The sequence below is a fragment of the Xiphophorus couchianus genome, chromosome 17 (assembly GCF_001444195.1).
Source record: "Xiphophorus couchianus chromosome 17, X_couchianus-1.0, whole genome shotgun sequence".
NCBI classification, from domain to species: Eukaryota; Metazoa; Chordata; class Actinopteri; order Cyprinodontiformes; family Poeciliidae; genus Xiphophorus; species Xiphophorus couchianus.
The window spans coordinates 16,722,106-16,824,617 of NC_040244.1; the positions used below are offsets into that span (position 1 = coordinate 16,722,106).

Genomic DNA, 102,512 nt, shown 5'->3' on the forward strand with positions numbered 1-102,512 from the left:
ATCACACTGATCAGGTAATAGAGATCACTAATGAGGCAATCAACACCTCATGGGTCTGTGGCTCTACTCTCTATGTAATTCCGTTAGCGTTGTAGACACCGACCATGACGGCAATGCCAACATGTGAGCTGATTTGGTCACATCTCACAGTGTGAGGTTCTGTGAAACTGTCTGGGGAGTCAAAGCTGCACTGTAGGTGTTAGAAAGATGAAACCTGAGTTCACCTCCTCTGTTTAGTTGTATTTTCATGATTCATGTCGATGGCTTCTTTCGCTCACCAGCTACCCTGTCCAAAAGGTGCACATTATTCTTTTCAAATGAGTGTCTTTTGTCCTTGAGGCATCGATGAACTGCTGAGTCTGGACCTGATGAGTTGGATCTTCTAACAGGAACTGAATCGGGGTTAGGGCCAGAGATTCATGTGACTTTGATGGCCTTATTAGTGATCTTCATAGTCCTATCAGTGCGATTGCTCCTGATTACAACTCATAAGTCAGATACTTTCAAGCTAAGTTTCAGAACTAAAGAAGCAACTTGGATGAATGGTGAAAGGCCTTCAAGACAGCAAGAGAAGTTCAACTGCTTTCAATCAAAACACCGAAGATTATCACATCCTGGTTGCCTGAGAATCTACACCAACGTATCTGGTACGGTCGCCAGTGGGTGAAGATAGGATTTTGCTGTTGCATTTAAGCACTGCCAATCCATTTTAATGCATTGAGAGGAAAAAACTACAAATCAGGATGTGGAGTCTGGTTGATGCAGCATCATAAAGTACCCAGTAATTCATTCCAACGATGACATTTTAAGCTGGGAAGCAAAACAAACCCACTTAAGCCAGACAGGTGCTCATATGTCGGAAATTTTACATGTTGAAGGTTAATACTGCTGTGAAAATGTCATCAAGCATGACTCTACCACAGCGCACCCTGGTGGTTAGAAGGAAAGCAGAAGAACAACAGTCCAATGATTAAATGGAGCGACCTGTTGATACAGTTCCTTGCAAAAGTATTCATACCCCTTGAATCCTTTCCTGTTTTGTGACATTACTGTTTGTGTATGTTTGGTCAACCCCTTGAGTTTGTACAACCAATGTTTGCTACAGTTTCAGTTGTTCTTCCTTTTGGTATGTGTCTAACAGCTTTCCACATTTTTGCCCAAACTTCTTTACTAAACAGCTCAGTCAGAATAGATTCTCTTTAAACCGTTTCTAACTCTACATGTGCAAAGTAGTCGGGTCTGATATTAAAGTCTTCATTAATCTAAAACATTTGAATTCTTCAAATTTTTAACAATGAATTTCTTCTTCCTGGCCTTAAAAAAAACAGCCTAATTTTTGTATAAGGCAAAACTTATGATTCATGAACAGTATTATGTAAAGATAACGTTTTATTAGCTTTGCATCATGTTATGATGTTATTCCCTCATCAAAAACATACTTGGAGTGTTGCCTTGATTTGAGAAATCCTTTAATCTCCCATGGCAACCTTTCAGCTGGTTTCGTGTCACAGAACACCTCCCTCCCCCAAACTTCCCCCACTTGGTTCCTTCAAACTAGACAGCAGCAATTTAGCAAACACCTGGAGGAACTGCACATCAGCTGAGCTCATTATAGGAGCTACTTCTCAGTTCAATGCTGGTAAAAACATTATTAAAGGGTTAATAGAGGAGCCATGTTGTAATGACTTCCTGAAGGCGGAGTTACAGAAAGAGATGGAGTTTTTAAAGAGACAGAGGCCCAATTTCAAGGTGATAATAGTACTTAATTGTGCTATAAAATGGCACTATGTAGCTGGAAAACACAATACTGCCTCTTTTAAAGAAAGCATCAACATAGCACAATGTCACAAGCTAATGTCTGTATGAAATCTGGCAGTTTCAGTTGTACAGTTTATGTATTACAACAGTTCCTAACAGCTTAAAATCATTTTCCCTGTTTTCTTTGGAGCCAACAACTTTACAAGTCTGAAGTCCTGCGCTTGACTGACAGGAGCCTGAGATCTCTGGAGAAATCTGTTTCTAATTATATTGTAGCTGAAGCATCTATTGTTTCCTGTGGCACCCTGGGGACATGCTGAGCTGTTTCATCAGGAGGCTGCTGGCTATTGCTAGACCTCCCAGACTCTCACTGTTACATTAATGATGTTGAAGGTGGCTGCTTCAGCAGCGGCAGAGGGATGATTAAGTTTTACTGTCCCTCAGGTCCTGACTTGGTCACCACAGAACGTAGGTGTCAGGTCTAAATACCTATTAGAGACAATTTAAACAAACACAGGAAAGACAAGAGAGTTAGATTCTTTGTTTCTCGCGAGGAGAACGGACAGAGATGTGCTTTCAGTTACAAATCTCCTACCGCTCTGAAAAACACATCTCCCGCTCCTCTGTTTTATTGATTTTAGGAACCCTGCCACACGGGGCGCTGCAACTCTAGGGGGTGGGGTCAAAGCATTTTAGTTGCAGTGCCACAAGACAATCACTAAACTAAACACATGGTATCTACAATCTAAATCCTTCTTGCTCCAGGCACGGCGTTGAAAGGGACACGTTGTATAGCTTCAAAGCAACGGCTTTGTATCACAAAGAACAAAGCAGAGTTTCCTCTAGGGTTGTAAAACTCAGCCAGGAACAACTAACACCTCCACTTCACAGGGAGTCCTGCTGAGAATATCTGTCACCTCCCTCTTCCAAGGAGGGATTAGGAAGAAATCAGAATTAATGAACACACAGAAACATTATCTAAATGTAACTACAAGGCTACATAATACAACAAATATTTGATAATACTAATAATACAATTTACCCAACAGTAGGCCTAAACCTTCCCTTCACCCTAATGAAACTTGTACATGCAGAGCATTTCTGTAATGGGTAACCTGTTTAGAGAGTCCCAAAGCTGCATAGCTTAACTCAGGACATTCTGTCACTTCACCAAAGACACTCAAAACAACACCAGAATGAACAAGCTGGTGGTGGGAGCTGTTGATCAGTAATGAGTCAGAGACTTTCCTGCAAAGTTAAACCTCATCAAGCACTGATGACGAAGGCTACAGCTTCAAAGAAGCGTCTCCTGCCTCGTCTTATTGGTTCTAGGACTGCTTCAGACATTGGCGCGACAAGCCTCTGAAACTCGGGAGTGGCTACGCATGTGCCATTTTGGAGAACTCGTGGTTTCGGATTTTACAGCAGAGCCATGGAGTCAACACGTTCTGCTGGATCTAACTGCACATTGTCCCTAAAAACCAGAAACAATCCATCATCCTTCTGTTGATAGTCACCTTACTGTGACTTTCAACTGCAGCAGCTTTCTTGCTATACTTAGCGACATTTCAGACAAAAAAAATTAAGACATCTCTTGGTTTGTAAATAATGTTAAAAAAAATTTTTGTATTTAATAAATATTTTTGTTTTGCTCACCATTTTGCAGTTTATTCTCTGAATCTAATTCTTCCTTTATTTTAAGCAATCTGTCATTCGTTGCTCATATTGTTGGTGTGGTTTGGTCAACACCTCCCCGCTGCACCACCAGGACAACTATTTGACTCTGTGTTAGAACCCCAACATGTCAAATGAATGATTTAAGTTTGGGCAGATTATATTTGACAGTGGTTTGGATTAGTTACTTTTAATGAGGGTTTTTTTTCTTTCCCTTTATATAAACCTCCTTTGTCCAGCCTCCATCTTGATGACCTGATTTATCCATGTTTTAGTTGGACACAACACCTCATATCTGACTCTTAAAAAAAAATAAGTGTCTGCCTAGTCATGTTGTCATGGAGACCATCAAAGAGCATACAGCATATCTAGGAGCTAATTTAGAGAATGAAGAGAAAGCATTTCAAACAACTTCTGGCTCATTATTCATGCTCTCAGCTGCTGCTTGTAGAATTCTCAGGATGCTTCTCTCCTCCAGGACACACACGCACTCGTGCACCCACGCACACACACGCTCACACCCACACGCACCCCTACACGCCCACACACACACACTTCCATCCATCTGAGAGCTTTGTATTGATTCCATTCATAACCCAGAAACAGTTCCAACTTTGTGTTCATGGATAAGACACTTGGCCCGCCTTGCCTGCCGGTGTTGGTCAGAGGGGCCAACAGGTGGCGCTGGTGCGTGGCGGCCTCCCATCATTCAGACTGCTCCAGGGCAGCCGTGGCTACAATGTAGCTCACCACTATATCAGTGAGTAAATGTGTGCATGAATGGGTGAATGACTGAATGTCGTGTAAAATGTAAAGTTTTTCTGAACAGTAACAACTCCAGCTGAAATGATATGTTTTTAAAACTCCAAATACACAGTTTTGGAGGCGATAAGAGCAGAGACAACAAAAGAAATAATAAAAAAAAGAAATGAGATGACTGATGAGGAGCAAGCTCACCCCTGTTGGCATCTCTAGAATAGGAGTCAATGGGGTCGAGGATAAGCACTTTGCCTCTCAACCCCAAGCCTCCTGAGGCAAGAGTCACACAGTGACTGAGACAAGACAAATGAAATATTTAAACAGGTTAAGTAGTGTCCTTCTCAACATTCCCAGATCTGCTCTTTAATCTCATTTACACTGGGCTTGGAGATCATCCTATTACCATAAACCTCATTATTATGATAATTATCTGAGCTGGGCTTCTGCAGGGAGCACATTCCTGAGCAGGTTGACTGTAATGATGGTGTTTTGCTGGTTAAATGTCCCCTAGTCAATAGTGTGATGTTCTTGCAAACACCCAAACTCAAACAGTCCATAAAAATGAAACGAGAAGAACAGGAAGTGAAGCACAAGCAGAGAGAATCTGCACACAAACCGAAACAATGGTTAATAAATCATTTAAACCTGCAACTTTCATACGCCTACAGTATGCTAAGCATTCATGCTGCTTGGTGACCTTTGACTTTCTGATTTGAGATTTCGACTTCAGGTGGGACTCATGTTGTTTTGCAGATTGAAAACTTTAAAACTGCAAGTAGAATGTACTGCAACCAACAGAATCACTTTTTAACAAAATAGAAAGAAGATTGGGTCGTTGATATCTGGTCATCGTGAAGGAGAATCATTATGTTTAGGTTTTCAGTCATTATTGGCTTTAAAAAAAATGGAGTGAGAGCGATGGAAACCAAACCTTTTTATTTAAACCACGCTGACATTACATGTTTGACCTTAGTTGTCACATGAGAAAAATGCTTTGCCTGATGGACGTCAAGAACAAGCTGTGAGATCTCTAAAACTACGGCGTCATTCTTTTCCTGCAGCCCTAACATGGATATCACATGTAGTCGTTTTTCAGCATTTGAAAAAATGGCTAGGGTCAGTTTCCAAGAAAATCGATTTACAAAATTGGTTCTCTGCAGCCAATAACTTCCAACACCAGCAGTTCAAACAGCTGTACAGATGCATGGAGACCTGGAATTGTATGAAATCACAAGAAATACTTTCTTTTCTTGTAATGTTCCCATCTGAGTCTTCACTGGAGTTTTTGGTTCAGCTCTCTGATTTTAGATCCGACTTTGGGAAGAGTTCCCAGACAAAGATTTGTGCTGGTCTGGGATTAATAAGGTCTTTAAATGTAGACGAACCAAAATCTGCTTTTTGGTCATGATTAAAAGTAGTTGCAGATTCAATATAGTCCTGGAGTAAGATTAAAGCTCACGAGATAATTTTGTGGTTTTAATTAAACCCCACAGGAGAAAGGTTTAAGGTCAAATTAATTCTGGTTGTTGTCAGTAAAAATTAGTTATTACCACTAGCTGGACCAGTAAAAGTAACAGTTCCAACACGACAAAAAAATTATCTGTGGCTTGTTATACCAATGCAAAACTGAAATGCTCCCCTACTCTTCTTCACTTTCAGAGCCATTGCTTACATTTGTCACACAGCCAGTTCTGAGTCCAGGTCGTCTGCTGCTGCTCATAACTTTTTTATTTATTTATTTTTTGGCATGTGGCACCTTTCAGAGTGAAGCTAGAGATTTGTGTGATGTCAGTAAACAAACAGTGTGTAAATTCATTTGCAGAAATTCATCACTATGATAAAGAATCACATAAACTTAATCTGAGCCAACAGCTTGACTGCGGACTCCAGAGATTACAGAGTGCAAAGGCAGACCTCTAAATTACTGAAAGTCAAGTACTGTCTTCAGTGTTTGTTATTAGGATTTTATGTGACATAAAAAAGAAAGTCTGGCATTTGCATTCTTGCTGGTAGGAGAACCTTCACAAATGGGTCTCAGTTCTTTAGTAAAAGCTTGATGCTGCCACTGTCATGTTCTATTGAGCATATTGTGTGTTCACGGCATTATTATTGTATATAGATCCATTTTTATCTTGTCTGATTAGATGAGAGTTTTTCTAAATGTAAATAGGACATTATATGGCTTTCTGGCTTTCTTCTCGTCAGTCTTTCATTAAGGCCAGATTTATGGAGTGATTGATGAATATTTGTCCAGTCGATCATTTTTCCATCAGAGATGTGGGTCTGCAGCCACCATTGTGATTTGGTGGTGGCAACATTTACTGCCCAGACCAAAAATCACAATGGTGGAATCTGGTATGAACACTACAGATTCAAAAATCATCAATAAAACATGCATGGAAGTGCAGATTATTTTTTTAAAATTCAATAATGTTTTCAATTACGTTCACAGAAAATGATTTGATGAGCATAAAGAGCTTTACTTATTTCTGAAATAGTTTATTTTCAAGATTATGTGCTACAATGGCAGCTTTATTTCAAGTTTTAAAAACTATCATGCCCTGCGACAGACTGGCGACCTGTCCAGGGTGTACCCCGCCTCCCGCCCGGAATGTAGCTGGAGATAGGCACCAGCAACCCTCCCGACCCCATTAGGGACAAAGGGTGAACGGAAAATGGATGGATGGATGAAAAACTATCATTTAAAATGGCAAACTGCAATGAACTGGTTTATAATGGAAAGATCAACAATTTAATAAAATATTAAATCAAAATGCAGGCATATATGCTGAATTTCTAATAATGATCCATTTTTTATTTGAATATAGGTTTTTAAGAAAATCTTCGACTGTGGGGTTAAATGTTAAAGAATCAAGGTTTTAAAATATAATGGCGCCATCTAGTGACGAAATATGTCAATTCAATATAAAATCTCTAAATTTTCTTTTGTGGGTTAGTGTTGAGTAAGTCTTAACACGCACGTTGCTTAATCACATCATTTATCCCGGGTTAGTAAAAACACAAACAGTAAAACGCTGATTGTACTATCTACATGTTTCTTTGAAGACTATCATAGATAAATGTTGTTTTAATTAACTCTAATTTTATTCCATACAAAAATCTGCTTTTATAGATATTCCTTTTAAATGAATATATCTGACATCATACGTCACAAAATAAATAAATAAAAATCAAGTGATATACGTTTTGGCGTGAGCAGGTGCGTTCAATGTTATTCTAAAAGTAGGGATTAAAATGCAAAACATGGATGTATATGAATAAAAAAAGCATTTTCAATATGTTGTCATTTTTTATTCAGCTTATTTCTCTGTGCGATAAAGAAAATCAGAAAAACGTTTAATTTTACACGTCATTTCTAAAAAGAACTCTTTTTGATTAAATTAAAGCTTTCATATTTCAGTTTTCTAATATCAGAGCTTACAAGAAGTCCTGGAATGCAGCACGGCCCCCTGCTGTCCAGTAGAGGTAATGCAGCCACGGCTCCGCGCTGGGACTGGTCGTTTCGCAGCCATTTTCTGTCCAACCAAACAGCCGCCTCAGGAAGGTAACCAACCAGGGCTTCATTGCAGGTTTGTGCCGGGCTCCGGCCAATGATTGCTAACCGATTGCTTGTTAGCTCGAATGGAAATGTCCGTCACTGAATGATTTTTTCATTTGTTGTCTGAGTGAATGAATGCTGCTTATCAGGAACCCTGTGCTTGGCGAAACTTAAACAATAAGCGTTAAACATTCCGGCCTGGTTACGTCTTTCTCTGCTGTGCGTGACAAAGAGCAGGCCGACGCAGACACGGGTTCCAGTGGCTTTGCAATAAGAACTTCCGCGAGGAACATTATGTACCTGAGTAATTTACCTTCAAAAGGTAATATTCCATTGGACAGTCGCTTTTTAATTTGGTAAAATCGTTTTCTTTTTGGAGACAGTCCCATCAACAAAGCTAGGTCAGGCGTTTTGGCCTGTCGGGAGCTAACATTAGCAGGCTAACAGCTGCTAGCTAGCACACAAAACAACACATTATTGCTTTTAAGTATACACATATAGCTGGCACGTACCTACAATTTTCCACGTAAAATACAACGCTACGTACTGTAGGGAGCTCACTGTATCGTGTTTTCATTAACTAGAATAAAAAACCGGGGAGGAGGATAGGTTGGGAATTTTCCAAGTCAATAGTAAATGTTTCGAGCGCAATATTGCTAGCGTGGTTCGTTAATTGTAATTCCATGTTGGTTACATGCTTAACAGGCAAAATCAATCACCGAATGAACAGGCAGGTCGAGGGTTCAAAGCTAGTCATGGCGTTGTTGAGCTTTGACAAGATACTGAAACAGCAACTCAGTTTGTCCGATAGAAAACACACTAAATAGTTCAGAGGAAGATGAACGTAGTGATGTGACAATGCTCCTCCAAAAAGAAAATGATTTTCCTTTTACTTTATCTTGTCACACTTACTTATTCCAGATCATTCCGCTAATTTTATAACCTGAATAAATTCAACATATTCGGGTGGGGAACGTTTTTCAGAAATTTGTCCCTAACTCTTACCTCCTGATGAGACATTTTCTCTGATAAGTCAGCATTTGGATGATCAGATCAAGATTATTTTGAGGTCATGCAAAACTGTTCTTTATGTGATATTTTTGTCCAGTCTTTCTCTTACTGTTGAATCATGAACAGTGAGGGCTGCAGCGCTGTGTGGTGCTCAGGGTTGTCTGATGTTCCTTTTGGAGAAAAAGCCGCAGCGCCGCTCCACAGAACATTCAGAACTGCTCACTGAAAAGCTCAGGACTGGAGCTGCAGCTCCTCCAGGTGCCACGTTGGAACCTCTGCTGGCCCTGATTGAATTAAAACGTTTATCACGACGCTGATTCCAGCATGGCTGTAGAGGTGTGTGACTTGAGACCGTTTAAAGTGTGTGTGTATGTTTTTTTTTGTTGTTTTTTTTCAGATGGACGGAGACAGCTCAACCACAGACGCCTCTCAGCTGGGCATGACTGGAGAATACATGGCTTCCAGTCATTATGTTCTCCACCCCCAGGATGGTAAGGAGGCACAAAGCTTTCCCTCAGCCCTGGGCTCATGAACAGCTAATAGATTTAGTCTAATTGTTCTTTGCAGATGATGGAGAAGAGAACATGAATGACCACGAAGACGGCGGAACCAAGGAGAACTACAGGGAGCAGGACATCTACCTCCCTATCGCTAATGTGGCTCGCATCATGAAGAACGCCGTTCCACAGACTGGGAAGGTTGGTCAGGGAGGAGAGGAGAAGAAGAAACGATCCCAATTAATTCAGTTTATTTCTGCTGTGCCATTTCACAACACGTGATAAATCAGCCCAGATTTTTTTCATTTTGGGAGATCAGATACAAGTGAAACCGATCTTATCTCATCTTTCTCCCCAAAGATCTGAAAATCAGCCACTGTGCCCTTCTGCTCTGCTGTGGAAGGATCAGCCCACTGGGTCACATCTGCACCTGAGCGGTTAACAAAAGTCTTCCCACTGATGCTAACCTAGCAACTTCGTAGCTATATTTAGCAATTTTTCTAACAAAGAAATCTGAATCTGCAAAGATTGTCCAGAAAACTGCAGTCGGTGGACTCCTACACGTCGCCTCAATGCACTTTACACAGTCATTTCTATCCAATAATACATATATCCCAACTACTCCTAGTTATCAAACAGTGCATTAAGTTCAGTTTATTACTCTGATTAGCTTAAAGAGTTTTCTGTCTAAGGAAACCCAGCAGATTGCATCTAGTCGTTGATTCTCCTGGACCAGCAGGGGGCGACAGACAGTCCTTGTGATGTTTACTGTCCAGAAATCCTGGTTCCATTGGCAGAGCTGCACTGATTGCAATTCCCTGGCCCAACACCGATCTATTAATAGCCTAATCTGCTGGTACAGATTTTATTTTTGTCTGAGAAGTTGCTAAATGTAGCAACAAAGTTTTTAATTTTTCAACAGACGTGAGCGGAGCAGAAGAGGACAGTGACTGATTTTAAGACTTGTGGAGTAAGATAAGATGGATTTCTCATGTACAAAATGTTAATGTTAAAAATATAAAAACCTGATTGTCAAATACAATGAGAATGCTTTTGAAGTAAACAAAAGCAGGAATCAGTTCAGTCAGAGGTGCAACTTTAAAGAGAAAAATTCCCTAATTAACAATTCAGTCAAAAATCAGAAGATTTCTGTCTAGATATTTTCCACTGACGTCAGAAATGTTCTTCAGATCAGTCCAGTTTCTAATGAACAGGAGACACTAAAGCTCTGAGCCTCTGTTCCTCTTCCAACCCACAGATCGCTAAAGACGCCAAAGAGTGTGTGCAGGAGTGTGTGAGCGAGTTCATCAGCTTCATCACGTCGGAAGCCAGCGAGCGCTGCCACCAGGAGAAGAGGAAGACCATCAACGGGGAGGACATCTTGTTCGCCATGTCCACGCTGGGCTTCGACATGTACGTCGACCCCCTCAAGCTCTACCTGCAGAAGTTCAGAGAGGTGAGGCCGCGTTCGCAGCGCCGCCGTGGTAACGCCTCACTGCTGCCGTAGTAACACGGATTGCTTTTTTCCCCAGGCGATGAAGGGGGAGAAGGGGATGCCAGGGGTGGCAGTTGGAGAAAGTCTGGGTGAGGATTTGACAGACGACGGCTTCGGTAAGAGAATCGCTGCCCTCTGGGTGACCAGCAGCTAGAGCAGGACATTTATCATATCAGTTATCTTTTATCGTAAAAGGATAAGGCTTTTGATTCATTGATGTTGTCATGATAAGTTTCAGTTGTTGATGACAAAAAACAAAACTGACAGATTTTTTACCGTTTTCTCCTCTATTTGTTCCATCAATATATTTTAGTAAATTCAAAAATCTGAATAAATGTAGTTACTGTGTGCAGCTTATTGACAGAAAGCTCAGTTTTTTAAGTAAGTGGCGTCCTGATGAAGCCTGTTTCAAATGAGAATGTTTTTGTTTGTGGCACTATGCAGCCATACATTCAGCTAAAAAATAAGTAATGACTTGGTTTTTTAAATCAGTGCTGCAAAACATGACGATCTAAGTCTGTTTCACCCACTCCTACCAACACCTGAGATTTTCCAGTTCACGCTCCTGTTTTCTCTGACTTTTCCTCTTTCTCCTCAGCCAATCCGCTTCCAGCTGGGATTATCACAGCAGATGGTCAGCAGCAGAACGTCATGGTCTACACCACCACCGCATATCCACAGGTACAACCCCCAGTTGTCATTTGAAATCATTTGCTATGTGGGGTAGATTGATTCATTTCACACATTTATTGCTGTAGATTTAGAGGTAATGAAAACCCAAGATTCAGTTTCCGCCACAGTTCTTCCTTCCACTCAACTTCCCACTAATATTAAATTAAGGGTTTTTATCTATATGACAATGAAGTCCAGTTGATTCACTCATTGAGTTCACAATGGTGAATATATAGTGGTGAATACACATACATTAAAAAAATGAAAAGCCTTTAAGTGAATGTGATGTAGTGTAGGTTCATAATTTTATAGCAACAAACAAAACAAAAAAATAATGATTGTGAATAAGACATAACTCTTTCAGTGCAGTACCTGTGTGTGTACAAACCAAACAGAGTTAGGTCTGATCCTTGAGGAGCAGCTGAGTGGATTAAACAGTGTTCCCATCGTTCCCATCTGTTTCAGATTCCCACCGTACAGCAGATCCAGTTTTCATGACGAGCGCCAACACCAGGCCCTCCTGCCGGGCTTTTACCCAGGGCTCACGCTCACCTGATGACCTCTGACCCTTCCGCTGGGAAAGGCCATCCAATCGGCTGGAAGGGAAGCATCTGGAAAAGCCCTCATGTACAGAGAAATCACTACCTGTTTCGTAGAGTGTGTAGTTTCTAGTTGTCAGGTACCAAACGTTTGGAGAACTTCCAAGTCCGCTGGGAGATGCAAGGCTTTATTTTAAAAACTAGTCCTCTTACATGGTTTAGTGTTGGATTATGTTCGTGCTTGTGTATCAATGTGTTTTGCCTTTAAGCGTTTTTTGATGCGTTTCGGTTCAGGGGGAGGGTTCAGAGAGGGTCTGTGAAGGGAGGGGTTTCTGTCCAGGCTGGTTTTTGAACACCTGCGTTCAGAAGGAGCCACGTTGTTACCTTCACATTAGATCAAGCAGCTCTTTTTGTAAGTGAACACATGTGCTTTAATGTTATGGAAACCTTTTGAATAAAAATTCAGAAGTGATCTTTGAAGCGTCTGTTCTTTAACTTCTGTCGTTTACCTTGGAAAATTAGGGTATCTAAACATTGTCTTTGAATGTTTAGTGGAAGGAAAAAGTGTGCACAGCTGACCTAACATTTTCATTCTCCCAATCTGGAGAATGAAGGCCTTTTATTTTACTGTTTGTTTTTAACAGTAATATGAGAGAGAGACCTTATGCTGGTCTCTCTCAGGCTGTAAATTCTGAATAAAATTTACTGAAACGTGTGGCTGTGTCATAAAAAAACAAGAAGCAGCTCAATGGGGAGGAATATTTAGCTTCCACCAAATGCTTCTGATTGGTTCATTTAACAACTACAGAACAAGATGAGCATATGAATGGAAGGATTCAGTCACCATAAATGATTTAATTTTACATATTTGATGAAATTAAGCATTTAGGATTGGGCAATAAGTCATTTTAACAATCAAATTTTTGTTTTTTAAGATTTTGTTTTAGGAAAATCTGGATTTTCTTTTCCTCACTGATGCATCTCATGGTTTCCATGGTTTCCAGGGCCTACCATCTTGTTTGGCAAGTGTGTTTTACAGCTTCTATTCACTGAGGTCAACTCACAAAAGGATGACTGGGGAAAAAAAGGCCAATTTTCAAAAATATTTTATGTCACTTGTATTTGTTTCTTTCAGCCAGAAAAAATGTTTTAAATCAGAAATTGAATTTGGTGTGAAAAAATCAGCGATGTCATTTTCTAAGCCATATCAACCCAGCCCTAGCATAACGTTCCTAAAAATTCCTAAAAGGTGTTGTTTTTTTTTACTTTATAATTAAATAGCTCGCAAAAAAAACAACAACATCATTACTCCTGTACAGAAGTCTGAAAGTGTTTTGCAGTCTAACAGCAGGTTCACCCTGGGTTGTCCGCCAGGCTGAAGAGAGAGATGACTGCAGAACAGAGTGAGGAGGTCAACATGGTCCAGCCGTACTCCACTGGGACAAAGCATTCACTCCACGATCCATAAAAGTTTCAAAGTTTCAGATCATCAAACACATTTTGAAATCAAAACAAAAATAAACTTTTAATTACATAGATTGATACAAACAGACTGATGTCTACAAGCCTTTGATTATGACGATTTTCCGCTAGCAGCTAATAACATATTCAAGGTTCAAATGTTACATCTGACCAATAAAGAACATTTCAAAAGCAGACGTGGGCTTAATGTAAAGCATGTTTAACACCTACTTTATTTTGAAATTATACTTTTAATCCAACATGATTCTCATAAATATGGCAACAGGCCCATTCAATTAATTGAAATTAATTTCAGGAACTTTATCACCAAGTGATAAAGTCTTCTGTTTGGATACAAAAAGTCTTGTAATGTTTCTGTAACTCTGAAAACCTGCTGTTGGATCAACATGCTCTGATTAAAACACCTTCATCTAATTCTTTATTTCTCATGTAAATGTCTTAAAAGTATGTGAAAGTGAATTGTGGGAATATTAAGAGCAAAATAATCTGTTAGAAGAGTTTCAGTCAGATTTGAAAGCTGATTATAGAACTGAAGGAACACTGGTGAAAATCATGAATAATTCTCAGAAAATGTAAATAAATGTAATAAATTAGAATATATGTTCCAATAAGGCTCATTTGTCAGAATAAAACCTTTTGAGAATAATAACCTTTAAGCAGGTATTGAATATACTTTTCATCAAATCCACATTTCTGTTTCTGATTTTAAATGTCATGTTTTCATGAGCTGTAGCAGAAATAGAGGCTTTCAGGATTCCATCCGTGTCTAAATGATCTATCAAATGTTTTTCCACTTACTGATTAAGTTCATTAAAATAAATAAACTTTCTCATTTTAATTTATTCAATGTGTACAGGAGATCAACATCTGTATCTCCTCACATATCTCCTGTCTTTGGTCCTGTTGTCATTCTTGAGACGATAAATTCCTTCTGATATATTCTACATATAAAATGTCAGGTTTCCTGTGGGTGGTCCCACTTCCAGCATTCCAGTTATGGAAGCAACTTCTGTAAAGCCCCATCAGGGCCCCGTCAGGCCTCCATCAGGCCCCTGATAGACCCTGTTAGGCCTCCGTCAGGCCCCCGCCCCACCAGGCTCATTTCCTCCTATAGAAGCTCAGGGATCGGCCCTTAGACTTTTCCCCAGGAAGCTCCTGTTGGCTGTTTCCTGAGCCTCTCCCACTCTGTGAATAAACAGCACACTGTCTGCCAGCCGACTTTCACATGCCTACAGAGACGTTCATTCAGGTAGAAACACACACATACACACGCACACACACATTCATTAACCCAAGAACATCTATCACCTTAAAAAAAATTGATTCACACACAGAACTTGACCGCCTCCCTTTCCTTTTTCTCCCTTCCTCATTTGTCTCCTCATCCTCATCCTCTGACCTCACCCTCCACCTCTACCTTTGTCATAGTGAGACTATAAATAAGAAAAACAAAACAGGTTAAATATACTGGATGCCACAGAGCACAACTCAACATGACCTTTTTCTATAATGCCACATACTGGAATATATTCCCACATTTAAATCATGAAAATATTTAGACGTTACAGCATCAGTTACAGGATCGTTGTTTCTATAAAGGACCTACGACTCAAGCAAGTTTTATGAATTACAGTCACACGGTTCCTCACATCTAATCGTCTCTACCTGATGGACTACCCATCGTATCACATGACCACTTTTTAAAAGTATTCATACATCTGAACGTTTCCACATTTTGCCATGTTATAGCCACACGCTTCATTGTAATTTAAGGGATTTGATGTGACAGACCAACACAAAGCAGAGCATGACTGTCAGATGGAAGGAAAATGATGCATCCTTTCTATAATCCTTGACAGATAATAATGTGAAAGGTTGTTTGTATTCAACCTGGCCATCGTCTCCCTACACAGGTCTGCTCAATTCTCATCTCTCTTCATGGCGATTTCTGACATTGACCTTGATTTCTCCAGTTGAATTTCAACTGGGCCAATCAGTGAACAGAAGGAGAAGTTGAGAATGATGTCATCGGTTAACAGTTCACTAAAGGAGTCTCAGCCGTATTGCAAAGGAGAACAGACAGAAGTTTGAAGAAGTTTGTTTTTCATAAAAATGAAAACCATGAATTATTATGTTGCTTCTTGACAAATATTTATTACTTGCAGCATACAATGAAGTGATTACTTTAGATAACAAATACATGTTTAACAATAAATAGTCATAGAACTGCTTACATTTCTACATTATTTTCTCGTCATGAATGAAGGCATTCAACCTTTGAAATGCAAGGAAGTGATTCCTGTGTTGCCGTTCTCTGGTACTGAGGAGATTACCAATAAATCGGATTCAAATATACGATAAAAAGTTCAGTGAGGTCAGAATGCTGTTAGATCATCAAATAAAATGAGCAGAGAAACTATTAAAGTGACTCAGTTAGCAGTGCAGAATGCTTACAATGAGGCGGTGTATGGGTGGAGCAGCTGTGAATACCAGCACCGTTTCCCCAACAGAACATAGCAGTGCTGTGAGGTCATCAATGTAGGATTGGATTTTCATTTATGTCATTCCCCAAATATAGTCACTTTGTCCAGAATAACATTTTATACTGACAGTGGTGTGTCAAAGTTAGCATACATCTAAAGTGTTGTATTCAGCCACATTTACTATAATACCCTGAAATAAAACCCAGACCAGAGATTAATTCTACATCCTGTCCACTATCCAGTATCAGAAACAGCCTCTTTAACACTGAAAAGAAAACAGGAAGCGTATTTAAATGGATACACGACTCTTCAGAAACTGACTGGTTTCTTGAGACTTAAAAATCTGAATGCTGCCTCAGAGGATCAGGATTTTACAGAGCCCTCTAGGAGACACGGGGACTTTTTTTTTCTTTTGCCTTCCCTCGCAATAATGTACTGATTAGTTAATGAGGCATAACTGAATACTGTAAGCCTTTCTTACGGTGGCCACCATCTTTCTACTGTTATATAAGGTTTTCATGAGGTTTTTCCATGTATCTTAATATCTTGTTATGCAATATCTGAAGTTTTATATCTTTTATTTCAGGATAGAAATGCACCACAAACCTGTACCCTATGATATTCTGTTTAGATCATAGGATATAAACAGAAACATTCCGTAAGAAAGAAAGAAATAAAAAATACATCCAAACTATTTGGACTATTTCAGAGTTACATGTTGTACATGTTGCTTATTTTGTCAATTTAAGGTTTTCAATTAAAATGCAATTAATTATTTATCTCAATTAAATGTTTTAAATGAGTCCCACCATTATTTTAAATTGATTTGAGTCAATTATGTTAAAAAAAATCTGCTAATTGCAATTATCCAGCACTCTCTGTCCAAAAATCTTCATCAGAAAATACTCTCTCCCATGCTGGGCCAATGAATGGGGTTATATTTCTATATTGATCATTTGTTGTTACCATGGTAAATGCTGTGGAAACAGAAAACTTCTCTGGACCCTGGAAAAAGGTCCCTCTATCTTGTAAAAGCCATTACAGAACTTCTTGGTCGCCACTCTACGAAGCGGTCATTTGATCTGTGTTTGGGCAGAGGTCACTGACTGAAGTCGTGTGTGAGGTGGAAATCCTTATTCCTCACCAAATACATGAAACAGTTCAGCATGAGTTTAAAGCTGAGTTTGGAATGGAAATGTGGAGATGTTCTTTCCACTGAAGGCAGAGCCGTACTGGTGGAGGGTTACAGTCCGCCGTGTCAGACGGCGATGGATCCTCTCTGTCAGCCAGCCTGACCTCTGCTGTCACTCATTCCTCTGGTCCTCCAAGGACTGATACCTTCCTGTCATTCCTCATGTCTGGGAAATGTCTCCTCCACACACACACACACACACACACACACACACACACACACACACACGCACACACACACACACGCACACACACACACACACATACACACCCCCCCCCACACACACACACTGTCCTTCATCCTCTCACTCCTTTCTTGACTTATCCTACATCACCTCCTTCCTTCCTTCAGTCTCTGTCTCTGTGAGGGTCCATGGACGAATCCTGAAAACATCATCTGGATGGATCCGACCCAGCCCCCTTAAAGTTTGTTGGAGTGACGTGTGCATGCCTGGTTCAGGCCGCAGCTCCGCCTGGTACCAGGCTGCTGATAACAAGGTGTGGAGTGTTCTGTGTCCTATCATATCATTGCTCTCATGTCATGGCGTCTCCCACACGGGACATGTGATGCAGAACAGAGAGGCAAAAACAAGAGAAGCTCTCGTTGATGAAAGATGAGCAGTTCACACGTCAAACCAAGAAAAACTGTAAACAACCCAAGTTTCACTGATGGGATACGCAAAACCTGGCAAATAGTCACAACCTTTAGGTTGTTTTACCATTTGAAAGAAATCTCATTACATTTCATTGAGGTTTTATAAGACTGCATCAGTATCAAGTAGGACGATCATACACTTCAAAACTAAACTAAAGTAAATAATCTGAAAAGTGCAGACTGCAGATCACACTTAGTTTTAGAGTAGTAGGAGAAAGAATAGGAGTGAGGAACAGATTGTCTAAACCGATAGCAGCATGACCACAGAAATAGCTGAGGATAACCTGAGCCAGTCTGACTACAGGCTTTATCGTGTTTCAGTCTTGTCTTTAAAGCAGGCAGAGTGACTATCATGGACTAAAACTGGGAGCTGATAGCTGAACGCCACAGTCTGCTCCAGGGCAGCTGGTGCTATCATCCATTATGACGGAGCTAACTATTGAAGGTCTTCACTTTTAACTCTACAGTATGATGGAGTTATCATGTTAAAAAGTTTAAGGCAGCAACAACAAAGAGAAGTTAAATTGGTGAGATGTGATTTCTGGTATTGACTGGATCTGAGTTCTCGCTGCAGGATCTGGAACCTGAAGGTTTATGGGATACATTGAACTTCCTGATACTGAAGAACAACAACCTCAACAAATCAAGAGGACTGGTCCTACTGCATCGCTCTGGGACAGTATAGTTCTAACTGTGGTAACACTGTGAAGGTGAACAAAGGAAATCTCTTTAAGATGTTTAAATGACACCGACCTCCTGCACAATTGCTGGAGTCCATGTAACACCATCTAGATTCAGCAGTTTGCTACTCAGGGATTCTGGTCTAAAGTTGGCAACATTGTTTTGAATTTCTGAATTTGAAAGCAGAAATGTTGAAGTCTTCTGGGTTTTTATGTATTGAAGACATTCCTGTAATATCATAAACTGATTGGATTCACCAGGTTTTACTAATAAATACAGCTGAATATCATCAGCATAACAAATGATAATTTTACAGTGTAGAAGCAGATATATAGGAAATACTGTAGTATTGGACTAGGCAAGGCAAGGCAAGGCAACTTTATTTATATAGCACCTTTCAGCCAAAGACAATTCAAAGTGCTTGTACAAAGAAGTTAAAAACAACATACAACAGAATAAAAATAAACAAAATAAACATTACAAATTTGAATATAGTTAAAAATAAATAAATAAAAATTTAAGAATAGGCAACGTCAAATAAGAAGGTTTTTAACCTTGTTTTAAATAAACTCAAGGTAGGGGCAGTCTTACAGTGAGCAGGAAGCTTATTCCAGAGTGTTGGAGCATAAAAACTAAAAGCTGCTTCAACGTGTTTAGTTCTGACTCTTGGAATGGTTAGAAGGTTTGATTCTGATGATCTTAAAGGTCTGAGTGGTACATATGGTTGAAGACTAAGCACTAAACCCTGTGGTACTCCATTAGTAACCCAGATGAGTGACTTCATCACACAAGTTTTCTGTTTTGTTTTGTTTTTTTAACATATTTTGAACTCCAGCAATGGGAATAAACGTCCAGAATGTGAGTGTTCACTAAATCACAAGGAGGATTAGTTCCTTATCTCCTTAGAATGTGTTTCCCAAAATGTCAGCAACCTCTGATAGTTGGTGGGTGACGCAGTGAGGAGCGCTGGAGTGGGAGGTTTAATCATGGTGAAGAGGAGGGGATGAAGAGACGGGTACGCTATGTGCCATGCAGAGAAAGGAGAGAGGGGGGCTGCGGCGAAGAGAAGAGTGTGAAGGAGACGGAGAAGGTTCTGATGAGGTTACTGGGGATGAGATGGGGTGTCAAAGGAGGGACGGGGGGCAGAGAGGGAAGAATGTGCTCCTACGTTGCTGACATTCCTGCCTCATTGTGACAGGCTAATGAAGCTCAGGGATGCTGCATGGAGCCCAGAGACAGAAGTGCAGGAGCAGATCTGGCTAACAGATGCTGGACTTACAGACTGAGGGACCTGAGAGGAAACCACAGAGAGTCATCACTGCTCTGATGAAGATGGGCCCATGTGAAAAATCAGATATAAAACACCTACAGGATGTTGTAGAAAAAAAAGAAAGATTTGTTTAGGCTTTATTAATAAACACATGATTTTGTTTCTGGTTTTCTTACTTGTTTTGTATTTTTTGGCCTTTTATATTTTACATTTGAATATGTTTTTGCTTATTCTGTTCAATCACTGGTAGATATGGGTTAACATTTTCTTGACAAGTTTTCAAAAGTCTGGCATACGAAACTTTGGATTGATATCAGAAGAGACGGTACAGCATGGGGAAATATTTGCATTTCCAAACTTTCTGTGCCTCAAAATCATTTCCCAATCAAAATGTTTACACATGAGCACGAACAACCTGGAGGTGGAGCTGAAGGAAAATGAAAACCTTTCAAATATAAATCTGAAAAGTGCGTTTGTATTCAACAACTGAACCACCTGCATTAAAACGAATGTTAACTCCTTAAGAAAAAGCCACAGCTGCGGTTTAAATGTAACTGTAAGGGAATACTGCTGGCCACACTTACAGCAGTAACTTATGAATGAATATTAAAAATGTCAGCTATCCTTCCTCTGAACAGGGCCTCTGATGAAAGAGATCTTTTACATGAAATAAATGTTTCAAATATTTTTATCTTGACCTTGAGCAAAGTTGTCTCTGTCTTTATGAAGGCTGAACTCCAATTTAATGAAAAGGCACACAAGAAACATAATTATTTGTTATTCATTATGCAATTTAAAAATACTAACACCATATGCTAACTTGTAAAACTACCTATTTGGAGAAGAGAATAAAATGGTGGGAGTTCTGGTGTGTAAACTAGTTTTTGTTGATCTATTGTGAAGCAATTAGATTTTTCTATTTTAATAGGTGAATATATCTATAAATAGTTTTCCTTCCTTTACTTCTTTCTTTGTGTAGTTTTGCTGATGGTGTTTAGCAGCCGCTCGTCTCCAGTCTGTAGAGCTCTACAGTGAACATCAAAGTGAATGAAGAGCATCCTGCCGTCCTCAAACATGTCATATTCCTGTTAGCTCAGTGACACATCCTTCCCCTTCTCCAGTTTCCGTCTGTCATCTTGTTTTTGATGAGGAGAGCGGCGCTGCTAACCACAGCAGACCCTGTGGGCCCCGGACTTCAGGGGCCCCTGCTGAACTCCACTGGGCCAGTCACATGGCGGCGGTGGAGGGTCAAAGATCTGCTGAGCTCAGCTAATGTTGCTAATACATTTAGTCATATATGTGATGTAGTATAGTCCAAACTGCTTCGATCTGTGGCAGCACTAACTCCTTCATTACATCTTTAAACTCAGCTGAAACATTTTGAGCCTCCTACAAAACTCAGCTCAGCTCTTTTTAGGGTTTTTCTTGTTTTATATTTTTTATGGCAAAATCTGGTTAAAGAAGGAAGAATCCAAACACTCCACATCACCTCTGTGGCCTGTTCTGTGCTAGTTCTAAACTAATTTTCTTGTGATATCAGGCATTCTTGTCTTTGATAAATGTATTTACTTTAAGATGGCCAAAGCTGTCTTTATTAAATAAAGGAGTTTTAAAATTCCTTCACTTTTTATGGTTTGTGCTAATGTAGAGTTTAAAATGTCACTGGTTAGTTGTTTTTTTTTTAGCTGTGTGTAAAAGCTCTAGTGAGTGTCTGGCTGAAGTTACCATGTTTGAGCTAAAATCACTCAGAAACAGAAGAAAGTATCCAAAATGTTTAAAGGATGTTTAGGACAAATCTTGGTATATGATATGAGCCAACATATAAGGTATACAAGCTGACTGGCTCAGAGAAGATCTTTAAGAACACAGATGGTTATTGGCTCAATAAAACAGACGCAAATTTAACAACGGCCTGATAGGAAATTGTAGCCTGTTACCATCTGCTAACGTGGCGTTCTGTCCTGCAGTAAAGAACCGTTTCAGTTTTCTATTGCATTGCTAAAGTCGCCCACAAACATGTTGCTGTGACATCGATCTGCTGCAGGTGAGGGAGCTATTACCACTGATAACATCACAAGCTGCATTTCCATTATGTGTGCCCAAACCTTTGTTTATATTCTGTTAATGTAGAAAAAACACAATTTTGCAATTGCGGCGTTTCCATTAAATAAGGAAGACAATTAAAATCACATGTTAATACTTTTGTTGACACAACAAGTCATTAATAATCATTCTGCACCATAATCCTCCAACTAGTTTCTGTCGTCGTCTTCTTCATGGTTTGCGGCAGTGGCAACATCTGGTGACTCGTGTGACGTGAAAAAATGTTTTCATTACAGTTTTGCAAAATAGACCAATTGCGGTACTACCACAACACCACTTAGAACCAGAACGTTTTATTGAAAAATTATCATTTTTTAAAAATTGCCTTGTTTCCATTGTGCAAATTTATTTTTGAAATGCAGTGACACAGTCAACGGAAACGCAGACATAAAGCTTCGGTTCTACAATCTAAGACCCAAACCTGAGGGTGTGTCTGCTGAGCTGAACGATGTGTTTACTGTCTCACGTATTGTTGTCACAGCATGTTTTGTTTTGTTTTTCTATGAAGACAGGATATTTTGGAGTTATCTCAAGAAAAGCACATGGTTGACTCAGAGCAAAGAGACGGACTAAATACACGTAGCGTCTGGATGTCTAAAGACTTCTAATCGCTGCTAAGTGATTGGATGATGATGCCTGTCTGTTAGCATGCAGTTTCATACACGTAGTGAATAAAACGCCTTGTGAATGTTTGAGCGAGAACTGCTTTTTGTGAATTTAGTCACACTGAGACTAAAGTAATATAAACACTGAGATTATAACTGAAGAAAACTGATACGCATTACATCCAATCCACCAATAATCACCAAGTGTTTCTTGGATGATAGTATCTGCTATGAATGCAGACATTCAGACTTTAATCTAACAGTCACTTCCAGATCTGCCACCCAAGCATGACTCCTGACTTCAAAGGCGTCTTTGAAGCTTCATCTCCAAAACGTTTTATGAACGACTCATCACAGTTCCAAAGGCAGGAAACCCCACGGAGTCTCCCACACCCTGATGCTTATCTCATCTCTCTGCATTCGTCCAGACGTTCCATAGAAGGCCAGCGGAGCTTAAATGACCCCGAAGCAGTTAGCAGTTACATGCTAACTCAGTGTCCTAATAATGAAAGTGTTTTGCTTATGTGCTTAGCATTAAGAAAAGGATCTGGAGGAGGTCCAGTTATTTCCTGTCAGTCAGAGATTTGGAGCCACATGAATGGAAACTCTGCAAAAAGAAAATGGCAGTGGAAGCAATTCCTGGAACAGTTGGAAATATTTGTTGTCATGGATACAAGCAGCCAAATGAACTCAGAGGTTCCTGCAGAGCAGAACTTTAGATGAATTTCATCTGAAGTCAAACACGGAGTCAGTTGAACCAACAAGAACATTTCTGGAAGAAATCACATTGCTGTTGTTTCTGGATGAAAGGCTCACCTTTTAAAATCCATCTGCAGATGGAACATGAATGTCCTCAGTTTAGATCATCACACTGACAGACGGTTCTCCTGACGGGTCATCATTCCAAAACGCAACTTCCAACTTCTGACCGAATTAAAACACTTTCAGACATTCTGCTGGCTGATCTGTGAAAATGTATTCGTCTTTCTAAAGCTACATGAACTATTAGCTCAAAACACATTAATGTTTGGTCTGAACCAGATCTTGCTCTGTGTCTTAAAGATACATTCAGAAAATTTTAGTCTTCACAAATTTTCTTTTTGTCCTTAACTTTAAGAGTTCCCTCTAACATCACTGAAAGATCAAATTTTAGGTTTGGCATAACTGACTGGATTAACAAAAGCAGGTAATTCCTGTCAAGCATCTCGACTGTAGATGAGTCACTGTGTAATGTCACAGGCCGGTGCTGATGCAAGGAAGGACAGTCAGAGGACAAAATTAAAGGATGATTCCTTTCATTTTAATTTGACTGTTATGTTTTTCTCCATATCTTTCTTTTTCTAAAGTTTTGCTGTTTTCTTTGGAAATTAAGCATTTTATATGTGAATATGGACCAATGAAACTCATTATAGCTTTTATAGAACTTAAACCTTTCCACATTTTGTCTCACTACAACCTCCAGCTGTACTTTATGAAATGTTATGTGACAGACAAACAAGTAGCATAATAGTATAGTGTAAAAAAGACAATGTTTTGCTTTTTTTCTTGTTTTTCATAACAACAATTGGAACTTAATTTCTGCCAATAAAGAACAATTCAAAGTTCAACAGGAAATTATGAAAGCCATAATTTTGACAGATTATATTCAGATTCTGATTATGAGATAGGAAGTTACACTGTTTCTTTAAGAAGACTTGATAATACATGCAAGCCTCCCAGAGGAGCCAAAACGTTTGGACTCTTGAAACTCAGGAATTTAAATGTTTTTTTATTTTTATTTTTTATTATTTCTGAGATTAATTGCAAAATTGTCTTGATTTTTCTAGAAAATTTGCAACTTTTCAAACTCGGATCTTTCCTTGTTTTTCCTAGAATATTTTTGATTTTTTTTTTTAGCAGAAATGCGCTCCTAATTTTCATTTTTCCATCTTGGGTTGCTTGAATCCGCTGCCATATTCTCCAGATCGGATCACATCAGTGCTGATGTGACTTCACCCCACGCCCTGGAGGAACGGACCGTTTTAGAACTGAATCCAAACCAAGGGGAACACATTGTCTCCTGGCTTCCTTTGTTATTCAAAGTGTCCCAGCAGCAGCAGAAAGTCCAGGAGCGGTGGGATTGGACTGCTCTGGGTCAGCCCCTGCTTTCTCATGATAAGGAAGGCAGGGCCGAGCTGCTGCTCTGCAAACAACTCAACTCTTTGGAGGAGAGCGGGGCCGGCTGGAGCACAATACGGGACGGAGCCTCTGTGGGAGAGCGACTAAAGAACAACGGGGCAGCCAAGGAGACCACAGAAATACTCTTCCCCCAAATCCCCAAGTCCGCACAGAGAGAGGAGACAAAGACGGTGCAGAGAGCAACAAAAGCATTCTTTGCTTTCAGTCCAGCACCAAAAGAAACAACTAAAAGAAAAACAATAAGCTAAGCAAGATCATTTTCCCTTCAGAACCAAATTGAAGGAGAAAGGTGTGACAGTTGCATTTGTAATCAGAGCAACATCTCCAAAAACCAAGGTGAGGGCCAGAGGAGCTGTGCTGCATGAAGGACGGATCCATCTGGAGGAAGACAAGCTCAGAGACAGGATGAGGGCGACGCTGACCGTCACCTGGCTGCTGCTTTCACTGAGTGAGTACACAACCACACCAGCTACACGGCTCACGTTTCAGCACCCGTTGTCCAGAGGGGTCAGGGTGTGACGGAGCATGCAGGATGTGCATCACTGCTGGGCAGCAACAGGTGTGCATCGGATGAGTTTGGCTGCAGCACACGCTGTGAAGTGTTCCCACAACATCCTACTTCAATCTTCTGACTTCTCATGTCGTCCAAAACAGATTCCCAGTTAAAATTGGACAAAAACATAACATAAAGTACAAGTTAATGTAATCAAAAAACACTTTTTCTGCACATTCGTACTTGGAATCCTACCATCACATTTCAGAAACTTTTACACAAAGTGAAAAGGTTTGGATTAATTCACTTAAAATATGTGAATGTGAGGTTCATCTGAGAGGCTGTGGGTGGAGGTGGGTGGAGGTGTGGGAGCAATGCTAACAAGTTGTGATTATTGTGGTGCAGTATAGAGGTGCAGTTGTTTCATAATAAGCATATTGATAAATCTTTCAGATTTTGCAGATGGTTTAATCATTATTGACAAAATATAAACTTTGCAAAGTTCGGTAGAGAGTGGAGAGTTTGATACTAAATTAGTAGTGCTTGATCCTTGCCTTATTTATATATATATATAATATATATATATAAAATGACCTGAAGTGCGGAGTGTATTTGTGATCAGCCTCCCTCTCTAATGATTTGTCTCTATCAGAATCACACAGATACTGAAATCCTAGTCACACGGATTCTCTACTGGATTTAGGACTGAACCTTCAGGAATTCGCTGTGATCTAAACGATTCCATGATCTAAACTATTCCGTTGTCTCTGGTTGTAAGTGTTGGGGTGTTGTCCTGCTGGTGGCTGAGCCTCAGTCCCAGTCTTCAGTCTGCAGCCTCCAGCAGATTTTCCTCCAGGATGGGTGTGTATTTATCTCCAACAACTTCCCATGAGCCATCAGCAGCTCTGTCTCTGATGAGGAAACGCCGTGTTACTTCCACTGCTATGTGCATTGTGAGCGCATAGCAGTGGTGATGTGCAGCGTTTGTTTTCTACCACACATTAGGATCTAGGACAACATGATGGGTCCTCTGTGTGGCTCATGGCTAGTGGAAAACTGTTAAAACTTGAGCTGTGGATCTCTGCAGCTCCTCCAGAGTTAACCAGTTGCTTCTCATTAATGCTCTCCTTGCACATGGGGATTGGTTCAGCTGAGCCTCCATGTCTGTGTGGGTTCATATTGGGCCCATGTGGGATGTTGTGTCAGAAGCTAGTCCCGCTTTAAGCTTCATGATGCAACAGATGGGTTTATGCTGAGATTAAATGACACACAGGTGGATTATTTACTAACTAGTTGATTGTTGAAGTCAGTTCTGGATTTTAGGCGTTAAATACATGTCACATTTTACAGGTTTTCTTTCCTTGTTTGCACAATTACACACTACTTTGTGTTATTCATCCTTTAAAATTTCAATAATACATTCAGGATTGTGGCTGCAAAAGGAAAAAAAATGTTTCTGAAATGTTAGGAAACGTCTGGAATCCTCATATGTCAGGAACATCAGGAATTAAAGCTTTAACTCTGCAGAAAAAATTTAACATTAAGTACAAACAATTAATCTAGTTCAGATTTTTTGTTTGTTTGTTTTTTGCTCCTTGATCAGACCATACAGTTAAGTAGGATCCATGGCTCCTCCCTCTGAAAACACACAGACACACACATGCCAAGACCAAAGATCTTGAATAATGATGCCACCCCCCAACCCACCCTCTCCCTTCACCCGCTCTCTCCCGCCTGAAAGGCAAACGAAGAGCTTTTCTTTAATTATGCACCTGCCACTCTGTCTCTGCTGCTGCAGCTGAATTCAGAGAGGAGGCTTTTATTTTCCCAACATGGAGGGAGCCGAAGCAACATTCTGTCTGAAGGTGGTCAGCACTTTCCTGTGAGAGAGTCAAGCCGGCAATGAGAGCACACATCTGTGAATGTTTGCTTAACGTGGTTATCACATGGAGGTGATAACAGTTCCCTTAAATAGGTAACGTCTCCTTCTCGGAAAGTTTGAAATGAAAACAGAGTCAGGATAACAAGCTGCCTGGTGGAGAGGAAACTGCTACAACTGAAACCAGAAAACTCTCTCTCATTATTCTGACATTTAGCAAATAATTTTTTTTTTTGCTAATCCTCACTGACATGAGACAAGAAAAGTTTGTTCTGATTTCATGTCAGACCCGTGAAAACTAGTCATGTGTTTTTTGAAACAGTGTATGTAAACCTCCGGTTTCAGCTGTTCTACATGGTTCATTCCTGTAACTCTGAGATGTTTTTAGGCTCATAACTATTTTGTACCTTTTAGAACAGTGACAACATTTTTAAAATACAGTTCAGTGATGTAAGGAGGAGAGTGTGATATGGTACATTATCCTGTTGCTGCTTAAGTCTCACTGCAGTCTTGACTCACTGATAACTGACGTATGCATACACTTTTTTTTTTTTACGTTGCGTCTCTTTATTCTGGCAAAAATCAGGTTTTTGAGCAAATATATATTCTTTATGCCTTTTGGACTGTTTCACATAGACAAAAACAAGCAGAAGAAAACTCTGTATTTGTGTTTGCATGTGTAGATGGGAAAATGGAGCTTTAGGGTCCCGCACATTACTGACTGCGACAAGTAACGCGCCAGTATATCCACATACCTCCTTTGACAAGAATCCAAATCCACATTGCCTCTTTTTTTTAATAAACTTCATACTCTAATAGAGCTATTTAGAGCTAGTTCAAACTATATATCTGTCCACATACATGACCCTCCTGGCGCCATGTTTATGTCCTAACCGGAAGTCGTGCTTGTTTTGAAGCAATCTGATTGGCTGACATAGGTTTTAGGTTTGCGCCACACTGCCCCCTATGGGTTTGGCATGTTTAAAAGCAATGGGTGGATTTGTGGGGGTTCACAAGGATGGAAACTTTTGCCAAACCGATCCTTTGTCAAACTGAATTTCTTTTAACGATGTAGCGGAGATATTCATTTTTAGAAAGATCTGTCAAACATGGCCAAGGCTGTTTAGCTTTAGTTGAAAATATAGCTAAAGAAAATTTCTAAATCATTCATCATCAACATCTAGATTTTGTATTGTAAAGCCTTTCATCCAGAAGTAAAAGTTTTACAATGGGTTTTTAGCATTCCTTAGACGTTTTAGCTTGATTAGAGGGCTGGTTTGTGTGAAAACTAAGCATAAAACTAAGAAAGTTGAGCTATACGGTCATACCTCTCTTAGCTCAGTGGGTATTTTACCAGGCTAGCCATTACAATAATACAGCATAGGTCCAGACCTTTTTATGTGTAACAGTTATAAATGTATTATCCTAAATTAATCCCAAAGACCACTTCAGACCTCACAGGTTCATCTGGGTCTGAATTTAGACAAAACATCCTTTCATCTACACCTGATTATCCAGGCAGGGTCACAGAGGGACTGATTTCTACCTCCAATTTCATCAACACACTTACTTAGCAACAGTTAGCCACTGCAGCCATGTGTGACACTGAAATAGAAAGTTGTGCATCATCTGCATATAAACAACTGCAGGTGATGAAGTAGTTTTGTACAGTGTGATCTCAGGGGAGCCATCTGGGAAACTGCAAGAACAATAGACACTAAGTTGCCGAAAATCACCAACCTTAATGGCATGCATAGTTTTTAGAACATATTAATGGCAAGTAGAGCCAACAGAACGCTGAGAAAGAAAGAAAAAAACTGTTTACAATGCAGATTTAATTTTAAATTCTAATAACTTGAATTCATAAATCTAAATACACAGAACCTGTTCAGGGTTGCATACAAACATACACACAGATATTTTACTGTAGAAAGGATTACTGGTTACAAATATCTTCTGTCTCATTTTGGGAGACTTCATTGTACTAAACCAGATTTTCCTCAACGTTCTCTGCTTCAGCTGAGAAACGGCGGGACGGAAACTCCTTGTTAAACAATGAGCAGCTTCCGCAGGGCTGTGCCTCCCCTCTCCTGAACGGCTGAGTGGTTCAGCCACAGGGTCTTCAACGAGCTAACAGCTTTAAACTGTCTGGGTAACTTATTGTATGGACACTTTCTTTCCTCTGTATCAATTCTTCAGATATCTGTAGCCAACAGCCTGACAAAAAGTTTTGGAAGACGAACTAATTGTTGGTTTTTCATGACTTCCACCAGTCGATTTAGGGTAATACTTTGAATTCATTACCTATGAATAATCGAAAAAGTGAAAATTAGGGATGCATCGATCCGATATCAATATCTGTATCGGTCACAATACTGAAAAAAAAAATCTACATCGGGTATCAGTGACAATGTGCCCGATCCGTAAGGACAGATCTATTCAGTATAATTCTATGCTTTGAGCGCTGGGTGATGTCACGCTTTATGTTGTATTTTGCATTATATTTAGAATTCCTAATTGCACTTTCTGAACCATTTGAAAGAAGGTTTGTTGAAGTTTATTTTTACATATTAGGTCTATTGTTTCAGTCAGTTTCGTTATTATTTATTTTACATTGTCAGTTCTAATCCTAACTGCTCTGACCGAACAGATGAAAGTTGTTCTGTCAGGAAAGAAACAGGAATTTCTTTTAATGTTGTAAAGTCTGAGTCTTTTTTAAAAATCAATTCCTAGGGTGAATTTCAGTCACCCTAGAACAAAAGTTCTAAGTTGTCCATTGTATTTGGTCAAAATGCTACGTTTTGGTCTCATCTGAACAGAGCTTCCTCTTCCTCGTGTTTGGTGTGTTTTCAACATGGCTGATGGTAAACTGAGGCCAGAAATTCTAGTTTTTACTTTGGAAAAATAAAAATTCTTCTTCCTATTGCTACATAAAAGCAGGAGTCAGAAAAAGAGAACACAGGAAGCCGAATTAAACAGGTGAAAATTAAGCCTTGATTGTAAGTTTTAACTTCTAGTCCGATTTAAGTGAAACATAAGTGTTTCACTTAACTGTTTTAAAGCAAACTTGGTTTTCAGCTGGTTATGTAGCTGAAAAACAAAGGGAAGCTTTGGAGGGCAGAGGCGACTTCCTTAAAGACCCAAGCTGCACCGCTGAACATAAGGTGATGTCATAGCATCAATAAATGGGAAGTAGTGAAGAGTTTGACAACAGAGCAGTGCCATCACTTATCAGCACCTCCAGGACTTCCTAACCCCATCCACACACTCTTTCTTTAGCATCAGCTGCTTCACAACTCATCCACTTCCTACACGATAACAGGCAGCTGGGCTTTACGGCCTGTAAGGACCACCGCCATGATGTTAGGGGGGAGAATGGGGGGGTATGTGACTGGCATCTGTTTAATGGCTGAACTGGGAGAGACAGGGGAAACAATAGAAGGGAGCAGAACAAACCTTATCAACATCCTGACTCCAGAAAAGGAAGGGCGTCCAGGCAGGAGACGACAGTGTGGGCCCAGAGCCTCTCCTTTGATATCAGACACTGCCGGTCACTCAGCATCTGCAGCTGATTTTTGAGCTCATCCATCTTTCAATCTGCAGAAGCACCGGCATAATAAGGAGATCAGCTCCTGGTTTTTCCTCCCCACTAAACCAAGTTATGTTACGACAAACTGGGTCTCATGCTTGATTAAAAATAACTACAGCTTGGTGCCTCAACTGTAAGTTTCTACAGCTGTAGAAAAAACAGCCGTACCTGTCAGTGTTAGCGAACATGAATGAAACCACGAGAACTGAAATAGAGACAAGGATTTTGTTAACAAAGAAATAAAAATGTTAATTAATAGGGAAAAACTGAAATTAGAGCTTTTGTTTTTCTATTTATGAATCTCTTTGTTAGCCGATCAAACTGATGTGATTTTTTTTTTTTTTTTTTTTTACACACAAGCAGTTTACAGCACTCCATATTCCTCCTGGCAGTACTGCAAAATTACAGTAAAAGTTGGGACAAAACGTTTTTTGAAAATAGTGAGTATTCAATGTAAACACAAAGCATGAATAAAACTAAAACTACTATTATAACTAATAAAAACTAAATGGCAATATTTAACTAGTAATATCTAATAAAACCATCCAAACCCATTGTAAGAACTCATTAAATCTAACTGAACTGGAAAAAAAGTATCAACAAAATAAAACTAAACTATGATGAAAAACCCAAAACTGTTTAAACCCTGGTACTTCTTTTTGATCATGTCCAGAGGACTCCAAAGCACTTCTCACAACATTTAGTTGTGATTGTTGGTAAGCTACCAGCCACAGCTGCTCTGAGACAGTCTGACAGCGGCGCCACCTGTTAGGCCCTCTGACCAACACCAGCAGGCAAGGCGGGTGTTGTGAAGTGTCTTCCCCAAAGACAACCACAGAGACAGACTGGGGTTCAAACCGGCACCCCACGTGTTACAAGAAAAACTCCTTCCTCCATCTCCATGCTTCTTATGAAAGTATTTTTATGTGCTAATATAGCAGTGATCACGTAGAACGTTTCCAGTCTGTGTCCTTTAAGCTGCTACAATCAGCCAAAACAGGCAAAGTCTGACTCTCTGTTGGAGGATTTATTCCCTGTTCTAAAAACTGCAATCAGCTGGAATGTAAACAAATGACTCTGAGCCCATTAGATGAGCCAACATCCAACCTGACTCTGTGCTCTCTGTGAATTCTCTTCAGTCAGCCTGTCCTGCAGGGAGGAACCGCTGCTATGTGGAAATCACTTTGCAGCGCTGCAGACCTTCACCCTGCAGACCCTTCCTCCACCCGACATGCTAAACTCCTCAGCCAGGTGGATGCTTATCAGCGCTGCGGCTGGTACCGTCATGGACCCACAGCCTCCTCCTCATTCCTCACCTCTCCCCCATCCCTCACTCCCAGCTCTGTCAGCATTGGCTCAACCCACCTCCCCACTTCTCAGCTTTTAAGAACAACACGACTGCTTCATTAGCTCTGGGATAATGCATGTGTGGGAGACGTGCCCAACCACACTTTGCAGCTCATTTAGCGTTCGTATATTGCACAGACTGAGGAGAACCTGAAACAGCAGCAGGCAGTGGCTGAAGTGGTACAGAGACAGCTGGGAAATGTTTTCAGGATACTGAAAATCTGTAATTCCAGAGTGGTGCAGAAAAAGACTGATAGCTCATTTAACTTCAAGCCTTCACAGTTCATTTGTTGAATAGGTTGGATAAACACAGGGCACATTTACAGCTCCCTGCAAAAACACTGATTACACTCCTTCACATTGCTCCTACGGCAACCACACACACATGGATTAAAAAACAAAATTATATGCAGGGATTCACAGATCCACTGTTTGCACTTCCGATGCCGATACTGATATCTGAGGTTTGGTATCGGCTCATGAAGATCCGATACAGATGCCAGTATGGATCAGACACATTGTCATGATACCCAGCTAGAATGTTTTTCAATACCAATATAAATATTAATATTGGATCAGGCCCCCTCTAATAATTTTACAAAAACAAAATAAAATCTGAAAAGTGTGGAGACATGATTTTACTTTCTGATTGGCAGTCAGGAAAAAAGTCTGCATCAGTAGAGAAGAGTTAGCAGAAAATAAAAACTGAAGAACCTGATGCTGGGAGGACAGCCATTCTGTCTGGAGCATGGTGAAACACGGTGGTGGCAGCATCATGCTTTGGGATGTCTTTCCTCCAGGAGTAAAGGGAGGCAGGTCAGAAACTGGGCTGGAGGTTCACCTTCCAGCAAGACAAAGAACTCCAAGCCTGCAGTCAGATCCTCTGTGAAATGAGACTTTGGATCAAAGCAGCTTCATGTGTTAAAGTGGCCTAGTTAAAGTCTGGGCCTAAAACTAATTTTGCACTTCTTTGCTTTGGTTTATCATATAAAATCACAATGACACATTAACGTTTGTGGTTAAAATGTGTAAAGTGGGGAACTGTATCTGTGAACAGGATTGGTTTCAGATAGATGGAGGAGAAAAGTTTAACTGGAGCCGTCAGTTAAAAGTAACGACTGTGGAAATAAATGGCTCATTTTGGGCCATTAAGGTGCAGGACAGGAGAAAGATTTCAACATCACCAACAGGGAGCTGCTTTCATGATCTGATGCTGCCAAACGTTAAAGAAAAAAACTTATGAGTACATGACATATTAATCTGTTTTAAGCGACAACAAACTCCTTCCTGTTTCTAAGCAGAACATCAGAGAGCTGACTGCAGTCAGAGGAGTCAGACCTGCTGATGTCATTACTGTCGACTGAGCAGTTCAGAGCAATGAAACCTGCTTTCTTCTTCATTTCTTCCTTGCTAATATTTACAGGATGAACAAAATGGCTTTCACAAGAATGGAAAATTCAAGCAGCATAAGTTCAATTCAGTTTAATCCAATTCAGTTCATTTCAATTCAATTCAGTTCAACTCAAATCAGTTCAGTTCAGTTCAATAAAATCAATTCAATTTAATTTGAATCAGTTTATTTCAATTGAGTTCCATTTACTCAGTTCACTTCAGTTCACTTCAGTTCAGTTCAATTCATTAAGTTCACAGTTGAGTTCAGTTCTATTTAACTCAATTCAAAAATATTATATTTTTTTCTCTCAAAAGGAAAATAAATGTTGCCTCATTTAACTCATATCATCCAAGCAACTTCAAAGAGGTTTTGTAGGTGGTGATGCAGTGGGCAGGAAGAATCTCCTGTAGCAGTCAGTCTTGCAGCGACTCTGAATAGGCCTCTGACTGAAGACTGAGCTCTATGACAGTCCAGTAGTTGTCATGACATGCTAACAACGTCAGGGGCAGAGACGATATTTTACAGTAACATGTCCTGAGTGACTCCAGCTCTGCTGATCCACCTCATTTGCTTTTGCTGTCTCTCTGGCCACATGCTCAGAAAGCCAATTAGAAATTCTGGAATGGAAGATTCCTTGAGTGGAACTTTTCTCCTTTTAGTCACATGATTGGTAGTTCTCAGAAACACTGAAGGTGTGCAGCCGGTGCAGACATCAGAACCTCTGAAGTTCTTCCCGCTCCGCGTTGAGTTTAAACTCTTCTTGTCGTCTACAATTAGCTTAACGAAGCAACTTCACAACATTTCTCACTGGACAAACCAGCCTGAGGGGAAACGTCAGTCATATCAGGGACCGCACTGTCGGTCATTATCAGACAACAATACAACATGAAGACAGAACTCCTGCAGTATAAATAAAACATGCTGTTATGTATCCAGCTGTAGAATATCATTCATATTCATCACATCCTATCATATATTTCTGTTAATTTTGATTATTATGGCTTACAGATATTGAAAATGTGACATCAATGTTTTTTGAATATTATGAGACCCAAAGAAGAAATGTTGTAATATAGAAATATTATTCCTTGTCCTACACAGTCACACCAGTAACATCAGCTCCCTGCTAAAGCAGCGGATCACTGAGCGCTGTATCCATTTACATCAACTGAAAGTTGAGCGGAAGGAGAAAATGTCTTCAAATGTTTTGAGAAGATTCATAAGTTTTGGCATCCACACATAGAACATCCAGGACATTCCTACTGTGGAGTCGGCAAAATGAGTGCAGAGCAAATATTCAGAGAGCAGATGTAGAGCACATATGTACATTTGGGCAGGCTCATATTTCTGTACTTAAAATCTTCTACTTATTATTGTTATGCAATATTTTAATATTCTGAGAAACTGGATTATGTGTTTTCATTGCCTTTAAGACAATCATCAAAATGAACATAAACAAACATTCAGAATGCATCATTATGTTTAGTACATCAGTATGAGATTCATATCAATTTAGATTATTAAAATAACATTTGTTTTTTTAAAATATTCAAATTAAATTTGAAGTGCAATTATATTCTAAATGAAACAAATAAAAATGGGGGTTTGCCATACTGCTAAAATTAAAATTGTTATATTTTGCAACTCTCAGGCACCAAAAAATAACATGTAATTTAAAAGATGGCAGAACATCAGTTTGAATAAAATGTGCTTTTAAAACCCTGTGTGTGCTGCAGAAAAATCCCAAATTAACTGTGTTCACAATATAATTGGCATAAAAAATGTTTTATTCATACATCAGCTTGTGCCATCTACTGGCCTCTGAACCCGTAGACGTTAACGCTGATCAGAGTCTGAAGTCGAACAAAATCCCAAACCAAGCAATCTGCTTCCTGTCAGACAGCTGAGCCAAGAGAAGAGCCAGAGAAAGGACAGAGAGGCACTTCCCACAGCCAATCAGCTGGCAGGAACGAGGCCAGGCAGTAGCACACGATTATGATGTTTGATATAAGTTTGGTTTTATAATTATCCATAATGAAGTTTTTTGTTTTATTTGATAAAACTTCTTTCTGCGGTGGGATCTGATACAACAGGAAGACTTAGCGACTGTTCTGGATATTTGCTGCTCTCGCACAGCAAACGGAACATTTTCACATTTTGTCTCATTATACCCAGAAACACCAGCGTGTTTTATTGGGTTGCTATGTGACGGTGGAAAGAAAATGACAACATTATGACATGATCAACATGTTGCAGCGAGTCGATGTTCAGTAGACGCAGTGCTGGCTGCAGGGTGCTGTGGGGTTCCGCTGGGTTCTCCAGGGTTCTATGATGATCTGTGGGGTTCTGCGGGGTTCTGTGAGGCTACACAGGGTTCTGTGGGGTTGCACGGGGTTCTGCAGGGTTCTGTGAGGTTCTGTAGGGTTCTCTGGATTCTGTGGGCTTCTGCAGGGTTCTGCTGGTGTCTATCAGGTTTCAAACTGATTTTTTTGCCCACTCTTCTTTGCAGACCTTCTTCTCGTTTTCTCCTGAAACCTTCCCCACAGCATGATGCTGCTACCACCACATTTCAAAGGAGTGATGTGTTCAGGGTGATGAACACTGTGAGATCTCCTCCACTAACAAGTCTTATGATGAGTGTGTTGTTGGTTTTCTCTCCGGGTGCTCCGGGTTTTTCCCAAAAACAGAAATATGTTCAGTAGACCCAGCGTCCATGTTTTTTGATACTAAAAATTCACATTCACTAAGTGGGTAACTTTTCTTTTGTAAATTTCTCAAAATTTGTAATTGAGGAGCATTGCATGGCGCCCTGGTTTGAGTGGCGCCCGCATACAGAGGCTTCAGACCTCAACGCGGCCGTCCTGAGGTGGACTTCCATCTTCGGTTCCTTTTGCGTGTGTCTTCCCCTGTTCCTGTCAGATTACTGCCAAATTAAACCACAAACACCGAAAAAGTTCACCCAAACAAATGTCCAGATGATTGGACTGCAGCTCACTTAGTTTTGGGAATTTTTATAGGACTGTAATGAATTTAAAGCCAAATATAAAGCCTGAGTTTGTTGTCTGTGTTGTTGCTTCCTTGGCATTAATTTTAATCAAACTCAACACCTCAACCCAAAAAAACTCAACCCAAATTGGACGTTGGGATCATCTGACATTTCTTCACAAAGGGAAATCATTTTAACAGTAGTGAAATAAACACACACACACACATGCACACCCCCTCAGTGGCTATAGAAACACCAATGACCCCAAAATGGACGCTGGGTTCATTGGACATATTTTTTTGTGGGGAAACTGGAGTGCCCAGAGAAAACCCATGTAAGAACAAAGACAGCAAACACCAGAACTAAGCATATATATTAAAAAGAATAATTTTCTAAAATTGATGAACAAACCCAACATGGACGCTGGTTCTATTGAACATGTTTCTGTTTTTGGGAAAAATCCGGAGCATCCGGAGAGAAAACCAACAACACAGTCATTAAGTAGGTAACTTAGTTGAACACAAACACCCAAACAAATGTCCAGATGATGGGACAGCAGCCAAAATGCAAGATCGTTGGATATATTTTTTTGTGGGGAAACTGGAGTACCCAGAGAAAACCCATACAGAGGCTACAGACCTCAACATGGCCGCCCCAAGGTGGACTTCCAAAGAACTGTAGAGGCTGAAATCAATTTAAATCGATGAAATATGAAGACGCTTTCCAAAAGTTGATAAAAGGATAAATTCCACAAATACCGGCTGCCGTAAATCCAGGAAGATGAGAATATTCTCTGTGTTGTTGGGAAGAAGTGAAATAAGGCACAGGTGACATCCGTGGGTGTCTCTCACATCTGCCTTATTCCACTTCTTCAGCAGGTCCTTTAAAATGGCCTTACCCTGGCTGGTGATCTTCTCTGGGCTCATGCTGAGGACTCTTCCTTCGATTTCAGTCCACAGTTTCTCAAACAGACGATCACAGATGGCATGAAATTTTTCTGCATGGTAGCTCAGTCCTGATCTTTCAACAATCCTCCTGATCAGATCACTGACAAGGGTTCTTATGGCCATTTTTTAATCTTCACTTCTTCAGTCTGTCCCTGGTTTTCCTCCTATTTGCTGCCGGACTCTGGAAAACGTTCTGATTCAGCCTCAGTGGGAGTTGTCTCTTCAGGGATTTCTGCTGGAGATTTTGCATTTGCACCAGAACCTGACGATGCTTCATCTCCTCCATGATCTCCTCTGAAGAGTTCCTCAACCACAGAGGCTTCAGACGACTCAGTTCCATCCAGGGCGGTCTCATCTTGGCTGACTGCACTCTGCACACGATCTCAGGCTGTGAACTGAGATCGTTTCTGGGTCACCATCAATTTACTCCCCCTGAACTTCAGCCCAAACTTTCCCTAAGAGCCGTTTAAGAATAGTACCAACATCCCCAAGAGACAAATGAAAACCGGAAGCTTTAATGGCCTGCGTAATCAGGCAGTGTGTCAACAAAGACAATGAATCGTTCTCATCTTCCTTTGTTTCCACTGAGGAAACTGGCTCCTCACCGTCCGTTTTAGTGGCCAGGTTTTCAGCTTAAATTCGGGATTTAAAAAATCTGTGTACGTTTCATTGTTGGACTGAATTGGAATTTTTTTAAACAATTTTTTTTACTTCCATCTCATGCATAGTGGTCACTACAGTGGACAAAAGCCATTTTCTTGTGCTTCCTGTGGATTTTTATGTTATAAATGCACACAGACCACTGAAGTGGACACTGATGCATCATAAAATATACCATCAACTACTGGCCATCAGCTGCAAATGCAAGAAATTATTTTTGTTAAATACAATATGGCCGACAGACAAAAAAGCATGAGAACCGACCCGGTCCCTCCTTCTACTGTAGACGACTCTTGCAAGTAAAAAAAATATTGTGACATCAGATAACCCCTAAGGAACAATACTATTGATGTATTTTTCAAATAACAACTTTGTATTTGGACAAAATTACAATTGATCACATAAAAATAAAAAATAAAAAAAAAATTATTTTTACAAAAAAAATTTCCTACCTTTTTTATGCCTTAAGAAAAGAATTTTAAAAAATGGAAAAAAAATTCGGACACAAAGGATCATAATTCATGCATCAGAGGGTTAAAGAAATAAAACTTCTCGTCCTGAAATACCTTTTTATTATAACGAAGATGAAGAGAGAGAGAAAAAAATATCAGCTCAAATTAAAGACGAAACCAAATAATTTTACATATTCATGAACCATATTTTCCACATTTTCAATTTCTTACGCAAAAATAATCCTAATTGAACAATATTCGTCATTCCTCCTGTAAACCAGCATAATGCATGTACATTTGTCATGAACTGTTGTGGTGAGTGGTGGTGAGGCAGACGCTGTAGACCCAGGACGCGATAACAAATGATTTTAATAATGAATGTCCATAATAACACAGTCCAACATGGTCCAAACAACGGGCGGCACGGCCGAGCGGAGGCCAGGGCTCGACGCCGGTAGCAACCGTTAACACAAAGGACGAGACGACGGACTGGGAACACAGATGACAGAGACTAGACGCCAAAAGAGACGAGGACCCGACAAAGACAGACACACAGGTGACACTAAATACACGGGAGGTAATTAGGGAACGAGAAACACCTGGGAGTAATGGAGGGGAGAACAGGACAACACGGAGACACGGAGACAGAAAACTCAAAATAAACACACAGAAAAACACGGAGCATGACAATGTTAAGGCATCCACCAGAACCAGGACGGTTCAGCTGTTTAGATCCTGTTAAAAATAATCTTTTTAGATTAAAAATCTTTAATCTAAAGCAGCCGGTTCTATAAAGCGGCTTTAACGTGGGCGAATCGACCATATGCGTGACATCATAAGACTCTGTTGTGCGTTTGATGCCTGTGACGTATGAACGGACGTCATACGTCCGGGTCTGTATTTGCTCCTTCTGTTTCTCTAACCACTTTGAACTCGGTTTTTGCAGAGCCTGGATCACTTTTTGTTGAACAGAAATCTTGAAGTTTCTCCTCAAACTAGATACATATAGCGATATTATGGCTAGTAAAATTAATTTTGAAGATACGATCACCGTCAGCATGCTGAGGGGTATGATCCACCCTCTGTTCATCAACCTGACCTGGATGGAGTGGATGCGTCTGTCTACTGGAGACCCAGATCACAGAACCACCCGCGTTCTGGTCCAGATTTTTGGAGAAATCTTGGAGCTTTTTACATCCAAAGTTCTGGATTGTCTTCCAAAGGATAAGTGCTCCACTGAAGTTATCGCGGCCTTTGTTGGCAACAAGGTGCCAGAAGCGTTTGCAAAAGTTGCAAAGGTCTATGGAGACTTCAGTACCGAACACACTGACAGGTTAAATCAATTAATCGTAAAATATGTGGTCGATAGAGTCAGTTGCACTTCAGACTCCAGCGACCCTACGAGAAGTATCCTCATGAATGCTATGGTTGAAGAAACTAAACTCATAGTAAAAGACCTTTTTGTTAGACTGCATGCTTCTGAAGAATCCAAGAGTGTTAAGAAGACTTCCTTCTTCTCAAAGCTCAAAGATCTTCCAGGGAAGATCAGGGGCTTCTTCTCCAATTTCTCTCGCAAACATTTGGCAAAGGTGGTTCCAATGCCAGAAAAACTGCAAACTTCTTCCACCGAAAAGATCCTGACCCTGGGCAGCGAGGTGGAAGAAAAGAGAAAGTCTGCAGGATATTCTGGCATCACACTGAAGCAACACTACAAACCGGCAGTTGAAGGATGTGCCGAAGTGAGAGAGAATTCTTCCCCCATGGCAGCCTTCGTTCATCCAGGGTTCCTGTCAACTGAAGATCTGAAGGAAGAGGAATCAGAACAGGAGCCATGTTTTGATGAAACCTCTCTGGTGGAGCCTTTTGTTCATCCAGATGACCTATCTGATGTTGTTGATCCAGAATACTGTCTCTCCAAAGATTTGCAGGAACAGGTTTTAAAACCGAAGCAAACTTTTGGGGTAGATTTTGTTCTCCCAGGACAACTATTAGATTGGGAGATGGAGGAATTCCAACTGGAGCTATGGCTTGAAGAAAGCGCCCCTGAGGAGGGGCTTTATGTCATAGCACAACCGGGGGTACAGGAATTCAGGCTGTATCCAAAGTCCAATGACTTTTCAACCACTTTGTCTCCTATAGAGAATGTTTCAGAGTATTCTTCTGATTCATCTGGCATCTCACTGTCTGACGGACGGTGAGAAGCCAGCTTCCTCAGTGGAAACAAAGACGAGATTACAAATTTTGAGAAATTTCCAAAAAAAAACTGTATCTACTTTGTGAATGATGAGTGTGTTGTTGGTTTTCTCTTCGGGTGCGCCGGGTTTTTCCCCAAAACAGAAATATGTTCAGTAGACCCAGCGTTCATGTTTTTTGATACTAAAAATTCACATTCACTAAGTGGGTAACTTTTCTTTTGTAAATTTCTCAAAATTTGTAATTGAGGGGCATTGCATGGCGCCCTGGTTTGAGTGGCGCCCGCATACCGAGGCTTCAGACCTCAACGCGGCCGTCCTGAGGTGGACTTCCATCTTCGGTTCCTTTGGCGCGTGTCTTCCCCTGTTCCTGTCGGATTACTGCTAAATTAAACCACGAACAGTAAAATCGTTCATAATAAAAAAATAAAATTAAGAGAAGCATGGTTGGATTCATTGGTGTTTCTATAGCCACTGAGTGCGTGTGTGTGTGTGTATTTTATTGGGGCTGTGTCATAAGGAATGTGTGGGTGAGGTAAAAACAGCAGGATTGATAAGAGGAGAATCAGTCGGTGCTGTCGCCCTCAACAAAACAGATGCATCAGTGACAGCTGGGGTCAGAGGTCATCCCACATATTAACGCACAGAAAAACAACCTGAGAGATTAATTTCTCAGGTATTTTAGAAGAATTTGAAACAGTGTAACTTCGTTAACAGGATAGATCTGAAGAGGTTTGGAATATTTTAATAATTTTCATATTTTGTATTTTGTCATCTGAATATCAAATCTGAACCGAATTGCAGACATTGAGCTGAGCTGAGGCCTGTGCTGATCCAGAAGCTGTTCTGGGTTCTTCTGGATGAGCCGCCAACATAATTGTGGTAGACCTGCCACTCTTAGAAAAGTTTTCTGACTCTCACTGTTGTTCTCTGGAATCTTACAAATGGATTGTGATCATTTTCAGATAAATCCATCTCAGCAACATAGGGTCTTATTTGTATTGATTCTCTGTAGGCTGGAGAATAACCTTCCGCTTTTAGAAATCTGTAGAGTCTGCTTCGTGTTGTTAGGCAGGTTCGATTGAAAGGATTTCTTCTTCAGGCAGTAATCAGGCTTGAACAGATGAAATGTGGTCAGTCAAAGCTGATTTAGAATTAAAGAATGTGGCAGCTTTTTTTTTTTTTTTTTTTGAAGCTGCTGTAAAAGTGAGTGAGGAAGCATGAATCGTCCCCAGCAGCTGAAGGCGTTCTCTTCCTTTAATAACCTGAGATGATTTTTCTCAGGAAATGGTTCTGCATGCACTGAACTTTGTTGAATTCTTGGCCTGGTTTCATATTTCCAGGTTGAAAACAAAAACTAAAATGTTTCCATATGCTGAAGCTTTAAAAACACATTTCAGATCCTCAGGAGTTATGAAGAGAAATAAAACATCCTAATGATTCCTTGGACTCATAAATACTCAAATCTCAAATATTTAAAGCATAAGGTCAGATAACAGAGCACACTTTGATTTATCAAAGGAGATTCTCTAAGTGGTGACCTCTGACCCCTCCTCTCCCTCAGTAAGTGTGTTGGAGCAGCTGATAACGGATGTCTCTGCTCCTCCAGCCTCCACTGGACCCAAACACAATGTCTTCCTGCAGATGTTGAATCCAAATGAGATACAATTTATGGGTCTGAAAATTTTTGCTTTATTACATTTGCCTTTCTTTTTAAATTATTTTAGTTTGTCCTGTTAAATCTACAACCTTTAATGTGTTTTAATTGACGTTTTGATTGACTGCACAGTGAAAGAAAAAAATATACCCTTTTCTTTTTTTCAAAAGAATAATCTGAAAACCATGGCGTGTATTTCTATACAACCCCCTTTACTTCAATAACCTGAAATAAAATGCAGCGTAACTAACTGGCTTTAGAAGTCAACTAATTAATAACTGATAAATGCTGTGGGTGTTTTTTTTCAGCACAGAATAAAAAGGAAATAAAAATATTTAACTCCACACAGCTGACAGAGTTCAGTGTCACTTTCTTTTCTAACAGCTGAATCAGTTAAGAAGCACCTTATCCTGATCCAGTCATCCGCTTCACTGGAGCAGGTGTGCATCAGAGCTCAACAGGACGGAAACTCTCCAGGAATATGGAGTTGGAAATCCCTGGTTTATGTGTCGGAATGGCCCAGTCAAAGTCCAGACCTAAATCCAATTGAGAATTTGTATAAAGCTTTGAAAGTTCACAAACGCTCACCTTTCAATCTGAGGACTTGAGATATTTTTGGAAGAATGTGTAGAAATTTCAGTCTCTAGACGTGCAAAGCTGGTAGACTCAGAACAATTTTAAAAAGTTTTTTTAGAGCAAAAGGAGCTTCTATGAAGGATTGACAAATGCACGCCACACTTTTCAAATTGTCAAATTTGTAGAACAATTTAAAAACCTCTCATTTTCCACTTACTACTTTGTGTTAGTGTGTCAAGTAACATCTTAACAAAACACACTGAAGTTTGTGGCTGTATCAGGAAAAAGGTGAACAAATTCAAATAATCTGAATTCTGTGCCGGCCTATAAGGGCCAATATGGATAGAAAAAAGGGAAAAGTAAATTTCAGCCAAAAACCTCAGAAATGTTCTAAAATGGTCTAGAATGTTCTAGAAGGAGATAATGCAATACTTTGCATAATTGGTTTTATAAACAGAGGTCAGGAATGTCACAGATTCGTCCTCCTCTTTATAGATATGAGCTTCATATCATTGGAAAATATTTCTGTAATTTTCTAATTAAATGCCAAAACAATGTGGAAGCTTCTTATTGTTGCTTCTAATTCAGAATTCAGACCTGTAGTGGTTTGATTTAGTTTAATTCAGTGTATTTCGTTTGATTAGGACAGTGCACATTAATCTACACTAACACAATTCGTGGCAATGATGTTCCTTTTGGAAAGTTCTCCCACTAAAAATTATCAATTTCAAAGGACTTTCTTCTTAAAGTAAGATTAAACAAGCAAATAAGTCAACAAATAAATAATCTGGCATGGCTGAATTATTTTTAAAAAAATATTGCTTTTTTTGGCTGGGGAAAGGTTCCAGTGTGACTGAGCCACTATACGATGAAAGCCATTGTTTTCTGACCGCAGCGTTGGGTGAGGACTGTTCATGGGTCACTAAAAACAGGTTGTGGTCGTGGGTGGGGCGCCTCCAAGTTTATTGTTTGCAGCTTCCTGCTCTGATTGTTCTAAATAGAAAAACAGAAGACGATGGTGAGCTGAGGCTGATGTCCCAACAAGAGGAGAACCTGGCGCCTTAAAATGAAACAGAGTTCTTAATGAAACAGAAGAACATTAAACATTTGGAGTAAGAGAGACCAAGCCTTTCATTTCTTTTTCACTGACTTAGAAGCTGCAAAGGAAAGGAACATTTTTTTTTACTGACATGACAATCAATGATCAGAATCAAACCAACAATGAATTAACAACGGATAAAATAAGACTAAAACAAACTTAATGTAAATCTGTAGACCACTAATCAATGCAAAGGTGATAATCATTAGAAGATCACTCAGGCTAAAGTAATCAAAGCTAATTAAAGGAATCACTCGCAATGAAATGGACTTTAAAGCTTTGCCTGTCATGTAAAAAAATATGTAGCCATCCTAAGGTTTGTATTTTTCTATTATATTTTGCTGTAGATATTTAATATAAATTTTAACTAAGTTGTTGTAATGAATAAACTAGAACTTTCTTATTTATTTCCATCAAGAAATGACCCAAATTTTAGTACCTATCTGACTACAGTTTGGCAAATATGCCAAAATATGTATTTGGCACATCATATTAGCTCCACATGATGAGAATGTCATCATTTATCACCTCGAAGTTCCCTTGTTTTGTTCAAACCTCTTACGTTTACCTTGGTGTGATCTGACTGCTCAAGTGTTTGACTGCCAGAGCGAGGAAGTCAATTCAGAAGGAACATCACATTCAAACAAGAAGATGCAAAACTTGTCAAAATAAGAAAATCTCTCGTTTAAGCAAGATGAGTTTTATATCCTGTGAGAACAAGAAAGTTCCTCGTTTATTTAGCAATTGTCAGACAGGAAGGTGGCTCATGAGGGAGGGAGAAGACGTAAGGTAAAGGTCATCAGGCAAAGGTCACCAGGACGGGACTCAAACCTGTGACAGCTGCTTTAAGCCCTCCTTACATGGCCACCACCACAGCCCACAGCCCGTTGTATTTTAACAACATACAAGCACATCTTCCACTGACAGATTATGACGACTTAAACAGGCATAAAGGGAAGGGGGTATGCACAAACCTTCCAGTCAGAAGGATGTAGAGTCCTACTGATTCCCCATCCTCACCCTCAGATATAAAACTCATCACTGGTTTCATATCCTACCCACTCTGCTATTCCCAGCTGGTAATGAGTTTATCTGTTTTACTTGCAGGCATCTGTTCAGAGATCAGTGACGTTTCCTCCTCAAAGTCACTTGAAACAGAGAAATCAGCAAATACTACAGGTGGTTTAACCACTGCCCCAGCCTCATCAGCATCCAGTAATCAGTCTGAAAAGCCAACCAGCGTAGCCCCATCCACAGGAACAGTGACTCAGCAGCAACCCACAACAGTCATCACCAAACCTCCCACTACTGCTACGGCTCTGACAACCGCTACTACAGCACAGTCAAACACCAGTGCACAGATATCAGTCATATCTGCCACCAGTTCTGGTGCCATCACTCCCTCAGCCACCACTGTCACCACCGCCATTACGACTGTCATCCCTACCTCGGCTACAGGGTTTCCTGCCAGTAACAGCAATACAGAGTTGACTACAGCTACTGAGTCCAGCAGAGGCACTACGGCATCGGCCTTAAAACCAAGTGAAAGTGCCGTGAAAAAGACAGACAACACAGACGCTCCTACAGCTGGTCCAACCGTGAGGGCAACGTCTCAGAGGAGCCAAGCAACATTGACGACTGCTGGCAGCAACGAGAGCAACAATGCAGGTAAAGCAGCTTTTTGCTCACAATTACCTGAAACACAGCATATGCAACAACTGAGTGGTTGATGTCTCATTTCATGACATCATGTCTCATAAACCACAACTCATGAAGTTAATCTGTTGGTTGAGGAACCAAACAGTGAGGCTTGAGAAGTTGTGGGCTACAATGATATGAGTATGAGTATCTTGTGTTCATGAGTCTTTTGACTCATGAAAAACTTTGCTAGTTATTGCAGTTTCATCCACATTATTTCATCTCTGATGTGTAAAGCCAAAGATGTTTATTAGAAAGAACAGGAAGAGACTTTAAAAATTTATGTTTGACGTCAGATTGGAATTGCAGGAAGAGGAGTTCACTAGAGTGATACCTCACAGTTTAGGATTGTCGTGTATTTAGTTTCTTCTCTTCAACAACCTTCCTATGCCTGACAAAGACCACCACCATGTTCACAAGGATGGTGTATTCAGGGCGATGTGCATTTTTAGTTTCCCACCACATATACTTTACTTCAATCAAAGAGATCAATTCTTCTTCAGGAGGTTTACTGGGTCCAACTGATTGACATGTGGCAGATGTCTTACAGCTTGGTCTCAATGGCTGCTTTTCTCTTACTGCTCTTTCATAAAGGCCAGATTTGTGGAGTTGTCAGCCAATAATTACTGTGTCATCTCAAACCCGAGCTATGGGTCTCTGCAGCTCTGTATTTAGTTCCATCGCTTTTCTGTCCCTGCTGGGCAACATCCCCACACCATGACCTGACTACCATGTTTCATGATGTGGTGCAGATTGTGTTTTGAGAGTGATGTGCGATTTAGTTTGAGTTAGCTAGTTTACCATCTAAGTCAGAATGTTCAGTTTTGGTCTCATTTGACCAGTGATATAAACTTGGACTTTTTATCAGACGGTACTTGAGGGTTACTCGTCTCATCTGTAAATAAATTCTAGCTGAAGCAGAACCTGGACACTGCAACAGGAAATTCACCAAGGACAGACTGAGAGGTTTGGTCTCAGTGGGGTAAACGTTTTCAGACAGCAGTAGTTTGCTTCATTAAGCAAACTACCACAACTTAGCTATTTGTGGACTGAGCGTCAGAAACTTTTTTATTACTCTGTCTCTCTAAATTATCCCTCGGTGTGAGTGTGTGTCCCTATGTTGCCCTCTGATGGACCGGAGGATGTACCCTTCCCTCTACCCCATGACCTCTGGGGATAGGCAACCCCTTTGCAACGATAAGCCGGTACAGACAATGGATATATGGCATTGGGTGTCTTCACCTACTCCTCAATATCATTGTTATCTTTTGTTTAATGACAAAAACAAGTTTATGTAAACTTAAACCACAAGAGGTAACTTCAAAGTTATCTCTTTTCCAGAGATAGCTAAAAATCACTAGACATTAATATCTGAGCATTTTGTTCCTGAAAAAGCTACACTGTTCTATTCTGTCTCACACGACTCCCCTCTCAGGATCAGTCTCTTACCTTCATTTCTTAGTAATACTCCAAGTAGGCGAAATCCCATTTTATCTCTTCCTCCATGTCATAAGAATACAATCTTTACCAATCTTTACCAGTCACTGTCCTTTCTGATCAAAGGTCCCACCACACAGACTATGACCACACCTTCAAACTCCGACCAGGTCCCAGAGAGGAGCTTCACCTCCAGCCAAACTCCGACTGTAAAAGACTCTCATGTCATCACTAAAAGCCTGACCACTGCAGATACAACACAGGCTGGGGGGACTGAGACAAACACTGAGACATTTATGGTAAGTTGGACAATGCTGCCCTTCATCAGCTGGTTCAATCCTGGACAAAACACACAAATTAACTATTTGCTTGACATATGTCTTTGTTCTCTTGCAGTTTTCTCTGAGCGATTCAGAGGTAAGATTTACATTTTGACTTGTATCATTAAGCCTTAATCAAACCATTATGATGGTTTCTATTCATGCAAATAAAAAAAGAGGCAGTGAACACAATCCTGAGCCATTGTCCCATCAGCCCACACCCTTCCCACTCCGTTTTTAGGTCTCCCTGGTTTTTGAAGACTTGATGCAAGAGAACTACAGCGAAACAATGCTACATTTATTTGAGGAACAGCAGTTCTGAGTGGCCATTCTTTTCCAGAATGGCCACTCTAAACTTCCATTTTTACTGTAGACATGCTATCTGCATATTAAATCATAACAGTTTTGCCCAAAGGAGAGAAGTTCATTGGCGTTCCTACTGAGAGGCTGGTTTCTTTGTATGGCATTATCTCCTGAAAAGATAGCTGTTTAAATCCTGGTTCAGATTTTTAGTATTTGAACATCACTGTTGCTATGCATAATAATATAATATGCGGGAGTTATGAAAAAAGTACCTGTGGAGTGGAAGCACTATAATGTATAATAATGAGCTTTATTTAACCAGATACAAACCTCAATGAGATCTAATATCTCATTTCTCAAGACAGACCTGGCAACATAGCAGCAGTGTAGAAGTATCAGCATTTCTATTCATACAGCGACATACGTATATAAAATCAGCTAATAAAAATCATGTCAGACTACCAGAAGCAGTTATGATCATAACTCTGTTCTTCATGGCCTTTCAGCACAGCTTTTAGCTCAGAGCATCTCTCACTGTCTTGCTGAAAGTCAGCTTATGGATTTTACTTCAAATTCATTTCTGAAGCAAAATCTAAACAGTGGGAAGACATTCAAGTCTTCAATTCTGCATTGAATTTATAGGTTTGGACTTTGACTGGGCCATTCTAACACATAAATATGCTTTGATCAGAACCATTCTAATGAACCTCAGCCCCCAAACTCTGGCTTCATTCTGTCAGATCACCCCGCTGAAGACCTCAGAGTTTGGTTTTGAAAAGCTGCCTGATGGTGACAGTTTTAGAAAAGATGGAACTTTTTTTTTTTTTTTAATGAAAGTTACATACTGCAGCTTTAACGTTCATCCAATAGAGTGGGGGTCCTTAAAACCAGGCCTCCAGGGCCGATGTCCACAACACGCCTCGATCAGATGACTGAATGACCTCCACAGTGCAGCTTAGTTCTGCTAATGACCTGATTATTTGACCCAGGTGTGTTACCCTGCAGGACTCTGGCCCTGGAGGCCTGGATTTGAGGATCCTGGCTCTAGAGCGGGAAGCAGTGAAGTCTGCTATAAAAAGAATCAAGGTTTCCAACAGCAGGGTGGAAAAACACCTCAGTAGAAACCTTTCCTGCCTGTCTCCAGCTTCCTTTGTTCCCACATCTTATTTATAATCCCAGCCTTGTCTTTGACTGACAAACATACCACAGGACCTTCGCTAACAGAAACAATCTGAACATGACAGCACAGGAAGACCTAACCTCCGCCGTCACCTCTGACCGCCCAGTCCTGCCTCTGCCTCTCATTCCTTTTCAGCTCATTCACTGACGCATTGCATTTTCACTTTGCAGTCAGCGAAAAACAAAACTCTGGTGCAATTGTGCAAGAGCATCATGTCCAGCCTGCATAACGGAACCTGCCTCGTTACGCTGCTGAACAACGGGAGTAAGATTGGCAGTTTGAAGATTGAAGGTAAAACAGCCTCCACCTGTTAGTCCGTCACAGTAAACACCTTTTATTTAAACTCCTGATATCTTGCAGTCGACTTCAATCTGGTACAGGAGCAACTTTCAAAACTCAACGCAGAAATAAAACCTGCTGAAGTATGTATTGTTTTGTTGGTGTCGTATTCCAGGGCTTGTGTGCCAGAGGTAGAAATTAACCTCTTTTGTTTTGTTGATTTGGAGGAACCGACAGACAACAAAACCCTGACAGCCATCCTGGCCTCCTGCGGAGCCCTCCTCATCATGATCATCATCCTGGGCGTCTGCGTGTCCCAACGCCGCAAGCCGTACAACGAGAACCAGGTAGGCGCTAAACGTTTACGTCGCTGTCGCCTCTTCAGCTGACATCAAACAGAGAGAGAAAAAACATTCGATTCAACTCCATTAACTGCAAATAACGCAGTGTTAACATTTTTGATGCTACTGTCACACCTGAATGTCCCCAGAGTGGAACCATCGAGGATGTTTCTGTTCTATTCTAAAATCCTGATTTAAGATCATGTGTGGAGAAGATTATAACCAAGACTAGTTTAATAAAAGTAATGCACATAGAATTAACCAATGATTATTGAGTTAGAAAACCAGAAAACAATTCTTTAATCTATTACTCTTTTTACATTGCTTTATATTTTGGGTGACGCTCATTTGTCTCATTTTCCATCAGAAACAAGTTTCTTCATAAAATTAAAATAATAAAAAAAAACAAACTTATAACTTATAATTATGGATTTAACTGCCCTTGTGAAATTATCACTGTGTTAAATTTCACTGCTGCGACGGACTGGTGACCAGTCCAGGGTGACCCCGCCTCTCGCCCGAAACGTTTGCTGGAGATAGGCGCCAGCATTCCTCTCGACCCCTCTAGGGTCAAAGGTGTTAGAAAATGGATGGATGGACAAAATAACACTGTTGTGTAACCAACAAGTCAGGTACATGTTTATCAGACATTCAGTTTACTTGAATGAAGAGTCTTCATTTCTAAAAAGAAATGAAGACTATCGGTCTGAATTAGTGAAGGAATGCTTATCCATCTTACTGAACTCATGAATTATGTATAAGTATTATCCAGATTTCATTAGATTGTTGTGAAACTGTTCTCTTAATCTGAGAACAATCTGGTTTAAGTTCAAACTGGAGCAGGAGATTTTAGACATACAGACTAACCGTCTTGGCAGTTCCATCACTGACCTCGAAAGCCCAAACATTCTCAAAGACTTCGTCTTCTCCTCTGTGCAGCTGCACCTGACCGAAGAGCTGCACACAGTGGAGAATGGTTACCATGACAACCCCACACTGGAGGTGATGGAGGTGCAGCCAGAGATGCAGGAGAAGAAGATGGCGCTGAACGGGGAATTCAGCGACAGCTGGATCGTCCCCATCGACAACCTGATGAAGGAGGACGCTCCCGACGAGGAGGACACCCACCTGTGAGGACGAGGCGGCTGGGCCAGGGTTCCACCCACTCCCACACCACACCGCTGGTGTTTGAAACAGTGGCAAAATCTAACATACTGGATTAAATTGAAAAACTTCACCAAATCAATCAGTCTATAACATTTCTCCAAAAATCTGCCATGGTTGACATTCTGCTCCCCCAGCCCACCCTGTAAGTATATCAGTGAGTCTCTGACAAACAATTATGCCTTTTGAAAACCAGCTAGAATGTCTGCTCAGAGAGTTAGAAATATGTTATGGAAAACTCACTCATGTGCCGCCCATTCTCACACACCGCTCTGGGTGAAGAGCCACACTCTCTCTGCATGTCAAAAACCACCACAGCCCACTCACAAAAGCACCAATCACTTACCGCACTTGTAATTTACAAAAAGCAACGGGACGGAAAAGCCCGGAAACGTGGTTCTGTTCCCGGTCCGGCTGGGTAACCGTGTTTCTGATCTCCTCGGCTGGTCCAGAGTTTTATCTTAGACGAACTCAGGATACTTTAAAGCATTCTGATGATCCGGAAGAAGGCTGAACAGATCCAGCTGAGTACTAACATCTCACCTGAGGAAGCCCAGCCTGTACAGGCATGGCAGATCAGTAGGAGTCACAGATTACTGACAAGGTCACATGTGAATATTATGCTTTTTAGCTCCTCATTTATTATGTTTTCAATCAATTAAGACAGAACACTGAATATTTAATCATATATTTTATGAAATATTGATGAAATATCTGCTCTCATGCAGTAGGAGTTCATGAGTGGAAGTTGCCACAAAGTGTTCTGCAAATAGAGGCTCGATTGCCAACTTTTGCAATGTCTGCTTGCTTTTATTATATGTTTTGTCAGATTATTTGATAATTCATTTGAAAGTTACAGGGTTTAAAAATCATGAGCTCTCTGACAATCAGATCTTGTTTCAGCTTTGGATGGGATCGTTTTGTAGCACTGACAGACTGAGCTCCCAGGAACGTGCTTTAGGAATTAACCAGTAAAAAAACAGACATCACTGAGCTGTTCAAATATTCACATAGGATCAAGGTTAAATAGAACGAGCATCAAATTTTCATAGAAATGTAAAATATTACTTTGCACCTGCCACCTTTAGCTGCTGTTGGGTTTAAGTGATTCTGTTGAGCTGCAACGTAACTTCATCTAATACTGCAGATGAGAACTACCAGTAGAACCGCTTCCAACTTCACACAGTCATGAATCTATTAATCATGAATGTGATACAGAAACAAAATGGAAAAAGAGACAACACAGAAAAAATAAAGAATTGTTTTACACCTAAAATTATATCTGACGACAATCCAATGTCAGAACTAGTAAATCCGTGGCCTTGTACCTCACAAATTTCTGAGACGTGATCCGGGTTAGGAGGCAGAGCAGGGAATGCCCCAGATATTTGCTCCACTCATCCTGGCCGTATTCAGATGTCAGTGTCTTATTTTGCCCTACCCACTCATGGAGAACCACTTGGTACCATTCTTAGTCCCAAATTGTTCTTCCTCTGTACCCTTTTCAGCTCTTATTTAAGAAAACAAGATTTTAGTTCCAAAAGTGTCCAGATGATCCTCAGTGATGATGAACTACTAAAATGACTTCCAGGTTATAGCATGGAGCCTCCCATTAACTATCTGGAGCTGTTCTCTTTTAAAAGAGTCACAATCTTAGAACGCCGAATATTCTAAGATTGTTGTAAGGGGAAAATCGGGGCAAAAAAAAATTGTGCAGTGTGAACAGGGCTTTAAATGAGATGGATAGTTCAAACTGAGGGATCTGTTGAGCAGGTAATATCTTACCTGCAGCGGACAGTTCTCTGAACACCTCCGCTGCTGACAGAACACACCAGAGCCTGAACCCACGTGGTCCAATCGGGGGCAGATTTCTACAACTCTACTGACACCATGTCACAGTGGCATTCATCTGGTATTAACAAGTAAAAATTAATTACACATTCAATTATTTGTATATTTAAAAAAAAGCTCCAATTTACCAACAATCTGTACCCACATAAAAGTCTCACGCAAAACAAAGTGAAATGAGATAAATTCATCCAACCTGACTAAACTTTCCATGAAGTAATCAAATAAACAACTAAAGTGTCAGAGTGGTTTGACTAAATACCATCTTATTAAATTCATTTTTCTCCAGATGAGGCCAGAAAAGCACATGAAGAACTCCTTCATGGACATAACTAACGCTGCACAATATATGGAATGCAAATTCATAACCACAAACTGTTGGGATGCATTTGGTAATGGAAAATACAGGATAACTGTAATCATGACCATCAGTAAAATTCTCACACAATGGAATTAAATGCTTTCCTGACATTGTGCAGTTCTGGTAAAGACAATATGTAACATATGTTGCAAACAAATTTAGAATATAGAATTACCATCAGAATTTTGAGACAAATTGTTCCAAATGGATAGAAAAGCGTTTAGTTTCCAGTGAAAAGCTGACCTGCTTCTGTGTTTATTTAAACTCGAGATGTTGCGAGTTAAGAAATCACCTGCTGCCCACTGGAGAAGAAAACAACCCATTTTCTCACAATATGAGAAAGCCTGTACATAGCTGTAGGATTCATGTTGTTTTTTTTAAAAGATGCTGCTGATATTAAAGAAATCAAATCACATTTATTCAGAGATGATCACACAGAGATCAATTATTTTTTTCTACAGTTTCGATCTTTTTCAACCAATCAAGAACTTAATGTATATTGACTTTCTAGCTACACATATAGAGGAAAATCAGGCACTTTGGGCTCTTCAGTCCAAGGCCCCCATTCCGCTGTTTTTTTTTTGTGTGTAAAATGTCACTTTTTTTATAGATGTGTTACTTTCACCAGACTATGTTAGCATTCTTTAATGTATTTATGGTTTGTTTGCTGCTGAAGGCGAACAGGGGTCTGACACACTGGAAACTGTAAATTGTTGATGGCTTTTGCCATCGTCTTCTTGTATCTGTTCAGATTTGAAAATAAAACCCTTTTTTTTTTCCTATTTTTTTGTGCGGTTCCTCTGTAATGCCCCGACAGAGCCACCAGGGGGGTGGAAAATAACCAACAGAAACAGCTCTTGAGAAAATTTGAACAAAATACAATCTTTATTTGTTATATACATTACATACAATGCAATACTACAAGGCTCTCTACACATTCTGTGTGTGCACAGAGTGGTGCGTGTGGATCAGAGAGTACCGGCCTTACACCTCCTCAGACCCACAGCGGGCTCCGGAGACGGGCAATGACCATATATGGTAATAAGTTATGACACAGCAAAGGTTGTGGGACCATTTCCCCAACACATATCCAAAAAAGAAAACAAGCATTTGGCATTGTGTGGTAAATTAAGGTGTTCAGAATGAAGCTTTCTTAAACAAAACCTTCTTCTGGTAAAAAACTGAAATGCTCCAGTAAAGTGGAGAGTCTCAAACATTATCAGAATACCTTCAATAATCCTTCTTATTGCTTCCTCAAGTATTCTTTTACACCATGAATTCATTCTGTACAGAAGCAACATGGGGGGAAACACACCCTTCATCATCATCCAGTATAAGTGCATTTAAAAGAAAAAATGTGGATTTCACCAAAAATTTATACAGAGTGGCAAGTATTTTTATTATAATGATTATCTCTTTTAATCCATATTTAAGGCAAAAATCATAAAAAAAAATAGCAGAAATGCATCACTCAGGGTGTAACGAATGCAATAAAAGTATCTTCTTAAACTTAATTACCGAATAAAAAAAAACTTAATTTATTGACATGTCCCACTCTACTAAAAGAAATAAAATTCCAGATTCATCTCTCTGCTAAGGCTTAAAATGTCTGCCGCGTTAAGAGTTTTGAAAGCTACGTCTGTTAGCGGTTATTAAAACAGGTGATGCTCCTGCCAGAAAGCAGCTAGCAACATCCTCCAGCTACTTTCACTCAATCCAAGAGAAACAAGAGGAAGAGGAAGCGAGCCTATGTGGCTGAAGTCATTTGATACCATGGTTGTTTATCATCTTCTACGCTTTTAGTGCGTTTTGCTAATGGTGTCCTTTGGTAAGAGAATAGCTGGATAACATTTAGTGATTTCAAATATCCGTTTCGTGAGCAGAGCTCTAATATTCATATGCTACATATGAAGCTTCCACAATCACACATGTGATGGGGGTCAGTGGTTTTTATCTTTGTGCTTAAGGACTGCAATCATAACAACTCGTATCACTTAGCTTGGCAAATTCTTCCTAAAAACACCAGGACTGTTTTCCCGGCGTTCCAAAAGTAGAATCCCACCCAGCTGCAGGTTTTAAGCGAGCTGTGGCGCTCGCCTTCCTGCAGAACTGAAGCAACCTTTGGTTTGGTTTGCAGTAATCAGTGTTTTGCCTTTAGGCAGACTGCAAACAGTTCATGTCATCTGCAGTAAAGGCAGACGACATGTTACTGTTACTGTTCCTAAAGTCCTAAACTGGGACCAGTAAGGAATGTCTGGTGGGACATGAATGAATATTTAGCTTGATTAAAATCTATATTTTATGACCGATAAGTTAAAACAAGCAGTAAACAAAAATATTAGAATCACTCCATACTGTAGTGCACCAATAATCTGTATGTAAAAATAGAATGTACAGATTTAAACTATTTAATAGTGGAGGGAGACATTTTATTTAGCCAGATCCAAGTATGTAGCCCGGCAACCACGCCTTTATATCAGCACATTTATAACTGCTGCTTAATCAACTCTTTAAAATGATCTGATCTCTGATTGATGTTTCCTCAAGTGGTGAGTAAAAAAAAACCTGATGTGTTTAGAAGGTCAGAGGTTAGGAATCTAAGACTGCGAGGCACACCAACCTACATTTACTACGTCAAGAGCGTCATGGAAACAGAAACAGGAGGAGTGAGAGGCAGACTCACTGCGGCCCATGCCTGGCGGTTCTGGTCCGGTTTGGAGTTTTTAACAATTACGCTGTTGACCGTCCACGTCAATGGATTTAGCTCTAAAACTGGAACACCAACAGAAAAGGTTTGACTATCAATCAGTTGTTAAGGTTTTAAACCAGAATCTTAATAAATTTACAGATTTATGCTTCAGTTACAGTAAACAGCAGGGCACAGATTTCCCATTTTCTGTTTATGGAAATGATTGTAAATGAAAACGTCCCTGAAATTTATCAACTAAAACATACATTCTTTACTGCTTTGTGTTAAAATCTGACACTTTTAATGGACATTTACTTAAATAGGGAGGAAGATTTTTCTTCATAAAGCAAATATGATATGACCAATGATTTCATGTATCGCATGAGGTCCTGCTGATTCTAATCTTTTTTTTTTTAAGGAAATACTAACATAAAAGAGGAGGAAATGTGATGCAGATTCCATCTTGGAGCTTTGTGACAACCAGAATATAAAAGGTTTACAATTAGATATTAGTAAACCAATATCCATGCTGTGTTTGATGTGTTATATAGACTAAAAATGGTTTTCAGTTTTGATGTATTTTATGAACAAGAAAAAGTGATATTTTCAGATTGTGGGCATATTGTTTGTAGATGTAATTCAACATCTACTATCTGATCCACCTAACTATGAAAAAATGAATCATTTGTGAGTATTTTCCACTCACACGAGGGACTTTAAGGAAACCTATAGGAGGTCATTTGTAACAATAATCGAGGTTCTTAAAGCACTATCACAGATTTTTCCCCTTATGCTGAATATCTGATACAGGAACTAATGAGCATCTATGTGTAAACTCAGAACATTTAGGTAAGGTGGGAGACATTCCAGCAGAAAATGCATCCAGTCCAGGAAAATATTCTGTATGTATATTTACATATTTTGTACATAATTTCAGCAATTAGAATCAATTGACAATCTGATAATTGAAGTGTTTAAACTTATATTAGTCAGACCCAAAAGGACTTTTAGATTTCCTGACATACATATATATTCTTTTTTTTTTTTTCCTCATCGCACTCACTAAAACTACTAAAATTGTAAACTACATTTTTGTTTGTGGTTGGTGCGGCTGCGTGTCGTCTAGAAAAAAGTCATGAGCTCCAAAGAAAGCCGAGCAGTTCTTCAAAAACGAAAGCAGCAAAGAAGCCAGACGATGAGCCTGAACGTGTTCCCCAGGAGAGACGTTCAGGAAAAGCCTAAAGAACAGAGGAGCTGGGGAAACTCGGCCGACTTTAAAGAAAAAAAATCCACTGGCCTTAAAAGTACTCATTGAACGCCTGTGTGTGAAAAGCAAAGCAGAAGTGCAACAATCTTTTTTTTGTCAAATTAAAACTTTTTAGAGCTTTGAGCAATCGGCTCACACCTAAAGAAAAAAACCAAAAAAAATAAAAAGCACCAAAGGCTTTTAGAAAATCTCACTCATGTCTACCTAGCACAGTGGTGCTGTGTTTTAATACCCTCATCGCCATGGTGACAAAGCCTGTAGAACACAGGTCAGTTTAGTGGAGGTGGACAAAGTGGACTCAGCTGGCCAGTCTGGTGTGTTTTAGGTGTGTGGGGTGCACAGGTGTGTGTTCAGTCGAGTGTGAAAGGAGCAGGATGCTAGAGGGTGATCAGGTCCACCAGGTTGCCCTTCGGGGGCGTCATGCTGTCGGGGAAGAAGTTGACCAGCGTGTCAAAGAGCTGCGTTCGCTGAGCGTACGTCTGGTCTACGTCAGAGAAGCCTGAGAGAAGGAGGGAGCAGAGGTTTGTGAGGACTGACCCCCGGTCAGGTTCAGGCTGCTGCCTGAGGGTTACTCTGCACTAACACTTACTGCTCATTTAAAATAAAACAGTGAACTCTTAATCAGTACCACATGCAAATGAAGGGTGTTTAAATCTGATAAACATGATTTCCTCTTGATGTTTACGGTTTATGGGGTAAAGTATTGTCACTAACTGAAGTCAAGCAGACTCAACCTATCCAGTATCTTTATCCAACACATTCAGAGTGATTCGGGTCTTACCTAGAGGGATGAAATCAGAACTGGACTTGAAGAGAGCAGTTGGTAGGAGCTGGAACTGAAACGCAACACAAACACCTGTGTCACCGACATTCAGGAGAACAGAAGAGTCAAACAGCCCTACGCTCACCTACGGCTGGGCAGCAGATCCATTTCATCCACTAATCAATTTTGTTTGGTTTATGAAGATTTAATTCAAGGAAAATGTGGATTGTTTTCCACCAATGGAAACCTTTAGGTTCCGTAGTTCAAAGTAGAAATGCATCGATATGATATTAATATATTAATCGGTCTCGATTTTGAAAAAAAATAAATAAAAAAATAAATTCTATACAGTAATTGGTAACTATGTTCCCAATCCATAAGGACAAATCTATTCAGTTTAATTCTATGTAATGTGCTCTAAGTGACGTCAAACTCTCAGCTCTAGTCTCAGCTGAACACGCAGGTTGACATTCACTCCAGTTAGTTAAAGTAGTGTGTGTGAACGCTGCAGTACCTCTTTGGTCTCATCGGGGTCAGTGTGGTCCACTGTTAGCGACAGGTCATTCTGAAGGTACTTCAGAGCATTCAGTGGCTCTGACTGGGCTTTCTCCTCAAACCTACCACACACAGTCATGGTCAACACAGTGGGCAAAACAATGACAGACCGCTGTTACAGATTACAACCACTAGATGGCAACATGCTACAACTTTAAGGTTACCTGTACTACTATTTCCCATAATTTACTGTTCTCTAGTTTTAAATCAAAGTCCTGACTGTAGATGACAGAGAAATCTTTGTATCTACTGTCTTATCATTGACCTGAACATAACAGGTGACGGAGTGACACAGTAAAATCTGCAGACCTGTATTTCCTGATGAGGTATCTGCAGTGGCGCAGCAGGTACTCCTTGGAGGGCCGACACAGTTTGAGGGACCAGAAGTCATCCAGGCGCATCTTAGGAGAACACGACTTCCCTGGGTTTCCTCCAAACAGGTAGTGCACCTGGACATTTTGGGATAAACATGCATGGAACAGACGCTCTCCAACACTTACACTAAATTATTCAGGCAATAGTAGATTAAAAAGAACTCAGACGAGACTGATTGACTGACCTGCACTGACCTCAGTGGTAGGAACAGAAATACGATCTTTTCATCAAAGGTACAGTTGTGAGAAAATAACGAGTGATATCTGTTTGTTTGTCAACATACGGATATTTAATGTTGGTTTTAACAATGCTGAAAAATTCTGGCCAGGAAACAAAGAAAATATATTTTAATTTTGTTTCTGTATGATGTAAGAAACTTTCTCTGGTGCTGAAAGAAATGAGGAAACCACATTGATTCTGGATTCTGTTGCTGCTCTTGGTCAGGATTCCCTTGAAAAAGAGTTTTTAATCTCAGAGGGGTTTTTATCGTGGTAAAATAGAAGTTAAATAAAAAAAAATTAAATCCCACTTAACTGAATATAGTTGCATAATATGAGTTGAGAACATCATGACTCAGCATTTTTAAAGGTTGTCTAAGGCCTTCAGAAAGAAGACAGCAGTGGTGTCAGAAGGCAGAGTGTTGGTATGTCTCTAACGTTTATTACATCAAACAAAAGAAAATGACTCTGAGTGGATTGGTTACATTATAAACACAGTGGAAACTCAGTTTCTTTTGGATTTAGTTGAAAGGATGGAATGAATTTTGACCACTGGCTGGTTGATTTGGGCTCCTGAGGTTAGAGGTCATATCATCTATGCAGCAGCAGGAATAACTGCTGGTTATTCCATTTCAACTAAGAAACTAGATCACAGTAAACAATCATATTTATCAAATTAGAACCTACATTCCAATGAGAATCGCTTCTCAGTTTAAAAGTATTGTAATCTTTAAGCACATATTAATAATTCTCATTATGCCCATTTTTATTAAAGTGAGCTTAACTTTTTCTATAGAGAAATTCCTCCAGTTGCTCAGCTCTACAGTAAGTTCAGTCATATATCTAAACATCACCAGTTTGCTGTGAATAATGATAAATATAACAGGAATAATAAACCAGAAGTGATTCCTGGTGTTCAAAACGCTAACTACTACAGCTCCTGCTAGTTTGTGTGAGGTTTTTTTATTTTTATCTTTATTTTTAAGCAGACACATTTCTAAGCCCTGCAATATTCATGACGCACTGAGGCAGAATGCAGTCAGAGGGATGTGAGAGGAGGGTGGGGGTATTTTATTGACACTGTCTGGGTTTTGGACATGCAGACTGTGTGGCAGCGTAGGGTAGAAGTGCTACCTTGTGCATCTCATCGTAGACCAGCTGGTGTGCAAAGCGTGGACATGGTTCCTCCTCCTGCAGCGTCTTACTTGGGTTTTCTTTTACAGCCTGATCGTTCTTATACACACATGACCTGAGTGAAAAACACACACACACATAGAAGTGATGATGAGAAAGAAGAAGAAGAAAAAAAGCTCAGAATACATTCTGAAGCCATCAAGGAAAAAACAAACGTAGCGTAGGCTGTTCTGGTTGTGGTAAAAAACACAAACGAAGCCACACTTCCAGAATCAGTTTACCCCAGTTCTTACCATGCGTCATAAATTCAAAAAAGGAACAAATTGTAGCAAAAAAGGAACAAATTGTAGCACATCATATGCTAGTGATGCGATTCACTAGAAGCAGTTGGCCACAGCTTTTCCTGCACATCGTGTTTACTGTGATCCAACTGTTCCCTGTTGAATCGCCTCAAAAGATGATTTCTTTTGTCCGCTGTTATATAAAGACACTGAGTGCTGGCAGCCAGCTAGTGCTGCACGAACACTGAGCCTCTGTGGTGTGATCACGGTGACAGAGCGACGCTGCGCATGTGTCTGAGAACTTCCTGTGAGTGTTGTGGTTACAATCAGAGTCGTCTCTGAACGACGAGGCCTGGCTTTCGTTTCGGGGCCTACCAGTTGTTACGGGCGATGTCGTAGATCCAGAACGAATTGCGCACGTTCTCCTCCCGTTTGTCCTTGTCTTTGCTCAGCCCCGACAGGACGTGGATCTCGTTGAGCTCCGGGTCGATGGTGGCTCTCTGGGTGAAACCAGTCATTGGAACTGGGAAACGGTGAAAGAACGTTTAATGACAAACATTTGTTGCAGATAAAACTCCACTTGTTCTACAAGAAGCAGATCCTCCAACCCAGAAGCCATAGAAAACTCTGCCTAAAGTTTGCTAAGCACCCTATTGAAGGTGTAGGTGTGCACTGACTGGAAATTTCCGGTCGATCATCAATGTTTAAAAAACCTGAACGGCTAAATGGTCGATACAGATTCACAAAAGAATCTAGATTCTCATTTATTACAATTCAGAACCTCTTTAAAATGTCCCAAATTTGATTTTAAAAAAGAAAACAAATCCACCGTCTACAGACCTCCATTTTGTAACACTGAGACTTTCTGACGTCGCTATGCCAACAGGACAGGAACCTACGAGTGCTTGTATCTGAGCCCAGTCTGGCTTTAATTAACGGCAGCTTGTTAGAGCTACTGGAATTAAAAACTCACCCATCCCAGAATCCTTTTTGGTACCATCAGATATGATCTCTACATGATCTCCGTCCACGTCGTAGCTGAAGAAATCGTTCAGGTACGTCTTTGACCTCTGACCCCCAAACACATAGAGACAGCGGTTTCTCTGTTGACCGGTACAGAGGTAACATCAGTTAGCATCAGGTAACATTAGTTGGCTCTACCAGGATCCAGTCTGGAGTCAGACTCACGGTGTGGAAGAGCATGCAGTGTCCGATCCGGGATTGAATGTCTTCTGGCCCGGCGTTGCACGAGTCTTCCCGTAGGAGGCGCCACGTCCCCGCCTGGCAGTGGAATGCGTACAGACCGCTGAACTGTGGCTCAGACGTCCGACTGTCCTCCACGCTGCCGTTACATGTCAGGATGCGGCCGCCAAACGTGTAAATCATGTGTTTCTCTGAGTCCATGCACATCTGCAACAACAGGAGAGGGAAGGCGGATCAGGTTGGTATTCTAATATATTTTGGTAAGACATTAACAGAATTTGGAAGTTAGATTGGCTGGATCACTTTCTAATTTGGGGGTAATTGCTTCTTACTGACAGAAATAATTAGGTGACAGTCACAGTAAGCACTGGTTACCCCACTATTATCAACTTAGTGAATTGCTTTATTTAGTGACTTTTCAGACAGAAGAAACACTTTTTTTTTTTTTAATGATTGGCCACAAAAGTGGAATCGGTGCAGTCCTACTGATCAGCATGGCAAATACAGAAAGAAAGATTTTTTTATACATATAACTCATTAAACCTTGGAACTCAAACAGATTCTGCCTGTAAGCATCAACCAGAGTGAACTTTAATAAACTGCTTATAGTTTGGCAGATTTATCATGCACCTCTAATAAATTTACAATAATAAAAATATTTAAAAGTATGTCTTAACACACCATCACTTTCCAATTTGTGATGTGACTAACAGGTAGTTGGTAGTTATTGGTTTTTGTAAGTGAGCACCTGACTTGTTGATTATTTGCTAAACAAAATTTGGTCTTAAATTTCAAAAGAGAGAGAAAAAAAGACCATTATGGGTTTTTATGAAATATTAAGAAACAGGAATTGATATTTGGTTTGTTGAAAGGCCTCGTTCCACTGTTCAGTTTATAGAAAATTAACTTGCAAATCTAAGACACCTGTCATTCCCTGAATTATTTTGGAAGTATTCTACTGGCTTTTGCATGTAGAGATCCACCAGGAAGTGGGTTGGTGACCAGCATCAGAGGATCGCTACATGGAACACATATGGATAATGTTTATAAATGCTAATGTATAGTTTAAATGTCAACTCTGTACTCATTTTTTCCTGCGCAGCCTCCTCTTCCTCTTCTCAGAATCAGACTCCATCACAGCCCCTAACATTCTGCCCAATCGGATCGTATCTGTGAGCTACGTATTTTATAATATCCCGCTCACACACTGATGAATTTGAGTCCTGTTGGATTTCTAAGATTTGATGAGCTATTACTCTTTAGCTGACACCTGGATCAACATATCAGATATGTCACTTTTGTTTGTTTAGTTTTAAACAGGAAAAACTTGAATATTGGTAGCAAAATGTTAGATCAGTAAATCTCTTTTTGAAAGATTTTTTTAAAAACGAATGCTTTTCAAAATAAAAAAGAATCTCCAATACAAAAAAAACCCCTCAGTAAAAACAAAGAGAAGGCAGAGTGAAACAGGAGCGCTACCTGGTGGTCAAACACCAGCTTGGGCCCTCCGTCCGCCGACGTGTCCTCGCTGAGGAGCGTCCAGGTGTTGGCCGTGATGTCGTAGCGGTAGAAGTCGCTCTTCAAGGACTTGCTGTTCCTGACGCTGGAGTCCAGGTAGCGGCCCAGCGTGTAGATCTGCCGCCGCTGCGAGTCGATGCACATCTTGTGGCAGGAGCGGGCACTCGGGCCGTTCTGATTGGACGACAGCAGACAGGCTTACAGAGCTGCCACCTGCTGGTGGGTTTGTGTAGTCGGGCTGGCCCTCACCTCTTTTTCTGTGTCCCTGGAGATGCAGGCCCACTGGTTCTCCTGGACGCTGTAAGCCCAGAAATCAGCCAGATCCTGAGTGCCATCCCAACCCCCAAACAGGTACACTGTCTCTGCAGGACACACACACACACACACACACATTACATTACTATTACATCACTATCGGAGACATCAGAGGAGTGGACATCTGACATTACGTCAGCTCAAATTAAGTTACATCAACAAATGAAAGAAGCAAAGAGTGATTTTCATTCTGCCGTCATAGCATGGGTGAACTCCAAAGCATTAATCTCTGTTTGAACATTTAGCCGCCCTGCCCAGAGAACAGAGGCTACAAAAACACACACAACAGCTTCAAAGATCCACTCAGAAAAAAACATCCAGCAAGAGCAGACCTGTTCCATGACCACATCCAGCAAGTTCAGACATGTCAGAGAGGGAGGGCTTTCTACCAGTTAATAAGTTAATAAACAAGTCCTAAATGTTTTTATTAAGGCCATCAATTGATTAAAAAAGGAATGCAAGAGGCAAAACATGGGATTAGGCCTGTCACCATGACAAATTTTGCTGGATGATAAATTGTCCCAGAAGTTATTGCAATAAATGATAATTTTGTTTTGAGACCATTTCCCAGTAATATCATGGTAATGGCATAGTAATGCAAGAACACATTGTCAAAGGTCAATAAACTTTAAATTCTAATGAACATTTAACTCTGGAACTGGAAGACATTTTCAACATCCAAAACAAATAAACAAAACGACAAATAAAATGAATTATGAAATCTGAGTAAACAGAATTGTTCTTCAATAAAGGGATTCCGTAGTTAAGACCAAAGCACCAAACTGAAGACTGTTGTCATCCAATTCTTGGTAGAAGGAGAGAAAGAAGAAGATCAATAAATCATGCAAATGAAAATTGAGCTCGTTTTAATTTTTCTTGCGATTGATTCATTATTTATGGCAACAGGGCTACATTGCATCACTTCTCATGTCTTTGATGCTTTTGTACTTATCCACTATTTGTGCTTTTTTTGTTCATAGCAGTGTTGCTTCAGCTGTGTGTAGCTGCATGTAAAAAGAGGCTTTGCTACGTTATTTTGTTAACAGTAAAATCATTTCTGTTGCTGCCGCTGTGCTGCAGCGCCACAAAGCAGCGCCACAAAGCAGGCCGAGGAGAGAGGGTGGAGCTGTTCCAGAGGAAAACGTGAGAAAAACAGCTGAGACAGAGTCGGGCGTTATGTCAAAGCTACAGCGCAGATGATTTCCAAAAAGTACAGAAACCTGTACAATTTATCTTGGGTTTAAAAAAAACAACAAACAATGGCATTAAAATAATCCAGGTCAGACACAAAGGATTTATACTAGAAAACATCACAGAATCCAAAGCAGATCTATGTGATGATAAAGAAATTTGGCAAAATTAGTAGGTCAGACTTAAAATAGTAAAAAAAAAAAAAATCTAATTGGATTTTTTAAATTATTATTATTTTATTTGCCTTTGTTCAACTAGAAGTTCTAAACTTCTGTTAGTAGGGGTCTGGATGTACATATGTACATTTCAAAATTATCACAAAATAAAGTTAGAAAAAAAAGGAAATTGGAACCTTTTTGTAGATAAAAGGTAAAAGATTCCATGGTGGAATCAGGAAGACGTCTGTCTGCTGCTGCTCATCATGTTTTACCACACAGAACTGTCAGAATGGAGGCCACATTTCAGAGTACGCAGCGTGGAAAATCTGGACACAGTTACTGAAATGATGTAACAAACGGTACAATTTTAGAAGAAATCTTGAAACTTTGTGGCCACAGTGTTATTTTCTTCTTTTATCTATGACGACACCAAAACTCCATCAAAAAGGCCTGATTGGTTCACCTCCAGGTTAACCTCAGGTTGATGAAACATTCAGAATTGCATAATGAAGCGACTGTCAGTATAAAACAAGCAACCTGAACAATAAGGAGTTTAACTGTCTATTGATTCCTCTTTTTAAAATAAATGGTTCATGGAAGTAAACTGTATCAACTTGCTGATTCGCTGTAACTGCTGTTTGGAAGGAGTCGGTGCTCAGGGCTGCAGTGACTCCACCCAGCAGTCTGCAGATCCACCTCCACACATTACACAGGCTTTTATCCCAGCCTCAACAAATCACAACTGAAGTGCTGTCACCGTCAAAGCAGTAGTAGTGAAGTGAGTTTTAAACATAGGCCTGAAGGTGGCTGCGGGAGGAAACAAGGCTTAATTTGATTACTCCGAAACAGAGCTTTGCATTTACAATCTGACGGAGGAGGAAGTGACTCATGGCAGCGTCTGCGTGGGTCTCACCAGTCTGGACGTCAATGACCATTTGATGTCCTCCCCTCATCCCGGGCCTGTTGTCATCGCCGTCACCTGGAAACGAGGAGACGGGGAGGAGATAAGGGTGGAACGTGAGGATGGAGGGTGAAAGCAAGGGAGTGGGTGGGTAAGGAAGGAGGCAGAAAAACAGAAAGCAGGGTTAAGTTTCCAGTGAGCTTCCAGAGATCTGGAGTGTTTAATCCAACAGACTGGGAGGATCTCCCAGGCGAATAGAAGCTCTCACTGTTCATGTCGTCTCGGCTGGTTTCTTGGCTGCCTGTACCTTTGTTGCACTTGGGGATGATCTGACTCCACCTGGGCTTGTACTCCTGCTGGCTGATATACTGGTTAAACAAACCATCTAGCAGAGAAATGAGATGATGGAATGTTGGGAAAGCAGTGAGCGTCGGCACATGTTCACTTCGAGAGAGCTGCAGAGTGAGGCGGAGCTGGAGCCGCAGGGCCGTACCTCTCACTGCTTTGTCTATGAGCTCCTCACAGGCGTCAAAGTCTCCCTGCAGTACCAGACAGTCGTGCAGGTGTGTGAGCATGGGGTGCTCCAGGGCTATGCGCGTCTTCTTCTGCAACGACTCGAAGGCTTCCGTGTAGTTGTGCTGCCGGAAGTGCTTGAGGCAGAGCCGAATGGCTTCCTGTTCTCTGTACTGAAACGACACGATGGACAGCAACTTTACATCGATTCCACAACCTAATCTGAGCTGTGAAGACGACTTCCTGTGATGTCATGACACTGAATTAGGGATGGCGTGACTTTTTTCATTACCTGTACCGATATCTGAGGTCTAGTATCAGCCAATACAGAAAAACAGCTGAATTTCCTTAAAATATTTATTTTTCTTTTAATACAGAAATAAATGTACTGACTGACAGCTTCATTTGCTAACTCTGCACCAGTACAGCACACTTCAATACACCAAGAACTTCACAAGTTTGGTCAAACATGTAAAAATAAAACTGCAACAAACCTTTCAAATGGTTCAGAAAGTGCAAATAGGAATTCTAAATATAATGTAAAATAAATAGTAAAGCATGATGTCACTAAGAGCACAAAGCATAGAATTAGACTGAATAGATCTGCCTTATGGCTTAAGAACAGGAAAAACTCATTCTGAAGGTATTCGTCCTTCCTTCATTAAACAAGATTATTTCTATGAAGCACCAGAACTGCAAGCAGACAAATAGGCCCACGTCATGATGGTAGCACCACCATGCTCCACAGCTGCAACAGTTCTACAGCGGTTTAGAGAAATTCTACAATAAATTTAAGTTAAAGAAGAAAAAAAAAAATCACTGAGCTTGTATGATAGTGAAATAATATCAAAAATGCCTTGATGAGTAATTCAACATGCACTTCTTATGAATTACTGATTACTCTAAGAATAATATTGCCTCTGTTGTGCCAAAAGGGACTGACATTGTAAAAGATATATACAGTATATATATACACACACACTTCTAGTGGCATAATAATAAAGAAAGAAATGCCTAAGTTTAAGTTATTCTACAAATTAATTCTTAAGAAAAAAGGTGTTTGAAATAATTACATTTATTTTAGAGAAATAGTGGAAATGTTAGGAGTATTTTGAAAGATAAAGCTTGGAGTTCTGACCTTGCTGTACCAGTTAAGGCAGGGCTGCACCACATCAGGGTCCTCAATGCCATGCAGTTCAATGTACCAGATGCTGAAGTTAAAACTGGGCCCCCAAGACATCAGAGGCACTATGGCAAACAGGCAGAAAAGATTCAGGAAAATGAAGGAGAAATGGAAAACCTGAGCAGTGTAAACGAACCCAACCACAGATGGACGCCTTTTACCTATTTTCACAAATCTGCAGGGAAACATCTGCTCATCAATCTTATGCTTTAACGTAAATGTCTCCTTGTTGTAGTCGTTCTTAAGGCCACTGAGAGGCAAGCAGAAAGAAGACGGGTCAGTTCTTAAACGCTGTTTTAACTTTCATTGTTGGTTTATTTACTTCACTAAAGCCGCAGTAGAAAACTTATATAAAAATGCTCTTAACATATTTGATAAAACATAAATAATATGTTTTTCAGGTATACATTGCCATTTTATAGCATAATCTAGCAACAATGCCAACATTAGTCATCATAAAAATGCTGTACATATCTAATTTGACTTCCTAATTCAGCGACCTCTTTAAAAACTCCTGCTCCTTCTGAAACTCCACCTTCAGGAAGTCATCAAAAACATCACTCCTCCTCTATTAGCCCTTTAACAATGTTTTTCCCAACATTCTTATGAGCTCAGCAGATGTGCAGTTCACCTGGGTTAGCTAATTGCTGCTGGCTAGTCTGAAGGAGCTGAGGAGCTCTGAGGAGGAGATGCACCTAGAAAAGGTGGAGAGATCACCTGGACAGAGAAGAGTGACTGTCCAGTGTCGACATTTCCCTTCCTTAGGGTCCAATCCAATCCTGACTTAGAATCACATTCCTTAAGGGTTTTGTTTATTTGGTCAAAGAGATGTGGCATTAAACTGTAAATCATGCTGGGATGGCAAAAAGTGCAAACAAAGACAAACACGCCATATGAAAATAAAACAGCTTAACGTTTTATTTTTCCCCTGGTACCGACGGCTACATGCTGTGCAAGAGACGGAGATCAAGAGATCTACTTTAGAACTGGACTCTGTAGTCGAGAAACTCACCTGGATAAAAGTTCTGTCATGTTCTCCTCACTCATCCCACCAAACACTTTGAACTTCTTGAGGTTGCAGACATGAGTCTTCTCATACTTGCCAAAGGTGATACTCTGAACAATCGCCGGCCTTTCCAACTTCAAGATTAAAAACTAGTGAAGAAGAGACAGAGATACAAAACAGCATGAAGCATAAAAATAGCAAGGCACCATTCCTTGGTGAAGACTGGCTGTACTGCCAACTATGGTGATAATTAAGACTGTAAATGTTAACTTCTGCAACAGTGCAGTGAAACTGAAGGGGTGTGAGAGGGGGGAGGGGGGTCACATAGAAAGTAGAGCCACAAAATTTGCAAAAATCACAAAAAAGGGAAAACCTTTTTCATGAATGGAACTTTGCACATTGTGTTTTGGTCAAGCTAAAAGACTTAGAATGTAGACTTAAAGTCACCCATCTTCAAGTCCTTTCCCCCCGGGCATGTTAAAAACAACTAATTATCCCAATTATTATAAATTTCCCAAAAAGAAAATCATGTTTTCACTTAAACATGATAAACAACTCATTATTTGTTGTTGACATGCCTACTAGCTTCACCTCATTTAAGACCATGTGTAACCACTTTCCCTTTCTGTTCATCCTTTAGCCTGGCTAGCTACACGTTCTTTAGAACTCAGGCTCTACTGATAAGTCCAGAAGTTGAAGGCAACCCACAAATATTACAACCCTATAATCTGATGCGGACGATGACATCTTAAGGAGAACACACAACAACTTTGACTATATTTACAACACCTAAATGCATTTAAACATCCTGTAAGAACAGCATACACAGCATTGCTCAGGTGAATGCTGTGACCTGTTGGTCACTCTTTGGTCTTGTGATCCCTGCTGCATGACCTAAAAGAGAACACAGTCTATGACCTCAATAAACCAACTGGAAAGGGGTGAAAGAACAAAGTGATCTATGAAGGGGAAAAAAACACAGTTGCGTGTTTATTGAGAAAATGTGAACAAGAGGTAATCATCTCTTTTAATCATACAGAAGCAGGGTATAGTTACAGTTATTTGCAGATTAAAATGGAGACGTGTGAGCATAGGACTCTGTTATTCCCTTATTTGTCCTGAATTTCACATTGATCAGGATGTACAAAGGAAATGCGCTTGAATTCATATCTTAATTTGTATATAGGGACGTCGTTTTCTACATTTTATAGATGCAACGTCATTGGCTAACTGGATCAGCCTACCTGTGGAGGATAGTTGCTCTCTGAAGACCACCTGGAGGACTGATCGTTAGGTTTATCCACCAAGATATTCCTAAGAAATGAAAAAGATTGGCTTTATTTACCGAGTCTGGAAAGTGACCAATCAAGTTAGCAAGAACAAAGGCAAGGAAAGACTAAAAGAAATCATTACAGGACAGTAATTATATAAACTGCCAGTCGCGTACAGGAACAGCTTCCGGTGTCAGTATGGAATAGATGAAGCACGATAGTTCAATTAGCAGTAGCTAGCTTGATGATGAAGCCGTGAAGCAGCAACAGCTAAAATATAACAGACATACACACTGTGCCCGACATTACCAACACTCCACTGATTAAGCAGTGTTGCCATATTTTAAGCAAACCACGAAGTCTGATTTAGTTTCACTGCACGGGTAAACAGGCTAATTAGCTAATGAGCTGGTTAGCCAATAGTAACAGGACCTGTGTGTATCAGCTTCAGTTATGCCAACATAAACATTTATTTCCACACGTTACCGCACAGCATGCTAATGCAACAGGGTATAGATTATTGAATTTGAAGTTGTTTAAAATGCCCCATTTTTGAAAAGATAGTAACATGGTTTGTTTTGTTTACGTCGCGACTGCAAGAACTCAACTGCTACTGAGGCTTAGCTACACGTTTATAATACTCAGTTTAACGTTGTATTAAGGGGTATAAATGTTACACGCTACTGAATCAGAAAATCTTTAGAATAGCCAACAAATAATAATAAATAAACCAGCCCAGCGAGCGCCCTTGTCTCAGCTAGCGCTCGCTGTGTTGGATCTGAGACGAGCTAGGCCAAGTCCAGCCGGCTGGACCGTCCACCGGTACTCGGAGCAACAGAAAGCCCTCCATCAGCCATTAACACTAATGCAAACATGCAGCTAGCTAATGTCCTCAACACTCACTCGGGTAAATATGTGGAGGAATATGAGCTCCATTTAAAAACGCTGAAAGTAAGAACTCTGCTCTCAGGAACGGCAGCCATCTTGTTAGAAAATAGCAGCTAACGGGAGGCTGGCTGACTCTCATTGGCCAGTTTTTCCAACTAGTTCCGCCTTCTCAGTCGAATAAAATTAGACCTGATTGGACGTTATCTCCCGACAGTATTTAGTAATGTTTTATCGTCATTTTTAATACATTTTTTATTTAGTTAACACTAAAAACTGTTATTTTTCAAATTAATTTAATCAAAAAGCGAACTTAATCTAATATATATATTCACTCTACATAGAGAACAATATTGTGAACGTTTTTATTATAATAGTTTACAGCTAATAAATCCCCAAAATCTAGATTATCAGAAAATTTAAATGTAACATTAGATCATTAAAAACGGATTTTTTAACAGAAATTTCTGATTTCATGAAATGACATGCAATAGAGGTTGGAGGAAAGATGTTAATCTGGATTTTAAACTTTTAAAAGAGAAGGTGAATTTGAATTAAAATAGGACCTGAAATATTTTTAATAGTCTCTCTTTTTTGGAGAGAAAAACATTTACAGTCAAACAAAAAGACAAAAATGGCAAAAAAAATATATGCTTTGTAGAATTGCTATGTCATTAATGTCCATATTATTATTTCACATCATTGATCATTTCCTATCAATAATTAATCTTTTTAATATGTAAACACATAGGATGACCTCACCATCTTCCGACATGTTGAGTCATGATTCCCTGCGGAGTGCATGAGTCACAGCGAGGAAAGTGAATGCAGCTTTCATAATGTAAGCTGGATGAATGTTCAGTTGTAAAGATTTTACTATCTTATATTGGATTGGTATTCCTGTAACAACTTAATGGTGCTTAAAGCAGCAGCTCTACTCTGAGAACCTTCCCAGATAACAGAGCTTCCGTCTGTCCATCCATTATCTTACACCCTTATCCCCAATGCGATTGCGGGGGTGATGTTGCATATCTCCAGGGTCAACGGGCGAGAGGCAGGGTCACCCTGGAAGAGTCGCCAGTCCATCGCAGGACAAGGACCCAGCTTTTCACCCCATATTCAAGGGAGAGCCCAGACACCCTGGAGAGGAATCTCATCTCAGCCTCTACCCAGAGCTTGTGACCACAGATGATGAGGGTAGAAATGTAGATCGACTGGTAATTTGAGAATATTTCCCCTGCATCACTGCAGATGCTGCACCAATCCACCTATCAATCTTCTGCTCCAGTTTTTCCTTTATTCATGAACAATACCCCCAAATGCTTGAGGAGCACCAGTCCTGTTTAGGTTGCTCTACTCTAATTCGATTTTGTTTGCCTTGAAAGCACAGAGCATTATGGGTAAATAGAACCAAAAGAAACCTTAGTGTCTATTGCTAGCGGGAGAAATGGCTTGTCATCTTTTGCCAAAAACAAAACCGCTTAAGTCTCACACCTACAGAGTGCAACTGATGACATGGGACAAAAGAAAAAAAATATCATGGCTATGACTTAATAACTCATGGGAACAACTTATTTATTTTGTGAGAACTACTTAATTATAACAAGTTGTGGCCATGAACTTTATTTTTTCCATGTCACCAGACAGATCCATACCCACTACTGCATTTTGTTTACACATTTCATGAAGAAGGAAGATGTGTTCAGTGGGGTGTTTGTGTTTTTGTTTCCTTCAGTAGTTCTTGGTGCAGTGCCCCCACAGGTGAAAGGGTAAATAGGTTTTTCAAAGGGTTTAATTCGTCTGACAGAATGCAGTGTGACAGGAAACTGCAACAGTTCAAGATGTAGCAAAATGTTTCAAATTTGATCCCCTGTCGACCAAATTTTCTCCAACCCAGAGAGGGTGCTTTACCTTCTTCTGGCCAAAGATCAGATTTGGATGTGCTGATCTTCATCCTGGAAATTGCTCTGGTCCACTCCAGTTAAAGCTGGAGCTGATGAAACCAACAGAACTACATCATCTGCAAAAAGGAGAGACCCAATGCCACCAAAAGGTGGACTCAGATACCTTGGCTGCACCTCCATAAAGATTGTGAACCAATTAGGTGACAGAGGGCAACCTTGGCGAAGTCCAACCGGAAACAAGACTGACTGAGCAAGCTCTGACACCAGACATACAAGGACCTAACAGCAGGTTTGAAGGTGCTGGTACTCATTCTGAAGTACCCTCAGTAACACATGAACTATCATACCTCAACCCGCTAAGGATGAAAGTTGGGCCAGCATTCCAAGGCCACCATCTAAAGATGTGAGGATCATTGAACTACGACAGTGTAAGTGCATGACAATGCTACTTGTTGAAGTGCAAAAGCTTGTTTGGGATATTGACACTGTAAAGGTCAATCTTTCAATAAAGATAAATTTTTCACATGCGGTTTGGCTCCACTAATAAAGTACTGTTTTCTGGTTGTATTGCTTAAGTTGTAAAATTACAGTTCTGCTTACTTTACTACTCACTGCATTTCTCCACCCTTCTTTCATTTATTTATCCAGCTTTGTCCTCCAGCGTTATATTTCACTGAGGCTGAGATAAAAGTGATGTTGTAGGAAGCACGAGTTGTTCCTGTTCACACTACATCCCCAGAGTAACGTCACACTGAGTAGAAGAGAAATGAACTTGAGATACACTTGAGATGGAACCTCAAAACATTGTCCTGAGCCGTATGCAACAAAATTTCGTTCTGTACACACCCTGTGCATGCAAAATGACAATAAAGTCAGTCTAAGTCTAAGTCTAAGATACGAAATCTGAATTTTCAAACATGTTTTTGACATATTTCCAACATGTACATTTGATGACGACACCTTAGAGCCTACTGAAAGCCAAAGATGTAGTTTTTCTGAAACATTTAATGCTCCATTAAATCAACAACCAAAAATATTCTAATACTGAAATGCTATGACTGTTTCATGGGTTGCTCAATCGTGTGCAGCACAGAAGGCAAGCCAGACATTTCAAGGTCATGGCTAAAGAGCCTGACTGTGCAGAGAGAGCTGTATCCAAACATTTAGATGGAAAGTTGGGAGGAAGGAAAAAGTGTGGTAGAGAAAAGTGCACTATCAACATAAGTAGCAACAGCCTTGAGAGAAGTGTGAAGCAAAGGCCATTCAGTGGGAGCTGTGAGAGGTTGGAGCTGAGTCAACGTTTCTCTACTCAGACATATCCGGGAAATGAGCAACAACTATCAGAAGCTTTGTGAGTTATGTTGGAAGCATTTGCCCTCACAGAGTCTGGAAGGCAACTGCAGATGCACTGAATTCAAGTTGATTGAGGTCCAAAGTGAAGTTTCCACAATCAATGAGGATTTGGGGAGCCAAGTCTAAGGCTGGTGATAGGCCACTGTTTTTATTAGAGTCTAACGTCAGCATAGTTACCTAGCAGGAGATTTTAAAAGACTTCATGAATGAATGAAGCTTATCAGCTGCATTCAGCTGATAAGCTTCATGGAAATGCTGATTTCATTTCTCAGTATGAGTTGGCAGCTGCCCACACTGCCAAAGGTACCAAAAGATGGTTAAGTTACCACAATGTTACTGTGATGAACCAGCATACTGACCTGACCTGAAGAATTTATGGAGGATTTTTATTGTCAAGGGGAAGATGAGAGACACCAGGCTATTAAAGCCACCTGGGCTTCCGTTACACCTCAGCAGAGCAACAAGCTGCTCTTCTCCACACCTGCTTTGATGCAGCAATTTATGCAAAAGGAGCCCTGGCCAAGTACTGACTGCTAATAGTGTACACTTCAGAGATATCTTTTCAGTTTACCTAAATAATTTCTTTTTTTTGTTTGTTTTAGTCTAATGTAAATGTGTAATTTTCTGAGAAGCAGAATTTGGATTGTAGTAAATTTGGGGACATTCTTTTCTACTGTTACGTAGCAGGAATGGCTACATAATCAAAAAGCAGTCATATAAAGTTACTTCTAGCCTGACTTTAACAGAGTCCAGGGCTCCAACAAGCAACAGTTACTCAGCAGCCGAGGATCCATGAAGTAAAGCGTAGAACTAGGGGCTGGTTTTTACCAAGCTAGGTTACTTCTACTATAGGAACAAATTAAATGCATTAGGAATGAAATCAAAGTTTAAGTTGATTAAAACAGCTTTGAAATGTAAATTTTGTAACCTTTGATAAATTTGGTGACCACCTGAGCTACTTAACAATTTATTAATTCAACAGGTCTTTGCGAGTTTTATTCTTGCTAATGTAGAAGCAGGCGATAGATGTCTCTCCTTGACTGTCTGAGGTCCATGCAGCTCAGAGTGAACCCATTTAACATGGCAGTTGTGCAAAGGAACAAACAGCAGAAGAAAGCTGGGCAGACGGAGCTGAGAGGAGCCTTTTGTTGCTGACAGTTGTAAAACCACAGGGGGTCTTCAAGCCTCAGATACCCCCCAGAGTTTGGGTTTTGTTCTCAAGGATCTGATTTTCTATGAGCCCCTATTATCAAAGGGTTTAATAGAACGTTTTCAATTTTAATTTCAACCTTAGCTGTACGTGTGTTTTTAGGCTTATGACAGCTGAATATGACTGATTTAGAAACTGGATCATGGTCCCTGTTTTTGACATCTTATGTTTCACGCTGAAAACTGAGCTTGATTTCAAGTAGTAAGGTTGGCTGTACAGCTCTCAGACATCTGGTTAAAATACACATTACATATTATCCCAACAGACTTCCATATATCACTTAACTGGTAGATGGAGCTTGTTATTACGAGCTAAATGAAGTGAGCGGGTTAAAACAAAGTGTAATTCAAAAGCTTTCTGATTTACCATCAACTGAAATGAGATCACCTGCTTTCCCCCTAAGTGTTAGTCACCAAGCCATGATGTCATGCATACAGGAACTCATTGTGAAATCAGAAAGCTAACTTAATAAGATTATAACTTGGATTCAGGACTATAAGCCTGTGTGATATTTTTCATCAGACTGTTATTGTCAGCAGCAGAAACCAGATATTTAAGCATTGTTGAGTGTCCTGATGAAGCTCTGTAAAAGTCTGATGTCATTTCATTTCATTTGAAACCAGATATTATTTTGCTCTGTAAATAAAGAAAAATTCATTCTCTAGGGCAAATGTGTGAATAATGTGATTTTTTTCCCCATTGATTTTTAAATCAGCTAAAGTTATTAATGTTAAATAATGGGGGCTGTTCTTGACCTCCCTGTTTATGGGACTAATTCATCTAGTTATTGTCACACCAACATGTTTTGCTCTATTCGTTTTTTGTTGTTGTTTTTCAGAAAACGTTAATATAATTTGCATTGTTTATGGGGAGCAGCGCCAACGAAAAATGAAATATATATTTCTGCTTTCATTTTTAATCATGTCAGTTTTCATCCTCCATACAAGGGTGACTAATGCAAGCACCATCAGCTCGGCAGACTTCCCATCCAGCCTCAGTCCTCTGACAGCTAACTTCCTTATTGATCAGCAGCATCAAACTGCTGCTTTACTCCTGCCGGTGCCCGCAGCATCTCGAGCTGTCCGGGACGCGCACCGCCCGCCACGAGAGCGCGCGGTGCGCCATCACAGGAGAGGTCCCTTTAAGTTTCAGCTGAGTGAGACCTTGGTGTGTCACATTGACGTGATATAATGAAAAGGCAGGAGCGCTGCGCCGGAGAGCGCACTAAGTTCTCAGCTGATGGAGAACGGGGCGGAAATCTACGCAGTCGTTCTGCTGTCGGTGCGAACGGGAGGAGCGAGCGTGGCCGACCCCAACCGAACCGGGCCGGACCGCGGGCGGACATGGGATGGGGACTGCACCTGCCAGCGTTGGCACGCAGTTAAAAACAGAGAGCGGGCCCGAAAAGGAGGAGCAGCCTTCAACGTGAGTGAAGTTATTTGTCATTGCTGCGCTGAGCGTCGCTGCCGCAGGTGCGTCTGCGCGCCGCTACACTGCTGTAGGGACAGACCGCATCTGTCGGCTTGCCCTTTCCTTCTCTCTCTCTTACAGTTTTCAGGGAAATGCGCAGTCATCCTGCGGGACGAGAGCTTTATAATGCTACACACTGACCACATGAGTGTGTGTTGTCGCTGACTCTGTGGTCGCCAGTGTCCGCATTCCAGGTGCTGTTGCGCAGATAGAAATTGAACTTGGAGTAAACAACTGGGGAGGGGAGAGCGGGAAACGGTGGTGGTGGTGGGGAGCGATTCAAGAGAAGAGCTCCGAGGCGACGCTTGTGGCTGGACTGGAAACATCCTGCGACTCGCTACCAGCGTCAGCTCCGCAAACTAACAACAAGCCGCTGTCTCCACTCAGAATGAATGGCTGAGGCGGATACAGAGACTGCAAATGTAATCATTTTAGTTGTCAACCAGGGCCGTCGGAAACACTTTTAAAGGGACAGCCGCTCAAAGCTGAAATGGTGTAAATGCAACACAACCAGAGGAATTTAGACCGAACTGGCTCAGTTAAAATGAGTTTTAGCCTCCTTATAAATGATAGTTGTGACAAAGTTTATTTTTCCCTGTATTTAAAAAATAGCTAGATGATTCATTATGCACTGTAATGTATTCAAGCAATTGTTTCTTTTAACTTTTCTGATGATAGCTTAATGAAAGGATCTTGTTTCTGGACCTAAAATTGTCCCCGAAAAATATTGCAATAAATTTAGTCGTTTGGGACCATTTTTAACTAATGCATTGCTAAAGCGATAATAATTCAGATGCACCCTCTCAAAGATCGATACATTTTAATTTCCAAGAAACATTTAACTCTGTAACTAGAAGGCATTTTGAATATCCAAAATAAATAAACAAAACAACAGAAACAATAAATTAAATGGATAATGAAGCCCCAACAAAATAAAAATTCTCCTCAAAACATATTAGGCTCAGACAGTTAAAACGTGTAAAACTGCCAGCAAGGACTTAAATAAATAGATTAATAAAACATAAATAAATAAAAGTGCAAATGAACTACTTTGTGCTGTGTGTCAAATGTTTGCACCTTTATTTCAAACGGCTTCTTTTCAATAATATTAAAGGGGAGCCTTTCTTTAAAGACTAAACGAACTACACAAACCATCCAAATGGAGATGATCAGGCTCATTTTAAGGAAATATTTCTGAAAATGAAGACCAAGAAGAAATTTTTTTATTTTTTTTTAAATTGAAAAGCCTGGCATCTGTTCTGTCATGTTTGAAAATTCATGCAGTACCAGAATAGAATGATAACAAGCAGCATCTGGTAGGAGCAGTAAGATTCAAACATCATGGTGAACAACAAAATTCTAGACGTAGAGATACGAATGAAGAAAACTTCCCTAAAGAGCAATAAACAGAAAGAGGATCAGGCCTAAACTGGAGCCTTGAGGAAACCCACATGGGTTAATTAATTGATTTGCTTTAACTGGGCCATTGCTCATACACCTGAGCAAGTTGCATCCAGGCCCCACTGAGACCCAGGAGCCAAGGACTGACCACCAGGATCTCATCATTTTAGACCCGCAAACCCCATATTTACCCTTACTGCTACAAAAATTTAAAATAAATTTAAACCTACTTGTCCCTTGGAACAAAGTACCTTACTTACATTGTAATACGTTATATATTTGATTAGATTTTATAAACTAATATACTCTATAAATCTTTGTTCCAAAATGTAGCCAAAATTATTTATTGCATAATTATTTTTTTAAATTTTATTTTACAATCTTTTAATATAACTTTTACAAAGGAAGACAAACCTTTGGAAAAAAAACAAACAAACCTAAGTTTATCTTAAATAACATAAAAGTAAATATTAGCATCGACTGTAAAACGTCTATATAGATATTGCACAGAATAATACAGAAAACTGATAAAACCATCATTTTCTATTGCCATTATAATTAAATCATTGTTCATAGCTATATAATTTTTTTCAAATTTATTAAGTCGGAGAATTAAAGAGCCAATACCTCTGAAGCTGCAGATTGCAGAGTCCTGATTTATCATGTAAAATCCCAATAAATGACAGTGAAGCCTCTAGTCGTAATGTGATTAAATGTGATAAAGAGACTGGATACCCCACACAGATCAAACAGTACTTCCACAAAATACATTTTGTGTCAACTTAAGTTTCTAAGTAAGTTAAACAAAGACTAGAGCACTAACTCTTCCTTATACTGCACTCAAAGAAGAGCATTGCTGTCAACAATCCTGACAGCAACATTGTGACGCGGCAGCAAAAGCTCATCCCTGATGATTTGGGTTTATTAACCTGAACTGGTTAGCTGAAGCCAGGCTGCTGTGACTTTTCATATTTACATTTTGTACGTTGACTCAGCTCTTTCTTTACCATGAGCAACCAAAGCAGCGATGGCGTTAAAGCTGACAAAGCATCTCTTGAAGTTGGAAACAAAACCAGAAGTGGTTTCTGTTTCTGCTCAGATGACCAGAGAGTCCCCCCCAAAACTCCTGCTGCGCACTGCCAGTCAGCTGGTTGAAAGAAGCCTGCTATTTTTATTTTGTCCTGTCACTCTGACATGAGATTCACTTGGCTGTTTGGAAATATTTAAGGTTGCAAAAAACACAAACAGCGCCACCCGTCACCGCTGTTAGGGAAGTGCTCGTTAAAATCTACAACTTGCGAGCCACAAGACAGCTAAAAGGCGGTTGTGCAACATAGAGAATGGAACTAAATACTTTCACCTAAACACACGCACAACTGTGAAATTGTGTGCTATGAGCTTTATCATCTAGGGCAGATATTACATAACTCTGCACCGTGAAGGCATAGCGAAGCTCTGACAGCGTATTTTCTCTGAATGCATTACATCAACACGGTGACGACGTTCAGCCTTCTGATTCTCCAGCTCTTCGTGCTCTGGCTGCTCGTTCTGCAGCAGAAGCTCTGTGGTTTGCATCACCTCTCCCCTGCACGCTGGTTTATGTTTCTCATCATTTGAATGTCGTTCCCCTCGTAAGCAAATCCACAGCTGTGTCCTGACAAGCATGAGTGAGGCAGAACACGAGTGATGGCGCCTCTCCAGCCCTCATAACTTTAGCAATAATCCTCAGTAACAACCATTAACCAGTAAATGCTGCTATGTTAGATCTTATTAGGGAGGGGAAATCCATCATGCTTTTGAAGCAAACTTTCACACCTCTGTGGGCTGTCACTTCCGCTCTCAGCAGCAGAGTTTGGGAATATTAAACACAGAGAAAGCCAGAAATCTGCCCAGAACTCAAATTACTGACATGTTTGGAATGGCTGGAGTGTTTCAGTGGAGTCCAGAAGCAAAGAGCCTCTGCCTGTTTGACTTGTGTTCCTGTTTATCTGTGTGTGTGTTTTTGTGGCCGCTTGCTTGTGTTAACTGATCACAGACTTTCCAATCTGCGTCACAGACTGTGCAGCACGCTGGGTCAGTGTTTGCTTCTCTATTGTCTCAGCAAATAGAGCTTTTTCGTTTGAATGTAGATGGACATATGAGGTTTTATTATTTCCTCTGCTCTGTTGAATGTCCAATGGGGCTTTACTTTTGTGTGGTTATTTACGTCGTGATTGGAAAATGTAAGAGTAGGAAAAATTATATAATGGGTTCTTGAGCCTTTTCATTCCAGATACAGTAAATGCTTTCATAGTGGTTCTCGTGTTGATCATCTTAAATTTTTCTTTGTATTTTTCTTCTGAGCTTAAAGCTTCAATCTTTGCCTAAAAACAATGTTTATAGTGACAGGCAGAAGGTTGTACTTTATACATTACTTTTGCAATATTGTTTTTGACCAGATCAACAAACTTTAGAGCATTTGACTTTTTAAATGACTTTGTTCACATTGTTAATTATTATTGCAGCTCTTTTCTGTATTTTCCACAAGTTCTGCTTTTATGTCAAACATCTATACATTATCACAGATAAGCTGCAGTAAGAAAGAAAAAAAGTATTTGAAAATAATATTGATTTATAAGTACTTTAGCTTATCTGTAATTAAAATATTCATGGATACATGTGGTTTCCAAACTAATATGGTTTTCACACCTAAAAAATATATTTTCACAAACTATTTTAGATATTACATTGTCATTTTACATTTAATTCTGTTAACTTTATTGATAGTAAATGAAATTTTTTTTGATTAAACCAGGTCACTGATGTATATGTTTCTTGTGTAATCATCTCCACAAATCAAAATATTTGTGTAACCTTCAAAAACAAATCACTTTTTACTTCGCAAATATCATTAATATACAGAATAAACATATTGGGACCAAAACACTGATCCCTGGGAAACCCCTCAAGAAATGTCTAAACAAGGTGATTTATTTTCCATTTTCACTAATTTGTTTTCTTAGAAACATTTTTCTCCTGTGTAGTTTTTTTTCTCCTTTAAATGTTTCAGTTCATCACATTTTTAAAAAAGACATATCTTGTCAAAATAACAACTTAAGTTCCCGAAGTCAACCCAACCTTTCAAATGTAATGTCCAATCCCACGAGATTTAGTTAATTGTGAATAACTGCAGGGCTTTTCTAAAAATATTTTGTCACATCTGAGTTCAGTTTTACTTGTCAAATCCAGGTTTGACTACTGCCAGACTAGTAGAATCTAGAACAAACAGAAACTCTCTGATCACATGAAGCAGGCTGAAAGATCTCAAAACCCAACACATCATGAGCCAATCTCAGGAAATTCAACCAGGTTACTGTCAGACGGGAAATCTCACAAAACCTCTCAAAACCAAACTAGAGTTCAGAGCAAACAAACATGGCCGACTGGATTGAGCCAGTGACAATAGTTTGTGGTAATACAAAAAACAAAACAATACAAAAACATCTCTGCCGCCAGAAAGCCTCCACCAGACTTTCTGTTGCGCCATGGCCGTCGTTTTGTCTTGTATGTATTTTCGATTCCCCTCCATGCTACACCTTTATTAAATCAACATTTGAAACCTGCATTTTTTAAATGTTTTCAGGTTCTCTTTGATATTAAAATCAGTTTGATGATACAAAACGTGATGAAAAGGCAAAAATACAGCAGAGTAGTGTTTTTACAGTGCTGTCTTGCTGTCGTCAAAAACGCTTCGTCTCCCATTCTTTATAAAACATTCCTCTCAAAAACAACGTTATTGAAAACTCATGAAAGAATGAGCTTGTTCTTTTTTTCTGAATAATTAAAACGAATGGTTCCCACTTAATTTTCTCCCTGCGTATTACTGTGTGTGTGTGTGTGTGTGTGTTTTATGGCAGCTCAAAGAGCCAGCTGTGAAAGTAGAATTTCCGCTGGGTTTGTGTGGCCATAATTAGCAGCAGCCATGTGACTGAGTGTTTTTGTACATGTGCCTTTGAGCTCATATGTCAGCGCACGCCTGTGTGCAGGGGTGTGTTTGTGTTTACATGACAGCTGACTGGGAGGGGAAGTGACGCAGGAGGCAGCGCAGGGCTGAGGGGAGCTGACATTACACTGCTGCAGAGCGAGGGAGACGGATATAAGGAGCAGAAAGAAATGAACCAAAGGAACTAATGAGCCGACCGCTTTCTTGGTTACTGGGAGGTCGTTGCCCTTCCGCAGCTGCTGGACCTGTCGTAAACAAAGCCGTAAAAATGACGGTGCAAGTTGAACAACAGCACGTTTTGGTTATGAAACATGTTTACCCACCACTGTGTGTAGCAGTAGTGACACACACAGGCGTTTGTTTGTCCAGCTTAGTCTCTTCTAACACGGACCTCATCTTTTTTGGCTGACCGCCCTCTCTAGCTGGAGGAGATTTATAATTTCATAACAGCTCCACTCCTCAAATATTTTCTTTGTGAACTCTACCCTCAATTGAGGAAGGCTAGTGGCTGGAGGTGGGTGGACTCTTGAGGCATTTTGTTAAAGGTTCAGTGAGCTGTCTAATAATCTGTAATATCTGAGAGTAATGGGGGACGAACAATCTCCTGAAAATGAGAGTGATCTATTTCAAGAATTTGTTTCAATTATATTTGATCATTATAGCTTACAGTTATTAAAAACCAATAAACTCGACTCTAACATGAGACCAGTGTGGCATCTAGTAGTGGTGTATAGTCACTCTTATTTTATTATTATAAATCAAATAATATGTTATATGACACATATTTTTATGTCCCATTGACAGTCAAACTACTATACAATCATGCGAAAAAGAAGTTCAGTCTATTACTCAGCAACATTAGTAACAAGAATAGGTGATAGGTATTTAGGTCATAGACAAATAGGAAATATCACCCAGAGCAGGGAGAATGTATTACTAATGAAACTAACCCATATTCACATGTATTTACTGATGAAGAACATAAAGCAACAAACTGGGTTCACACAAACATGTGTCCGAAAAGCAACAAGGAATGGAGATTCTACAATGGAGCCCCAGAGTTCATGGGGGTTAGGGACCACAAACAGCTGAAATCTGAGAATACTTAAGACCCCCTCTGAATATGCTTCAAACTGCCTATTTAAATAGTCAAAATGCAAAATATACCTTTAATACACACAGTGGAAACAGTAAGAGATATTATGTTTTGGGTTTTTTTTTTTCTGGCTGACAGCTGTCACCGTCTTTAGGACTGGGCTTGAGTTTTGATACAGTATAGGACTTAGGATTTTGTGGTCTTGTATTTGGTTATTTTTACGTTCATGTTAAGAAATTTAGTTTCACCTGTGCCCAGAACATCTGGTTCATTCTGGGGAAATGTGAATGCAAACTTGAACTCTGATGAGGACCAAAGAGGAAAACTCTGGTTCCCCTGTAAACCTTGGTCTCGGTTCGGTCGAAGTGAACAAGTCCATTTGCTTTGAATTTCTCAAAGAACTCAGTAGAAAAAACATACATCATCTGCTAATTCTGTTAATCCTGTTTAAATTCTGTGTGTTCATGGTGATGTGTCCTTGTGTGCCTCAATGTTGCACTGTGTCGAACCTCCATGGCAAGTTTAAAATAAAAACCTCTTGCACCTCTAGTCAGGGTTTGGGTGATTCACGTTTCAGAGAAAGCCAAGACAGTGGGCAGCGCCAAGTTGATCCCAAGTTACTTCATCAGTACCTTGAACCGTTCCTTTAGATATGGATGTGAGATAATTTGGTCTTATCCTGTGTGTTGCTGTACTTTGGATGTTGATCCACCCATCCTTGTTACAGATATCTGGACAGCTTTCATTAATATTTACTTCCCTTTTTGCAGATAGTTTTGGTTCCACCTGGACACTAAACTACTCAATAGGTTAGGAGCTATCAGCAAGCTGGAGTCTACTACAGCTTTCTTAAGTAGGCCAAAGGCATCAGTGTGTCACATGAACCAATGCAGCTATGCTACCCATCCTATAGTGTCTTGTTGAGAGCAGGACAAAACCCTTAAAATGCATCATGTGTCCTATAGTGCACCAATTCTTGTGTGGTGTTCAAAATGGTCATTTCGGTCCATCAAGAGGCAACACTGACCTTTTCTTTAAGAAACAATGATGTTTGCGGATGGCCAGCTTTTAGCTCCTTCTTGAAGTCACAGATCACCACAAATAGCAGCGGAGCACTGACATCTGTTGGCAGCCTGACACTTTTCACCTCCTCCTACCCTAATTCTTGGTTTTCAGGCTCTGTGTTGTCAGGAATGGAGTCTCTGGGCGTGAATGGAAACAGACTGGAAAGGGAAGGATGGATAAAGGCTAAAAGAACAATTACTGAACAATCAATCAGTGTCAGTGATAGGGCTGAGTCTGCTGGTCGCTGTTGTTTCTTTGTACGTCATTTCAGTGATGTCCTCTATCATTTTTAAAAGGAAATCTTTAGTTTTTCTCCCAACTGCTGCCAAATGAAATGGACTAGCTGTAACTCTGTGTGTATTGGGTTCAAAAGGTATTAATATCAGTTGAACATTTTTGCAATTTGTATGTTTGTTCTTACTTTTTTCTTTCTTTACCTTGGGACAGTTATGATTTAAAGAAAAGCGGCAAAAGCAAATGAGATTGATTAGCAGTACTTGCCAGAAACTGGTTGTGTCGTCCAGGACGTGTTGCTTGTAAATTGAACTGTTAGCATGTCATGACATTCATGAGACTGTCACACAGCAATGGCTTTCAGTCAGAGGCTTTTTTTAATTAGCAGAGAAGTTTTGTGTCCCCATCATGACTATCCACAGCAACTCTTTGAACACCCTTGAGTTACAACAATGTTTAATTTTCTTTTGGGAGAAATAAATATATTTTTTTTATTGAATTGAATTACAAACACAAATTGGGAATAGTTCCATTTCCCAAATTCCTTCCATTTCATACTTGAAATGTATGAAAAGTATGCATGTTTCTTTTTTTAAATTAAAAACTAAATGCACATATAACCCAATGTCAGATTGCAGGGTAATGCTCTGCTACAAGACTATTCAACTCCAGTCGTCAATGGCCGTTGTTCTGCAACGTTTAGATGATAAATCAAATAGCTGAATTACTTCCTTGGTATGTAGACAGGCTCTCCAGACTTCTGCTAACGACCTGAATATTTGACTCAGGTGTCTGTAGAGGATTAAAGTTAAATACCTACAAATAGACCACTATGTGTAGGTCTATCACACATAATCTCAATAGAATCCATCGTGTGTCTATTGTGGCCCTGTAGTTTGCTCCAGGGCTGTATCGTGCCAACGCGTTGTCTTTGGTTGCTGCGTTTTCACAACAACAACACGCAGAATGATTGCTTTCTCAGAAAATCTCTTGATGTGGGTAATGTGTTTCTTAGACCCAGAAATACACAAAAGGACGCGTACTACTTCTTCATCTTCTGTCAGCCACTTCCTCTTGTGTACGTTGATAAGCAGTGCAACAGCTCCCGTCTTCTTTAATGGTTTTTACGTCATGCTGACTGTCCTAGATTGAGCTGAAAAACTGACCTGGGACACTTGCCATTTATAGCTCTTTTCCTGTGCCTCTCCCTGATGTAACAGCAAGAGACGAGTTTCCCTGAAAGGAGCTCTGCCCTTTCCAAGATACAGAACAATAGAAACTGCTTTTAGAAGCAAGGCCAGTTCTTCTTGCTGGGCTCTCCGTCATTGAAAAGTAAAATGTTATTGCCTAGCAGTGATATCAAACAGTCCGGGGTCTCTGCTGCCCATTCTAGTTGGTACTTAAGCAAATACAATTGAAACTAGAAGCTTCCGTAAATTGTGTGAAAAGAAAAAAATTTTTTTTCACATTGTCTGACTTTAAATTAGACCCACATCTTATTTTGGGATGGCGTCCTATGTCTTGCAAACTTCTTCCTTTTATCCAAATGTATTGATGTATTATAGCCAATCTGTCATGAGCTGGTGTGGTGAAGGGCGGTGAGGCAGATGCAGCAGACCCAGGATGAGATGATTATGGTGATTTAATGGTGAAAATAGGCTCAAACAATATCCAAAGTCCACAAAACCTGGCAGCACAGTTGAGCGGAATGCTAGGGCTCAGCACTGGTAGGAACAGGCTACGTGCATGGACAGGACACATAGACAAGGACCCGACGAGGAACAAGGAACACAGGTGGAGTTAAATACACAGAGGGTAATCAAGGAAACGAGAGACACCAGGGAACAATCAAGGGGAGGACAAGACAACGAAGAGACTCAAGGACACAGAAAACAATAAATAAATACACAGAAAAACTCAGAACATGACACAATCACAATAATCTTCCTCATGAGACCAAAAATGAAGATCTTTAGCTGTTTCTACTGACCATAAAATTGTACAAATTGGAAGGAATAAATAAAATGGATTGCTTTAATGGAAACATGCTAATTTTGTGTGTCCATTTTATGTTTCAATAAAGTCAAATGTTTTGCACTTGGATTAGGTGGTTTTTCAGCCTTATTGAAATTGATGTATTTTGCTAAATTGCAGTGGAAAGACTTTTTATTTTTGTGTGTTAGTGGTTTGCGTACAGCAGCAATTCACCTGTTTACAGGCTAGTTACAGTGCCTGTAATTCACCTGTTAGGGTTAGGGGTTAGGGTTAAGGTTATGGTTACTGGCCTTGGGCACTGGCCTCACTGGGCAGCTGGCTCTCAGCATCACACTTCATCAAAAGTTGAGTTTCTCATTGAAAAGTGTTGAATCCATAACTCTTGTGTGAAATCACTGACTAAAATTTCTCCAAAATTCCGCATACATACATAGCAGCACCCATGCACAAGGAGCTCGTTGCTTCACTGCATCAATAAGACACCAGCGTCTCCTCTGATGGCTGATGATGAGCGCTACTGATGAAATATTAATAGACTCTTCTCAGACTTGTGTTGGTCTTCCTAATACACTGCTTATTTGCTTTGGGTTTCCCATGATGTCACTCAAAGAACCAGAGTGTTTCCATTTATCTTCAATGATATTTTAATTAGAAGTTTAAAAAGTCATCTTCTGGGATTTCCTAAATACAAATAGTTTAGAAAGGTTATGACTTGAAACAATTGATGGAAGCTCCAGTTTTTCTCTAAGTAATAAAATCCTAAAGGAGAATTTCCAGCCATCAGTTTCTGATCTTCATGTTTGGGTTATGAACCATGACAGCGATACAAAACATACCAGGATAAAAAGGTCCTATTCCAAGGACCAGAGCTAAATAGAGGAAGTAGCATTTAGTTTCCGTTCTCCTTTCTGGAAGAAACTCCCTGAAAACCTGATATGTGCAGAAACTATGTGCAGATGGCGTCCCTGGACGTGTCCTGAAAGACTGTGCCGATCAACTGGCTGGAGTCTTCACCAGGATCTTCAACCAGTCCCTAGCCCTGTCTACAGTCCCATCCTGCCTGAAATCTTCCACCATAGTCCCCATACCCAAGAAACCTCACATCTCCTGCCTCAATGACTACCGGCCAGTGGCACTAACCCCTGTGGTGACGAAGTGTTTTGAAAAACTGGTCCGGTGTCACATCACAGCACTTCTCCCTCCTGACTTTGACCACCACCAGTTCGCCTACAGAGCCAACAGATCCACAGAGGACGCTGTGATCACGGCCCTCCATGCTGCTCTGTCACATCTGGAGCAGCAGGGGAGCTATGTGCAGATGCTCTTTGTAGACTACAGCTCTGCTTTTAATATCATCCTCCCTCACATACTGGTGGACAAATTGGGGGACCTGGGCCTCCCTCACTCCACCTGCATGTGGATTCTGAGCTTACTGACCAACCGACAGCAGAGAGTTAGAGTGGGAAAACATACATCCACTGCCCTCAGCCTTAGTACTGGCTCTCCACAGGACTGTGTGCTGAGCCCCCTGCTCTATTGTCTGTACACATACGACTGCACCTCTGCCCACCACAGCAACACCATCATCAAGTTTGCTGATGACACCACAGTGGTGGGGCTCATCTCAGGAGGCGACGAGTCCGCCTACAGGGGTGAGGTGGAGCGGCTGTTGCAGTGGTGCAGTTGTTGCTCCTCAACAACTCAAAGACAAAAGAACTCATAATAGATTACAGGAGGAATAAAATGGACATTACACCACTAACCATTGGGGGAAAATGTGTGGAGAGGGTAGCTGATTTCCGTTTCCTGGGGGTCCACATTGAGCAGGGCCTCACATGGAACATGAACACATTGGAGCTGATAAAAAAGGCCCAGCAAAGACTGAACTTCCTGAGGGTTCTCAGGAAGAACAACATCAAGGAGAAGCTGCTGGTGTCCTTCTACAAGTGCTCCATAGAGAGCATACTGACCTACTGTATCTGCGTATGGTATAACAGCAGCACTACGGCTCAAAGGAAAGCTCTCCAAAGGGTTGTGAATACAGCCCAAAAAATCATTGGCTGCCCTCTCCCCTCACTGGAGGACCTGCACAGTGACCGCTGTCTAAGAAAAGCACAACACATCACAAAGGACACTTCTCACCCCGGACATTCTCTGTTCACACTGCTGCCTTCAGGCAGAAGATACAGAGCAACCAGAACCAGAACCAACCGTCTCAGAGACAGTTTCTACCCGATAGCAATAACAAAACTAAATGCAATCAGAAACAACCATTAATCATAATAAATGATGTATGTGAGAATGTGGCTGTTCTTATTTTTCTCTTTTTTTCCAGTTGTTTGTTGATTCTTGTGTTGTGTGTGAATTGTGAGACAGTTATTTTTTGTTTTTGGGCATGTGCACCGACTGATGGCACCCTTTGAATTTCGTTGTCCTTGTGACAATGACAATAAAGATTTTTCTTATCTTATCTTATCTAAACTGTTGGCTTCTTTAAGTCTGGACTGGAAACATTCTTGTTTGCTGCGGCTTTCCACTAAACCATCTCACCAGTGAGTGACTGAAGCTTGAGATCGAACTTAAATTAGCATTTTACCATTTTTTCCCTTTTATGCAAAGCTTTTAAGCGAAGGACAGACCGAGCTCTCTTTTTAAGACAAGATTAAAGGATTTTTATTTTTCATTGTATTTCTTTTGATTGGCTGTGAGGGACTTTGTGCATGAATGGCATTATAGAAATTAAAGTTCCCCGCTTTGGCATGGAAATGATCACAGTGGAAACTGGTTTCCTCCTCTTTAGAGGTTAATTATGGTTCCAGTTTGTTTTTTCTGCTCACAGACCTTCTTAAACCCAATTCTTTTTTTTTTTTGCAATTCACTCACTTGCTCTGACTTCTATTTCTTAATCATATATTATTCATTTCAGTTTACTTCCTTTTGTTGTGCATTTCCTGCTTTCTGAATAATGCTTTGGGGCCAAGCACTTTGATCCTTGCTCTGCCTGGAGTTTTTTAGGGTATTTTATGTAAAGACAAAATGTTCTGTAGCATCGGATAATGCCAGTTGTTCCACCCTTAGGTAGGTAAACAACAGCAACTTTGCCAACTGCCATTTGACTTTGACACTTCGGAGGAAGGAAGAATAAAAACCACATGAAATCATTACAAGCCTGCATATTCCTTATCTAGCAATTTGATCCATTATTAAAAGTATTTCCTATTCGATGCACTGAATTTATTTTAGGGATGCAGTGATATGAAAATGTTGGCAAATACCTGTTATTCAGACATTTCTCTATCGCTTTTGAAGCCATGAAAAACATTTTGACATGCTGACATTGCTTCTTTGCTTCAGTTAAACTCCACACCGTCCAGCACTACACGACACTCACTGTCATACGCTAAAGCAAACACCACAAGGCCAACTCCTCCCCTTCCAATCCCAAACACATGTTAAGCAATGTTATGAAAATAAACATCGGCTGTTAATATTGGCCCAGTTTTACATTTTGATACCGATATGTTGAAAATGTTCCAACGTACAGTATGCCGATGCTAATGCCAACATATCGTGCATCCCTTGGACTGATTTGATTATTTTGAATTTGTTCATTTGAAGCAAATAAAACATTAAAATAAATGAATAATTTTACCATGCCTAAATCCTTTAAAATTCTAAAATATGTAGATAAATATATGAAGCTTAGGGAGAAAATCTAACTCACAACTTGTGGGTTTTTACAGCTGAACTGTTTTTCTCTGTAGGTTACTTACTTATCAGATGTGTTTATATTTCCAGTAATAAGATGGAGTCATAATCACGTACATGCAAATCATTCAGAGCAGCATTTGAAATCTTTCAAGTGATTGCTTTGACTTCACACTAAAAGCTTTATATTTGTCTCTCCTTGTATGCTTCCCTCTCTGTCTAGTCTGTCATTCCTCTCCACTATGCTCCTTGCATCGTTTCCATGGCAGCGCATGGCTCTCGGTTACATAATAGCTGGGTGTTTGTGGGTGTGCATGCTTGTGTGTGGCCCTAGCCTGGGGAAATCAAACACGCAGCTTTCAGAAGTGAGTTTGCTACTATTAGGGTTTACGTTTTCGGCACCTGGGGGGATAAGTATACCCCGCTGTGTGTTTCTTCTCGGTTCTTCCCCACCTGCGATGTGTTTTACCACCACTAGATGGGAACGGCGTGCAAAAAAGTAACACTAAGTGTTCATGCAGACTCATTTGGGCAGTGTAAGGTACTAACTGTGTAAGTTTTAAGAGCTAATAATTACACATGGCTGGCTTTCTGTTCCTTCACTACACTTATAAAGATGTAGGGGTGTGTGTGTGTGTGTATGCCTAGTCTTTGCTATCTGTGGTGCTGTGGATGACAAATTAGCATCTGATGTAATGGTGAGCTGGAGGTGTGTGAGGACGTTAAACAGAAGCTGCATGCGTACTTTGAGCCGTCAGATGACCTCTGACGGCACCGGGCAGACCATGGCAGAGGGAGGATGCTTATTTCAATTAACATCATGTCAAGGACTGTTCCCCTGCTGTTTCGTGGCTTTAATTAGGCTCATTTTAAATTTATGAGTCAGAAAGCAATGGTAAACGAAAGAAGTACATGAAGACTTTTCTCTGCTGCTCCCAGTGGAGAAATCATGACGAAAACTGGCTCAAAGATGCTGTGTGTGCAGATTTCTCTCCTAGCACTGCAGTCAGGCTTTACGAGTAAAATAAAATAGAAGAAGAAGAAATTAGACTCATGGGAGGTTATCAAGTTTATCTGCATCTGTGGATGTTACAGGAGGAAACAGCTCTGATTTTAAAGGGATTCTGGTTCCTTCCAGCTGATGAAGCAATTCCTCTCAGCTTCCAGTGAAGAGGTGGTCCTAGAAAACAAACAAATATCCTTAGTATGTTATGAACCTGCCAATTTAATGCAACACGCAAGTAATAATTGCACGTTCACCCTCATTGTTCCCCCTGACCTCACTGGTCCCTCTGACCTCACTGGTCCCCCTGACCTCACTGGTCCCTCTGACCTCACTGGTCCTCCTGACCTCACTGGTCCCTCTGACCTCACTGGTCCCTCTGACCTCACTGGTTCTCCTGACCTGTCTGTTCTTATTCTCTGGCTCATAGTCTTCATCATTCTCACTGTCTAATTGCAGAGTTGCAAGCTCCTCATTTTCTTCATCACTAAACCTAATTCATCCTCACTACCATAAAAAGGAACTGCTAGTTTGGTTTTCTTCCTATGAAATTATAAAACATTGTTGCATTAAAGATGTAAATGGAAGAAAGAGTATCAAATATAGTCATATGCAATATGGAAAGGATTCACAAAATGCATTATTATATCAGACTCTAGAAGATCAACATGCCAGACTAGCAATACAATTGTAATCTTAATAGTACAGTGTCGCCATATGGCAACATCAACATTTTAACAGTTTATCAATATTAAATGATCAAATACAGCACAATAAATGACAGAATAGTGAACTTACCTCATTTATTGTTGAGTATGTATTTTGTTCCTGATCAGAAAATGTCATAAAAAAACTTTTTTCATGATTTCTGAGGAGTCAAATGGTGAGGCTCCTCCCTGTGAATAGGTTTGTTGAAAAAGTTGTTAAACGTGCCCCCTAGAAAATGATGTGACAAATTTAAAAACTGCTATTTCTTCTCATCTCTCTTTCAGTGCATTACATTGTAAAATTGGAGGTACTGTCTGTGTGGTAGGGCTTCAAGTGACTTGTTGCCAAATGGCAACATTATACCACGTCTCCATTGTCAAATCTCACTCCAGCTGGTGAATGTCTGGTTAGGTTCTGGCCATGTTGGGTGTGTCTCCACTGGCAGTGTGCTTCTCACTGTTTTGTGGGTGTGAACATAGGCAGGCCGTAAGTGTGCAGGAGCTGTGGTCGATACTCCTATGATGTCATGTGGCTCGTGTACTCTTAAGCGGCCAGTTTCTCCAAAGTCTCTGCGTATTTGTTCATCTTTGGTTGCGCCACAACCGAAGATGGACCTGTGGAAGATCATGTGCTCTTCCACAGGTCCTGTCTTCGCTCATCTTGTGATGTAAAGCCACAAACCAATCAAGGTATGCAGGATCTGCAAATCAAGACAAATATGAACTGAACTGGCTACATTCCACGCATAAAAAGACAAAAGTTTAATTGATCATGAATAACAAGAGTTTTGGTTGAAGGTAAACATTTTTTCTTTCCAGTGTGATATTAATGGAACTTGGAAGTGAGATATTTTTTAGATTTGGAACCACTTCCGTATTGAAGAGTGACAGGGATGGTAGTGACCTGGGAAGGCGCGATATGGGAGGAGACAGTAAGCGACAGGGCAGCATGCAGCCAGAGCTGATCAGTGAAAAGCAGATGAAAACTTCTCAACTCTGTCTCCTGATCTCGCTGATCGACTGGCTGTCTGACTTGACCTCGATCCGCATGTCTTTTTCTGACTCAGTCCACTAAAGGGGAACAAGCTCTGTCTTTTATGTCGGGTTTCCATGGCAACTACACAGGCAGGTCAGGTGCCATTGAAGCATACAGGAGCCATTTCCTAATAAACTGGCTCGTATTATCTAGCTGTGTGTTTGCTCGCCCTTAGATGACGACTGCTCTCATTTCCACCAACATCTAATGCTTGATGGGAATTCACTTTTCTTTCCCAAGAATAAACTGGCTTCAAAGTTTTTTTTTGTTTTGTTTTGTTGTCTTTTTTTCACAACAAATCAAAAGAAAACTGAAAGGCTTGTTGGCATCAGCTGCCTCTTTACACATTTAGTAAACGCAGAAAATGATAATACCATTTTGAGGCTAATGTTAGCCTGACTCACGTCTTATTTTCATGATTGATCAAAAAATACACACTTTTATGAGGATGAGATTTACATACACTGTAAAAAAATACAAATAATATATTTTTTCCTTGGCTGAATGTCCAAACAGTTCAGGAAGGAGACGAGGTCTGTATCTCAGAGATGATCCTGTGTTGTTGGAAAATGTATGAATCAACTGCAAAACTAAAGCAAAGCAGTTTAAGAGAGTCCCATTATCCACAGTGAACCGAGTCCGGTATCAACATGACTGAAAGGCCACTCAGAGAGGAAGATTTGAGTGTTTCCCAGTATCAATGTGAATCATTTTCCCCATTTATAAAAAGTGAGTGATTTTTAATTTTCCCACATCCTGTTTTGTTCCTGTGAATATTTTGTCTCCTGAGCCAAATGTATCAATACAATCATACAACTAACGAAGATATCTGGTGGAGGTTCCAATATATACATATCAGCCCAATAACAAAGGGAAAGCTTGTACTTTGGTGAACAATCTGATGATTAAATTTGAACTGTAAAAACACAGGAAGCAGACAGCTGTGGTTGCCTTTCAAGTCTTGGTAAAAACTGGGCAATAATAAAGTACTGGTCACCGTAAGCAGATTTTTTCCCTGAACACTTTATGACTCTACTTGATGTTAAAGGATCAAACCTTCATCATGTCATGGAAATTTGTTGGCATAGTAAGAACAATAGCATCACTCCAGCAGTGATTGGTAAGACATTTGTGGGATGAGAAAATATCATTATATAAAAACTTAAGTCAGAAAGTTGGTGTTCCCTTTACTTCTTCTATATAATATATTATGTCCTTCAAGATGTAAAATTTTATTCTGGGTGCAAACACAAAGCTTGACCAGTGCTGTCCCAGTCCAACCAAAGCTGACCTTAAGTAAGGTCACCTTTGTCTTGTATAACTTTTATTGTTGAAATCCTTTGAAATAAATGCTAATGCTGATTATATTAGCATCACATGATCCAGTATGTGTGACTAAAGGCATCTTTGGTGGGTGAATGCAGCTTGGATTTAAATACAAATTCAATCAGAATTCACAAGGTCATCACTTGGGATGTCCATTATGGTAAGATGACAGTCTACATGACCTAAAGGGATAAATAAGAAGTTAAAAAGTCACTTGGTGCTCCCTTACTGCTGCAACTGCAGTTGGTGGTTAAAGAGGTTTGGTGATTGTGGAGCCTCCCACAACTGCCAAACTGAAAACCCAGTTAAAGTCCTGCCCTACCCTTTACTGTTCTTAATCTATGCATGAAAGTTCATTTTTGTTTGAAGTTGGTGACTTCTAAGGTCACTCTCATTTTGCCATGTGTTTTTGGTTTTGAATTTAAAACTCTGTGCAATAAGTTAAAACCAATAAATTGGGCAGTACGGGTCGGTGAGGTGTGGTCTGCTACTTTGTGGTTCGGCACATTCAGTAGAGCGTTTGCACTGCTAGTTGAACTCTGACTGGACAGGCGGTGGGAACTCAACGCCTAATGGCGCCCCACGCTGTACTCGTGCAACAACAAGCTAGTATGTTTTGTGCTTGTCCAAGCAGTGATGCTTTTCTGTCCCCCAATCAATGTTCTGTGTTGTGTGATGCCTCCACACTAACCGTACCATATCATTGTCCTATGGACCTACAGCAGAAGGAGGAATGATGCAGCACTGGTCAGCTTTACAGCGGAAACAGACAAATTAGAATAGCGAAGTGTACCAACCAGTGCACACGATGAATTAGACCCAAAAACCCATCTTGGATTGCATATTATCTAAAATCAGCAGATTCTGTTTCACATTTAGACTTCGCTGACCCAAATACAGAACCATTTACAGATTGCTTATTTTAACAGTGCTCTCTAGAATCTATCAGCTACCAAGGTTATGTTGATTGTTTCAATGTATTGAAGTGCATCTTTCATTGTAGTCAGTTTGAAACTTGTCCTCAGAACATCTCTAACGGCAGCATTAACCTCTGTGAGCCTGTAATTACTGGTTAAACCACAGCCGTGCTCGCTCCCTACTCTGCTAAATGAAAAAGTACATGAGCTGCTGATGTATCAGCAATCTAAAACCATTATTGAACCTCTTTCACTCGGTTTCACTCTTGCTCATAATGTGTCACTGAGAGGCTTTTATTGTTAATTTATCCCCTTGTGAAAGATGAAAGAGGTCTCATTTTGTTTCAGACAACAGCCTGCTTACTGGAAGGTTTTATTTCCCTCTTTGAGAACAGAGAATGGTGAAATTGCTCATGTCTACGTTGAAAATGTGAACACAGAGTAGAGAGTTTCACTTCTAGTCAGTTCTTATGTTGGACACTTTTGGTTTCGTGTTATCACTGAACTAGCGATGTTGGGAGAATGACCTGGAAACACCCAGTTAACACTATGAAGTTGAGTTAAATTAAACCACAACATTATAAATTCTTTTCCTATTTTGAAATCCATGTAATTCTCTTATTGCAACCACAGGAAGGACATAATATCAGTTTCACTTAATATGTTAAAGCCTTTTTAAGCTGTTTAATGTAGTCAGGATTTATTTAGGAATATTTATCAAGATGGTCATCATCTCATAGATCAATGAGTGATTTTCGATCATGATATTACTGTCTTGTAACGTTGCCAGGAACACTGCTCTTATATTACTGTAAGTAATTGAGAGGGAATTTTCTAGCACTATATATTTTTTGTCACATAAAATCCCTAAACATTATGAAAATGTGTTTATACTTTCACAATGTACTTGTGAAAAGTTCTTCTGAATTTGTTGCCTTGCTATTAAACAGCATCCTTGTACGTGCAGTTTAATGAAGTCTGCAGCTATTTCGGTTTGGCTATATTTAGCTAGTCTTGCGTTCACTTCTTTCAGATATGTTGCCAGTTTAATTTATGTGACGTACAAATGACGTTTAGCAGATCTATCCTCGTATCCTCAAATCGCTCTGATAATCCAGATCTGCTTCTCAGTATCAAAGTTGAGCAAAAAGGCTAATGAGAGAAATTAACTTTCATGTTCAACAATCAGCAGACCACGTGGAAAAAACTGAGATGTGCATCAAGAACTCACAAGCTGACATGACACTTTCTGTTGGTGTAACAATCAGACGATCTACTCCGCTCACTCAGCCATCGAGGTCTGCTTTAAAGTGATGAGGATCGTTTATAATGTGACTGTTGGCTTGTGGTGGATTCTTTCAGTTGAGTTGCCAAGCAAGCTCAGCAACAGCGTCTAAAGTAATAAGTAACTTTAGACGGCATGTACTTTGCCAACATTGTGGAGGAAATGGACTGTAATAGGATGGAATGCTTATTGAGAAACTGTCGTTCTTTGGGTGTGTCCACATGTAATGGCTGGATCCTTCGAAGGCTGGTTACGTCACAGAAGTGCAACAAAAGCTGTCTAACTTCAAAGGCTCCTGTAAATGCACCCAACAAGCATCCTTCATTTCCTGGATTTAAAAGTCTGGAACAGCTCACCCTAATCTGGTAAATACCAGCCCCTAGTTCTACGCTTTGCTTCGTCCAGACGGCCTGGACTCTCGGTTATTAAGAAATAATTGCCTCCTGGAGGAGTGGACTCCCAGTCACTATGTAAAGCATCAGTTCAACACTGTGAAGCCTACACAAAGTTGTCTGCGCTGTAAACAACCATCCTCCACTGCGAAGCAGGAAGTGCCATGCTGAATAAGGCAGCTGTTTTCTTCAATACTACTGCCAAAATATAGGCAGACTATAATTCTATAACATTACAGAAAATCAACATCACTATTCACAAATTCTTCTGTTCACTGATTGGCACAGTGAAAATTTTATTGTAGAAATCAAACTCAATGGGAGAAAGCCGATACGGAGAAGTGAAGTAAGATTTGAATCAAGCAGAATTGCACGGGAAGACTGAGCTCACCTGACCCCAAGATTCACTTTGGACCAAATGGCCAATTTTTGTTTTTCTATCAATGGTGGACAAATCTGAAGACACAGCAGGACAGGAACAGTTTTAAATGTTTGTTCAAATCTAGAGGCTCAAAACTTAAAAGCTTTAAAGATGTTGTGTTGTTAGGTTATAGTAATTTTTTTAGATATAGTTTTTGTAATTTACATGCTATATATTTTTATTTTATCCATTCATTTAATTATTTACTTAAGAAAGCATTAAGTAATTAATAAAAGAAGAATTCAGCAAGAATTTTAGCTTGAGTTTAGCACCGCCATGGTTGCTAGACGACAGGACCGGGACTTGATTTATAAATCGGCCTTGATTTCCTTCATTTTGGGAGTCACCGTACTGTTGCCAACTTAGCCACTTTGTTGCTATATTTTCTGACTTTTCAGAAAAAAAAAATTGATATTGGCCAAAATCAGAATTGATAGGTCAAGTTTTTTAAAGATTGCTGATCGACTAGAAGACTTTAATCAGACAGGAGGAATAAATCTGAACAGTAGACCATCCAGTGTCAGTCGCTCACATCCGGCCTGGTTAAGGACGGATTACGCCCCTGAATTTGGACACATTGATTATGATTGTAGCTTTTTACATATCACTTCTTACTCAGGTGAAATTGACAAAATATTTCTTGGATTTCAGTTTGCTTTATTATCAAAATGTCAATTAGATTATTCTCAGAAATCCCACCGAACCCATCCAACAGCCTATTTTATGGATTATCTCTGACTTATATTCTGACGAGCTTCAGTCCAGAGAACCTGGAGACGGTTCTGTGAAGAGTTGAACTGAATGTTTTCATTTTATGAACTATAGATCTTTAGAAAATGCAGAAATCAAAATATGAAAAGATTATTGAGCTCAGTTTGTTCAAAATAAACATATTTTTTTCTAAGGTTACTGCAGTAATGCAGAGTGGCACGGTGACAGTCAGCCTGTGGTTCTGCTGAGCTGGGTCTCCATGGAGTTTGGGTCAGGCCTGTTTTTTGTCACTTCAGCACAGTGATGGCATTTTCACTATGCTGAAGCAGGTACTGGGTGGACTGGTGCCAAGTTCTGCTGGAAAATTCAATCTGCATATCTATAAACCTGTGGTTATCCCTGCTGCTTTTGCACCTTTTTCTGGGACATTTTTTCCTTCCACTTAACTTTCAATACATGCTCTTGAATAAAGGCAATGCAGACAGTTCTTTAGCAAAGACATTTGGTAACTCAACCTCTTTGTGGAGGGTGTCAATAACAATATTCACCCAGCAATCTTTCCTATGATTGCACCTATAATATTTCTGTATTAAAAATTCTTTATCCTTTAGATGTTATATTGGCAGTTATTTGCAGTTTTTCTTGTTTTAAATAACATTTCTGCTGATATTGCACATTTCTGTTTTCCTGCACAGTTTTTATTTTTCATGTATTAGTCTGTGGTCTTTTTAATGCACAGATTCACATGCACATTATGTACAGATAATTATACTAAGTATATTATACTATACTATTTATCCAAGGAATGGTCAGTCTGATCCATTCCTTGGATCAGATTGTCTGTATTTTGATGTTGCAATCTTATCCTTACTGTACAGTAAATTAATATTATAATATATTTTAAATAACTAACTCTTTTGAACATTGTGTGAACCTACATACCTTCATGCCTCTACTCCCGAATTTCCCCACTGTGGGACAGTAAAGGATATTTCTGTTCTAGTCTGTTGTAATTTCATATTCATTTGCGTTAATGCTTCAGGTGCGTTATGACTGAGATCATCTCTGACTCTTTTTCTGTGGTAAATTTTTTGAACCTAGTAAATCATGAACTAAGCATTAAAAAAACATCACAGGAAACCCAAAGGTTGTGGAGTTCATTATCTGATTTTAAGCTCCTGTTCTTTAAACTGCTGACTCCTCAGAGATCTGCGCTGCAGCGGCTCCACACACACCTGGGAAGTTTTCTTTCTAATAATCAGTAGTGAAATTATTCAACTTCAATCATGGTTGCTCCATATTGAGAAGGTGTCTGATCTGCCTGTTTCACCATCAGACTAACGACGGCTCTTAACAAACAGCTTTATTCAAGCAATGGAATGTTGAGTGGAAGAAAAACGTCCAGTTGAAGACGGTGCACAGGCTAAAAGGGAAACAAACTCTGTTCTACATTCTGGTGTAGACTACAGCTCTAGGTATCCATGACAGTTAAATTGTAATCTGTTAAGCTCTGAAATAAATGAACGCTGACTTTATGATTTATTGAGATGCAGCTGCGTGTCTTCCCATTCGCTCTCGTTTCTCTGTAACTGGTATTCACATCCTGACAGCTTTCTGTTACGCTTTTCATCCATGTCTTTCTTTTTCTTCTTTGTGCCACCTGACGTCTAGCTGCCAATTCTGACAGTTTCATCTCTGTGCTGATGTGTAAACCACACCTTATTGCAGAAAAAAGATTCTAAAACTATGACTAAGTTTAGGATGTTTCTGCCTGACTCCTCCCTGCCTGAAGCTTGTTGGTCCTGGTATCAAACGGTGATGTGATAGTGTCGGTGTTCTTGTGAGGTGGTTTTGGAGGATGCTCTCAGCGGTTATTCTAAGAAGAACCTTTGACAAAGTGGGACTTTCCTCCCTTTTGAATTCTTTGATTTTTTTTCTTTTTACTTTGAGTTTTAATTTCACTTTGTTCGCAAGTTGAGTTTATTTCAACATCCATCTGGAAGGTAATAACAACAAAATCCGTTTTTATGTTTGTACGTAGGGTTGATTGCGCGTTCCTTTGCTTCACTGCCATCATTTCCTCTCCAGAGGTAAAACAATAGTAATATATTTACATGAAGGCCTCTGCATATGTGTATTTGTGGTTGGTGAGTGTTACTGCTATCTGTGACTCATGTTCCTCTTTTCATTCATGACTGCACAAAGCACAGACTGAACTCTGATGTCAAACGCCACAAGACGAGGAAAGTAAAATAGGGAAGGAGGTAGAGGGAAAACAGAGAGAACAGCTCAGGCTGCCGGAGTTTTTATTCTCAGCCAGACGGGTTCTAGACGGCAGAGAATACCGTCAGAGTGGACTGAAGTGTCACTGTGCGCTTTGCTGCTTCACAGGTTGGTAGTTGAGTGTCTGGTCTACTGCTGGATTGGGCTTCTATGTGTGTGAGTAATATTATTCCAGTTTTTTCACAAGGGGCGCTGATGTTGTAGGTAAAAGTTTGAACACGCAGTTAATTTGTTCCTAAACTGCAACACAGAAGAAATTGTGAGTTGTATCTGATGAATGATCGAGTCTGAAAGTTCTGCTTCTCTTATTTGCACGTTTGTTTGTCACTGCTGCCATTTTGTATAGAAATATTTACTTTTTCACATGCTTAATGCTCATGTTTATGCTCATGCTAATGCGTAGCGGTTGTGGGGATAGGTTACAACTTGGCTCATACATTTTTTTACTTTATACATTTTTTGACTAAAAATGTTTCCAAACAGTCAAATTAGTTCTTTGTAACAAGGGAAACATGTTGGAACCATTTCTTTCAGCCAGCTGATTGGCAGTGAACAGTATCACATGGGCAAGAGGCAATTCTGTTTTACTCTATGCCCCATAAGGTGGGAAAAGCTCCTAACTGTGGCACTTTCTGTGCCAACTAATTTAAAGGATGAAATGTACAAACCGTATGCCATTTTAAAACCATACAGATTTTGTCATTAAACATTTATCAAATCCATAAGATCAAATGATCTCATTGGCAAGATTACAAGCATTTGGTTCTTTGCTTCAAATTTTAAGTTCCTGAAAATGCTGCTAGCATCTCGAAACGTGCTAGCTAAACATCTGACTTTAGAAATACTGACTGATCTCCACATGAACTACAATAATAATAATAATAATAATAATAATAATCTGCGACAGACTGGCGACCTGTCCGGGGTGTACCCCGCCTCTCGCCCGGAATGTAGCTGGAGATAGGCACCAGCAACCCTCCCGACCCCATTAGGGACAAGGGTGAACGGAAAATGGATGGATGGATAATAATAATAATAATAATAAAATGATATTAAAACACACCTAACATGTAAAAGTGCTATAGAAGAGCTAAGGATTTGTATGCTTTTTCCCTGCCCTTTTAATATTTCCCATTTTAAATCTGCACCCAGCAGATTTCAGCAGTTTTTGTCGGCTCCACTTTATCTCTTAAAGTCTAATGGTACCTATATATAAAAACGAACATAATCATATCTTTATAATTCCGGCTCCACCCAACAAAACAAACCCAGGCAGCGCTCTCTTAACCGAATACCGCGCCCATCTACAGCTTCCGTGCCAAACTGAAATAAAAGTTCGAAACTTTTTTTTTGTTTTTCTGGTGGCATGTAGCTTTCTGAGTTCAAGTGAATGGAGATCGACCTTTGCGCTATGTGACACACTGCTGTATGCCAATGAGCAACAGATTATACCAGTCTCAGTTTTCATTTGAGAACGCTGTAATTAATTTGGACATATACTGTCCTGTGTCAAAATTTGCCACAGGTTTACTCACATTTTCTTGTATCACTTTCTTTCTCTAGAAAACCCCACGTCAAAGGGACTTTTATCTGAATCCATTTGAAAGTATTGTGAAAGCAAAGCAGTAACTGGACAGTAACTGTCCATTAAGGTCTGATAAGGCTCCTTGTTGTCTCCAAACCTGGTTCAACATGTGGAACCAAACCAGAGTTGTCATTTTACAATTAAAGCATTTTGCTGTTTGGTTAAAGTCAATGTTTTCCAACCATGTTGTTAATTTTCTAACCTGAGTAAAGATTCTCTAGGTGTTTAGCTAGTTCTCGCGCACATTAGACCTGAAATCAAAATCTGAAACTAAAACTCTCTAGGCAAATAAAATGACTAAAGATAGATGGGACTTCCCTACTCTAAGCCAAAGCTTTCAGATTTCTGATGGTATGATCTCAGTTTCAGGAGATTGATATCTTACAGTTCTGACACTTAAAGCGTAATCTTTTAAGTTAACTAATGGAAGGCAACAAATAGAGGTAACATGAAAAAATAGAGACTAAGACAAAACAATATATTAGAGGTTAAGGTATTTATATTGTCTCTCCAAAGTAAATTCAACTAAAAGTCAAAGCAGTGTGTATTTGAGAGAGGGAATATCACTTAAATACCAGTCAGGAGTTTGAAATGGTATGCTACCCATTTATTACTTCCCTAAATTTACAACAAAAAAGGGCCAAAAAACAGACACAATGCTCTGTCATGCTACAAACATTTCATCATTTAAGGAAACTAGGGTCTTATTTGGCATTTATTTAGCCTGGCCGTTGTCTTCCTGTGCCATTCTACTAAAAGAAATTCTTACTTAGAGTCTGGGCTCTCTCCTCTTTGCTTGGATTGTCTCCAGTAGGTTTTCTACTGGGCCAATAAGCAAACAGAAGGAGAAGTTGTAAACCATGAAGTTGATTTTCTGCTCTGTTTTAGAATCGTAGTCTGCCTGTAGTTTTAGTGATGGCAAAAACTACAGGCAGGTGGTGCATGGTTACAGATTGGGTCAAATTTAAAACCTCAATATGGGCCACGCCTCCAGGAAGTCATTTTTTCTCAACAACCAAGAGCCCAGATCCTCTGGATGAAGCAACGTGTAGAAGAAGGGTCTGGTTTCATCAACACCAACATCTCTCCATCCTTCCTACAGTCATGTTCACGCTTGGTTGTTGCATCATATTAATCTTAAAGGATCACTTGAGCTTTGACAGTTTCCCTCAGCCTGCTCCCTTTCTCC

The 102,512-nt window shown here is 40.1% G+C and overlaps 3 protein-coding genes across 4 annotated transcripts; 2 read left to right on the forward strand and 1 right to left on the reverse strand.

The window, feature by feature from the left end:
• Positions 1-7,649: 7,649 nt before the first annotated feature.
• Positions 7,650-12,437, forward strand: nfyba (nuclear transcription factor Y, beta a). 2 transcript variants are annotated; one of them, XM_028044317.1, is made up of 7 exons: positions 7,650-7,781; positions 9,159-9,252; positions 9,329-9,459; positions 10,517-10,714; positions 10,791-10,869; positions 11,352-11,434; positions 11,891-12,437. In XM_028044317.1, the coding sequence occupies exons 2-7, from the start codon at positions 9,159-9,161 to the stop codon at positions 11,921-11,923; spliced, it is 618 nt and encodes a 205-aa protein (XP_027900118.1). In that variant the 5' UTR covers positions 7,650-7,781; the 3' UTR covers positions 11,924-12,437. The 2 variants fall into 2 exon arrangements, with proteins under 2 accessions (XP_027900118.1, XP_027900119.1); XM_028044318.1 differs by lacking the exon at positions 7,650-7,781 and adding an exon at positions 7,788-8,072.
• A 12,087-nt stretch (positions 12,438-24,524) lies between these two features.
• podxl (podocalyxin-like) lies at positions 24,525-53,591 on the forward strand. Its single transcript, XM_028043881.1, has 8 exons — positions 24,525-25,060; positions 44,990-45,550; positions 47,144-47,316; positions 47,414-47,434; positions 48,991-49,111; positions 49,181-49,242; positions 49,327-49,446; positions 50,380-53,591. The coding sequence occupies exons 1-8, from the start codon at positions 25,018-25,020 to the stop codon at positions 50,572-50,574; spliced, it is 1,296 nt and encodes a 431-aa protein (XP_027899682.1). The 5' UTR covers positions 24,525-25,017; the 3' UTR covers positions 50,575-53,591.
• Positions 53,592-53,674: 83 nt separating this feature from the next.
• mkln1 (muskelin 1, intracellular mediator containing kelch motifs) lies at positions 53,675-70,374 on the reverse strand. Its single transcript, XM_028043952.1, has 18 exons — positions 70,258-70,374; positions 69,328-69,397; positions 68,090-68,232; positions 67,239-67,327; positions 67,033-67,142; positions 65,875-66,067; positions 65,650-65,766; positions 65,394-65,459; positions 63,066-63,178; positions 62,778-62,990; positions 61,284-61,505; positions 61,069-61,198; positions 60,471-60,618; positions 59,815-59,929; positions 58,397-58,536; positions 58,047-58,149; positions 57,551-57,605; positions 53,675-57,268 (listed from the first exon to the last, which is right to left on the reverse strand). The coding sequence occupies exons 1-18, from the start codon at positions 70,335-70,337 to the stop codon at positions 57,147-57,149; spliced, it is 2,229 nt and encodes a 742-aa protein (XP_027899753.1). The 5' UTR covers positions 70,338-70,374; the 3' UTR covers positions 53,675-57,146.
• Positions 70,375-102,512: the final 32,138 nt, after the last annotated feature.

What these genes read in the sequence shown, in the direction of transcription:
- nfyba (XM_028044317.1), top strand. Translation starts at nt 9,159, where the DNA reads ATGGACGGAGACAGCTCAACCACAGACGCCTCTCAGCTGGGCATGACT. An exon ending in TGTTCTCCACCCCCAGGATG is followed by an intron (nt 9,253 to 9,328) that starts GTAAGGAGGCAC and finishes TGTTCTTTGCAG; the next exon opens with ATGATGGAGAAGAGAACATG. An exon ending in TTTGACAGACGACGGCTTCG is followed by an intron (nt 10,870 to 11,351) that starts GTAAGAGAATCG and finishes CTTTCTCCTCAG; the next exon opens with CCAATCCGCTTCCAGCTGGG.
- podxl (XM_028043881.1), top strand. Translation starts at nt 25,018, where the DNA reads ATGAGGGCGACGCTGACCGTCACCTGGCTGCTGCTTTCACTGA. An exon ending in TGGCAGTTTGAAGATTGAAG is followed by an intron (nt 49,112 to 49,180) that starts GTAAAACAGCCT and finishes GATATCTTGCAG; the next exon opens with TCGACTTCAATCTGGTACAG. An exon ending in AGCCGTACAACGAGAACCAG is followed by an intron (nt 49,447 to 50,379) that starts GTAGGCGCTAAA and finishes TCCTCTGTGCAG; the next exon opens with CTGCACCTGACCGAAGAGCT.
- mkln1 (XM_028043952.1), bottom strand. Translation starts at nt 70,337, where the DNA reads ATGGCTGCCGTTCCTGAGAGCAGAGTTCTTACTTTCAGCGTTTTTAAA. An exon ending in GCCTTAACTGGTACAGCAAG is followed by an intron (nt 66,068 to 67,032) that starts GTCAGAACTCCA and finishes GTGTCGTTTCAG; the next exon opens with TACAGAGAACAGGAAGCCAT. An exon ending in TCTACGATGAGATGCACAAG is followed by an intron (nt 58,537 to 59,814) that starts GTAGCACTTCTA and finishes CAAAATGTCCAG; the next exon opens with GTGCACTACCTGTTTGGAGG.